We start from the raw sequence: 122258 nt of genomic DNA on the forward strand, positions 1-122258 counted from the left end.
GTCAGACTCTTCTCAGAGTAGTGGTATTTCAAAAACAGTTAAATCCTGACAATGACATTCCCTTGAATAATGCTGTTTCTACTTTAGATTGCAGGTGCAAAGAGGATTTTAAGACTTAATGATTTCAGTTTAAACATAATCGCAATTTCAACTAATACCAGCACAATTATCTTGCACTTTTATGAGTTAGTATCACCTAGATGCTTGATTTTGAATATATACCGTTTCATACAGAATATTACAGGAGAAGGAAAAAACACAAAGAATTATTATGTAGTGTTGGCTGGTTTTAAGCTCTAAACTCTAAAATCTGTGTAGGACAATCAAAATACAAATTTGTATGTCATAATTTCTATTAAGATACTTGAAGCTAAAAGTTATTATTGATGTAATAATTCTGGGTATGTGTTAATTAATGAATAGGTAACTTTATATAAATACAGCACATCAAATTTTAAATATGTTCGTTCATTGATCAATATAGTTGTAAACCAAATCAAAATGAATTTTTTTCAAAGTATAGGCTTAAATGCGAAAAAAATTACAGGGGATAATAGGGAAAAAAGTTAGTGTCATGTTCAGAGTTTGGTGATATGTTTAAATAATATATACTTTTCTAAAACAGAATTCTTCTAACATTTTCTGCTCATGCAATTGATTTCAGTAAAACATTTGAACTAGGTGTTAACTATCTGTTGATAGTTGCTATCCAGCATAAGGATTTTGTATTTAATTGAAGAAATACTTGTATTAATTTCTACCATGGAAAATTTTCAGCTTTTCAATATAAATGATTGATTAGGTAAGTAGTGACATTAGTTTTAATAATTTATAAGAAATTCATTAAATAGTTAAGATAGTATTTTATAAGTTATTTTATTTTTAGTTAATATCTTTGAGAACAACTGCTCAAAAGTCCTGTCTAGATATAGGCCTACCCTGTATTTGAGATTTAAAGGATATTAACCTTTATCACAGAAGTTACTTATTCTCTGTTTTTGTTTAACGAAGGAATCTCTGTGTGTGTGTGTGTATGTGTGTGTGTGTGTGTGTGCGCATGCACACGTATGTGTGTATTATATTACAATTAAGAGCCTGTGATGCACCACTGCAATTTATTTGAAAACTGGAAGTCAAACTTTTACCTTCAAAGAACAATAACAGTAGCAAGTGGCTGTTTTTCCCATTTTCTGTTAGCTCGTTAGGTATTCTTTAAAAATAAATAGAGAAATAAAAATGTCCTTAGAAATATCTTCAAGTGTATCCTGAAAAGCACTCAATACACTTGGATATTTAAATATCTGAGAATGGGATTTGGGAGAGATGGATCCATTCTTTCTTCTGCCACAACCTTGACCTTAGTCATTTACCTTCTCTGTGCCTCAGTGAAATGGGAGTAATATGAAGCTCACCAGGTTCTTGATAAGGTTTTCCTTCATTAATGGCTAAAATAGTTTGAAATATCAGAAAGTTAACATTATTGTAATTATATATATAGTTCTTTTTGCCCCTAATTTCTTCCTGATTATTTTTCTTAATGGTAGTGCTGTCACTGATGAGGTACACATCATTGCTAGTGACACTTGCAAGTGTGATTGAGTAGTGCAAATAGAGCAGAACTGTTTTGTAAACTTCAGGTTTTTAGGTTTGAGTTTAACCATTATAAAAACCATTAGATGTGGTGTTTTACTGTAATTTATATTTTGTTTTGATTTGTTTTCATTTTCAGTTCAAGCTCAACAGCTGATGCAAATTCAGAGGAAACAGCTAATTTGGAGAAAGGAAAATCAACATTAAACAAAGTTTTGGAGTCTTTTTGTTCATATCACTGGCAACAGACTGTGGCTATGTTAAAATTCTTAATACAAGATGAAAATGTTCCTATAGTTTGCAGTTGCAAGCAAACACATTTGGTCCACTCTGAAACTCCCAGTTCCCTTACTGAAGAGGATGTTCACGTTTCATTTTGCAGTTGCGATGGACATGTGCTGACGAAAAGGTGCTGTTTACAAAATCAAAGGCCAAACACTTGTTTACCACCTCTGTCTGTTTGTATTAAAGATTTCCATTCTTTGTCATGCCAAGCTGTAACGATTGGATGTATTAAGACAATGGTGAACAAAGCATGTAGTTCTCCTAAGTATTGTGCTGACCAATTGCAAAATTATAACAGGCATTCTGTGAAAGCAGCAGCATGTACATATTCAGCTAAGGACTGTGATCTCTTAAGCAGCATTAAAAATGCAAATAGATCTCGCAGCCCGTCACCACCTCCACTGTCACCTGTACACAGCAAAGAATTTGAATCACTGGAAGGATCGGTTATGGATTTCCCAACTTTAGACAACAACAAGCTTGAAATATCCATCAACCAGCCTCCATCCCTCCTGCCAGCTGAAGGAAGCAAAGAAGAATTTGAATATGGAGGTAAAACATGCAAAGGAAAAGAGACCGAATGTTCAGATGGAATATGGATGTCAACAGACACCCAAAGCAGTGATGATTACATTAGTTCTGAGAAGTCTGAGCAGGGTGAACATTCCGCCATTTTTCAAGGTTTAATGGACCGCATTAATGAAAAGCTGAAATCAATAGACACTACAGATATAGCAACAAATCTTGTAAAACTTTCTAGCAGTGACAGGGCACCAGAAAATGATGTCAAATTGGGAGACTTCGTAACGTCTCTTTTGCATAATGCTAAGGCGAGTGATTACAGCTTTATGGAATTACTTCGCCAACACGATAAACAAATGGAAAATAAAATCATCCAGACAAGATTTCGCAAGCGTCAGGAAACTTTATTTGCAACATATAATTCTCCTGATTCACCAGTCATTCGACGACAGTCTTTGCAAATCAAGAGAGAGCTTGCAAGCCTTGATGAAACTCTTGTAAGGAAAAAGTCAATTTCTGAGAGAAATGCAAAGAAATCTACAAAAAAATTCGATAAAATACATCCAAATAAAAGACATAGTTTTACTGTGATAGAAGATGAGGCTTTGCAACATCTTGAAAGCAACCCGTGTGTGAATTGCCAAACCAAACCAATGTGCTTTCCAGTACACCAAACAGAGTCTTTCAAACTACCTCTTACTAATTTTCAAACCAGCTCTGGCTTTTTAGTTCTTTCAGAAAACAGTGGTATTGCAGCCAGCCAGGCAAAACTCCCAAATACACAAGGAGATGATACACCCTTACAAGAGACTGGTCAGATTCCTCTAAAGGATGAGAGTAATGAAATCTTGGGCAGAACTAAACGTAACATTGTGCCTCCTGGATGGTACTCTGTGTATGTAACAAACAATATCATGTTTAGAAAGTCATCCAGTGCAAAAAAGTCCTTAGAAAGTTTGGAAAACATTAAAATAAATGAAGATGCTGAAAGATGCAGTGACATAAATATAAGCAAAATTGTGAGAGACACAAATCTGCAAGTTGTTGTGGAGCGTTTAGAAGATACATTAAACTTAGCCAGAAAGAGTAACAACTCATTATTGGATAGTTACAAAATAAGCCAAAAATTAAAAGATAATGCATACGAACAGGTTATGAACCCAGCTGCTAGAAGGGGCTTGCCCTTCACTCTGAGTGAAATGGGATGCACAGGACAAAGCTTCCTTTCACATTCACATGTGCCAAGCAGCAGTAAAATCAGAGCAATTTGTGTCACAACAAACAAACAAGAAATGGTTATAGATCAAGAAATTAATGATGGCCTTTTGAGATCTCTGACCTTTAATTCATCCAGCTCAAATTCCAGTAATGAGGACTTGGATGCAACACCTGAAGCTGGGGAGATCTCATCTCCCTTAAACTACTCTAGTCCTGTTAAGCTTATGTTTGTCTCAGAGGTCAATAGTCACGAAGGAGTCAAATACACTTTGACATCTGCAGCTGCATCTCCTAAAGGAAGCACAGATCTCTGTTTGTTTCAAGGGCACATGAACACTTCGTTAGACAAACAGGCCACAGGAGACCTTTCTCATGCAGTCTGTGTCAAGGACTGTGATTGCAGTGAAAATGATACCAAGGAGGAGTCAAGTTGTGTTTATGCAGAAGCAATTACAAGCTCTTGTCCAGTTGGTCAGACTAACGTAAATGACTTGAAAAAAAATGATGAAGTTGTGGAGAAATCAAGCAGTAGCAGTGAATTGGTTTTAAAAAGAAAACCGGGTAGACCAAAGAAAATAGGTCCTCAAGTAGTTAAGCAGGTTAAGAGACCTATTGGACGGCCTCCAAAACCAAAAATGGATATGAATGAAAGCACAAAAACTAGACCTGAACTTAGCAGTGGTGGTAAAAGCATCAAGTCTGATGCAGCAGTATTGGAAGAAGCTAACAGCAACAAAAATATTACTGTGACTGTTGTTTTTGGAAGGTCAAGAAGAACAAAGAGACATGTTTCTGAAGGTAATCTAAATGTGATCAGTGTGCTGCCCACACAACATATTGATTCTAATTTTGCCAATGACCCCAGCAAAGTGAGGCACAATACAGAAACTGGAAATGCTTTGACTGAAATAGTAAAAGCCTTTCAGAATCCTGCTACTGAAAAGGAGGAGGTCTCTGGTTATGACTATGTCAGACCTATCAAGAGTAACCCAGCATCGCCACATCCTTGCAGCAATGTCATTCGGCAGATTAAGAAACCATTAACCACCGTTCGAAAACCTGGTAGGCCAGCAAAAGTAAAAATTTCTGGCATATCAGTGACTGTTAGTAGACTTTCACCTCAGGAAAGAAAAGTAAGCATTAGCAACGGTTTGCCTCCTTTACAACAGCAGAATGTGTTAGAAAAAAACATACCACAGGAGAGAAAAAATCAACTCTGCAATAATATGGGTCAAGTAAAGAACGTGCAGAAAGATTCTAGAGAGGATGGATCACCCGATGTTACTGCAGCAATGTCAAGAAAACGTGAAATTCCATCAAGACATTCTGCTAGAGACAGAAAACCCTCACTGCATTTTTTACATTCATTAGCATCTTCTAGTGCATTTACTTGTAGAAGTGCCTTACTACATAAGTCTTATAAACTCCATTTGAAAAAAGCTAAAGAGCGAAAGGAAAAACATGCACAGTCAAATCAGAGCACAGCATCCAAAGATACCTCAGAGCTGAGAAATTTGGGAAATGCTAAAAAGGATCTTAAGGATGGTGAATTCGGACGCATTAATGAAGTATCATCAGATCCCATATTTTCATCAAATCCCTCTCTCAGGTGGTGGCCTACTTCCACTTCGAGTGACACTTTGTTGGAAGAACTAAATAATAGATTTGAACAGATAACTAATACCTGGTTGCGTGTGGGGGGAAGTGAGTCTGATAAATGTGTATGTGAAAAAAGGGATCCCATTGAACAAGACTGTAATACTGAAATGTCAAACCCTTTAGACTCCTGCCTTGTAGAACTTGAAACATCACCTGTAAAAATGCTTTTCCAGAAAAAGTATAATATGAATGAACTCTGCACCTGGTTTATGCAAACTACAGAAACACAGTCTCTCTCTCTAGTGAGAAAGGCAAATGCTCGCAGTCCCTTAGAAGTAGTTAGTACTAGAGAGACAAAGACAGAAACTAAACAATCTGATCTTAGTACTTGCCCTTTCAGAAAGCACTTTAAAAAGTTTGCACTATCCTCCCCTTCAAAACCAGCAGGGAAATTGCAAATATTGCATAACATAGTGAGATCTCCAGTCTTAAGCATGAAAAGTAATTTCGCATTAGCCAGATTAAAAAGAAATGAATTTAAAAAGTTGCAGCGTGATAGTTGGGGACAAACGAAAAAGCTCTATAATGCAGCTCCTGGAGGCTGGAAATCAAAAAAGAAAAATTTGCAGTTATTTTGCCAAAGCCAATTGTTTAAAAGTACAAGTGGGGAAACCAATGATGAAACACCCAAGCTCCAGGAAAAAAATATGCTAGAAATCCAGCCCGCTCAGACTTTGTTAGAGTCTCAGAAAAGCCTCTTGCCAACTGAAAATGAAGCCAGAGATGCATTTGTTCAACAGATGATGGGATCTTCTGACTTTAACCCACATCCTGGTATAGCAAGTATACTTAAGTCACATCCAGAGACGAATGGAACAATTTGTTGCCAGCAAAATGTTAGAAAAGAACAAAGCCAAGATAAACTGTTTCAAAATACTTGGAAAGCTAAAACCTTTAAAGACTGTAGGATATTTCTGAGAAAAATCAACCATATTGAGCAGCACAATTCATTTAAGCTAAATAATGTCATTTATTCTCCTGAAGCTGTTGAGAGTAAAAGCACTCAGGCTTATATGGAAGAAAAAAGACATCCTCTTTTAAGGTCCCATTCTACTAAGCAAAATGCATTAAAGAAACAAGAAAATGAAATGGAAACATCTAAAGGATCTAATTCCTCTAAAGTGACTGAAAGGCTGGATGACCAGTTTCACAGCAGAAAGTTAAATAGCAGTGTAAACCAGGACGATAATCCTGCTGGTAGTTCTGAAGTTCTTATCAGAATAAACAAAAGAAAAAGTCCACAATGGGAGACCACTGATACAAATTTAAGAAAAAGGCATAAGAGACAATCATGCAGTAGTGGACAAATGGCACCTTATTACCCAAAGTACCAAGTAGGTAAGTTCCTGTTCCCCGCTTCATCTTGAAATTGAAATCTTAAGGAATTGGAGAAGTCAAAGAACTAAGCACTTTGAATTTTTTTTTTTATTGCATGTCATTCATTTGAATTTCAGATAAGCCATGAAATTAAACATTATATAACATCAGAATAATGCAGAAAGTGCAATTTTAAAATGTGCATAGTATTTTATACCACTCTTTCAGCTCCAATAAGCTAACTAGTATAGTTCAGACAGAAAGAAATCAAGCTCTGACATTCTGAAGTCAGTCAAAACTGGCTATTGCTTTCAAAAGGAGCAGAATTTCATTCCATTGTGTCGTTTCTCATATTGTGAGGAAGGGTAAATTCTGAAATGAAGCATAAATTCAGTGTTATTAGCATATAGCTGTTTTTTAAAAAATTGTCATTGAATGATTTCAATTGCAAATCTGTAATGGTTTTATAATTATACAGTAAAAGATAGTACTTTGTACTTTTGGGAATTATTTATTCAGAGATCCGTTTTAGTATCTATTCAATGCCTGATGAAATCTGCTGACTCTAAGGGGTTTGCACATTGAGTCCTTACAGAACGATTTCAAACGCAAAATTATTCTTGACAAGTACAATATACAGTTACTATGCTGAATACCTTGGCTTGGACCCTTTTTAGGCTAGTGTGAAATAAAATCAATTTTTAAAGCTAGATATTTATAATACAACTGTGATCTCAGAAAGGCCATTATATTACTGAGAAAGAGGGTACTATTATTTCTTCTGTTGGGTGAAGAGATCTTAAACAGAAATCTCGACTCATTTCAACAAAATAAGGTGTGAAATATTCACAAAATAAAACTTTTGCAATGTGATGTAAACGACTGCAGAAGTTTTCATTTGTAGAAACAATATTATGTTAGCTAGTCTGATACACTGCCCAAAAAAACCCCCCTTTTCATAATATCAAAGTCATAAGTCCCTCTTTGTATTCTATATTGTAGAAAAGGATCTCTGATAATAAATTGAAAAGTTAATTTAAGTTGTAGTAGAAACAGTATTACGGCTCTTGTATGCGTTATTTCTTTTGTACTTCATGTAATAATATAGAATTCTTTATATTTAGCTCATTTGGTGTAACCCTGCTTTCCCAAAATACAGCGTTCTTTTATCTTTAGACTACTATTTTGTATTTTAATTCACTGATTTGGGGCCAAGCTTAACATAAATAACTTGTTTTGAAGAAGATCAAGCCTTGACACAAGATTGCTGTAAAAAAAGAAAGAACTAGAAAAGGAAATGGGTAGCATGTATCTGTTTCTATTTTGCAAATGAAGAAAGAGCTCTCTCATACTTGTAACTCATTGAGAAAATGTTACATTCCAATTCTATTTATCTGTAAACATTTTGTTTCTGCAGCAGTGTAAGACCTATTACTGTGATTGGTCTCATGTTAGTTTTAATTGGGACTCAATTTTATTTACCTGATAACTTTCCTCCTTTAGTTTTGGATCTTTAGGAAATCTGATAACTATTTTGATATTTTACATTATTTCATTTACAGTTTTTGTTATTTTCCCTTTTGCTCATAGTTTCTCATATCTATCATTGTCTTTAGAAAGGGTATGACAGAAAGTTCATTGATAAAGGAAATGTTAAAAGACAAAGAATGATGATTTTCTCCACGCTTGTAACCCCAAATCTTTTTTAGGGGTACTGTTGCATTACCAGGGGATTGTCTGATACAGAAATGATGTCTTGTTTTGGCACGTTGATTCAACATTGTGTATTCTTCACACCAGCCAAGGAAATCATACAACCATTTTTAGTTGGAGTACAGCTACTGCCCAAAAAGAAGGAACATGATTTCCAGCTGTGCGTGTGTGTGACTTTAAACATAATTCCTGCATCTGGAACTTTAATGCATATGAAAACATCATTATTTGTTCATATGTTCTTTGGATTGTATTTTTGTTGATGTGGTACCATAAACTATATCATTGTTCTGTTGTCATGCTTGAAATGTTGTTATATACACATTTATGGTCAATATTTGAAGTTTTTCTTCAAGTTTTACTGATCTTGGGGTCTTACCAAATGTTCTTGAAAAAAACAGGGTTTGTGATGATGTTTTATTGTGAAGCATTGTGGCAGGTAGGCAGAATGTTGTTACCAAATTTTTATATATACTAAGTTTTCGTTGTCATGTACAAGCGGGAATAAAGCCATTGAGTTCTTACAGGTCAGGGCAGTATCAAGCAACCATGTGCTTATTGTAGCAACAGAAGAGAGTTAATCACTTTTTCACATTGCCTGTTGTGTTCAAGATAAGGTGGCTGGTAGATACATATGATATTTTTTACTACTTGACTTCTGAACCGTTGCTTCAACAATGCATTTGATGTGTTGAGGAGCAGTTCCCTTTTACTGTAAATCTATGTTCTGGCCATTTTAATCTCTTCAGCAACACTGAAACACTCTTATTCTCTATGGTGGCAAAGAAAATTACGTAAGCATGTTTTTAGGAGAGCATTTATGTCTTCTTTTCATGAGAGCAGTTCACTCTTTTTCCTTGTAACACTAAAGGTCACATTCATGTGCTTTGGGCTGGGCCAAAAGGCTTCAAGAAAGCCAAACTAAAATAAGAGAAACTATTATCCAACAATAAAACTGGGACACTGTAAAATACTTCATTTTATGATCTTACAATGTACTGAATAGTTTAAAAATCTGCTTCAGGGGATGATGGTAGCAGGCAGTGCTGTGCTGACATCACCTACCTGTTCACTTGCCCTTCATATCAGAGTGGGACTTTTGCATAGAAAAGCTTTTAAAAATAATTCCATTCACTTGAAGTTAGGCTATTTTCTTCATCTAAAATGAACTTTTTCATTTTCTCCCTTACATTTTGGCTTTTCTTCAAGTAGTCTGGAGTTTTAGAACAGAAACCTGTAAGATTTGCCGGCAGAGAATATGAATTTTCAGTTTTAATTTTTCATCATGTTTGAATGTGGTTTTTAAATGCTATCTTAATGAAATCAAATTAGTGCAGTACTTGAAATGAGAATTTGCTGATTTTTATAGACATTTCAAAGTTGACTGCAAGAGTTAAGAATCTTAACTATGAAACTTTGTGAGTCTAATTGATCTCTTTGTTGTGCACATAAAATAACAAGGATGTTAATATTACAGACAAACCTTTTCTTGAGCTTGACTCCCATTACCATAAATTTTCTTAAAATTGGGGGGAAAATTTTGTGAACTCTTTTTTACACATCTACATTAGTATAGCTTTAATATTCCAGTATTGTTGAGTATTTGTCACAGGGTAGTGCAATCCAGTAGTGATAAGGCTACAAATGGGAATCACTTCTCTACTACTGTGGAAGACAGCCTCACACCAATGATCTTGTGACAAAATTGATTGTCTTTAGCAGGGCTGTTCAGCTTTCTGTTTCATGAAGGAGCATGTTCTACAGTCCTAATTAGGGACAAATTTAAAATAATAGTTTAGGTAAAGTGCAAAAGAGACATTGTAACAGCCTTTAAATCTGTTGATTTTGAGAAAGCTGTTTTCACAAAGGCTCTTCATTGGAGGGTTACTTGGCTCTAAAATAAATTTCACCTGTGATGCAGAGTAAGCAAATAGAAATTTTCAGAACTGTAGTTGCCGGACAAGAGGTTACTTTTTCACAGTCAGACGTTAAACAAAGTAAGAACATTAACAGAAACGTAGGAAGAGTATGAAATGAATGACTGTTCTCATAAGTGGGCCATTTTTAATGCACATGTATAAAAGCAGAAAGGTAGACTTGATAAATAGTTGACTATACATGTACAATAAATCCTGACTCATTTAATGAACTTAGTGGTCTATTGCCTTATTCCCCATAATGCAACAACAGCAGCTTCAATACCACAGTTTAATGCTCCATTTTCTTTTAAACTCTGGAATTCTACTTGCCAAATGCAATTACATAGAGTCTTTTCTTCCCTTTTCTTTTTCTCACATCATGTGATCTAGTGTAGAGTGTAAAAGTTTTGGATGCTATTTACTTTTAAACTGTAGTTATTTACATATTACCTTAGGCTATGCTGTTCCTTATGTTCTTTTGAGGGTTCTGAGCTAAGGATTTTTACTTTTGCTTCTTTGAATGATAGACTTCTTTCAAAGAACTCAACTCTGAAGTCTTTAATTTCCTTTGCCTGCTAGGAACTGTCTGTAGTTTAGTGCCATGATCAGTAAGCCTTTGTGTAGCATTTATATACCTAGTTTTATACCCAAGTTGGGGCTTTTTTGTCATTTTATTCAGTATTTTTTTGTTATCATCTTTTAATTTTTTCTCTTCAAAAACTGAGGAACTCATACTCACGCTTTCCTACTTGTCCTCAGTCTTGAGGAAATGAGCAAAATTTTCAGCTTTCTTTAGGGAACTGGTAATACTATATAAATAAAGACCAGCTTCCATCTTTCTGCTTAAGTCTTTCTCTAGAAGAGAAAATAGCAGTTTTTCAAGGCCTGCTCAGCACTTTTGAAAATCTGACAATACGTATCCTTTTTAAAATCCTCTTTTCTCTTAAGAGTTTACAGCCTTAAAGCAGAGCTTCAGTTGCTGTTAGATAGAAAAGGATAGAGGTCAATCAACAGAGCCTGTGAAGATGTAACTTGTAAATTAAGTATTAATGTAGTCTGACTGTCACAGAGCAGGTTAATTATGCTGAGACACTTCCGCATTTTGGTGTTGAGCTCTGGGAAAATAGTCCTATTCAAGAAAGGTGCTTTAATTCACAGAGACCTGTGTACTGTGCCTTAGTTTGCACTCCTCTATTGTTTATATACTAAAGCTGATGCTGCTTTTTTTCTTTCATCACATATTTGTCAGTGTCTTAAACTAGAATCATCAGTTAGTTACATTCAAAAAGTGCAGATTCTGATTCCAGAATTGAGGGGGGGAATTTAAATGACTGAGCTGTTATTTGCATCTATTCTTGGGTAGATTTTCCTTCCCTAATTCCTCCTTCGTTCATCAAAGGATAGTTTTAGTCTGACCTTTGATGATTTGAAACCTTCTACAGATTTTCAAACCAAATATAATGCCATGTATTTATTCACTGTTTATCCTTTCACTAGCAGGGTCCTTTAAGTTTGCTATGATTACACAATTGTGCCTTAAAGGTATTGTTTAAATAAGCTTTGAGACTAATAGAAGTAGTTTTTGTTATTTTAAAGTATCTTAGGAAAAAGCCTAAACATTTGTTTTCAGGGCTATACAGAGTGGTGCTATTTCTTACTAAGTTACCTAAAATTCTCTTTCAAATGTAGGTTAACATTTGGTGGCTGTTAGAAATCATATTTCATTTTTTATGTTCCTTTTTTCTTGTGTTCATTTGGTAACTGTATATTAATTTAATAGAAATATGATTTTTGCCATGTTTTAAGGGCACCATTTTCTTTTCATAAGCCTTTTTTTTCTCTGGTGTTTCCTGTGGTCAACATGAAAATGAAAGGCCCTCTAAAATGGCCTTGAGCCTTGGGTGTTCCCAAGCATAACTGAGTGTTTCTGAAAGCTGTTGACAGCCTTCAGGTTCTAATTAAGACAGATATTTTTGCAGTAATCAACAACTAATTAGATGGATGTATGTGAATGGAAAATGCTTTATATGGGAAGCTCAAGATTTTAAGAGCAGCATTTTGCATTCACATGCACACAGCACAACATCACAGCTTGGTGTCGTGCTTCATGTTTTCAATGAAATATAAAATATGATGGTGTTCTTGGTGTGTAATACAGTAAAGCAAATTTATGGAGTCCTCATTAACAATGTTTACTTCGTACTTATTTAAAAGATTTTATTATATATTTTAAAATAAATCAAAAGAAAATGTTTGGAAATCAACATTATGGTTTTTACCAAATACAATTTTATGGAAACGTATGATTTATAGACCTGTACCTGAATATATTTGTAAGGGATATGTGCTACCAATGAACTGTGAACCTTTCTAAGGTACAACTTTAAGAGAAAATCACTTTTTTGAAATACTGCAAATAGAACTGAGATTGAGATCCCAATTGAGAAGTTATTTGAAATTTTTTAATTAACTTTATTGTTCACAGGAGTTTTTTAGTAGTGCTTTATAAAAAGCTAGAAAAGAAAATATTAATTATTTCACTGCTAGTAAAAGAAAAGATTGAAGTTACTGTAACTGAGCAATAATTAAAATGTACTCCACACATTTTATTCCTAACCAGGTTATGACTTGATGTTTTTGATTAGTTGCAGTATACCTTGATAAAATAATGCTGTTCTTGAGACACATCTCTCTCCATCTTCTTATTTTAATGCATAAAGTATCACCTTGAATTGCTGCAGTTTTCATATCTCCTCCATCTGTTATTTCTTTTTTCCCCTTGTTGGATTGCCAGCTTTCAGCTGAATTACTTGTTTTCTCGTCTAAATGCTCACTTTATATTTCATTCTCAATGTACGATTTTTCATGAACTTTATTAATTACTCACTTTAATAAGTCAGATGATCTATGTTGTCCCTGCAGTTTCCTACCTTTTTTCCTTTCTCACAGAAGCATGGGAAGTGTGCACACTTTTTGATGAGCCCAAACAGGATGTCAAGCCACTTCATATCGGCTTAGCTCCTGTAATGAAAATTACACCACTGCCATTGGCTGTCTCTTCCAATATTAGCTATCCCACTGCTTTTTGTATATCATGATACTTGTATTTTACAGCAGTATAGCATTGACTTGTGCTTCATCTGTGATCCCCAGTAGCTGCCCACCCTTTGTTACAGAAGTGCCCAACCTGCCCTGGTGCAGCACCACGGTCCTGCAGAGCTGCTGTTTATTCCACACCATTGCTTTTATTCTTTTAGTTTATTCAGAGCCATGTCTGAACCACTGTTCAGACCATTTAGACCATTACACTCTGGTTTTTGCACATTTATCTGCATCCTCTCTTCATACTTTGCTCTCCCTTAGTACCAAACTGTAACTAATTCTCAGATCACTCATCAGCTTTCCTTTTATTTCAAGTATAAGTTTGTGAGTGCCAGAGGATGCTCTGCAGAAAGTGAGTGCAGCCTAGTTTTATTCCTGTTTTGGTTTTTACTGCATATTTCCCATTGTGTACTATTGGTGGTCCACACTGTCTCTTACACCTGATAAGAGATTTATAATACTGTGAGCAAGATGTCAATGAGCCTTTGTCAGATTTCTTCAAACCCAGATGTGGAAAATCCTTTATAAGTAGCCATACCTACTTGGCAATCCTCTTTTTCTTACTTAAGACCAGGTAACTCAGTTTTTTTCCTACAATGTAAAGATACATGTTTTTTCCAAGATCAGGATATTTAAACAGATTTTGTCTTCCCAGCTCCATGCTTTTGGGCCAGCAGCTCTGGATGCTTTATAACTCTAGACAAGTTACTGTTTCCTCTCCCATATGGCAACTTACACATTCTGTTCTTGTGAAACAGGTCAAGCAATTTTTGTTTCTTTGCATTTTTTTCATAACTCAAAAATGGTTTTCATGACCATTTTCTGATGCTGATTCCTCTCATGTTCTAGGCATCAGTAAAGGCTGCTTAGATTATTCTTCAACTTCTTTAGTGTACAAATAAGGGTTTCTCTTGCTATGTGAGAAACTTCCTGATTTATGGAGATCTAGGTGAGGCACTTTTTGCTGTATTCTTTTGTTTAGTTTTGTCAATCTGACAGATTATACTGTTTGATTTTTTTCTTTCAGCAACAGAAATTCACCCGACTTATGTCTGCATTCAGATTTATTGGTTCCTTACCACAAATTAAACTTAGACAGGCATTCCACAAACTTTTCTTTCGGTGGCTGTGCCAGCTCACCTACTCTCCATCCTCCACTTCCTGCCACATTCTCCTTTTTTTCTCCATGTCTAGGCATCCATAAAAGGAATCAGTGCTTCTGTCTTTTATCGTGGCTTGTCTGTAAGGGGCAGGTATCTTAACTTGGCTGTAGCTCTTTCTTCAGTGATCAGCTTTAGATCTGCTTCACGCTTACTGGTAGAAGTGGCCTCAACATTAACTTAGGACTTAAAATCCTTTCAAAAGCATAAGTCTATGCATTTCTACTTGGTTTGGAATGTTTTATGTCAGTTGTCAAGCCATCACTGAGTAATGTGACTATATTCATGTTTTTTATGTATTTCATGTTTTTCCAAGCAGGTCTTATGTAGGTGTTATTCTTTGTTTTCACCTCGTGGCTCAGGGAAGAATATTTCTAAATTGGGGTCCTGCTAGGAATTAGAATAATGAGACTTTTACATTTCATATTGAAATACATGCATACATGAAAATTCAGATGCTTAGAGAAGTCAGTCTTTTCAAATGGATCTTGTCACAGGTTCCTATTACCTAAGGTGTGGATTTCACAAATATGCAGAGGTTATACTTGATGTTTTACTGACACAGGCTTGCCCTCAAAGCTTTCTTATTTACAAATGTTGAAATCTTTGTTTAAACAATGGATTATTTCTCTGTACATGAAATGGAAGCAGAGCTGAAAAATTCTTGTCTAGAAGCTGTAAGAATGCCTTAAGACGTTTTTCTTAATTAAAAAAAGTTCTTATTCTCACTTAGGTCGTGCTCTTTTATCTATATGCAAAGTTTTCCATTTGGAATAAAGGGTAAATTTTAGGGGGGGAAAAGGGACTTAAAATTAGGTTTCAGTATTTTTATTGGGGAACTTAGCATAAATTTCAAACAGTTCAGTAACAATAACATAGTTTTAAAATTTAAGAAATTGCAAGTAAATAGTTAAGAGCTATACTCGAAGTATCAATTCTTGAAATTGTGCATTTTGTTACCTGTCTTTCTAGTTTAAAGTTCTAGAGATGTGTGTTTGAAGAAATTCCCTTGTGTATCGTATTTGTTGCTGACATTTCCTATTTATCAGTTTACTACTCACAGCTGGTTTTAAATTATATTTAAGTAGTAGAAATCTCAGAAAAGGAAATTACTTATTTGCAAATTGCTGTTTGACCTTCCTTAATTCAGAAGTCTGGTGGGTTATAAACCACCCAGGGACTGTCTCATCATATTTCTGAGATGATCTCTCTCCATAACATAATTGCATTTATAATGTGAAAAAACTATTATGAATTAAAGATTTGAGCTTAAATGACAAGATTTCCATAGCTGCATTCATCACAGCACTGAGATGGGGGCATTCTGCTTCCTCTGAGAGCAGCCTGAACCAGCAGCATACGTAGTTCTGAACCTCCAACCTTTGTCTTATTGTGCCTCATTCAAAACCATTTTTAATTATGATTAGGTAGAACAAAGATAGCAAAACCTTTTTTTTCTGTTGTGTTATATTTCTAATGCTAATACAACAGTACTCATCTGCACTACAGATGTTTAGGGGATTTTTAATTTGTTTGCATGCTTCTAACTTCTAGTAATGACTGGAAATTAGGTAGTTTCCTTTCCTGGAACTGATGGTCAGAGGCAGAGTTGTTTCACTAGATGCTATAAGAATCCATTATGTCTATCATAAAATGAATGATGCTTCCTTTCAACTGTTAGACTCTTAGCTGCTTTCTGTTTCCAAGATCTTTTAAGACAGAGTACTATGAATGATTTGAGGGATAGAATTATTATTTTCTTTATCAGATTATATACTATCATCACTAGTAAATTATGCTTCAAAATTTTATGGCTTCTTCATGCCCACTTCAGTGACAGTTTACAGTAATATTTTACTTCCTCGTTCTTCAAGAAGCCTGTGCCTTCTGTGGACTGCTAAATAATCTATATTAACACAAAACATGAGTGATTCTTGTCAAAAAGATCACTGTTCCATATAACTTTCTCAGGCTTCTTCAAATAATTATAACTTTAAAAGGGGGAAGCAATGTTGTCTATATTTAAACTTGTCAACATATTCCAATCTGTCCTGTATTTCAGGGAGCCATCCGGACAAAGCTCTGTACTTCCATGGCTGCACAAGTCTGATAAATTTCTTTTGTAAAACAGTTTTAGTTCCCAATTTTTGCAATGAAATTGGAATTTAAACCTTTTATGTTCTCTAAGATCTGTTACATGTAAGGAAGTGAGAACATTTTCTGAGGCTGACTGGTTTTAGGCAGAAAGTCGTGTTATTTCTGTAACTGTACTCTGAAACTGTTGCCATCCATTCCACTTGCCAAAAGTTTACCTGAAAATGCAACCATCTGCTGGTTGGTTTATAATTTTGTCTCTGTGCAAGTTAAACTTAAAGCTTGAACAGTGTGTGGATATCTCAATATATAGATTCAGAAAATAACAACCACTAAGTAATCCTCTTTCACTGACGTGCCACAAGCACTCTCCAATTCCTGCTTGCCTCATTTTAGCTCTCTTTCTCATATGTTTTGTATTTCATTCCTATTTTCTTTCTTCCTATCCCTTTTATTTTTCCTCAGACCAAGAAAACACTTCTGAGTTTGTCTGAAGAGCAAAATAAACTTTCCACCATAACTTCAGTCTGGGATTATGGCTGGTTCTGACTTCCATCCCTGTCTTTCTGTCTCTATTTAGTTCACCACCTTTCTTGGTACTCTGCTGTTTTATTTGTCTTAGTATTCCAGCTTTGTTAAACTCAGCTCTTATGTCTAATTTTTAAGACTCCCTGAATCTTGCTTATCTGCCCAGCTTGCTTTGATCGATTTCCAGGGCATTTCTTTCTCTCTCTCTCTCAGATTTCCAAATGGGATTCCATCCACTCAGCTGAAATATATTATTACAATGAGAATCCATTTGGTAAATGGAAATGAGACACTAAAATTTTCCTTTGTAGACTTTTTTTGTTATTGCATTTTGGCATTGTGGAAAGAGCTTAAATTTTAGAGACAATCAATCAGCCTCTGCGTGCTTGGTTTACTTTCATTTCAATATATGTTGCATTATCAAATCAATCTCTGTTAGAAATCATGCTGAGACTACTCTAGTCATTGTGGGTTTTTACCTGATGTATTCCACTATTTCTGGTTTTGGGAAATGTTAGAGTACTCTACAGAGAAAATTTTTTTATGCTCCTAAAGTTTTACTGTTTCTACTCAGTATTTTGAAACCTGTAAAAGCCTCAAATCATTGCTGTGTATCATGGATGCTCTTATGCTTTCCAAGCTATCGATTTACACATCCCTGTTGGTGGCCTTTAGCAAGTACAGTTTGCAGAATTTTTGTCAGACAGGAGGGTATAAGAACCAGTTTGACCTTGCTTTCAGCTTGTTCAGCAGGAGACGTTTTTATCTGTAAGTGTTGCAAAAGATTTAGAGAAACAGATACTTTCATAGCCGTTTTACAGCATACAAAGACACAGCAGTAATGGTAATCTCTGATGGGAAATGCTGAGGGATCACCTAACAGATAAGAGACATTTTTCCCTATTTCCACTTTTTATTTTTCCTACTTTTTCCTTTTTTCTTTTTTTGACATGCTGTGACATGTCGTAAACACAGATTAACTCAGCAAATGTATGGATTCGAGCTAGCCAGATTTTTTAAAAATTCCTGGTTTTCCTGAACAATGTGGCTCCAAACTGCACAGAAAATACACAGCTCAAAGAAAATTATTTTCATTTTGTGCTTGGCAGCCTGTCAGCTTCTCCTGTGTTGTTCTCCCATCCTGTATTAAAAATCTATTTCTATTAACACGATGATTTGGGTAAAACAAAATAAAGAAATGCAAAATTTCCCAAAGAAATATTTGTATTTGTACAGCTTTAGCAGGAAGTGTAGAAAAGAGCAGGGTTTTCTTTTGCACTTAGGAGCATGGGAAGGCCACTTGTTGCTTGCTTTAGTAGAAGGTTGAATTCAAAGACCTTTCTATTAAATTCTTTTTGCTTTAATGATAGCAGGAAATTTTTGAAGGGAGAGATGATCCTTTAAGGCCCTAGTGGGCCTGGAAACATAACCACAGACAGGGTTGTCTGCTTAGCCAGGGAGACAGGATAGGACTTCAGAGGCCATAGGGAGTACTCTGATCTGGCTGCTGTGATTTGTTAGAGTAACAGGCAATTAACTCTTTCTTCAGCACTGTTGAAACAGAGTAAATTCAGAGGTGATTCGGTTCTGGTGATATGGGAACTTACAGTTGGAACACACAAAAAAAGACCCCCATGGAATCATCAATGACAGTTTTCTGGACCCACTGGTTTAGTGTGCAGCAGCATCCAAAGAGAGCCAAGGGCACAGGAGGGCATCCTCAGCTTGCATTTTTTTGATTGCTCTTCTTTCAGATTAAAAAATATAGTCACATTTCCATATTCTTTTTTCTCTTTACTTTCTAAGAAGAGACAAGAATGATCAGGTGAAATACGAAATCTCTAAAATGAAGCAGTAAATATGTGACCAGCACTTCAAGACTAGAGGCAAGGGCTAGTAGAGGATAGTGCAACTAAAGATGGAGAAAAACATGTGAATTTTCAAGAAACCTCACTAGTTTGTCATACAAAGATTTATGAAAAAATGAAGCCTGTTTTCTTTTTTACTGGGCTTTTAGCTCAGTTGGCCTGTCTTCAAATTCCCTAGTGAAAACAAAGCTGTTGGATATGCTGTGGCTGGAGTTGATGTTCCATGTCACAGGAGCACCTGTAGCTGACTTCCAAAAATCACATGCATGGAAGCTGATTAACTGAGTCAGTCTCAAGTGAATAAAACCAAAAAAAGATAATCATTGCTGGAATGGTAAACAGATGGCTTCAGAACTGGAAATTCTAACCTTTTCAGAGACCATTATATAAGATCAGTAAATGTCTGCCGTATTGGAAGTTGGAGACCTCCATCCTCTTACTGGTACAAGCTTTGGTAAAGAGAACTCCAGGGAGAGGTAGAGTAGGGATAGAGTAGGGACACTCTACAGCCTTATTCCAAGCTCTACTGAAATAGGCTTCATGGCTTCTGGTAGCATCAGGCTGTAACCTGCAGTTCTTCCTGAGAGGAGGGCTGCTGAGTGTAACATCTCTTTCTTTTACAAGGAATGCTTCATGCACTGGGGAGCTTTTGCAAGCAGAGTGGAATAAAATTTAGAGTAGAATCTATTGATGGATTTGGCTGGAGAAATTTAACTGCTTCTGTTTAACTGTATTCCTTTAATTACATTCTCTGATTTCAAAAAGGTTTTCTTACCTTGTTATGTCAACAACTAGAAAATAAATCACTATAGGTAAAAGAATGAAAAGCAAAATGAAAAACTAGGTTCTTCTCAGTTAACAAATATCTTAATGCAGATCTCTGACCATATTTTCCACTTCATTTTTATCAAGGTAAAATTTTCTAAAACACTTAAGCTTTTTGTATTGTACTGGGAACTGAAAAAAAATAACATTTTTCTATTCCTGTTTTTATGCATTCTTTTCAAAAGCAAAGTCAAAAGAGTTCTTCTGTGAGAGGTAACTAAATAAATCACTGCATGACAATTATCAGCACATACTTCAGTTTTATTTTTGCAAATTCAGCCCAGCCTTTTACACCTTGTACAGAAACCTGTAAAAAACTAAAAGATGGAGAATAGGACAGTCCCTCACAGAGTTGACTGCTTGGAAAGTGCTGTTTGGTACTATTATAGCACTTAGCATTTTCTTGGGAAAGAATGATGGTCCAAATTCCACCAAATCCTGGTAATATACCAAGTTGGTACAATTCCTAGTTTATATACAGAAGTAACATGCCAGATCATATGAGAAGCCCAAACCTTTAGGTTTTTCTGTCTGGCATTTTCCCAGCATTAAACAGGGATTATCTGCCTACTGCTTTAAAGACAGTAGAAATAAAACCAAAGAACACCACATACCAAAACCAGCCCAACCCTCAAAAAACCCCAAACCAAACACCACCATTCATGCCCTTCTCTCCATTTAGCTATTGATTAGTTGTTAGGAGTTTACATTTTGCTGGAAAGTACAAAATCAGTAGGGGATGAGCAAAGCTGCAAACTTGAGAAGTCAGCTCGAACACGATATGCATTCAATCCCATGGTCTTAACAAAAAGCTTTGAGCTTCTGAGGGCAAATATTCAAGTCTGAAGAGGTTGTAAGTTCAAGAAAGCAACCTTGCTGGCTGAAGTCGTCTCCATCACTTACGCTTGCATTCCACTTCCTATATGAAGGAAAAGATCAGAGCAACCAGAGGAAAAGAGTACAAGGCAAAAATGAGAGAAAAGATAGAGGCTGAAGAACAACACAAGGAAATGCAGGGAATGGGAGCCATACACCAGTTACGGAGTGTTGCGAACTAGGGTTAGGAAATGAGAAATGGCTCTTCCACTGCCATGTCAGAAAGGCAAGGACACAAGCCTTCTGGAGAGCATACATCAAAATGTAAAAGAATTAAAACCATGTTTCAGATGATCTGTGAAAAATATCAGTGAATTGTCACTTTAGCCGTTACATAAGCTGTCTTTCCCTCTTGCCAGGACAGAGGAAAAGATGTAATCAGTCAGTCCATGGTATTTAGCAATGCAAGCCAATATGTTTTAGGTTATAGCCCTATACTGACTGACTGTCCTCAGCTACCCTGCACACTCATGTGAGCACTACACTACAGCAGATTCAGTCCTTCAGAATTTGCACTCGAGTCCTGTTTCCTTAAATGCAGCAAGTAAAAGCCATTAAGAGATATTTTTTCTGTTTAAATATTCCTTTGATAGGAAACTGTGTTTGGACAGTTTTTAGCATGGTGCTTACCTCCTACCCCTAATTACAGTACTTAGGACATTATTTTTTAGTATCTCAGTAATTAGAAATATTTTCAATCTTGTATCATTCTTGAAATCTTTGAAAAGGATGGTGAAAAACGATGAATTGCACACAGGCAGGTAAATCACTGCAGGAGGTAGACAATAAAAAAAAAAGTAGGGATGGAGGGGTTTGAAATTAGGATTGAAATTGTCTTCTGATTGTGCTTTATATGTGAAGAAAGACATTCTTTATGATGAAGATGGCGAAACACTGGAACAGGCTGCCCAGAAACATTCAAGGTCAGGCTGGACGGGGGTCTGAGCATCCTTATCTAGTTGAAGATGTCCCTGCTCATTGCAGGGGGAGGTTGCACTGGATGGTGCAACTTTAAGGTCCCTTTCAACCCAAACTATTCAAGATTCGATCCACATGTCTCTACTAGTCTGTTTAGTGACCCCTACAAAGGGCTGGGTTTCTTTCCCTTCTTGTATTACTTATTTTCCTAGATTTGAAACAAAATACTCTCTATGTATTAGATCTTTCATGGCTGTACCAAATGAACATTGTCAGCAAAAAAAACAAGCCCCAAACTCTTGCCCAGGTCCTGCTCTATGCCTTTACAGTGCCAGCTGGAGATAATTTAAGCAACAGAACCCTGTTATTGCACTTCTGCAAAGGAACAGTGTGAGCAGAAGACTGACGTGGGAGGGGCTCTGAGATCCCAACACAAACAAGCCCAGTCTACTTTACAACACAGAGCACAGCACAGTCAGGTTCTAATCTCAGTGTTTCTGGAACATAGTGCAGTAAAACAACAAAAAAAACCCCCACCAGAATGCACAATCTGCCACCACCTCATCTTGCCTCTTATCAGCTTGTTTGCAGGGGAAGAGGAAAGTGTACTAAACTTTTTGTCATTTTTTTCCCCCCTCTCCTACCCCCACTTCTTTTCTCACAGCACACTACAAGTGAAAGTCTCGGAGCCGCAGAATTCAATAGACATGAACACAGAAAATGAACATTTGAAGTCCATAAAGATGTGCCTTAATCAGCCCACTGAGTGGAATCTGAGTTTTTCAGCAGCATCTCTCGCCAGCTGTAAAGTTTTTAACCAAAATCTCAAAACTGATGAGAACAAATAGATTGCAGCTGTTCTTGCACTATTATTTTGTACATTGTTTCTGATTTTTTTTTTCTGCAAAATAATAAGCGTTTATTACATTGATCTTGAAATGATCTTGTGTGATTTGGCTTTATATACTACTAGCATTATTCAGTTTGATGTACTTTTTCTTTTTTTAAATACAAAGTTTCACATCTGACCATCATGAAATTCTTGCAGTACAAATTTATATCAGAATCGGATGTTCCCCTTTAATAGTATTGTGATTTTTCTATGTTCTTTAAAGTTAATTATTTCCCAATTTTATTTTTGTGCACGAAAGTTAATATATTATGTAATTTGTGGCATAGGTCACCATGTAAAGATTTATGGTATTAATTCAAACAAATCTGTAACAAGTGGAGACCGACTACCTCGAAGCAAAGCAGTACAAAGGTAAATTATCTGAGGAGATCTCCGTTACCAATGGATTGAAATGTATGGAAGCACCAGTTTGTTTCTGCAGTAGGCTCTCATCTTCACTTACCTTGAGAACTTCTGTGTGACAGTGTTTAATGACCGTGATGTCTAAAAGACCAAGCCTGCTGGAGAATCTCATGAGATTGTCATTCAACAAATCTGTATCTGCACTTTTTGAGGTTTCTGCTAAATGGTCTTTCTTCCCCATTCGTTTTTATGAATTCATGCCTGCCACCAATTAAAATGGATGTAAATGCTCTTCCTATTTCATTTTTTCTGTGTACTTTGGAAATGCAATGTAAAATCAAAGTTTTAAACTCTACTCAAAGAAGTAGTAAATGGTTGTAGCTGACTACATTGTAGACATTCCATGCTTAGATGATCTTTAGCAAGGTTCATGTACTTCATTCATCAAAACTTTATTATTAATAGAGCTATAACAAAAGTGTTAGAATAAAACCATATGATATATTTCTCTTTTCTGGAGTCATACATTCAATAGCTAGAGTAGAGGTTTCTTAATTCAACTTCGTAATAAGTTCTCTGTCCTTTGCTTGCCAAGAACAAATCTTCCAGAAGGAAATTTCCTTGGAAGACACTATATTTTATAAAACAAAGGTTTTAAGGATTCACCTGAAAGTGAAGATGCAGTTCCTCTTTACAGAGGTTTCTTGGTTTGCAGGTACAATCCAGTAACTGAAATAAAAAGATTGTTACGAATTCTGGTAAGTCTCCCAAAGATCCTAATAGGATATTGAGGCACTGAAGTATCACACAGTGCAGAACATGATTAAAAGAATAAACATTCACCATCACACTGCACCGTCTAGCGGGTCTTTATGTATCTCAGCTATTTAATGCGTGTGGATTCTTTGTGGCAAGAAAGCCAAAAGGGGAATTAAACTTCCCAGGGGAGAGGCACTGACTCAGTACAGCCCCACCAAAGCACAAGGAACAGTAAGGAGTGAGGAGGGACATCAGAGGCAATGCAGCCGGTATCTTATTCATGTACCCACAGGAGGAGATGCCATGTGGATTTTCTCATTTCAAAGACCCAGTAAATACCAGAACTTTTCTGGTTTGGACACGTCTCCCTCAGCTCCAAGCAGCAGCCTGGTTTTGTTAACTATCAGCAATTATTATTATTTGAATCACATTGACTTTTAATTGGCTGATGACACAGAAGTGGTCAGAGGGGAGTCGGTTCAGGCACAACCCAAGCTCCCCAGGCACTGCTGGAAGTCAGACAAAAAACACCACCACTAGAAAAACAAACATTCTTGGTGCAGCCCTTACCCTTCAGCTTGGGAGAGTGACCAGCCAAAGGCCTGTTCTCAAGAGAAAGTGTTTTAGGGTGTAGTCTGAAGAGACAATCACAAAACTGGTTTTAAGAAACAGAAACCAGTGTGGGAATAAACAGGGGATCGCTTTAAGTTTGACAAGTGACCACTACTATTTTATCATTAATAGGGAATCAAGTCTAGGTCTAGTGTGGCCATGTTTCACACCCTGTTGTGTTTAGCCAGCAAAAAGAGAGAAGTCACACCGCAATTGGTCCAGAGCAACAAAGAGGCTGTTTTAAAACCAATTAGAATATTTTAGGGATTAAAATTTTACTCTTTAATTAAGCAGCCAGGAAGTTAGGTACTCAACCCATAGAATTAAAGTAAATAACATTATTTTAGTAAAAGGAGTAATACATATGAAGTCAAGATTTTTTTCACTGCAAGTAATAAGATACTTCCAGACTTGGGTCCTTGTCACCTTTGGATGTACTTTTGCTACCATGTGACTTTCTCAGAAAGTCAGCTGCATGCATTTAAACTGTGATTATCAGTTATTGTGAGCTTTGAAGAAGACAGCAAACATCTGATCATCCCATCCTGCAATTATGCAGCTACCCTCTCCTCAGTAAGTGAAGTAATTTTGCAAGAGCACACCACGTTTTCTATCGCACAGAAATCCCTTCCCTTTACAGGGAGCTGGGCAGGTGAATCACCCAGAGGGGCTGGAAATTCAGTGCCAGTTGCTGGTCAGATTTCCAACCTGAAAGGATCACAGGGTAATTCAGGCATAAAAGGACATCACAAAGATCCTGCTAAAAAGGCAGACAGTTGTGATGACTTCGTTCAGTCATGTCTTAAACTAGGACAGAGCCTACATGGCCTTCCCAGGCAACCTGCTCCAGCAGTTCTCAACCTGTTTCACTGCCTTTTTCACCTTATATTCTGGTCAGAGTTTCAGTCTATACCCGCTGTTTTTTATCCTCCCACCATATGCAACAAAGAGCCCAATTCCATCTCTTCATCAGACTCCTTGCAAGTAACTGAGGATCCTCCCAGACTGAACAAGCCCAGCTCCCTCAGCCTCTCCCCATAGGGCAGGCACTACAGCCCCACACCAGCCCAGGTGTTTGCCAAAGGCAAACTCTGTTTCCTGTTAACACACCAGTGAAGCCACATCCACAGCACCTATGGATAATGCAGGCACCAGTTGTTGAAAGTGTATTAGTGGTTGAAGAGAAGGAGGATGAGAGAGAACTTGTAACTGAAAAAAACCCAAAACAAACAAAAACCCCAAAACAAGCAAACAAAAAACCAACCAACAACAGTTGAAAGCCCCAGGGAAGATCTGATTGACAATCAACTGAGAAAAACTGAACTATATACTTTGCCCATTTGAATTATGTTCAGGCAGCATTCAAGGGGAGAGAGAGCATCTCTGATCTCAAGTGCCTGCATGTACACAAACACCCTACAACACAATTTGGGGATTTGAAAAGAATTATCAAAAGAGGGAGTTCAGGGCCTCAAAATTCTGTTTAAAATTACAAATATAAATAATTTATCACAGTTACAGAAGCTTCTGAATAGCAAATGTCAGCAGAAAAGCATGTTGTGGCATTCTGCAGGTTGACAAGTTTCCAACAAAATCTGCAAAGGCGGAAAAGCAACACAATCCTGTCTGTTTCCTATAAGCAAGCTTGGAAATAACACAATAGTTTGGGCATTACACTTTGGGAATGCTACTTTTCACTTGTGTTCCTAAGTAATTTTTGAGAATTACCAAAGATCTTTTATAGTATATTTACCTATTTCAAATGCAAGTTCCACAGAAAGCTGCATTTGGCATCAATAGTTGAGATGCACCTGTCAAGCAATCAACATTAAGATTTCTCCCACTGCCTCTGAAATCATCCGTAATGGAACACAGCCAGACATGACCGACCAAGTGTTTCCATCTCCAGAGTGAATCTGCTCAGCCACCAGCGACTACTACGTGCAGTGTAATCTTCTGTTGTCCTGTAAAACTCACGACCATTCCTAGATATGTCATTAGAAAAAGATTCTGAACTGCAAAGCTACAAAGAACCCATAATTGGATGCTACTTTAAAAAGACAGAACATGGACCTTAAGAGCATTTCATTTTTTACACCTCTCTGTACTTAAATATTCCTTTCCTTACTGGATCTTATTTTGTACAACAAATGTTTTTATGCTTTTCTAAAAGTACATCACTGATTTTACATAACAAGGTGAAGATCAGTAGGAGACTTCCAGAGTTCAGTTTATAAAATCAGTTACTCAGTTTTACCACTTTTACATTTTTCAATAAAGTGGACACGTATCTGCAGGAAGCAGAATTCACAACTAAGATCAACTCTTACATTAACACGAACAGTAAATATGTGCATCTGCTGACCAGGTTTTATTGTTATAAAACCTTATAAAAATTGAGAAAGTGGGTGCCACAGAGGTACATACATTCAAAATTGCTGCCATCACAAGCAACCACTACAGGTCAAACCCTCTGCTAATGTTAAACACCAAAACAGCACCAACAGCAATTTTATCTGCAGATAAGAAGCAGCATTCTCTTTAAAGAAAAAGAAAAAAACCTCCAAGTTTTGTTCAGGTAATACTTTATTATGTTTTTAATACATGAATGAGGGACTTATTGGGAAAATAATAAAAAATAATAAAAAGCATTGTTTAAAAAAAAACTAATCTAGAAATCTAAAGGGACTTCATATTGGGAAAATAATAAAAAGCATTGTTTAAGAAAAACTAATCTAGAAATCTAGAGGGACTTCATATTGGGAAAATAATAAAAAGCATTGTTTAAAAAAAATAATCTAGAAATCTAGAATTATCAAAGGAGTTAAATATGACTAAGAAGAAAAAAAAAAATCTCATTTTTCAAGTCTGATGTTAACTACCAGCATTGGCAAAGGGCACTTTCTTTCCTTTTGTCTTCAATTCTCCACTTCCTCATTCAAAAGTCTTGAAAGATTCATTCTGGTTTTTTCAAGTGCCAATGTTTTTGCTCGTCTTGGAGGCCTTGAACTTGACACTGGGACCGATTCTGGAACTTCATCACAACTGAAATGCAGAATATTTAAAAGTAAGGCCAAAAAGACTAACCAAACTCAAGAGTTTTTATATTAACAAACTTGAAACATGGTCTTAAAGAACAAAAAAACTTCTTACCAATTTTAAACTTCTTATTTTTTGAAAAGAATATATTGTTTTCCAAGTGATATAGCAGTTGCAAAATAAGCATAACTCCCAAAAATTAGGTGAAATCAAAATAAATACACCAAATAGGCAAAAGGGAGTGGACTGACCCTGGTGGACCTGAAGTCCATGGATTACTTGCTTGAGAAAGAGTGAGCACAGCTAAAAATTACAAAGATAATGTTGTTTTAATTCTCATAACCTACGAGATCACACGAGAAGGAATCCATTGTCTATATTCACTTCTCAGAAGTTTATCAACACATGTGGGGAAAAAAAGCAACAAAACTGTGGAGAGGGAAAAAGAAATAAAATTTACTCCTCCACAGAACAGATTAAAAAAGCAGAAAAAGTGATTGGAAGAAGAGCAATAATGTAAACCAAAAATCTAACGTCAGCTAGAATATATGTTGACTTTACACCCCAAAGGTATGCTACAAAAAGGCTACAGGCTCTTTGACAAAACCTGCCACTGTTTCAAAAGTACTAGTTCAAAGAAATTTTTTTTTTCTAAAATATTTATCTATGTTTTAGGAACAGAGGATATCAAAGGTAAAAGTCTGGGAAAGAAAAGCATTCGAATTAAATTTCCTTGCTGGAAGGAACATCATGGTGTTGATGGTGAAGAGTCAAGCACCTACCTTTCAGTAGCACGTTTTACACTTGTGCCAGCTTTTCTTCTGCTCACAGACCTCCCTTCTGCTGCTGCTTTGCGCTGTCCTAAGTATAAGCAAAAGTCTCTTTTCATATCATGATACCATTTGTTTTCCTAAGCTAGTTTTGTATCTTTCTTCAGTGTTTGATATTGCATTGAAACACACAAATATGCAGTCAGCACAGACAGAATGTCATTACAACACAAAAGCAACAACAAAAAACCCACAATTTACCACTTCTCCCAGAAACAACTGTTTGTTACTGTCAAGGGCTGTGACCAGGTTCTCTGGAAATCCTGTAGTCAGTCTTTCCTTCTTTTTTTTTTTAAATCTGTGTTACTGGGAGAGGCTGACAGCACGAAAATTTTCACAAAACAGACTACTTTAATCTTTTAACAAATAAAACTGTAAAAACTACAACAGAGTATGAATGGCTTTTATATCAATACATTCATAAAAAGCATGAAATTTTTTTATTAAAAGCAACTAATATTGTTGCCCATGTTGCCCATGTACCTTTGCCAGTTTTGTTTCTTGTGGATTTTAATTCTGCCGTTTCTTTAACTTCATTAACTGGAGTATGAAGAGCATCTGTGTTATTTTCTGTTAAAGAGAATAGCACAAACAGAAGTCATAAAAGTTGATTATCTTAAGTACTAGTATTTTAAATTTTGGCTGTTATATAAAAAAGCCACACAATCTAACCCCACTTTTTCTTTAAACCAGAAACTAGATATTAAGGCATGCACTCCCACTTTTCTGGGAGAAGAGGCCAACCCCCACCTTGCCTTTCAGGGAGCTGTAGAGAGCAATAAGGTCCCCCCTGAGCCTCCTCCAGGCTGAACAACCCCAGCTCCCTCAGCCACTCCTCATAGGACTGATGTTTCAGACTCTTTGAAAATTTGAAATCCCACAGATTTGAAGCGGTAAATGCTGCTTAGTTTTTAATGATCCCAAATGTATTGAGGGAGGGGGTGGGAGAAGGAAAGGGAACAATGCTTTTCTCCTAGAGTCTGCTTTTAAAAAGTGCTCAAAAATTCTTTTGCATAACAATTTCACACCAAAAAGGATTATCAGATGTTAGCCAAAAACATTGCAACTATTTGCTCAAAGCATACTTCCAACTTCCCATCCAAGAAGTATTTGAAGACATAAACATAGAAGATAAAAGAAATTAAACTATTTGGCACTTCTGGAAAAAAACCAGATTAAAGCCTTTAAATAACCTGCTAAAAATATAAATAATTAAAAGAATGTAAAAGAGCACATGATCTGCTTCAAACAACTGCCTGTCAATACTTTTGCTTTGCTTCTGCAAGCAAACGTAGTAAGTTTCATCCAACTGCTTTTCTGCTGAATAAAATATTCTCCTTTGTGAGCCCCCAGCACACCGTACACTGCTGAGGCACGTGCAGCTGCGCACTTTGCTGGCAGGGCAGAGTCTTCCAGCTACTTCCACTTCAGACTCTTAAATAGCAATAGAAGGAAATGTGGCTCCCACAGATGAGTTGGCAACAAGGACAGACTGGAGTGAACGTGGAAGGTATCAGCTCTATCCTGCTGTAACACAGCCTGCAAGAACCACGGGCATGATTCTTATACTCCAAAGTATAAGAACCCCACCCAGCACTTCTTTCTTCCTCCAAGTTAGCAACTCTTGTTCTAAAGATGAGTTAGTCAGCATCAGTATTTCGCAGGCACAGGAGTGTGCCAGACATTTAAAACAAAACAAAACATCTTAATACTGTTTTTGGTAAAAAGAAAGAGCTGCAGGGCAGAGCTTAAGATGCAGAATACGGCACTATTCATACCAGAGTAATATGACAGAATTTGGTCAAAAAGCACTACAAAATGTAAAATATTTCAGTACAAATATTTTAAACTGCCTGCATATTTATTACTACATTACCTTTTCCTGTTTTTTCCAAAAAGTAGATTAATTTAATAAAGGAAAACTAAAACTCATTTTCATAACATCCAAAGAATTCATTGAACTGTACACCTGCTACTGTACTACATGTCTTCCGAATTACCTTCTTCATTGTGAACACTATTTTCAGGCAATGGGATGTCAGTGTCCTGTGTCCTTCCAGAGAGACCTGTTTCCTCGGTTTGTCTAGAGTGGTTTTTGCCCACATTAGGATCCTTGGTCAAGTTCATCTTGATCTTCTCAATAGTTTTTTGACACAGTTTATCTTCCACTTTCTGGAGAAAAGACATTTAATGTTAAATGCTACTTAATTTTACAACTATTTATTTTATCCATTAAATTTACCTACTAACAGGATTGTTTAAATTTACTGCACAAAGGATACAATGTGTGACATGAAAATGATCAGTCAAGCTGAAAGTAGAAACACTTTCTCCATCAACATCGGGCACTGAAATCCCACATTTTTAAATTTTTAATAATTTTTTTAAAGGAAACCTGAAAAACATTAAAGCAACTGGACCTGAAGTATAGCTACCTCTGGATGATATACCCATAGTGGATTTGGTATTCTTTTCAACATTTCTCTATACCACGGTGTTCATCTGTCATACTCCCAAATGTTATTAATTTTTTTCCATATTAATAAAAGCACCGAAGTAAAAATTCTTGTAATCAATCCCTTCCCACTTCATCTTAAATCAAGCACCCTTTTCATGTTGGCTAATGATCTTCCAATTACATCATAAGTTTAGGTGTAAAATTTCAGCTCTTAATAATAACTAGAGAAAAGCCATCCAAACTGCAAAAGACTTAATACTGAATTTTATTTTAACTTAAAAAAATTAACTACATCACAAAGATCTCACTGTACCACAATATATCCAATTAGGCACACTGTTGCACCCTGGTTATACTGTCTACAGTTTATGCAGTGATATCAGCTTATTTTGTAAATTACTCAAAAATTAATTTTCAAAGCCTGGTTAAAAGAGAAATTCCAGTCACATCATCATAGTAAACAAAAGGCACTTCATTTGTAAGTGTATCAGAATATTAGATTGCTAATGAATAAAAAGGTAAGAACCACGTTATTTATGTGCTACCTCTAGAATCTCATTGAGCAACACCAGAAGATTCTCTGTGGAAGAATTACTGAGTTCTAGTGAACTTAAAGCTTTTGCATAAATACGGACATCTGGTGCAGTTGGGTCCATCAGGATTTCATTGCAAATCTTCATGGCTAAACTATCATGCACTGTTAACTCCTGTAAAGGAAAGAAATTAGATATCAGACATTTTGCTGGGAACTATTTACAAGAGACAGCAGTGAGAACATTCCAATTTAAGCCGTTAATTGTCTTATTTTACAGACTAAACGTCTTCCTAAAATGCAGTATTTTTAGTATGTACACCAAATGATTTTTATAAATACTTTTCCCAGTATAGACAATTAGCCATGGTGCAAGGTCCTAGTAGCATTTTTTAATTTTAAGAGGGAGGGCAGACTTGGGGGGAAGGAAGTGGGAGGGAAAGTGTCAAGCTATAAGATTTCATTATGTCATTTAATCCAACTGCTGGGAGTCCCAGAGGCCCAGACAGGTAGCAGTAAGCAAGAGGGAGGGGCAGTTCTTAATCTCTAGACACAAATACTATACTATTTTCCTACAGTTTAACATACTGTACCTGGTAGTCCTGAGACTTTTTAGACTGAAGTTTCAGTCCACTTGGTCTTGTCAGGTCCACTAACAGCTCAGAAACATTAGTGATATCTACTTCAGACAAAGGTGACGTTGCAGGAGCATTTAACAGTGTTTGCAGAGTTGGAAGATAAGCTTCTTCAAAGCATTCTTGGTTAGACCTGTTTCAGTGGTGTCAAATATTAGTAGCATAACAAGACAAAACTGTTTTCTCTTCCAGGATGAAAGTTCTCCGACCCATTGCAACACATCAGTCAAACCAAAGTGGGAGCAGCCAACCTTAGCAGCAACAGCCAGCAAGATCAAGATATCAAAACTTGCTTCACAGAACCGATTAAAGTTTTAGCACATGGTATTTCAAGCAAGTTTTAAGTAACACTTCCTGCCTCTGAAGAGTTTGAACATTCAAACTTACTACTGAAAACCTAACTGATATGTCTGATATATACAGACATATTTGCTCTTAAGGACAAGAGAACACATTTACATAAATACATTTCTCTCAGGTGTTGTTTTTTTTATTAATCTTGTCTTCTGCTCATTCCTCCTTCCCGCTAGCCTTTTTCTTTGTGGGTACTTTTCATTGTGTAAGAAAGCAAGGAAGCCTGGCAAAAAAAATATGCAGTGGCTAACAAGATTTTTGGAAGAAATACTCATGCTTTTTTCTCAGAAGAGTTCATCATTCCTGCTAAGCAAGCCTAAAAAAACCATGCTGCACTCGGTTCTGCAGCAAGTTGTCTGAAAGTGTAGTTCCACAACATTTTTCAAAACAATTTGAAAGACAAGGTGTTGCAAAGTACAGGGTACTAACTGAAGTGAAGCCTTTGCTGTTTCTGATATTTATTAACTTTTACATCTCCAACAACTCCCATTTGAACTACACTCCTTAATGTAGCAACATATTGGCCACAAAAATTTAATTCAATTTGGTTGGAAAAATAGATAAGGTAACATATAATTAAAGGTAAATTAAATATTAACCATAAAACAACCAGATAAATACTCAGTTCGTTCTAACTCGCTCAAACCACTGCCAGCAAATGTTAAACAATTTAACAAAATTTAACAAAAAGTTAAAAAACTTTTTCATTCAGCAGGTGAAAGGAGATGAGAGTTGCTGTTTACATAAGCTCTCTACCTCCTTTGTCCACTACCAAAATAAACAGGAGATTTTCAATCTGCTGTGAATTTAAATTGGAGTATTCTTTGGTTCAAAAACAAAACAAAAACAAACCCCAAGCCACAGCCCACCAGCCTGCTTCTTTGATAGCTGCTGGGCACTGATTATTTTCTTTTGAAGCATTCCTGCTAGCTACTTTTTAGTGACACTTCAAAGCCTACCTGTAGTGCTCAACAGCATAAATAAGTAAAGCACATCTTTTTAAATTAATATTTTATTCAGTATCTTGGAGAATAGTTTCAATTATAGGCTTAGGAAAGGAAAAAAAAAGTGGAAGGCCACAGGGGTAAAAGGGAATTAATAGAAAGTCGTCAGAATAGTCACAGGTTGAGATTATGTACTTTCAAAAGCAACAGGCATAGGAGGCTGAATTAAACCTTTAGGTCTAACTTGCTTTTCTGCAATTTCTACTTGTGCAAGACCAAAAAAGGTTCCTAAAGCTGCTAGATCAATGTACATTGTCACATAACAAATTACAAAGACCATTACCTGTTTGCATACGCAAATAAAGGGAAGAATACTCCTAGACAGTGTCGAAGCCGAGTATCCTCTTCAGTCACGGGGTTGTACCACAACAAAACAAGGCGAGAAAGGAGCTTGGCACTGATCAGCCTCCCAGAGAACATCAGTTTGGCAATGCCTTCTGCAGCTTCTGTCCTAAGCTCTGAAAACTGAAGGAAGAACTCATCACAAACACAACGCACCAACCACAGCCTTTTGCACTAATACTTTCTAGTAATAGTCTACACCCTATCTTGCCAATCAATTCTCTACATTCATATATTTGCACGTGCACAGAATTCAAAGCCAGCTCAAGAGTGTCGTTAGTCTGTATCAGTGAAAAACTTGTAGTCATTTTCTAGGACTATTTTAACATAAGACTATTGATTTCAGTTACACATCACGTAGTAGTCACATACAACCTAACGGGATGGTAAGCCATCTGCAATAATAATTTTAAAACAAAACTAAGGCATGTTTTATAGTATTCCTTACCTCACTGTCTAAGAAACCAGCAAGTAGCTTCAGAAGGCTGTGAACTGTGGCAGCGTCTTCTTCATCCTCTATTGTTTTGCTTTCATCCTCACCATTTTCAGTTCTAATGTGTGCACTTTCACTTTGAGAGTCATTGTCTCTTCTGCTTTTAAAAGGCTCAATTCCAAACAGCATTAGTTGATCAAAGATTGCCTTCAAAGCACTGAGCTTTATCTTTATATTATCTATTTGTAAAACCTAGGTTTAATAAGGAAAATACATACATCATCTTCCAGTAGATCACCAATGTTAAAATTCAGCATAAGATTTTTTGCTCTAAGACAACTATTAATTTGGGAAACTTTCTATTGTACTTGAGACAACTTTCAGATTTTAGGAAGATGTGATACAAGTTTAAACCTGGATTTATAATACAGTCTGGGAAATAGTTTATCAAGTTATCTATGCAATTTGCATTACATAAAATCAACTGAATTTCACTCACAGAGTGAGCATGCAAGTGTGAGATGTAATTTTATTGTTCAACTCGTAAAGACACACTGGACAAACAAAGTCTGTTTGCCTGTAGTAGTTCCAGAGTGTTAGGCACTACAGAAACACAGCTTAAAAAAAGTACAGCTTAATTAAAATCAACAGTATTTAAAAAGACAGCAGGAAGCAAGATAACAAAGTCAAAGTTGCACAGGTTACTATATGTATTAGAGTTTAAATTAGCATTCAAGTAAAACCATACATCATGGGTGGGTTAACCTAGAGATTCTAGATCTGTTTAGCCCCACACCCTGCTTCTGATAGCAGCCTACAGAAAGACTGTGGGGTTTAGTACCTACAGAAATAAGTACTCAAGTCTAAAATCTAAGTTACTAAAACAACTGTAATCTTCCCTAAACAAACTTGTTTTCTAATGAGACATACTCAAAGGCAAATTAAAAACAATAATATATGCTAACTTTTTAGTAACCCAAAGTTCTCCTACCATGGTGCCTGACAGCTCTACCATCTTGTCTGAGCCCAGCATCTCAGCTCAGCCTCTGCTGACATTTCTCAAGTGCCTACATGAACACACCTTTAATAAAGCACAATGGCCACCTACACGACTCTCAAAGCCAGGGTCAAAAAAGTTGACAGGTGTCATCTTTGATACAATTAGCTCATCATCAGAACATGTACCACAAGGGTGGGAGATGTGGGTATTATGGCATCCAACATGTTCTATATCCACAGATGCTTGGCCATGTTATTGTTTCTTGGCTTTAATATTGCTTTATCCTCTACTTAACAACTCTTCCTTAATCCATTAAAAAAAATAGTAATTCAGAAATTATATCGGACACCCAAGATCACAGGTAAGTGTGTAACAGAAATGTGAAAACAATCACAGTCCCATTTTTAGTTTGGTTTCCCAAGGAAGGCTTAAAGAATACTATACCTTCTCTTTTCTATATCAAATAACAAATACGTGACTGATTATAACCAGATTTGGAAAAGAAAGTGAGACCTTTCAGATAAGGAATTCCTAGAAACTTTCAAGACAACAGATGACCTTACAAAGGAAAGGCATGCTACTCCCAAGATAAAATATAAGCTTGAATATTATTAGACATCAGAAAAACCTAAATGAAACCACACTCTCCAGAAAATCAGGCTCTCAAAGACCATTACTACATATAATAGTTTGTTATGGATACAAGACTAATTTTATTTACTAAGTTACAAAGACCATTTCCGATCAGACATTTTACCTGTAACAGCAGTGGAAGATGGTTTTGGGCAAATTCTTTGTTCTGAAGGGTACAGCAACCCAAACACAGAACTGCCATATTTCTCACAGCTGGATGAACATTAGTTATGCCAGGAAGTATCTGGAATAAAAAATATTACACTTTATGGTTGAAATATATCAATTGAAAATAAAAAACTGACTACTAAAATGTGTTTACCCTGAAAATAAAAATAATTTAGTTTGATACAGGTTTGGAAAGTGGCAACTACCAAATACTCTGTTTATCTAGATATAAACAGAAGCAGATTGGGTATGCTGTTCGAAATCAGCAATAAAATAACGGCAAAAGTCACATGAGTGTTTTCCTTTGTGGGTGTTTTTAATAAATATTTGTTTCCAAACAAAATGGTGTTCATCACTCTGAGATAAAAAGACAACACACAACAACAACAACACTACATATTTCTTTATAAAAGACATTAGCATTCTTGCAGAGAAACCGTACCCAAGTTACCAAATACCGATGCCACTTCGATGTACTTGGAATAGCTTTGAGAAGACAATTGTAAAACTCTACGCAATAAAAAAGCCTGACTAGATACAGTGGGAACACCACATTGGCATCTTTTTATATTTTTGCATTTAGTAAAACACAAATAAGTATCCCAAATCACTTAATACATGAAAATCCAGCAGGAACATCAATACAAAAGCATTATCTTGGACAAAGAAAAGTGGAATAAACAACAAATGTGAAAATTAAAGAAAGACCAAGTTAAAAAAAAAAAGGTTTCTGGGATGCACAACATTAATTAGGACTTCTAAGAATAATTCTATACATCTGCAACAAATCAGGTGTGGTTGCACTACATTTCAGCAAGTTTCATTGCAGGCTGAATTCTAAGAATTCCCATTCTGAGGTCATCCAGTCCATTTTCTCCTTATCAAAAGATCAAGTTCAAATTCCTATGAAGTATTACATAAACAGACTAAATAGATACGTCCTAAGAATTCTTGCCAAGGTCCCAAGAATTTGCAGCTGAGATAGGAATAACCGAATCATTCCGTAATATTTATTTTGAACTTGCTCAGTCTTCCTTGAAATTTGTACAAGTGTTCACCATCCCACGACAAGGAATTCCACTTAGGTGACGAAGGAACACATTTCATTTGTTTTGAGCTTGCTAATGAATAGGTTCATGGGGTGATCAACCAATCCTTACTCACTTTCTCCAATGTCTTACGACTTCTGCCCTCTCTCAAGCCCTACTCTTAAGTCCTCTCCAGGTTACAAAGCAGTAACCTATTAAAATATTCTTCAATAGAAGCCATTCCATACTTTTCCTTGTTGATCTTATCTTGACTACTTCCATTACAAACTTCAAATATAAACTGTCTAAATAGATAAGAATAGCACAGAGTATTCCCATGTGGATACATCATTCATACAATGGTGTATTGTTTTTTCTATTTTCTTGTTTGCACTTTCAGGAACAGTTAAAAGGCTGTGATATTTAGAAATGTTAATCTTCAAATGCATAGTCTTCAAAATGGAAACTAGGAAGTATACCTTGTAGACTACAAGAGGCCAATAATGCCACTGCTTTATTTTTCAATACAAAAATATTTTGCTCTTCAAAGGTGCTAAGAAAACAGAGTGGGGAATCTTTTCTTGTACATGGAAGGAAAGAAAGAAAGGTCTATATGAGTTCCAGTCTTTCCGAGATAAAAAGCTTTTGACTAGAAACAAACTAAAAGCCAAAACAACAACAACAAAAAAAGCCCCAAAACATTAAAAGTTCTCTATTAGAGCTCTCATAACTTTGGCTGATAGAAAATCCAAGTAATTAGAGGCAGTAAGCAGACATCTAAGCACTCCACTTGGCACAGTACACCTCAGCCCTGTCCAGCATTGTCATACACAGTAGTCAAACATTTATTATATTCTTATTGTATTTTAGTATCTCTCTGCCACAACCAGTTCTGGCACAGGAGCTCAGAATAGCATTATCTGCACTCACCTCCAAGACACTGGATTCTCAAAAGGCTTAAAAGCACCAAGCACAGCACTACAGATACAGCAAAGTGATTGTGAAATAATCACAAACCACCCTGCCAGCATCCAAGGGCCAGCTACAATGTATCCATTTTCATTATAATGTAAACAGTATTTTTATTCCTACATACCAGAGATTGAATGATTTCAGTTATGGTTGGACTGATTCCTTTAGAAAGGGACATGACCTTCAGAAGCTCATAGCACATCATCAGACACTTCAACAGTGTTTCAGGATCACTCTGCAAGTGGGTCAGGGAAAAGAGAAACATTATCAATACAAATGGTGGGCGCAATAAGAAGAATGCGGCCATTAATCATAATTTGTCCCTACCCAAATAAACATGTCCACTACACATTTGTTGTGCAAGAATATTAATCATCATCTGATGATGAAAATAGATCCCTTTTCATGTTTTCACCTAGTCAAGAGTAAAAGCAGTAAGAACATGACCCTTTTAGAATTCTTTAGTTATTTAAGGACAAAAGAACAGCTTAACTGCAATTAATTTTTTTGCTAGGGCATACCATCAGTTTCTATACTTGCAGAAAGAGAATACTAATACCATAAATGTTTGTTTTCAATATTAAAAATGTAGATGAGACAAGGCCAAGCTACACTTTCACTTAAAACTAGGAATAAATGTTAAAACATAACCAGCACTTAGGAATACAGGAAGGGAAGAGACCTTCTCCACATGCATTTCTTTAATTTCACATTGCTCTCCCGCTTTTATCAGATCATTTTTTGTGTGTTCCAACTCAGTTATTTGCTCTTTTAATACTGATGCTCTATTAAAATCCTGCAGAGTAATGCATTCTTCCAAAGCTTGCTTTGCTTCAAAAAGCTTCACTTTTATTTCAGCCAACTGAAATACAAAGTAAAAAGAAAATTAATATAATAGCCTTTGTGGTATTAGCCAACAACACTCTATTGACACTACTATATAAAACTCTAGATGCATAAGCTTAAAATAATATTTTTTTTATTAACTAGCTTACCTTAAGCTCCCTCCTTCTTATTTCATCAGCACCAACAGGCTGCTCAACTACAACCATTGGCTCACGAACTTCTGATATAATTTCTGCAATCTGTTGGTACAAACAGTGTATTAGTGCCACTAATTTCAGCTCAGCTGTCATATACTAAGCATTTAACTTTTCCAAATTTAAAACACTATCCTTCTGAAAAAGTTTTGCATATCTGTGCAGCTTCTCTTAACAGCTCATATTCCCTGCAAACAAACCCTCAATTTGACAATACATAGTGTGACCATAAGTCTGGTGTTTTCTTCCAATCAGCTGGGAAAGCAAAGAATGAGAAGACCACATTATCCATGAAGTCCAGCTGTTTCCACACCAACAGTTCTCTGGCACTATCTTTCTCCTCTAGATATGAACACAAGCTTTAAAAAGAATTGCTGGTAACAAGAGTAAGGCTTTTCATCAGCCAAAATAGAACACCATCATTTAAAGGTCTATAAACCAACATTTGAAGTAGAAGAAGGAACATCAGCTATTTAATTTCAAGCCAAATACGCACACAGAAGTAGAAGCAGAACTAGGCTGAGAGTTTTTCAGTGGGTTAGGGGCTTCCTTCAAAGTCAGTCCCATTATGTAAATACAAAATGAGATGAAACATGATGAAAACTAAAGACTGAATGAGACAGGATAGTCTTAATTTGATTTATCTTGTATCAGATCACCTAAGTTTAACCTTCTCTCAAGCTGTACTAAATCAATAGAATGTATCAAATCAGTGTATTTCACAAGGATATCAGAAATGCACACATTTACCATTACAATTGTATCATAATGCTACAGTTACCATAGTTCTTCCATCATAACCATGGAACAGACCTATATCGAGATTTACCCACTGGGCTGAGGTTTTTCCAGAAATGATCTCTGTCCTCAAGTCCCAAGTTCATTTAAAATATTTGAGTAAAATCAAGGGTCCACTTTTCCAGTGTCAAGTTTAAATAATTGCACTACATTTAAAGAGACTACTATATAAAATACTTTTGTTATATGGGTTTTTAGTACCTATCTGAACTACCAGGAGGGAAGAGAAATACAAAATCGGAAAATCTACATTATCCTCACTTTGAACGTTTTAGTCAAAACACTTTGGATCTAAATACAATAAGGTATTATGGAACAGGCTGTTGAAGTGTAGCACTTTCCTAGTTAGAGCATTACATTTACAACACCAGTCAAATTTCCAAAGATAAAGATCTCTAGACAACCACAAAATGCAGGTATGCTAAAAAAAAGAAAAAAAAATTAACCAAGGGGGAGGGAGACATAAATGCTTTTCCAAGCTAAAATATTTGAGCTCCCAATATTTCTGTTACAATGCTTCATAAAAGCTGTCTAATATATGGGAAGACAGAGCCTAGAACACTATAAGCTTTTAGAATTACTTACGATTTGAATCCTTGTGTCATCACCCTTAACGATACTGAGCAATCTTTCAACGAGCGGAGGTATAAGTGCTGCTGAAGTTGCAGGTAGAATGAGAATCCTTTGTAAAATAACTAACAGATGCTTTCTGCATTAGAGAAAAAAAAGCACAAACAATGTTTGCTTATTCAAGAAAATGGAAGACATGAGTTAATATCACCAACTTCAAGCTAGTGTGATGAAAACTTTATAATACATTATGAAACTTCTCCATAGCTATATCAGCTGCTAAATATATTTTTTTGTTTAGCAATGTTTGTCTTTTCCTGATTTTACCTAATTTTTCTTGACTAGAAAATGTTGGATTTTTTAATCAGGTGTCACTACTGTTCAAAAAAACAGCAGAAAACAGTTAGAATCAATACTGTAGAATGCTTTCATAGAAATTATCTGTCTGAAAACTCAAAAAAAATTACAAGTTAAACTATCCTGCCAGTCTGGTACACATATATGCATTCCACTGAGAGCTTGGAATTATTGCTGTGTTTATACTATCATAACTGCAATTTTTCACAAAATGCCTGTGATGGTATGAATTTCCAAATTTATTCACTCTTCTTACCTCACAGCAAAAGGCTGTTCAGTTATAGAAATGACTCAGTTAACACAGTCCAATTTAGTGTGGCATCTAAGACCTTTAAGCCTTAGCAGAATATAGCTTAAAAACATACAAAACAAACAGGCTACTTGCTACAAGTCATCTGTTGCAAAGTAATCCATTTTTATCTTTTATTTTTTAATACACTATGCTCCAAATAAACAGTCTTATAACTTCATAATCTCAAGAACACTTTATGAAAACAACTGAATTTGTTCTCCACAAACAATGTCAAATCTGCATCAAAACTTACTTTTCCATAAAAGTAAGCAGACACCTTTTGACCAATTCCATTAGAGAGACTGTGCTTTTTTTTCCAGCTAGCATTAGGACTGTATTTTGTCTGAGTGATCAGGTTCATTTCCCAGAGGTTCTATGCTTGTACACAGGCATGAGTGTCATAAGCTTAATAACACAGATTCGATATTTAAGTTTACCTTCCTCCCTCTTCCATGGTATCCATGCAGCCAATGATAAGAATCAGTTGCTGGCCTATAAATTCTTTTGTCATCAGGTTTTCAAAACAATTAAAGTCTTCTTTTTGTTCTTCAGTAAGAACTGGCATAGTTTCAAGATAACTGAATCCAAACAGAATAGATATACTTACATTCAGAATCACTGTTGGACAGTAAAACATTTAAAAAAAACCCCACCCCAAACAAATCAAAACCAAATACCCAAAACCACTCCTCTCCCTCCCAAAAAAGTCCCACCACTTTCTTGTCCTGTATGAACAAGTGGTTACATTAGTTACAAACCTTAAAACTTAATGTTTGTGTTCTTTTCCTAGATTACTATTTTCAGAAAGCTATTTATACCAAATAATTTACAGTTTAAAAATAAAGTACTTCATTAAAAAAAATCCTTTTTGTCAATGTTAAACAGTAAAAACCATAAAATGACAAGTTATGCTTCTATGTGTGATTTCAGTTCTGTACTAATGCATAAAGCCAGCATCTTGGGAATAAATGTACAGATGTAGCATTTTTCTTATTATTTTTCTGCATATTTAGGTACTATGTATTTTTTTATAAGTTCAGAAGTGTTATATTGCCTGCAAGACCAAATACAAGAAAATCATGAAAGCATACATGATCAAATATGTCATCCCAGAAGAACAATCTGTTATCATATACACTCAGCCTTATAGCATGGAAGTGTAACCAGTTTGTTCCATTTCTTTATTTTTCTAGAATCATTGTTCTCTTATCAGAATTCTATCTGAGTTATGCACGTTCAGAAAATCAGGAGCGAAACATATAATGTAGAAAATCTAGTAACAAATAGAACGTAATAAAATGAAATTTAAATACTGATATGAGCTGAGAAAAAGATGCTTTTTTCTACCCCAGCTTTACAGATACTTTTCAGCAGCAGCTCATTATTTTTAGCAAATTTTAAAAATTTCTTCGAAGTTAGGACATCTGAAATGAAAGTAAGTGTTTCTGATCACTTAACAGTAATGTCACCTGCACCAGATCACACTGAAATACCTAAGGCAACTTGCAATTCTGCATTTTTTCCTAAGTACCAGTGACTTGCATTTTCTTGCTCCTTCTGATACTCACAGTGCACTGCACAACTGGACACCAGAGGACTGCCAAACTGCAAATCTTACCTGAAACAACTAGTAGCAAAGCTCAACAATGAACAGTTTTTCAGTTGATACCACAAACAAGTTCTAGCAAACCTAATTAACCTTACTCAGCCTCACCCTGAAGAGGAAGGTAACTGCAGGCATTTTAAGTAAGATCAGATGGAAAGAGAACAAATGTTCTCTCTTGAAGAACAAATTTTTTGGAGAACAAATATTTTACGGACTGTTAAATTAATTATGAATGAATTTACACCCACCAGACTGGATACACATTTCAAAATTAAGCAAGCACAGATGCTTCATTTATCAAATATTTATGAAACATGTTAACACATTCCCCATTGAAAAGTAGCAATGATTTCTGTAAGTACCACTAGTATACTACATCCAGTGAAGTGAGAAAAGAATATGCATATTTTTAATTGCAAACATCTATCAATACAATGCATTTTTCAGCAGATACAATTTTTAATCATTTCAGGAAGCTTCACTCTACGTTTCACAAGTACAATACCTCAGTTAAGATTTCTCAGCATTCTCCATGCTCACAAATGTGAAGCCTGTTCAAAATTTATGTTAAGACTAAAGAATCTCACCAAGAAAAAAAAAATACCATCCTTCACTTTGGGGAAAACACTGACTTCACAAAACATTCATTTCCCCACACACACACCCCTCAATGAAATAAATGTTCTGTAACTGGCTCATTTAGCAGCTCTGCCACTGCCTTCAAACGTAAGTTTTTAGGAAGCATTCCTGCCTGAGCAGGCAAAAAAGAAGGGAGGTTTCAATTACAAAACTACTTCTCCTGGAGACGGCAGCCAAATTTTACTTTCTTTTCACAAATTAAAATGAAAAAAGTATCAGTTTCTGCAGCCTCTAAAAATCTTTCTGCAAACACAGTGACCTTGATAATAACACATACACAAAGGATAGCTGCATATTTCAGAACAATGATTTTATTATCTTAAATAACACAGAATTATGTGCTATTGATCTAACAGTCCCATCTTGCTGATAATTCAGGAGAAAGGGCATTCCAAACATTGTTTTTAGGCTACAAATTTGCTGTTTACAGGTTTTGTTTAAAAGAAGTAAATCCTCTAAAAAGTCTTTTTAAAAAAGGGAAGAAAAATTAAAATCATTGTTCAAGTATGAACTTGGGTTTGGAGGACACCTGAACAGCTTGAATAAAAGAAATATTCTTTGCTTAAAAAAAAATAAATCAATTTTAGTGGCAAATGATTTATTTTTAAATGCAACGTACCTTAATAAATAATCTGCGTATACAGCTGGTTCTGGCAACATCTCCTCTAGTAAATCTTCACCTTCTTTACCTTTTGATTTTAGATTTTCACAAAGACATCTCCAATGTAACACATTCTCAGCTGTTAAGTCTTCCAGTGGAATCAGTTTTCTAAACAAAAATCAACAAACAAATACAAAGAGATAAATAAAATAGGGTCAAGGACAACAAATGCCCAGAAATATTAGAAAACTAGAAATAAAGATTACTTCCCAAGATGAAAATAAAATCCTGTCAAAGGTATTTCCCACAGAATTACTTATAGATTGACAAAAAACTTCCTCTCTTAAGTGAGGACACAGAGCTCCCCAAACCTCTTAGTACATTGCCCTTCTCAGTATTTTAACTCCAGACTATTCATATCAGTTTGCATAAACATTCTGCTCAACCCTTCAGACCTCCTAGAGCAACCACCCAGTACTTTAACTCTAGGAAACATTTTTATCACTGTACAAGTCTGGGAAACTGAACACCATTTATCTGCAGAAATGCAACGACTGCATTAAAATATTTTTCACCTTCTGTTTATGAATTGCTTCTTCCATTCTTAATACAAGACCTTCACACAATATTTGAGTAGCAAACATAGTATGTCAAACACAAAAAGTAATACAAGTTCTTCTCAGCATATCTCTAAGTTCATCCTCCATTTACTAGTCACAGGACCCCCGCTGCCCTTTAGATTCAAGTCTTTTCCATGCCAAGCATGGCAACTAGTCTTCATTTTCAGAAGCAGAGCATTAAGTTGTGCACTAATTCTACCTCAAAACAGAAAGGACAGTATCACTGCAGTGGTACTTTTCACTCTCTTGAATCCCATTTTACTGGCAAACTATCAACAAAACTTTTGGTTTTGTTTTAGGTCCCTCACATACAAAACAAACAAACCCGTGCAACATGTAGATGAAAACTGATCATTTGATGGCTTCTCATTAATCTGAGAGGTCTTTATTTAACATACAGAAATCACAGAACTTCAAAAATCTAACCATTTATCATACTGATACTGCATCACTCAAGCTATTTTCAGGAACATCACACAAGAACAACCCTAATATTTTCCATAAATTAAATAACCTCATTATGAGCTGAATAATTTAACTTCTCAAATTGTCAACAGTCTAACAGACCTACAACTTAAAATTCTCAGACAGCCCAGTTTTTCAGAATGGAAGCCTCATTTTGTGTAGGATCAAAGTCAGCCCGAGAAGCCCATAACTATATGTAAGTTCTCCTTTGAACCTCTTAAGACACTGGCACATTTCCAGAGGCTGTAAGAAAGTTATTTCATCATCATTGATTCTTTTAAAGGTAAACAGGCCCACATCTATAGCTCTGGAGTGCAATGCATAGAGCATCTACTGATTTCAAAACATCTGTCATGCTACTACTAGAATGCAAGACACTTCATACGATCATATTATGCATTTAATCCCAAAGTACAAAGATTTTGTTATCACTTTTTAATCAGTGACAATTTCTCATTTAATTTTATCATCTGACACTTGACTCCTACCACTGTTCATTCCACTCTCATTGCCTCAATTAACACAAGACACTTCTTCTCACACCTTTTTGCCCCCCTTAGCAATTTCCTACAACTTAAATTTCTAGTTTTCTTCCCCTCTTCATTTTTGCTTTATGTATCTTAATATGCATCATCTTCAAGGCTTAGGATCTTAGTCAAATTCCACCAAAAAGAAGACTAAGCAAATTCTGTCAAGCTCTTAAAACAAGTAAAATACCTCCAAAACAAGACTGACACACAAGTCCAGTAATTCCATTCTGACTGATTCGCCAAACAGGTCATGGATAACTGAACCAGTCCCAAATTGTGCTGCCTCTTAGCTCAGCAAAAAGCATAGCAGGAAGTCAAAGAGTAGGAAATGTGGGAGAAAGACTAGAAGCATTACTAAGAGGGAGAAAGGAAACAAAGAAGCTTTTCAGTATCCCATGCTAAATGAAGAGAGGAAATCAGAGTTGTGGGTGTAAACTGGAGCACTTACAAACAAATTAGACTCTAAGCTGTTACTCATATAAAACCTTTTTTAACTGACTAATTTACTGCCTACTTTTAGAATTTAACAATGTGACTTTTGGGATATTCTGGAATTGAGAAGTCAAATATATTTTTCTCTTTTTTTTTTCCTCTTGCTTATCTGGGCACAGATAAGCTGGTGAACACAGCTGGTGTTTACAGATCTTTTTTTAAAAGAAAAAAAGCATATCCAAAACACTTAACCATACCAACAGAGCTTACACCACAGTATCAGTCTTTATCACAGGCAGTAGTTACTCTGCTCCCCATTTACATATAATCTTTTATATTGTTATGCAAAATATTCATCTTTTGGATACCTGCTGTCAAGGTATTTACATTCCTGAACAACATCATGAAGTGGAGATAATGAAAATAGAGCATTTAGTACTGGGATGGCCACTTCTGGGCAGTTTTCTACATCCAGTCGATGAAGCAACTCTAAAACATCCCCTTCAGTGACTCGTAACCAGACTTGAAGTAGCTTCTTCATTACCTCCTTAACAGCATCTAATAATACAGGAATTTAAATGGTTTAAAACAGAGGTCAAAAAATATCAAGTTTTCAACATATTTTCACAAAACAATTTTCTATAGAAGTCCTTTTGCAAAGAAGTTATTATACAGTTGAATGTAACATTACCTTAAAAAAAAAAAAAAAAAACAAGAGGTTAACAAGAACTACCTACAGCACACCACATTTTTGAGGCAATATAATTTTCCCTCTCACAGGGAACTAAAAAAACCTCTCAAAAAAACTTGTACACCTAAAGACAGCACCTCAACTCAGAAAACCTACAAATCACAAACTGTTGTAGAACAAGGAAATATTCACAGAATCAGAACTATCAAATGGGTCAGGCTGGAAGGGACCACATTGGGTCATCTGGTCCAATCTCCCTGTACAAGCAGAGTCATCCCAGAGCACATTGCCCAGGTTGCATCCAGATAGTTCTTGAGTATCTCCAGTGTGGGAGACTCCACAACCTCTCTGGGCAATCTGTTCCAGTGTGTGGTCACCTGCACAATAAAGAAGTTTTTCCTCATATTCAGGTGGAACTTCCTGTGCATCACTTTCTGCCCATTGCCTCTTGCCCTATTGCTTGGCACCACTGAGAAGAGCCTGGCTCCATCCTCTTGACACCTTCCCTTCAGATACTTGTAGACACTGCTCTCAATTTTCTTGAGGCTGAATAGGCCCAGCTCTCTCAGCCTGTCCTCATAGGAGAGATACTCCAGTCCCAAATATTCCAAGTAAGCATTGTTATAAACTTGCTCTGTTTCAGGAATTGGCCACTTTTGGAGTCAGGATACTACAACTGATATGACACAGAATTCTTGACCTAATTCAATTATGCATATGGATTATGACATTTACATAATGATACTTTAACTCCCTCCTCCCCACAGCCACAAGGAACAAATAGTTCCTGGATCAATGAAGTACTATTTAATCAAGGCAAAAAGTATTTATGGCAACATCCAGAATACACACCAGTACTACATTCACACAGACTTAAGCAGGGAAGTTGAAAGGCTAATAGTCTGGTGGAAGTAAAAATATAACTCAGAAACAATACAAGTATGTTCTAAGGATCTTTTAGAAAACAATATCCAATATAAGGGAAACAAAGTCCACATACACTGACAAGATTCATCTTTCCCTTATATGTAACTTATGTTAATAAATACAGCACTTAAATATAGTCAAGAGTTCAAAAAGAGATGCAAAAAGGCCTTAAAAGAGCTAAATTAAGATCCTAAGAATGAGAAACCGCTCCAAGAAAGTGAAAAGCATAAACTAATAGAACACAGCAGAACGAGAGTGGAGAAGTGCCAGCTGAATGCACCCTGAACAGTAGAACTAAGCAGAATCTGGAGTATGTATTCCAGATCACAATTATAAGCCCCCGTTCTGAAGTCAATATGGAAAGACGTTCAAAATTTCAATGTAGAAACTTTGAATGAGCAGGTTTCTCATTTCTTAGCCTGGGAGTTACTCAGATAAGCAAACTCAATAAAGATACACAAAATCAAAGCTATAGGATGTGCCATATTTGTAATATAGAATAGCCAATCTGGAACATAAACCCATTTTACCCAGCAAAGAGCACATGATATCCATTACACCAGTCAAACTACATACCCTGGCAGATGTTTTTCCCTGTGATTCTAGGTGTCAACAAAAAGAGCAAGTTCTCAATAGCTGGGATGCAGAATCACCCTAAGGAAGAGACTGACACTAACCCAGAAAGTATCCGTCCTGGATCATAAAAGACGGCACTTTTTTAAGGTTGAACACCTCAATGTCATTGAAAAACAGGCCACGTAGAAAGGCTGTACTTTCTCTTTTAAGGGAATACAACAAATCCTTGTTCCTGACAAATGAAGGATCACAGGAAAAATTAGTGCAGGTAGCTTCCTCCTCAGTTTGGAAAGGTTACTAAAACAGGAGCACATTCACCCTAAGAAAAAGAAGTATTTGTCAAGACCAAGCATTACTGAGTGAGGTGGCAACCAGCAACTAGTTAGGCCAAATAACAAACTAATATACTGATAAGAAATAGTAAGTCATAACTTGGTTTTTCAGGGCTAGACTTGAGAAACAGAACATGACAAACTTCGTAAGACTCCTATAGAACAATTCAGAGTAGGTGGGCAAAGTGCTAACTCAAACATACAGAATGAGAGCTTCTTCTTAAGTGTAGGTCTATACAGCATAAGAAAGCACTCAGCTGATTCTCTCTCCCGTTCCCGTCAAGAACATACTAACATGTTCTCCAACTAGCCAATAAAAAAATAAGGTAGATCAACAAAAACACATGCATGCATAATACACCTTGAAGAGCTCTAGTTACTAATGAACACATTCTTGTTTTCTAAGTGAATATCCACATAGATCATAATTCTTACCATTCCCAAGCAGCACATCACTCAGCAAGTAACTTTCTCAGAGTAAAATTCAACAGGGCTTAGTACAGACTTCCCAAAGAAAGTATGTGGATTACACATCAGCATTTAGCAAAACTGGCAGCTTTACTGTGAAGTTCATCTATATAATTGCTCCTTCTATGTAGGCAGGCCAAAATTGTCTCGCTCAGATGCATATGACCTTTGATATTTTGGCAACAACATCACACCCAATTATAGGTACATTCTGAATGATACAATACAAAAGATGTTAAAAAGAATAAAGCTGCTTCATGATGAAATGCATAAGGGTCAATCGAAGATTCATTAAAAGAAAATTCAAGCTAGTTAAAGGAAAAACTAACCAGCTGAGCTTTCTCTCTGAAAGCACACAGGAAACACATTTAAATTCTTTAATGTATTAGTTACAAAAATATCTATAATGAAAAGCTTCCAAATACACCAAATTAATTACATTTTTCTACTTCTGTGTTTAATTACATTGCTTTTTGATTTTAATAGCATTTTGCCCTATTTTAAAGCTCAGTGGCTTTCAGGTTTTTTAAAAGTGCAATCTTTTTCTGGTTTGTCCACTATAAGGGGATTGGAAAAATCAAAGCAGCAAGCAAATTTCATGTGCTTAAACATTTCCTGGTATCTCACTACTCCCTTTGAGCTCCTATTATTGCCATCACAGCTTCCACATAAATTGCATGAAAACATTAGAAAGTATTCTCTCAAATATTTGTATCAAGAAGTCGAAAAAGATGATCTCTTACCAGATCTGTCATTAAGTCCTTGTTGCAACAATTTTACTCTCTGTGCTATTGACAGAGCTCTCATGTGAACTTTTTCTGCCAAAACCTTAAAAAGAATTAAGATACAAAAATACATTTCTACAAATGATAACAACTGAATCCATTAACTACATGTTGTTTTATATTCTCACTTTTATCCACCCACAGAAATCCTAAGTCAATAAAAGTCTGTAATACCTATACCATCAGCACTGTAACAATAGATTAACAAGCAGACCCTTCTGCATGGAAAAAAATGTAAAATAAAATAAAAAGTTAACACACAGCTTAGAAGCTTGTCAGCTCTGTTTGAATGCAACACCTGGATACAAAAACTATCCTCTCTCTTTAAAGCACCAAGCGCAATAAATACCTGCAATAAATTACTGAAGTATGTACTTTTCTTAAATCCTAATAACACGGGTTCAGTTAAAAAACATAATTTAACCTAAATTAAGAAAGAGCAGAAGACTGTTCTGTGTGAAAAAGTTGAACATTTTGTTTCAAGATCTTGCCTAAGATGCCTGCACAAGATACAGACAGGTTAGCACACCTTCTTGCCCTTACTCTACATATAGACAAGTAATGGTTGATACTTCTCAAAATTGGAATAGCAAAAATATGTAATTTTTTACTACTGCTGTGACCTTATCTCTACTTAATATCTATTATGTAATAACAGAACAAAAATTTGTTTCATAAACATCACAAAAAGCATAGATAGAAAACAACAGACTGCATACATAATTTATTCTTTTACTGTCTGATCCTCGAGAGATGAGTTCTAACACACAAGTAATTTCTATCAAACAAGTTCTGCAGTCAAGTTCAGGGGTTTTAACTAGAAAACTTGTATTAGATCACTGCCCCTCCAAATTTTTGTAAATGAAAATAAGTTATCTAACTATTCTTAGTGTTTAACCAGTAAAATACAAAAAAACGCTTTAAAACTTTTATTAAGTCAGCCCTTGAAATTAACATTAAGTGATCCAATTTACCTCATATGCCAGCTTCCTGACAGCTTCCTTTACATCCATAGTGCGGCCTACAATTACTGGCAAAGTCCTTGCTGAGGGAGCAATACATGACAGCACTGCACGTCTCACTTCTGAGTTTGAATCATTTTCAAGCAATGTGGTGTAAACTGAAAATAAAATAGTAATGTTTTCCTAAGAGTTTGAAACATTATAGGAAAGCAGAAAATACTAACAAAACAAAAAATCAGCAGCTGTTATTAAAATGCCTCTCCTGCCCCTGCAGAGCTGATAATTTAGGAAACAGTTCAGGGTCACAACCCCAAGATTTCAGGGCAATTACATGCTGAGCTATGATCTCAAAAGAAATAACGTTTACAATTGTAAGTAGGAACCTCAGTTAATAACTCCAAAAACTGCTACTCCAGATCCCATCCATAAATAACCATTTTGTCATTTACTGGGGAAAAAAATTTTCCAAATGTTGGCGCTTTAAGATCTCTACTGATTAGCTGTATATCCTCATTACCTTTGAGGCAGTTGCTCAAATTTTCCTATAAACGGAAAGCTGCAACCTCCATTAAGCCTACCAAAACTCATAGAGTAAATCCCCCTTGCAACTTTCTTTTACTGTATTCTTGACCCTTCCTCAAAATTAAAAGCAACTATAAAATTAATTTACTCAGGGTATATATGAATTCATCTTCTTGCTCTGTGAGACAATGATTGACTATGAAATTTAGGTACTCCTAAATAAGCAACCTATAAATAAACACTTAGAAAATAAAATTTCAAAGAAGGTACCTCAACAACAGAAAACCTCATCTAACTAAATTGTCACAAAAGACAGCATGTGAAGTTTAATGGGGGCACAATTTACATAACAGCTGTGCTGGTACAAACCTACACTCTGTCTACCTGGAGGCAACAGAAGTAGCAGCTTAGTCAAGAATCACACCATATACAAAGAAACCCACACATAGCATCAAGACACCTGTGCTGCAGAGGTGCTGATCTCTTACAGAAAGTGATGATAATTAGAGGTAATAATAGTTTTTCTTTACCATCCCTACTGTTTCTTAGTTTCTTTACTAATTCAGTTCAATTAATAGTACCAAAGGGTCCTTAGAGGGCAAGAACTGAACACACTATTTTCACTATCCTATTTCTACATTTAGTTCACAGAGCAGCCCAAGCCCAATACAACTGTCTAGAAAATATCTCCTTCAAGCAGTTCTGTCTTCTCCCCTTGAACGTATGCAACTCTTGCATGTACAACCTCCTCTGGCAAAGAGTTCCAGTTTATGAATTATTACAAGAATACTCTCTAATATTCATTTACTTGATGCTTAAAAAAAAGAAGCTTAAAAATGCTTTAAAGTAATGTAAATAAACAAATGTTCTTAGAGAAAAGAAAAAGACCATTACTACTTACTATTAACAACAGGACAGTCTTCATCCTTAGGATCCTGAAGTCTCGCCAGGGCCAAGACAGCTTGAATTCTCACATTCGAAAATTTATCTTTAAGTCTAATCAGCATAGCTTCATTAATTTTATCAAATAGGTCATCATCAATCTGGGCATTTTCTGGCATATTTCCCAAAATCTTACTAACAAGCTGACATGTTCGAAATCTAACTGCGTGGCTGTTCACATCATGAGACTTAGGAAAAGAAAAAAAAAAAGTATTCTCATAATCACTCTTTCTCACATCCAACATAAAGGTCCTAATACACACATGTAAGTAGCTAATGTTTTAATAAAGTAAATGAAATATGCACTTCTATGTTTCAAAAGCTTTTCCTACTCATTTTTAATAAGATTAAAAAGTCGCAGAACCGGAAAAAAATTATGGCCCAACACTTGTATCAGTGGCTCTTTAGAAAATCAGCACTTCCTTCACAAAGGAAGCAGCATGTTTACCATTCCATGAAACCTGCAGTGCACTAGCCAACTTACTGCTTTGCCTCCATAAACATTAGAAAGAAAAAAAGATGTTAGCAACGATAACTAGTGAACTTGGCCCGATCAGTAATCTTTCCATGACAAAACATTAGTCCAAGAAAATGTAATTTTCTTAATTACATTTCTATTTCTCACATTTCTTAATTTTCTATTTCTGTGTTCATGCTATTGGAACCATTGATTTTTCTATGTAACACTTCCACTTAGCAGAAAGGAATTAATACATGTCAGCCTACTTGTATGGAAGATCTTTTAATATTTTTTTGTTATCAAAGAAACAGTATAAACTCGTTTCCACACCACCTCCCCAATTTCATGCTTATAAATGCACCTATAGTAGATTTTTTAGGGTTGGGGGAGTGGTGGTGGTGTTACTCATATAGCACTATCTTTGCCTTGCTTTCACTTTCTAAGTTCTAGTTTGTAAGTATCACCTCGAGCACCAGCAAATTTTCCCTACTGCAAGAAGTTTTTTTGTTATGTCAAAGATTTAATAATAACCATTACTGTACCTCAAGCAGAAATTTAAACACATGATTCAGAAGTAAATTATCTTCTTCTCCCTCCTCACTATCATCATCTTTCTCGGTCTGATAGAATGAAGTAACAAATTTAGCCACAAAATTGATCACTTGCTCCACTGCTGGTTCTCGTCTGTAGATTATCATAGCATACTTGAGGAAATGAATGAATTTTTCATGAAAGTCTTCTTTATCATCCATCTGGGGAAAAAAAAAATCAAACCACAACAAAAGATAACTGCCCGCTTCATCTTTCAAAAGCTGTACCACAGAAAAATAAAATAAATGTGCTCATAACTGACAGCTTCCACTTAAATTTTTAAAGGGCTGCAGCCAGCAGTTAGGGCACACCCGCTGTCGTGCACCCCTCACCGAGGATTTTGCTTTAAGTGCACAGGAGGCACGTCCCGACCACTGGGCTCCACCCTGGAGTTTACATTTACCTGCTGACAGGTTTCAGGATGGCAATCGACACCCCCACCTACTACCACCCCCATCTCGGGGGTCACATCCACATCTCGAGGATCCAAACACCATCAATTCCTGCCGCGGGCAGTTCTCACAGCCGCGTTCGCGGGAGGCAAATGCGTAGAATAATTCAGCGGCTTCGTTTGGGTGGGTTTTTTTTGAGGATTGGGGGGGTGTGGGTGGGTGGTATTCCGTTTTTTTAAGTGGCAGGGCTCTCCTTAGGCACACGGGCTTCAGTTTCAGTGGAGCACTGCGGAGAAGGCCCTCGCCTCCGAGGGAGCAGCGGAGAAGCCGCGGAGCATCGCCAGCTCCCCCCGGCCCGGGGCCGCCCCAGGGCGGCCGTACCTGAGTATAGGTGCCCTTCAGAGCCACCACGAGCTTCGCATGGTTCTGGTGAGGCTTCTGGGCCAGCTGGAAGGCCTCCTGGACCTGCAGCGACTTCTTTCTCACGCCCATGGCCGGGTGGAGGCTGCGAGCGGAGGCCCCAGGACCGGCCCCTCACACACAACGGCCGCGGCGCCCGCGCGCGCGGGGCTTCAAACCAGGCGCGGGAGCCGCTCCCGATCTCGCGAGAAACGCGGGCGCGCGCTCGTGGCCGCGCCGCTGGCGGGCGCGGCGGGAGGCGGCGGTGAGGCGTCGTCGCCATCTTCGCACAAACGCGGAGCTAGTCAGGCTGGGAAGGAGCCCCGAGATCATCGAGTCCAACCCGCAACCAAAGCCCACTATGTCAGCTATACCGTGGCACTGAGTGGCACGGCCAGTCTTTCCTTAAACACCTCCAGGGACGGTGACTCCACCACCTCCCTGGGCAGCCCATTCCAGTGTCTAATTACCCTTTCTGTGAAGAAATCCTTCCGAATGTCCGAACTAAACCTCCCCTGGAGCAGCTTAAGACTATGTTCTCTTATTACTTTTTACCTGGGAGAAGAGGCCGATCCCCACCTGGCTACAGCCTCCTGTCAGGGAGTTGTAGGGAGCGATAAGGTCTCCCCTGAGCCTCCCCCAGGCTGAACGCCGCCAGCTCCCTCAGCTGCTCTCGTAGGACTTGTGCTCCAGACCCTTCACCAGCTTCATTGCCCTCCTCTGGACTCGCCCCAGTTGAATAAGCCTGACAAGTCATGGTACTGCCTTCAGCCACTCTCCCAAAGTCCTCTCCGGGCGCGAGTATCTGCGAAAATGAGTACAGTCGCATTTTGTAAACAGGAGCCTTACACCAGAGCATGTGGGGCATCAACCCGAAAAAGCTCAGCTGGTGTCAGTAAGAAAAAATAACTGAAACACCCTCCTTTTTGTATCCACTGTGAGGGGGACTGAAAAGACAGATAGTATGGATAGCTGACTTGTTGGAATGTCTATTTGGGCTCCTTCCAGACTGAATCCCTTACTAGTGGAAATTTTTTTCCCAAATTTTCAAGCATTTGTTGTGAACCTGATGGTTTTTTCCCCAGATATCCTTTAACTTGAGACTAGTAATAAATTCTGAATCTCATTAAAAAATGGAAAGATAACTAAGCTCAAACTCCAGAGCTGTGTGACTGCTTACAGAATGTATGAAGAGCATTTAATGACACTTTTAATGAGAAGCAAGGCCACAGATGATTAGCTGAGGGGAAACGTTCTGAGCATATAGTAACTACAGAGTTATAGACAGTATTCAAAAATGTGAATAGAAGTAAGCTGTGGACAGTAGGAACTTAAGGTGTTTGTCGTCCATATGTGTTTGGCCTTCAAAAAAAGAAGATGTCTGATTACTTCGAGTGATGAAAGCTATTTAGTAAGGACAGGTGACAAACCATCAAATGACAGTAGGTCAAATAGGCAGGACCCGTGCTGAAGAAGGGTCATTTTTTTCTAAGAAAAATAAATAAAAACACATAAAATAGCAAAACACTAGAGGTCAGTCTTGCTTCAGATCTAAGTTTCCCCGGTGTTTTCTTTAAGAAGCAGATTTTTATCAACGAAATAATAGAATTATTTTCTCCTTACAATGGTGTCAAGGATTATGGGATATAAGAGCTGGATGTGAAGGATGGAGGGCAGCAGCAGGAGACAAATTATTATATTTTATAGATAAAAATAAATTTTAAAATAATTTAAACATGAGGCAAAGGGGGTTTTTCCTGACACATTACCATACATCTGTGTATGTTTAAAACAGATAGCTGCTTTTTAAGAGTGAATCGTTTGTATTTTGTATTAACTTTTAAAACATATAGATGTGGACTAATCCCTTTCTACTCCTAGAGAGTGGGAAGGGGAGTCTATATGCACAAGTAGAATAGTAACATAGAATCTTACATGTTAAAATTTTCCTAAAAGTTTTCATTTTATGTTAAAAAAATAGTCACTCTACAAAACCACTATAATCAACAGCAAATCTTCAGTGAGTTTGCGTTTTTTAAGGTTATATTTTCTAGGGAAATACAATGTGTAATAGTTTTTCTATTTAGTATATTTTTACTGGAAAGTTAACTTCATCTAGATTTTTTCTGCAATAGGACACTGTTTGTGGAGAAGAAGATGGAAACAGCAAGACGAGAGCAAATAAAACTTTGTGATTCTTGTGGCATTAAAAACCCAGGACTTTTATTTTAAGTGAAACTAATAATGCAAACTGAATTATTTTTGATTCACGTATGTTTAGTAGCCCATTTGTACCTGCTTGTGTCTCAGGTCTACAGATGAGGATCTGTCCTGGCGAATACCTTATAGTCCCTTAAATTGGATTTCAGCTAGGATATGAGATTTATTTCTTCCAGCTGCTTTAAATATTTCTGCTGGGCTTTGTATTTATATGTAGAAATAAAAAATTCCTAGTATAATTGATATTTAATGTGTGGGTAAATAACATGCTGAAGTAGGATCACAAATGCTGGCCATCTCTTTGTGATACCAGATACCTTGTTCAACTGATAGAAGTGTTGCTGTCATAGTTTTTACAGCTTATGTTTCAATGCCTTGACTGCATTAATCAACCTTAATGAGCCCTGACCAGCCTCACTTGGGCCTCCAGCCTCCAGGAGCCCCATTCCAGCTCAGCCCTGAGCTTTCAGTCCTTTGCTGAGCTAAGTCTCAGGGCTCAGTAAGGGCCAGCTACTTCCTGAGGGATGGATATGATGACTGACTAGAGGAGCAAGGCTCTCTCCACCAGTGCAGGCCCAGAAGTTGTGGCTAGTGGGTTTCACAGTTCTATCTGAAAAGGAGAAGAGTGATGAAACTCAGAACTTTGGATGGTGCTCCAGGCTCTGGAGGGAAGTGCACTCTACTAATTAAAGCTTTTTTACTTGTCCTTGAAAGTAGTGACCTTATCTGCTATGGTCTACTTCTGAATCACTGTTCTAGATCCCTTCTCTTTCCTTTGTCAGTCCTGTTATGTGAGCAAAATACAGTGGCACTGGGTAAGCCGCCAAGCTTGCTGCATGCCAGTTCCTTTGTGGAAATATTGGATGTAGGTCACTGGATAAAAAACAGGTTACAAGAAATAGAAGATGTTGCTAGCCCATTTGTTAGGTGTTCAAGGGCTTTTATATCTGATGCATTTTGTTGGTTCCAGTTTCCATATTTAAAATGTAAGCATAGTAATGTTTCATCCATAATTAGGCCATCGTTATGCAGTAGTAATGAGAGGTTCTCTTCACCACGTTACTCCAAAACTTGCATTTATATAAGTCAGCTGGAAAATTGTATATACATTTTTGAATAGTTACTGTTTTCAGTCAATGAGGAAATTGGCAGCAATTCTAGTGGTTTTGGAATCCTGTTTGCTTTATGAGGTGAGAAGAAATTAAAATTATAAAGTAGTTATATATAATATTTTTAAATATAATTATATGTACCATAGGTAATTACCAAGGATGTAGCAGTGGTAGCACTTTATACTTGTCATTTTTCTTGTGTTCAATCCCAAACCAAGTTTTATTGGAAGTAGGATAGTGAATTAGGTGAGCAGGATAACTCTTACAAGTCTTCTGACTACATTTTTTTATCCTTATTTCCTTTTTTTTTCCTCCTCTAAGAAGGAAAAAAAGTTCCAGAATTCTCTATTCTGGGGTCAAAAAGCTACTCTGGGACCAAAGTGAGTGTAAGTGGAAATCAATGAGGGTAGTAATTTATGAATTAAATTAGAATCTCACTTAGGATTGCATCTTCCTTTGTTGACACACCAACTTGAGAAGTTTTAAATCAATTTTAGTAATAAGGCTTTGTCATTTGAAACATAGAATCGTTGGAAGGTTTGGGTTGGAAGGGACCTTGAATATCGTCTAGTTCCAACACCCAGCCCGGTGCCACCATGGGCAGGGATGCCACCATCTAGATCACGTTGCCCAGTGCCCCATCCACTCAGTTCTGACATAACATGACAGTTAATGACTTACTGTATTGTTCTACCATTTCCAAATGCAAATTTTATTGGACTGTAAAACAGCAGTAGAGTGTAAGCTGGGAGACCAGTTTAACTTTGCGCTCATGTATTAAAAAATCCCACTGACCTTGGTAGTACTGGTATTCAGACAGAGTAAAAGAATTGGGCTGTATTAATTGTTTTGGGAAAGCTGTTTGTAATGTGTTAAATAAAGGTGCAAACTTAGGTATTAAACATTTGCAACAGAAATATCTTTTTTATGTCTTGGAATTTTAGGGGGAGGGGGTGACTCTTTTAATAGTAGCTAGTCTGAAGATTTCAGAAGTTATATAGTCTGCATATTCAGCAAACAGGAGGCACCAAAAATGGGAGGCTTATAGTCTTTTATGTATGTATGTCTTATCATGTATGATTTGTCTTTTGTAATAAAAAGGTTATTCGTTAATGAGCCTGAGCAGCAAAGCTATGTAGTTACTCACAGACTTTTAGAAAGATGGTAGTGACATGACCACCTTCTCTCATAGTTTAGTGAAAACTAGTGCAGTAATAATAACTCAAAAAGAAGTATTTTCTGTTTAGACTTCTAATTTTTATTTTAAACTGTCTTTCCTGTTTACTGCCCCAAGTTTATAAACATTCTGTAATCCACCTATGTGTTCCATGTCATTCTCACAAACCCCTCATTTGTGTACTACACATTTATATTATGGTTTGTGATGTCCTTGCTTTGTCATCTTATGTATAGGTGATCCTTAGATCAATGAGAAGAAAAAAAAGATGTTAAATGCTCACTGAAGTGCTCTGGCATTATCTGCTGAAATTCTGTTATTGAAACCAAGTGGAGTTTTTGAATAATGAGACTAATGAACTTGAGTCATCTGTGAATTTATGTTCTGTGGTTGCATTTTCTGGTGCATGAGATCTGACTGAAATTTTTCCAGTGTTTGAAGTATTGTCTGAAAAGTCTTGTCTGGACTCAAAATACTTTACTAGTGACAAATTATGTTCTGCTAAAACACCATCTTGTACCAAAGCCTCAAGTTCTTCCCTCTAACCCCCCAAAATACAAAAACAGCTTGAGATATCTCAGTGGTTTATTCCATTTACACTGTCCCTGATGGTCTGTGCTCCTCTGCTCTACCTGTGCCCATGTATGGGTCTCAAGTCTCTGTCCACCTGTGCTTCCAGGTCCAGTGTGTCCTCTGCTGTTCAGCCGAACAACCATACACGAGTGAAAGACTATAAACCTTCCACTTTTGGTGCCATGTTACTGTCCACATAGTAGAGTGATAACACAGGTAACTTATGGTGAGTACTTTTAAAACATTTTGCATTTTCCTGATTTGCTTTCTATTTTCACTTAATTTGGGGTTTTTTTTTTTTCCTCTGAGGAAACAGGGTGCTAGGATGTTGCTGCAGCTCTTGCTATTCTCTTGATTGTCCTAATAAGCTTGCCAATTTAATCAAAATTTTACATATAATTAAATTTCTACACTTTTTCTCAACTTGATGACTGTGTAGAGAAGATATAACCATATTAACTGAGTTAAATTTAAGTGTCTTATCAGATATCAGACAATTGACAATGCCATGTGCCTGTGCCCTAGTCACAGAAGAAGTTCCAGCAGCATCTTGGACATTTGTGTCAGTGAGTGAAGAAACTGTACTTTGGTGTTCCTTTGTGCAGGGATCTGTTTCTTACCTTTTCTTACTAATGTTCTGTCTGGGCTAAACTTCTTTTGCCTGCTTAGAATCTCCCAGCAACTGTGATTATCTTTGTTTTCTCTTCTACATTGCATTTCTAAGTCCTCATTTCCTCTCACTCTGGAGTGAAGATTCTTTCTGCCTCTGGATATTTACAGTCTCACCTTTTCTCCCAGTAATTCAAGGGTTTGGTTTCCCTGTCCTGAGGTCCTCTTACTTCTCCCCACCGCCTGTAGGCATTCTTCTTCTGCCCTGATCCTTTTCTTCTGTGTTATTCTTAAAAGTGCTTTATCTCTCCTCAACCTCATCAAGGCTTTCCCATTTTCCTTTTATCCTGCCCTTAGCCAACACCACATAATCCTCCTTTCCAATTCTGATAGTCCTCAGGAAGCTCTTTTTTCAAACCCACCACTAGCAAAGCAGAAGCTTCTTGCTCAAGAAGGACGGCAAGTACTACCAGGAGGTGAGACTGGAAAGCTGCCTTAGCTGCATGGGGCAGGAGGAGGGAACAGGCTCACGAGTCCCTCTGGCTGCAAGACAGTGTGAGCTGAGGTGGAGCCCTTGACCTGCTCCAGAGGGTCTTGTCTACTGCTAGTGACACATCAAAGGGGTGTTGAGCAGCTCTCAGCTTCTTTTACCTGTTCTTTCTCACTTTTCCTTTTCTCCACCTCTCTGATTTCACCCTGCTTGGCCTTCTCCTCCTTCCCCTTTCTCTTCTAGACTTGTTTAAACGTGTTCACTAACCAGTTTATTCTCATGTAACAGTTGAAGCATTCTTTTTTAAAATCCCATTATCTTAATAGCTTGCCTTTTTTTTGTGCCCTTTTTTCTGCCTTTTCTATCCTTTTATTTATTTTACATGTACAGACCTGATCTCTTTGAAACAATGTGCACATTAAAAAAAAAAAAAAGACCTGCAATATTGTCAGTTTTCTTCAAGCACCTTTCCACTGCATTTAGTGTAACTGAGGGGAACTGAGTCGCTTTGGATAAAGCAGGCAGACCGGATCCTGGACACAGCTCCAGGGCTCAGCTGTTCTTGTGTGCCTCTTGGCTCCATTCTTTTTTCAGTGTGGCAGCAAAAACTGAGCAAAGCTTTTCTTCATCACTTAAGTGGTCTATCCAGACTTAAGAGAGGATTGCCAGAATAACAGAGCTTATGAAAGGTGCCAACACTGCCTTCTCTGATGACTTCTGCAATGCTCTGGCAGCCCAAGAAGGCAGCATGATTTAATCTTCAGGCGATCTGTGCTCTAACAGATCCCCGGCAATGCCTGTGCTGCTGCCTGTATGGCTGGCTCAGTGTCCCCGCTGGGAAATTTGTAGCACCCAGCCGCTGGCATCTTCTCCTGGCGGAAGCTCAACCATCTGAAGAGAAGGGGAGGGAAAAAAATATCCCCATCAGGATGTTTGCACATGTTGTTCTCTGCCTGCTCGCCTGGGTGTTTTGCTGAAGGACTGGGACATCTGCAGAGAAGGGAGAGCGGCGGCGGCTGGAGCGTGCCCTGTTTGGGGCTGAAGTTCCTCCAGCGCCGGGGGCGGCGAGCAGCGGGGACGGGATCGCGCTACCCGGAGCGTACACACAGACCTGATTAAAATTCAAGCCTAATGGCCTCTGGCATAAACAACGTTCATCAGCCCGGGACTTGCAATGGATCTAAAGCCTCTCGCAGCGGCTCGGCAGAAGAATGCAATCGGGATATGCACATGAAAATGTGCAAGAAGATTGCCCAGCTCACTAAGGTAAGTCTCGCTGTTGCAGCCTTCCCAGGGAGGTGAGGCTGCCCTGGCCGGGGCGGCGGGGGTGCCTCGGAGCTGTCTCTCCTGATGGCCCCTGTCTGACAGGAGGGAAGGGAAACGGGTCCTCTCTCTTAGGGCGGCTACTGAGAACATCAGTGTGCTCAAACTTCCTTCCAAGCATTTCCCCGCGAGGGTGCAGCCCAACCTTGGGGGCTGCCTTTATGGCAGACGATAGACGCCTCGCAGTTAACTGCTCTAATTACCGTGCGACCATAACGAGAAGAGCTCCAGCTCTGCGAAGACACGGGGTTTGCCCCTGAGCTGTTCGGAGGGATTGACAGTATCCGGGTTTTCCCCTAGAATTACGAAGACGGCAAGTAGTTTGCATTTTGTAGGTTCGCGAGTAATATTGTTGCAAAGCTGCAGCCGAAGCGAGGTACTACAGTACAACAGTACTTTGACTCGTAGTTAATTGTCCGTGATGTGCCTAAGTAGCGACACTTCAAATGACGTTCGTAAAAGGTAGGAGTTGGAGAAGAGGCAGAACTAAATTGCGTAGTATATTGTACCTAAACTTTTGGTCAAATACTGAGCTGCACTATATTTCCCACACCATGTTAAGAAATAAGAGAAAATATGTAGGAGATGGCAGTTACCTTTTAACATATGTGTCTTTGTCAGCGAGAAAAACCTAATTACTATCCTTGTTTACTAACACAGCTTTTGCACGTCCTATAACCTCACTGCAATTGATAGAGACGTTTTAACAATGAAAAAACACTGACAAAATACAGGTCAAACAATAGGAAGTCATTCAGATGTTCAAGTTAGAGTGGCTTAGTAGTTACAGTGCCATCATTCTCATCTCACGATAACTGTATGTGATAATGTACATCATGTGTATCAATACATACAGAAGGGCTACTATATATGCTGTAGTATACTCACTGTACTATACCAATACTTACTTTACAGGTGCTTTGTTTCTATCTTTGTTAAATAGGATTTGTACACAATATGATCCTTACTTTTTGCCTGTGTTGCAAAATTTTGTTGCAGTGTTTTTTCAAATTTTTTTTTGCTAAATTTCTACTGTTAAAATGTGAGAGGGTTGATTTCTTTACTTTTAATAGAATTTCTCCTCTAGACACTTTTCAGTCGTCTGAAAAAAAAAGATTATTTATATCTGGAGCTCAAAAAAATACGTTCAGAAAGCAAATAATTCTGTTTTGGAATGTGGCCTTTAAGAACCAATTTTCTCTGCAATAACACTGCACTTATAGAGAACTCACGGTAGAATTGGAATTTAAATCATATGCTTTCCCTTCTGAATTCTGGATAGACTAAATCTGAACCAACAGTAAACAGTAAGAAGCAAAATATGACACCAGATTAGCTGAAAAATGGCTATATGGAAAATTTGTTGTAATCATTTTTGGCCTAGGAACTTTGAGAGCTGCCTTTCAAATCACTGTTTTCTTGGCTATATTGCAGTCGAGATGATGATAATAAAATCCCTCCTAAGTTTAAATGGCTCATAGTGCTTTCCTTTCTTGTTTCTAACCTAGTATGCAGTAATGCTGTTTGTTGTTGCACAGCTGCATCTTCCTGTCTCAGTGACTTTAGATTTTCATTGATGAGGAGATGATGATCTCATTACTCATCCACTCAGTGTTGTGCCAGGTGAGATGAATACAAAATGTGTAAATTAGGTGTAGGATACAGATCTTTACTTCCATTCTGTTTCTTTGTTACATAGTCAGTAGTGTTCTCCTCCTACTCTCAAAGGCAAAGCAGGGGTGTGCAGAGGTATCAATGGAAACCAAACTGGGTGAGATTTCCATTGTTGCATGTAGTGGTGATTATGTTGTAAAGGCATTGGTTGGTGCAGGGAGTCTCCACAGGTAATCTGGAGCCAGAGATCTTGACAGCTACTCCCATTCTACTGCCCTGGTATTTCTGCTTTTGTAAAGGTAGCATATAGGAAGGTTTCATACCTTCAGTCATGCATTTTTCTGTTCTGCACATTTTTGGCTGTAGCAGCAAAAGTAATGCTTTGTTTGCTTTGAGCAGCAAACTACTGGTTTTTGTAGCTCATTTGTTTTGAAGTCAATCTGTTCATATGATTGAAGCAGCATGTATGACTTTGTACTAGTAATTCAGTGTTTGATGGAGAAGTTTAAACTTGACTCTTGGAGTGCTGTTTTCTGCTTGACGGTTCTTTGTAGAGCATAATGTGGAGTTAAAGTGCATGGTGATTTTTATAAGACACTTTGGGTTTCACTCCCTAGTGCCTCAAGCTCCAGATTTCTAACAACCGTTGGCTATTGCAGGATATGCATGTGCTTATGGATTCTTAGGACAGTCCTTTTTATTTGAAATAGGATGAAAAATGCAAATGAACTTTTGATGAATGTTGAGGAAAGTGGATCAACTTTCATTGGTGAGGTGGTTCGGGAAGTGCTGGCAAGAACTAGATATGCTGCAGATATCCATGTTATTCAGGCTTCTTTTCAAACCTCTGGCAATGGGACTAAAAGTAAATCTGCTGTTCTGGACTGCAGTTCTGGAATCAAGCCTAATATGAACAACTGGGAAGGTGACATTACCTGGTGATCAGAGAGATACCTAAGTCACAAAACATTTCTGTTTCCTTCTTAGAGACAAATTCCTGGATACCAATTGAGGGATTTTTTTTTTTTACCTTCGAACCCTTCTTTTTCCTGAGGGGTTCATCTGACTCTATATTGTGAATTTGAGAGCCTTATTGTAAGAAGCATGTTTTAAATTGCAGCATTATGGGTCAAGTAGATTGTTAGTAAAAAAAAAACCGAGCAGTTTGGCAAGAATTTTGTGTGTATATGTTGGATACCATGAGTCAACAAAGGAGGAGAGTGCTGATGCAAGGAAAAGTTAATTGCTGGTAAAATGCACTTATGAACCCTTTTTATTCCTTCAGGGCAAAGAAATGTCAAAGGGAAGCAAGTGTGTTCCTCTTCTAGAAGCAGCGGCATAGGCAGATGTTCCTGAATGACTCTTTGTGGAGCAGTTCAAAATGTTACACTCTGACTGCTTATCACCACCAGTCATTAGAAGGTTTAGCCCCTCAGCTCAGTCAGCAAGGTAGAAAATATGAACTTTATATAATAAGCTTTGGTGGAAAATCAGCCAGATAAGCAAAACCCACTTTCCTTAGTTATTTAAGGAGGGATGGCTGACTTTTGCATAAAAAATGTATGTTCATATTAATTCTATGAGCTTTCACTCAGTGGGTGGAAATTTACTGAAGAATTAGCAAATGACCTGGCATGTGTGTGAGGGCATAGGCTTTTTGCACCACTCCAGTGTCTGTAGCATGGCTATATATTAGATCTTTTAACCTTTGCTGTTTTATATGCCATAAACATATCAGCTGATTTTTGTTTATAGGAATGAAATATGATCAAATTCTAATAGTTTATTCTGGAAGCACCTAACAGCTGAGCAACTGTAACAGAGCACTTCTGTGGTCTGCTCATGTTCCTGTTGAAATATGTTGCCTTTTTCACATTGTTTAAGATAAGTTTATTGACCTTATTTACTGTGATGTGTTAACAGTACTCAGTAACCAATGCTTAGAGTGGTTCAGCTGTTGTGGATTAGTTATTATGCTGCCTTGGCTCTCCTGTGTGCTTGAGGCTTTTTGATCTCAGTTCTCTAGAGAGGTATTCAATATTCTACAGAAATTAAGCAAAATAGAATAGCATAAAAACTAGGATCATGCTTTTGGAGCAGCAATATTTTTCCTTTGGGCAAGGAGTATAAAAAATATTTCTATATAGGTGAAGAAAGAGACTTTTTATAAAACTGCTTAAATTATGTGCTAACGAGACTAATAAAACCAGCTACCAATAACTCCATGTGCTTTATGATGTATTTGTTTTCATGATTTTTGAATACAATTTTCTATCAGGATTTAAAAACTAGCATTATCTTTGCCTATGAGCTGACAAGAATGTGCAGACTGAGATTTCTTAACCTGTCCTCATAATGTTTTCCTTACAAAACTAAAAGGGAACTTCTGGATCATTAAGTATATGAGCAATGTTATATAATTTTGTTGATGAACTAGCCAAAAGCAGTATTAAAGCCACTACTTCTATTAGGAAGGAACCTAGAATCTTATATTTTAATAGATAGAAGTTATCATTTAAATTAATTCAAGGTATAAGAATGATATCTCTGTGTTGGAATTACCTCCTTACCATACAAATTTGTCACTGATTATACCAATTTGCAGAAAATCTGACAGCCTTAGTAATCAACAACTCAAAACTACTTTATAATGGAAAGTACATAATAATTTCAAGTCTCTTTATCAAGATAATGTTTTTATACAAAATGTTATGCATGTTATTAATATGCATATTTTAGGCAGTAGTTAATAAAATATCCTATGATTGTGTAATTTTTATATTTTTTTATGATCTGTCTTTTGTTTGCGGGTAATATTTAAAAATATCTTTTTCAGTGACACTATAACTGTACCTCTCTCTTAACATTTCCTTTAACCAGTAGGTAGATGCCAATGTTTTACAAATGTGTAAAATTATACCCCAATTAGAAGTCAATGCCAACTCAGTTGAAGACATTCTCACGTAAATATTCTAAAGCCATGTATTTTAGATTTTTGAACGCTTCATCATTGTGTTTTATATATAAAATACTTTTTTTCCACAAAGTATCATGTTCTTTTCCCCCAGTCACATTCTCATTAGATAAAACAGTGTTTATGTTTTATTAAAATATCTGTAACACTAAGGTAGAACTCCCTCTGTTGCCACCTTTATAGTCACATCTTAAACACATTAGCTGGCTCACTGTAACAATTCATTTGTTTTTCCTGCCTGTACACAACCAGTCTGACTTTATGTGGTGCCAAAGAGCACTTAACCTACACTTTTAGTAGACACAGATAAGGCATATGAGGGTTTTGTTTTGCTTGTGCTTAAAGCCATCAGGGAGTGTGAGAATGTAGTTAGTACAGTAACAAGACTGAGTTAATTTATCCTACCTCCCGGTGAGGCACAGGAGCTCAAACTTTGCTGTGCTGGTTCAAACTTGGCATTTTACCTAATGTGTATTCATTTATCTTCCAAAGGATTTGGAGACAGCAGAATACACATAAGCCTATTACTGAGGAAATACTACCTTTATTTTATAACGAAACTACAAACTGACTGACTTTTCAAATAGAGATTTTTTTTTCTTAAGTTAGTAACCTTGATGAAATTCCTCTGAAGTAACATTGCAGCTTTTTAATGTAGTAGTCATTCAAAACTTTGTATGACTTGGTTCTTAGGCACCTAAACACAATTTGAAGTTAAAACAGTCTACTGCCAAAGAAGTCTTCTGTTTTAATTATCTTTGGAAGCTACAGCATCTGGTTTTGACAATGCACAACTAGTTGTAACTATATAACCCTCTTAGAGGATTATAGAAGAGCTACCTTTAGATGTAAATATGAGATTACAGTTGAATATATTTTGCTTTTTTCATTCAGGAAGAGAGAACTACTAGAATTTGATAACAAGAGTGTTAAGAACTATAGCTGGTAATTGTAAATGTTTTTACAGTGTTGAAATATTTTTACTAATACGCTGATATACCTTAATATTTCATAAAAATATTGAATTGTCTCAAGACTATGGGACATTACAATGCAACTACTGTGCAGTCGTCACAGACTGCACTTTTTCTGGCAATAAATGCTGGTTAAATTTTCTTGAGTTTGTGATCATTGATACAATCCCAAGAGATATCCAACATATGCTTAATAAGAATGCCTTCCTGAAAAGGGAATGGAAGTAATGGCTGTATTCAGTCTAGTTCTATTTTACAGTTGGGTGTGTTTGGGTAAAAATTTCATGAATATATGAGTAATAGAGTAGTATTGTATGTGTACTGTTATGTAGTCCTGTAACTACATAATAATATGTTGACTCTGGCTCCAACAATGCTACTTTGAAAGTGAGGGGAGAAGCTGAAAGAAAAATATCTTTTAAAAAACACTGTATTCTGAGGTCCACCTGGGCCAGTAGCTTGGTTCTGATTGTGCCCAGTGAGTTACAGGAATATGATGTGCTTCTAGTGCACTTGTGTAAAGTATTCTCACTTCCTCCAGTGATCTGTGAGATTTTCCAGAGGCAGGTGAAGTATTTTAGTATTTAATATCTCGTAGTGGATTTTTATTCAATATGTTTCTCCAGTCACTTCTTGAATTCATGTGACCTTTTAGTTGAATTTGCTTATAGCAGCAAGAACTTAAATTTTGGTGCATGCAGTAGTAGAAATTGACATTATTAATTCATGGATACCTGAGGGTTCTGATGGTTTCTTTTCTTAATTAGCAAAGTATCTAGAATATATAAAGAAGTCTTATTAAATTTTCAGAAGTCCTTTATGTGATTTTTACCTGCAAACTACAGGATAGTAAGAATTTGATTCAGTCTTTATGATCCTTTATAAGGTCTGTGTCAACTCGGAAGAAACAGAGCTCATCTATGCCTATCACAGATCTACACTGAAGGCAAAACATAGAGATCAAGCTTCTAGGATATAGACCTATGAGTTTTAGATATGTAACAAAAAACCGGCCGGCTAAATTATCAGTGAATTACATGGAAATAAGGCTTTTTCCCCCTTCTGTTCACACAGAATTGTTGACTTCACTTCTCTATTAAAAATTCTCCTGGACTACAATAGCAACAATGCACAGACAGGACACAGGTAAAAATGTGGCTTGTGTCAAACAGATTTTCTATTTTTTGCACATCATCCATCTGAAAGAGCTTCGTGAGATAGAATTGAACTCATATAAGACTGTAATAGCCTAAGATTTGTGGGGATATTTGAGACCTTAAGCAGTTATGCAAGAATTTCACCAAGACATTGCAAAATGTGGAGAGAAAGTACTCTGAAGTCAAATAATTTGGTATTTCTGCTTGCCTACATATGTGTGTTAATTTACATTAACTATCAATGTTTAAGCGTAATGTTTTAAAGTATTTTCATCTAGTTCTGTGGTTTTTAAGAAGCAGAAATTTTACCTAATCTTATTTTTACTGAAAAGTAACGTGATCATCTGGCGATATTTTAATACAGCTTAACCTGATAAATATGCTCAAGATGGATTTGAATCACCTCAGGGAGAACAAAGAAATAGAAATGTATTTCATGTAAATGTCATGCTGACTGATTTTATTTATTCTAGTTCTTAATTGCACACAAAATGTAAAAAAAAAAGTAGTAGTGCTTTTGCTATTTAAGCTTTGCAAAATTATTTCTAAGTTATGTAGAAAAAGGTTTTGACAGATAAGATACAACATGAGTCAGGAACTGTAAAAAAATTTTAAAACATCCTGTTGTGTGGAGTCAAATGCTTCAAAGATCTGGGATAGATCTTGCGTTATTTTGCGTATTAAGTAATGACCTGGAAGTAAAAATAAACAACATATTAAAGTTAATAGATTATACTAATTCAAAGAGAGTCATAAACATCTAAAAAAATTGGAGATAAATAAGGAATATAGATGGAAGATTAACTGCATTCAGTTAATAATCACCCAATATCTGTTTTGGTTTGTAAAGTGTTGGTAAAACAGGATGAGGTGGGTGTACAGATATGGAGTCAATATGAAGTTTGGATGTTCGGAGTGCCAATTTTTTTAAAGCTTCTCTCATACTACCCATTTATATGTTTATGTTATCAACAGTTGCTGAAACTATTTGGACACATAAAATTATTCTTTAACTTTCAGGAAGCAAAGGGTAGTTCATATGTTAGAGCAGTATCATTCAGCTGAGATCAGCATAGGTGTAAAACAGGATGAGTACTGTAGGTAATCATAGCCTAGGCTATTACCTCAATTAAAAGACGTTCTTCTTCAGTGATAGAAAGAAAAAGAGAGACTTGTTAGAGTATTAATTAATAAATTGTGGGGGGTGGTTTTGTTTTCTAGCCTGTAGAATTAGTGACGGAGGAGGCTGAGGGATAGAAGAGATGTTAATTTAAATAACTGAAGTTACTTGTAATAATTTCTCTGCCCTTTGCTTTTAAAGAGACCCTTTTAAGACTGGCATGTTTATAGATACCTTACTCTGCTCTCATCTGCTTGGGAAGTAGATGAGTTCAAAGAAACAAATTCACGTGCCAGTGAAGACAAGATGCTGCTGCTACTAGTGAAAAGGAGATGACACAGTCACCAGTCATCTAACAAACTATAAATGAAAGCTTGTCTCCTTCACTGCTTTGTTTAGAGTGCTGTCAGGAGAACCCTGTTTGGCACCCCCATCTGGGGCTTTTTCTCCATCTTGTGTTTCTTCTTTTTTACTTCTAGCCCCTTGTCCATCAGGAAGGATTTTTGTCCACTAACTTGGGCCTGAGAAAAGAGCACTTATGATCTTTTGCTTTTCTTTGATTCACCTTAGCATCCTCACTCCTCACCTTCCATACCAAATTGTCTTCCTTCTTATTCATCTAGTAAAGCAACCTGCTAGAAGAATTTTTTTCATTATGATAGTCAAGTTCCTATAAGAGTAGTATTTAACACTACTGTAGGAACAGAGAACTGTCTTTTTTGGTTTGAATACTTTAGCTTTTTTTTCACTGATGAGGTGCAGTCGAATGTTTTTGGGGTTTCTTTTTGTTGTTCTATATCACTGTAAATAAAAGGAGAAAGGAAATGCCATTTATATTTACAGGATAGAATAGGGCAAATAAGATGTATTCATGTTCACTGCACTATTAATACTGAAGTGTATGTGTGTAATAGTGTTTATATCAATCTGCCATACAACTTTCAGGTGCTATAAATTCAGTACAGTGTTTCCCAATCCATTTGGTTTTGGAGAATTGTAAGAAGGCAGTAGCTATTGGTATTATGCTGGCAACTCCAAGAGTATTGAAGTGCTCTTTTATTTTGAAAGAAAATCTGTCTGTATTGTCATATGGTCAGTTTTAGAGCTGCTTTTAAAAAGCTGTTTATCAACACAACTGTTAAGGGATTTATACCACATTACCCAGCTGTGTGTACACTCACAAGGTACAGATGCTGAAATAATTTTTCAGTATTTTTCCTTTCAGCACATAAAGACCCAGATGTGTCCCATATAAGTCCAGTCTCTAAAATGAGGTATCTTGAATAGGAATATAGTAGCTATATTCAGTAATCTGAGCAGCTTAAATTTCATGAAGTACAGAGCATCAGCCGTGTAAAAATTAAATCTCTTAAGAAGGTTAAGATACTGAGGAGTCAGTTTCAACACTCAAGCTTGAAGATTAAATTTAAGGTCATGCAAGTTAAAGTTCTTCATTGTGGTTCTAGCCAGTATTGAACAGAAGTGTAGGAATCATAGATAGAGCAGAGAGGCCAGTTTCTTCCATTCTTTTAGATAACTCCCTTAAGGTGATGGTGGTGGTCAAATGCTTAGTGGATTTTGGGAAATCTCTGTGATTAGGTCAGACTGTAGAGGAACCCAGATTCCATTGTCAGCCTGAACACAAAATAATATGAGACAGGTCATGGTGATTGACTAGATAAATTAACCAATAAGAGCGGAAGACTGAGTCACAAAGGTGGTGGATGTTCGTTTCTCTTTTACGGATGGAATGAAATACAGAAATATGATCATCAGCATCTGACCTAGTTAATTGAAGAATTGCCCAACCTAATTACTGGTCATTCAGTGTATAGAATGTGGGCAAAATTAATCTTCTCCTTGTAGTTTTTATGTCTGTCTCCTGAACAGTTAAGAAGTACTGTTAGTAGTTAAGAAATCACTGTTCATGGAGGGATTTTAGTTAGTGAAGGAAACTGCTCAGTATACTACAACTATTTCAATTTCAAGGAAAAGTGGTTAAAAATAACAGAGAATAATTAACAACTTGTAATCTAAGGTCCAAAAATATACATATCTAAATGTAGACAATGACTTCTTGTCTGACATTTTTCAGGAATATAATGCTGTTATTCTCTTTTGTCACATATTTATCCAGAAATATATCCAGACCACATTTTTCATTTGTGACTTTTTAAGGCTTCTCTACTTAATTCATTACTGCCAGGGAGAAAGTTGACTACACACGAGATGTATTTGTGTGTTTGCTTTCATTTATGGTTGACTGAAATTCAATGTTATTCATATACAGATAGCACAAAATGTGGTTAGACATAGATATGCCAATTCAGTAGTTCTGGAGACATCTTTGGGGCTTATACAACACATTAGAGGCTTGTGACACTTAGTGTGGTCAAGATACTTATTGGACTCTCAATTGAGGCTTGCCCTGAGGAAGGCTTGAAGATTACAGGGCTAGAATTCTAGCATATTTAAAGAATTAGCTGGGACCTTTTTCCTGTATTCATTTATTTATTTATTTACTTAAGGCTATGATTTTCTCAAACATTGTCTAATCTTTTGATTGACCTCTGTGGGCTCAGGCCAGACTGAGTATATCTATCATAACTTGTGTACAAATTCCAAACCTAGTTTTGTAGACTAGTAATTTATCCCTAAAAAAAATGTAACCAAACAAATAAGTGGAAAACCTTCACACATGTTAATACACATTGTGTAGTTCTCCTTGAGTTAGATAACTATGTTCAGTACTAACTGGATTAGTCCCTGTATGTCCTAATGAAGGTCTGAAAACACAAATGTATCTTTTCAAGGCAGTTACTATGTTGTGCAATTATATGTAACTGTCTTGTAAGCTAAACTGCTCATTTACTCTTCATTTCAGGCCACTCTGGGCTTCTAATAGCATTTTCTTTTCAAAACAATAGTAGTGTGCTTGTACACCAGCTTCCGTGAGAGGCCTTTGGTGTATGTTATGGGTAACAAAGCCTGCTATGGGTCATAACTTGTCTTACAGCCAAAAGAATTATTATTCTGCATTTTGTAGAAAAAAATAAAACATCAAAGGATTTAAAACAGTTGTTTGGAAAAATTACTTCTTGTCATCAGAGGGGCACTTGCATCTGCTGAAAGCTGTTTTCTGAGATTTATGACTATTACTGAAATGTGGGGGTAAAAAAAAATACATTGCCTAAGCACTTCTCAGAATCAAGCCAAAAGAGGCTTGCAGTTGAGTAATGCTTACCATACAATGCTGACCAAACTAACTTGCAAGGCATGTGGCTTCCAGGAATGCATCTTCCATGGTGTTTTAGTTGGAGTGCGGAATTTAATCCACCTTTCATACTTTACTTTCATTTCCATCACAAAGTGATTTTGGTCCACATGAACTAGATATCAGGACCTCAGATTTCACTGCACAGATCTGCCACTACTGGTCCCCAGCACTTCCTAAAGCTAAAGGCAATGTGGCAGGTAGCCCTCCTGCACTGAAGGCCAGGTGAACTGGTCTACAGATAAGAAGTCATTTAGCTTAAGAAGGGGCCTGATTCCCTTCCTTGCGTTAGAGATCCAACTACAGGCATGAAGTGACAAGTTGCCAAGAATAAAAAGGAAATTTCTGACAAAAAGTAAAAAAATTATTTCCTGTCACAGTATTGTCTTCCTTTCCTATAAGGTTTTGCAGTGTAAAACTGTCCCTTCTGTTCCTAGTGAAAAAAAAAATGAAACAAAGAACCACCACACACATACAAAATATTGATCTATTGTAGTAATTCTCTTTTATTGTTTAACACCTTGATAAATATAGTAACTGGATGCATGGCTACCATTCACTAGTTACTTTAATTTTCTATTTTTCTATAGGTGATATATGCCCTAAACACTAAGAATGATGAACATGAGGCCAGTATAGAGGCTCTGAGAGAGGCTCACGAAGAAGAAATTCAACACATTCTTGCTGAGACAAGGGAAACGATTCTCCAGTGTAAAAGCAAAGTTGAAGAAGAACAGTTACTGAGAAAACATATTCAGGCCCTTGAAATTGCAGTAGAACAACACAAGAGATTGAAGGAAGAAGCCTTGGCAGAGTTAACATTGTGCAAAAAGCAGGCGGAAGAGAAGGAGTTGAGAACAGGAGTGAAACAAGCACAGGCAGTCCTCTCTAAAGACATGGTAGATACCAATGCAGGCTTTGAAAATAAGCTTCCACATTTAAATCAGGAGTTTGATGAACTGCTAAATGAATGCAAAGCATCTAGAAGAGAAAATCTGGGTAAAAAGGTACATTTAGATGAGAAATGCAGTGTGGAAGGACACACTCTAATAAATGAGGTGGAAAACCTGAAGAGCAAGAACCAGAGAGCAACTGAAGAAACTACTCAGAAAACATACAAACTGCAAGTCCCTTATGAGAGAGAAAAAGAGACTTTGAGAAAAACTATGCATCAGTCTGTGATAGAAACAGTGATGAATTGTCAGCAAAGAGAAACAGAGCAAAGGAAGAGATCAGAGACTGAGGAAGGTTTTTTGCTGCAGCAGGTAAAGAAGCTGGAAGCAGACCTAGAGGAGAAAAGCCAGAAGATAAATGAGAGGAAGAAGCATTCCCAGAAGCTGAAGGAGAGAATACAGGTAGAGTATGAGATCATGATCCCTATCTCTGCCTATAAAAGTATAAATCATCAATTCTTTAAAATTTGGGACAGGAGGGGTCTTTTACATATCATGTTGAGTCAAGTGCTTTTTAAGCAGTAAAACAGTTTTAGAGACTTAGAATGGAAATAGGAGAGATATAGTGCTAACAATTTTAAAGACAGAGTTAAGATGATTAGTAACTCATTAGGAGAACACTTTGAACACTAGACTTTGTATTCTGTGAGGGAGAAGTAAGGTCCTGAACAGAATTTTACCTTTCCTGCCCAGAAATGTGAAAAGAATAGCAAAAAGGCACTACTGCTAGCCATGAGTGTTTACACAGTATATTCTCCTTTTCCCTTCTGGTTGCCAATAGCTCAGTGCATGGATATGAACAGGATTAGATAAGAGACCTGAGCTGGCAGGTTGGGAATCAAATGCCTTGTATGGCTCTTGCAGCAGTGGCTTGTATCAAGTGCTATTTAATAAAGTGTCCTTTACACCCATGAAGTTTTATGTGCTGAGCAGTGAGACTTTCACCACTAGTTCTCACCTCACACTTTGCCTGTCCACCCTCACTGCTGTGTATCTCATACATTTGCAGCACAGCTCTGCAGCCCCTTTTAATTTCTGTGTAGTTGCATCACGTGTCAGATGCAGTTTGAGAGGTTGGCATGTCATGGGCAATCTGCCAACCAGCTGCATGTGGTACATAAGGTCAGAGTGCAGGAGAGACACTGATGAGCTGTGCTGAAGTTGAAGTACCCAGCCATGCTCTGTGCTCAGCAGTTTGATTTCCTTCTAATGGTGTTGGTCCTTCACATCACATAAACTCACCTACCAGACCTGCCTCCAGCCCTATGACAGCAGTCCTGCATATTACAGAAGAAAACACCATGAAGGTCTAGGCTTGGAATATTACAGAATAACAAGATTTTTTTCCTAATGGGAAAGATTTATTTCTTTTAGAGTAAGAGAATCCTGGAATTCTGTAGAGAGCAGGATCAGCCCTGTCAGCTATGTTCTTCCAAGACAGCTCTTTACTGGTTTTGCCATCTGCCCTCACATCTTACTTACTGGTATCATTTTGTTGATGGTGCAGAGTACCGGGCCTCTTCTTTGAGGATGATCTTTGAGGGAGTTCAGCCTTCAATAGAGTCACTACCTTTTTGTTTTGCAAGATCAGAGGACTACTTGAATAAACCTTCCCCAACATTATACAGATTTCATTCTCTCTGTGTGTAGATCTCCACAGAAAAGTGGAGAGGATATAATGAATGACAGAGATGCAGATAAGCCATTTTTTTTAAATTGAGTCAGAGAAATCTGTAATACCTGTTTCAATAACAAAAAGTGTCCTGGCTCATAGAAGTTAGAAGTGATAGAGGGGGAGAGGGAAAGCAAGATCCTGATTTTTTTGTGGGTACTTGAAATAACATCCAGGAAAAATGAAGAATGGACACACGAAAATTTATGCACATGGTTTACTCCTGATTTATTGCATAAGAAAGGCAATCTTTTAGAAATAAATAATGTAAAATATGATAGGAAACGGAAATAAGAAGGTGGTGTCATTAGCAATTTATTTTCTAACTTCAGTATCGGCTGGATAAAACTGAAATATTTTCTGAAGGACATATGCTCAACTCATACATTACAGATCCTCTAAGTCTGTGGAATGAGGCTGATTTACATACCGCTGGAGCATATTGCCTTGAACCTGTGAAGAGATAGCCTCAGACTAGGATAAATCTGGAAGAAGGGAAAGAGAAGTGATGTTATTTTCTGTTTCTTTACAGTTTAAATACAAAAGTAAAAGTTTCTCTTTTCTAAGTTGGGTATTTCTTATGCCACCATTAAACACTACATTTTTTTCAGACTCATGTAGACAGTGCCAGACTGGGAAATAGAAACATGTTTTTAATCTGCAATACCTCTGAGCATTGGTAAATACTAGCAACAAAATCTATTATAAGGCTTGAAAGGTGTAAGGACTGTTGTTTAAGCAAGATGAATTTTCTGTTTTCTCCTTAGTGTATGCCTAGAGGTTTGAGACTTTTAGATGAAAAGCATCACGTTAGTGCACATTTATTGTTATTACTGTAGAAGAGACAATGCAAAGGCTGACAAGTCATTAAGTCTGAGCTGTTCAGTTTAGTTTCAGAAGAATTTTGGCATGTGCCAGAGGTAAAAGAAACAAGCTTATCTTGAAGTTCTGAGCTACAGAGAGTGTTAAATATGAGTTAGTTTTAACCTGTAAGGTTTCACTCAGCATTCATCTAGGGACAAATGGCAATTATAACTGAGCAAATATTGCAGTATTATGCTACACATCTGAAAACTGAAACTAGAACCTCCAGAAATAGAACATTAAATATGGTTCAAATTTTTGCCTGTAGTTATGGACAGTCAATTCCCAGCAAAGTTCATAGGAGCCAATTTTTTCTGAGTTTAGGCATTATGGAGTATGTTACAAACTGTTGTATTCCAGCAACTTAAAAAATTTCCAAACTAATATACATTAACTTTTAGCATACCTTGTCATGAAATTACTGGAAGTATAACCTCTTTCAAGTTTAGGATAATCTCAGACATCTTTTAGATGGTAGCTCTTGATGAGTGTTCACTTTACAATGACACTACATGGGAGGGAATGGTTCCACATTACAAATATTCTGGCAACAGAGACAGTTGAAGGGTATGGAAGAGCCAAAAATGCATTTAAATCAGCTCTCTAGGTGAAAGATTTATGTCATGTAACTACACCAAGAGAGAAAATGACCATTTATTTCTTGTGACAAGAAAAGGACATATGTAATGAACGTGGAAGTAATGTCATGCATATTTTAGGATTTGGAAGTGTAGCTTAAGTGAACACAGCAAGAAGTTCTGGGATCAAAAGGTATAGTGAAAAAAGTGGAAGAAGATCTAAGTGTAGTCAAAGGCAGAAATACACATCAAGAAAAGGAAATCCTGCATAAAGCAGGTAAGATGCTCATTAATGTCATTCTAAAGTATTTCCCCTGTTAGTAGTCACTTATATTGGAAATTCTGCAAGTTATTTATGCTATTTGAAATGTAAATTTTGATACTGCAGAAGATGTGGAAACTATGTTGAATTTCCAAAGCAAAGCTGTTAATACAGTAGATGAACTGAAACATCAAATAACACAGCTGCAGCAAATGACTTGTCCCAAACAGAGTCAGAAAAAGAGCAGCTCTGAAGATGTGCGGGAGCTTTAACAGGTGTTTTGCTCTCAAATATTCAAAGGCATGGCATACCAAAAGTACTGAAATCAGTGTAATTTTTCTTTTAAAATTAATGGCTTTTGGATTATTATACAGTAGTCAATCCTGTAAGATTCCCAGATCTCTGAGCTCGTTCAGTGGCACAGTGACTCGTATTCATAACCTGAAGTACGTGAGTTGCTGCAAAGGCAGCAAAGAAACTATGAACATCCTTGAGCTATACCAGGGCTGAGTGTTCAACTGGTGCTATAACAAAAACCTTAAAGAGAACAACGTCCAAGGCACACTTTCTCTGTTGAGGTCAAGTTGGAATACTGATTTATTTATTTTTAAATATATAAAACAGTTTTTCTGAAAAGCAATGCAGAAATAGTACCAGGAATAAACTCAGTACAATGAGGAATGTGGGTATCTAGAGAGTTCCCTCTGTACGATGTCTCCCCTTAAGCAACTGTCCAGCCCTGAATCTTTTCTATACTTTTTAGTTCTCTAAAACTATTGTTATGCTACCATTCCAGAAAATATGACCTGGCCTCAGAGACATAAGAAAAAACAAATTGTCTACTGTACTTTTCCACAGGACTAAGGTTGTCCTTGAGGAAGCCTGCATGATTGGAAGCGAGTTACATAGCCAAGATCAAACCAGAACAGCAAAAAAACCCCAAACTATTACTAGACTAACGGAGAGGCTTATTGTCCTGGATCAATACAGTTCTGTATTGCTAAGTAAAATAAAGCCAGTATTTTTCAATGGAGTATTTCCACTTAAATAGCATATTCACTACAAAATAGACTACTGCCACCCCAGAATTCTACCCTCTTGGGGATTTTTTTCATATCTATATGATATGAAATAGGATATTCACTACCAAATAGACTATGGAAACTGTAGCTATTGGAAACTGTAGCTATTTACAAAGAGGGTATGAATAAAAGAGAGAACTGTCTTTGTAAAGTCAAGCATTAGTCCCATAAGGAAAAGGCTTGTCTGAAGGAATAGCTGTTAAAAGGGCTGGTAGATCTTGTAATGAAGGATACAAAGGAAATCAGGCCAGTCTAAAACTTCATAGAATCTGAAATAAAAAAATTCAGAAGGTAGGGATGTTCTTTTATTTATAGATGCTTTATTTCATCTAGTTTTATCTTTTTGGTCGCAGTGACATCATTTGAATTATGCTCACTTTGGGCACTTTGAATTAATATAAAATGCCAGGATTTTATTGCTATGGTCTAACTGAAGAAAAAAAAATTAAAAAAGGTCAGACTGATGTATTTCTGTGAAAAGCTCCACAGACAGGAAGGTGAATTTATCCTTGATGTGATAAACGGCCTTCTTAGCAACACTTATCCTTGCATGCTTTGCATGTGGCAGTTGGAGTGATTTATATAAGAACCCTCCTGGAGAAAAATGTATTGTGGGTGTTATTGTAATTTCTGACTTAAATTTTCATGAATCACTGATGTGAAACACTCAATAAATTGATTTAATCAAAATTTTGCATTGTTTAGGCAGAGGATCTAATTCTACAAAGACTGGTAAATTAATTCAGAGTGCATGTGTTACCAATGAAATTACAACTATTTACAAACAAATGCATGCACACACACACACATATGCATATATATGTATGTCCTTATTTAACTTTAGTCAGAAAGAATCCTCATCCTCTCACGGATCCAGACAGCTTACCTGAGCAATACCTTTTTTCAACATGCTTTAAGTGCCTGGGCTGTAGTTCTTGTTGTTGATATGCATTAGCAGCAATTGGCTTAAGAGATTTCTCAAAGAATTTCACTTTCATGAGAACTGTTATCTGTGACTGAATCCTTTGGCTTTAGGAAGTTTGCAGTCACACAGTTTCTGTGCAGTAAGAACCTGAACGTGAGCTGAAATCTGTTCAAACAGAGGAGAACCTTGAAACACGTTTGCCTTTAAGCATGTGCTTTAGTGCTTAGTGAAGCTTACAGCCCACTGCATGTCCAAGTGGTTTGCCAAATTTGAGCATAAACTAAGGAGGAATTTAGTTTCTGACTCCTAATGTACTTGTGGGTTTGTCAGACATCTTCTAGACAGAAAAAAAGATTAATTGGAGCAGTAAGTAGAATTGGACAATCAGACTACTGGTCAAGTGTTCTTTAGACCCTTCTTGGTGCTAAAAATATACTTTTACCCATTTTTTGCAGTTAAGACTAATATAACTTTCCGAGTTTAACATTGACTTGAGAATAATCAAACCAATTGCTGTCAAGTTGTGAAGTCATAAAAAGCACGCAGCTACTGTCACTAAATGTTGAGCTTCATAGTACTGTCCTGATTTTGGACACTAGAAATTGTTTACTGCTCATCAGAAGAATTAATTTCCTTGAAATTGTTGGAGTTTATACATTTTTGCAATCTTATTTCTCAAAATGGAACCCGTGTGAGTAAATTATTTTATCTCCTTGTGAAAGGGCTCATGTTTGATCAGTATGTGAAGATGCAGTGCTTCAAGGTACACAGTTACATCATGATAATGATATTGCCTTTTTTATAGTGTATTCTTCTTATTATAAGTTTGTACAGGTATACTTAAAATTATGCCAGGATGAAGCTCTTCATGTAAGTCAAATCAAATTTAAATATCAAACTTTCATACTTTAGAAAAAAGGCATAGTAGTAGTTATTTATTGCTTATAGGCAATAAATACTGTTGCTTGTAATCTTCTCTTCTTAGAGGTTCATATTAATTAAATTAGAAAAATCTCAAGTTAGTAAAACTTAAATACAATGACAATATTTTTCATTATTAATGCTATTTATATCCTCTGATTCAATTAAGGTCTGTAGCAGCTGCTTGAGAAGTATTATATCTATTTTCCAGATAGAAAAATTAAGATGTAGAGAAGAAAGTAAGTTGCCAGAGTTGTAGTGGGAATGTTGCACCTGATCTTCAGGTTTTAATCAAAAAGAATGTTATATGCTCTTCTTTTTGTGCAGGCAAAACTAAAGCTAGTTTCTCCGTTGCAGTACTCATGCATCTGTTTAATTTCATCCTTTAATTGCTACCTGGATTTTAAACAGAGTGGGATACGTGAGAAAGGGCTGTACAGGATGGGACAGGTGTTAAATTGCTATTTTTTTCTCTGTTTCCTCCATTTGTAGTGTCTGAAGTTATAGAATATTTTTTTGAGTCAGGAAATTGGCACAAATAGGAAGAGCAAGTGCACTAATAAGCTTGTAATGCATATCACTTCAGGAGGTTTCTAGAAGTTGCACATTCTGTCTTTCTACAATAAACAATTGCTCACACTTGCTGCAAACAATTGATACAAGCTCTTGGTCACTGTCTTGCAACTGGGGCTATCAGTGATTTTTCAACTATTTCCAGCAATAAGATGGAATATTGTCCTCAATTCTTTTTCCAATTTAATTTAATTTTAATTTATTTTTTTTTTATTTTTACTTCCTCATTGTGATTTTCTTTATGGATGCTAGCAGGTAGTGCTTCCTTTAATTCTCTTTTCCATTAATTGCCCATTAGTTAATCATCTTGTTATTTATATGGCCAAGGTATATTTATGTTTTTTTCAGGTCTTGTGGGTGACTCTTACATACTAAATTATTTTTGAACACTAACACCACTTGAGGCAAAATAGTCTAACTCTTCACACTGTACAGTTTTCCACCACAGAGAAGCTTTCAGTAGATTAGGATTATGTGAACTGTATTGTCACACACTAGTGTTAGAAAGAACCAAACTGTTAATACTTTTTTAATTGAATGACACAAAAGTGACATTCAAAAACAGTAGCATGTACTATTGTGTAAACTGCTCTGTTATCTAGGATGATGTAGATGAAATATGTTCTTCCTTTTTCATGCTACATATTTTGTTCCAGCTGTTGCATGCTTTTGTCTCGTTGCTTCTTTCTTTTCTTTCTTTTTTTTTCTTTTTTTTTATTTTAGGAGCTCCAAACACAGCTAGATGAATTTCAAAGAAAATCAGAGTGTGAACTAAAGCAACTAGAGAAAGAGAAAGAAGTACTAACTGGGAAACTTCAGAACTCTTCACTTGAGGTAAACTGAGCATAAATGTAACCCAATAATAAAAAGGTGCTTCATTTTTCATCCCATCTGAGAGATTCTGGATTAGATTTTAATAGTATTTGTTGTGACTTTCATTCAAGAAAACATGCAGGGACTCCAGAGAGAAATAACAGAAATAACTGCTTCTAAACATCTATGAAGATTTTGACAAACCTATTTATTTTGATAAATTTCATATATCACCTTTAGGAGATATACTAAGGCTTCTGGTGAGGACTTCGGCTGTATCAGGGTTGCATGGTGACGGACTGTACAGTACTAAGTGAGATTAGAATCTTCCTTACAGCTCTTGTTGACTTTCTGATTTTTTTTTCTTAATGCTTAGAGATCTAGAAGGGGCTGCTTGTTTTCTTGTCTGCAAGAGAATTCAATGGTAAAAAGGTCAGACATCGTTGTTTCTGTTCTGCCTGCTTACTGGTAAGGTTGCTAACTGAAGGAGATTGGAATGTGCAATAATTTAGTCTATATTAGTAGTTAGGTATGCCTCCCTCTATGTTCTGAAGGTCAAGAGTGAAATAGGGAAAACATTGTGACCCTAAAGTAGGTTTGAGGGTGTCATGGTTTATCCACTGTTCCGCACTCTGGTTACACCTAAGTCGTAGCACAAATCTATAGACATGGATTAATCTGGAAATAAATAACTGAGCTGTGTTATTAGATTATCCACCTGTAACATCTGTAATGTATAGTCAGTTGCAGGCCAAGTCATGCAAATTTTCCAGATTAGTACATCTGCCAAGATATTTTTACAGGTAAGTGTGATTATTTTAAAAGCCAAAAAGCAGATTGGCTAAACAATTTTATGCCAAAAAAAACCCAGAACACCTACAAGGCAATTATTTACCCAGGCAAGGAGTGCACCTTTAAAATTTCTGACAGCTGTGAATATGTTTTCTTCCTCTCAGATGTTCCCCTTTTGTGTTGTTCAATTCTTTTTGGCAAATACTATCTGCTTTAAAATGTTATGTACAGGATATTTCCCTTTCTTTAGTGTGATCATGTGAAGTTTTTACCTCTGAACATTTTGATACTATTATCTCATGGATAAGTTACAAAACAACTCCTTTAACAGCACTGAAATCAGTGCCTTGGTGAAAAGTTCTGATGATGCTCTGTGCTGCATGTATTTTTCTACTCCCAGTATAAAAGTGCATTTGGTACCTTTTTCAGGAAAAGAATGAAAATATTCGTGATTGTCCATTCTGGGAGATTATGGGTTAATGGAAATGTTTCCATCATGAGAATTTGTCATCTTTTTTTTTTTTCTTTATCTGCTGATGCAGGTTTTGAGGCTCCAAGGTTTTATTAAGCAAAATGAGAATATTCCCTAACACAAAAAATTTCTTCAGTCTAGCTCAAGAAAAAGTAATAAGCCATGAGAATTAGGTAGGTCACGCTGTGGAACTACTGAATTACAGGTAGCCACTGATGTTCTAAGTGGCTGTCTGTAATTTGCATTGCTAATTCTAACCAGTTTCACTACCAGCAAGTTCAGCAGGAGTTTGCATGGTGACATCTCCACAAAAGCTCAAGACCTAGATCTTCCTCAGCTGATATTTGTAGACTCTGAGTGGCCATAATAACCTCTTGTTTAGTTTTTGAAGACAGAGAAATGAGAGATAGGCTCATCAGGGGGCTACACAGGTTGTTGTTCTCCCTCTACTGCCTGTTTTCAGTTTCCCACATGCCATCACTACTGTTTGGTGTCCAAGTTCCAGCAATCGAGGCATGTGTTGTGCACATTTACTATATGTAACGCCTGCTTTTTCTCCCGTCTGTGCTATACGAGCTGTACAAGTTCTGAATGCAGCATGGCCTTTTCTCTTTCATTTCTCCCGTAAAACAGATTTGTACATTCTATTATCAAACAGTGGCATTCTGACTCCATTTCCCAGTCTTAGACATAAAGAATTTAAGTGTAGTTCTTAATGTTCTGAAAGTTCTGGCTAAATCCCATTTTTAGGTTTCATTACACATTTCTGCATGCCACTGTTTTCTCCAGGTTCTTGTCTGAGAGAATTTCAGGTCAATCCAACATCTTTTGACCTATCTGGAGTGACTTCTACACATGTATTGCAAAACATGAGTTCTCAGAAAGCAGTTGTCTTTATTAATTTTCATATTCTCTGAAATATACTTTTTTTCTGGCCAAATATCATAATCTATTCAAAGATGAAAATTTACCATGATATTCTGGCATCCCTGGGTAATGCCTGAAAGTTTACACTGATCTGAGGTGTGAGGAAAAGAGATGAAAGGGAGGATTCCTGGCACACTGTATGATCTCACAGTATTGTATATATTCATGCAGGTGGTGCATTCCACTGAAAGGTCTCAAAGAAATTGAAAGGTTTATAGCATGAAGCAACTATTCTTCAGGTTTTTGCAGATAAAAAAAGTAAGGCAGTGAGTCATCAAATTACTTTTCTTGAAGTCATGTGTTCAGGACAGAAAAATATGAAAGAAACCTGTGTTATCTAACTGCTCATCCTGTCGTATCACAAGATCATGGTAAATTAGCAAAGAGTAGTAGGAAATTATTGCCACTATAAACATAAACATAAATAAATAACATAAAATATAAAATAGTATGTATGTGTTATGTTCACAACACCTTGTTACATATAAACAAAGACATTAAGAAACATTTTATTGTGTCTTAGAATCTAACAGTGCTCCCAAAAAGGAGGAAATGCTCCATCTGAAGAGAAATTTTACATTTTTCTTGATACTCCAAAAGTTACTTTCTGAACTAATTACTTGGCAGTATTGCCAGGGAAGGGAAGTAATTTCAGCTTGTAATAGTTTCCTGCTCTAAGTACATGAATATTCACAGCCAAGAAAGAACCATTTACTACACAACATTATGTTTCACTGAGGGCATGTTTGCCAGCTGGGAACCTTTGCAATGCCTCAGCCCAGAACTTCCGCCTCAAAGGTTAGGCAATGTGCTGTTACTAATCTATTTCTAACCTGGATACAATTTCAGATCTAAAAATAGCTTCCTTGGCTACATAAGACCCATTTTTGGTTGGGCAGACATAGCTAGAGCACTATGCAGAGTAGGCAGAAGCATGATAATTTCATCTCTCCGGTGTTGCACTTCTAAGTGGCAGTATTTCTGTATTAATGAGATTTTTCTGGATCAAGAAATCAGATTCACATCTGTTTGGTCCTTTGGAAGGAAGAATGGGAGATCCTGTGTGGGTCAAATGCTAATTCATTGAGGCCCTCCAGTTCCTTGCTTTTGCACTGCAGGATCTCTTCAACATGTGTTAAAGGGTCTTGGCACCACAGTATAGGAAAGATATAAAGCTCTTAGAGAGCTTCCAAAGGAAGGTCACAGAGATGGTGAAGGGCCTTGAGGGGAAGCTGTATGATGAGCAACTGAGGGCACTGTTCAGCCTGGAGAAGGGGAGACTGAGGGGAGACCTCATTTCAGTTATAACTTCCTTGTGAGGGGAAGAGGAGGGGCAGGCACTGATCTTTTCTCTGTGGTGACCAGTGACAGGACCTGAGAGAACAGCCTGAAGTTGTGTCAGAGGAGGTTTAGGTGGAATATTAGAAAGAGGCTCTTCCCTCAGAGGGTGGTTGGGCACTGGAACAGCTCCCTAGGGAAGTGATCACAGCCCCAAGCCTGACAGAGTTCAAGAAGCATTTGGACAACCCTCTCGGGCACATGGTATGACACTTGGGGATGGTTCTGTGCAGGGTCAGAAGTGGGACTCAGTGATCCTTGTGGGTCCCTTCCAACTCGGCATATTCTGTGATTCTGTGCTTCTATTCTGGAATTACAAAATACATAAAATGGAAGTGCAGACATCACCTTGTCATATAGATCTTTGAACAATGCTAACACAGCAATGCCCAGATTTTGTTGGGTCTTGGAGGTACCACCAAATAGCAGAGTACCACCAAATAGTAGAGTGGATTCACACCCTTCCATCTGATCAAGAATTGCCACAAGTTTAGGAAGAATGAAAGGCTGTTTAGGAAGGCTCTTGCCTGTGAACTTATTTGAAGTAACTGTGAAAAAAAGCCTAAAAAAAACAGTAAAATGCAATTTCTTTATTTTGTTTTTACTTCTTATACCATATTACTGTTATGATGTAATAGCATCGTAGTAGGAGTGAAACCCTGGAGCATTAGGGGGCCTTATGTTGACTATGAACAACTTCTCAATTGCAGTGGTTTTTCTATGCATCAAAAGACAATTTTAAGCCTTTTATAAAAATCTATTCCCTACAAATGCACTGAGAAACTGTGCTTGCAAGCACAGTGAATTAAAATAGTCGAAGTAGAAGTCAAACAGGGGAGCCAATTGTGATGGCATTCAGAGCCTTATACTTGCCAAGTGTTTTTATCCACAGACTATCAAAGTCTGAGAAGTACTTCTTCAAAAGAATCAAGCAATCCTTCCCAGAAGAGGGACAGTAATTATGGTTAGAAAATAATGAAACTTGGAAGACTTTTGAAATATTTCAAAACTCATCAGTCATCTTTTAGTAAGAATTGTTCATTTCTTTCTTTACATGGAAGACAGTTGGAAGCAAATTCAGCTATTGTAAGAAAGATCAAATGCAAATGTAACCCTGAAATTTTAAAAGAATTCGGCAGAGCCTAAAAAGATACTGTTGCCTTGATTTTATACTGTATTGTTTGCATCTTTAAGATCACTTTATGCAATTCTGGTGGATAAAATTGAATCAGTAATGCAGGAGTGAAATTTTTTCAAGAAATTTTGTTTTGCAGCAGGAAGACATTATAAAACACAAAATCCCAGAGTGTTGTTGGTTTGTTAATAATAAAAGTATCCAAATAGATTCTGGACTGATGTGAGTTGGTATAGTTTCATTGGCTTAAATGTTGCTTTACCAATTTAAACAAATTGAGGGTCTGGCTGTCTGTTTTGAATTAATGAAGCACAAAAAAATACTTGGGCACTGCAAATCATTCCAGAGAAGGATTTTCACTGGTGGATTTGAAAGCCCTTTTAATTGAAAGATTTAATTTCCATCCTGATGGGATGGAAACGTTTGTTTCTTAGCCTCTAATGTTCTCTTCATGAGAAAGAATGTGTTTCTGTAGGGTTTTTTCCATTAATCACTGAAAAACAATGTTTCTAAGACTATTTTTCCATCTGATTTCTTACTACATGGTGTTCTCTTTGTTATCAATTTACTGCTTAGCTTATTTTTAATTAGTATGATCTTTTGTTTCATGTTAGAAGTGCTTTGAGCCAATAATTGTCTGTGAAGAGTCTGGAAGTTTTATAATGTTGTGACTGCAGATGACGTTTATATGTGCCTCTTTTCATCCTCCTACTGAGATGACAGTTTAATTTGCTTAAGAAGTATTCCCAGTGACATTTTTCCTGTGTCCAGTTTTTCTATTAGAAAATATACAGCCTACTCCTCTGGCACATTCTTTTTACTCACTTTACTTTAAGGAAGCAAAGAAAAAAATGTGTACTTGAGTGTAATAATGCTAATGCATACTTCATCAGCTGATAGGGGTGACTCTGCAGTATTAAGTGTTTCACGTCAAAGATTAGTTTTATAAGGACCTGCAGTACCAAAAGACTTCAGTGTTTCCTTCTTTATATAGGAAAACACTGGCCTGAGTTCAATAGGTGTGAAGACAAAGTAAATTTTTTACCTGCAACTAGAAGCCAAAGTGCCCCTTTTCATTAAATCTTATGATTTACCATATATTAAAAAAAAAAAAAATAAAAATTGCAGCAGCTCTGAAACAAAAGTATGATTGGCAAGTGGCTCTGGCATTTTGCCTGTTCTTGGAATGTATCCAGGCCAGAGATAGATTCCATCACACAGCCACAGTAAAGACAATTAATATTTTTCATAAAGAATAGTATTTGGCAATTATTCTTCGCTAGCTTGTTCAGACAAATATTTTTTTGTGTGTTTAATTGGATGACACAACAGAAGAAGCCAAGAAACAACTGGATGACTAGTTAACTGAAACTCAGAGTGGAGGCAGCTGAAGCTATGTACTCTTTGAAATTAAATAAATCAATTTGGTTGGATAGCTTCAGTGAAATTCAAACATACCATGTTGGTTTGAAGTTGTTTAAGAAGTGCTTTCCAGCACTTAGAACAAAATAAAGAACTTTATTCGCAAAGCACTGGAGGAAGGAATTTTTATTTTCTTCTTATCTACCAACCTGGCATTCCCATTATTTGTGAGAGGTCTGGGCTTGTTTTGGTTTGTTTCTTTGTTTGTGTTTCTTCTGTCAGCTTTCTCACTTATTTAAAGAGTTTATAGGATAAAATAGGGTAAGCTACAGTGTCACCCGTTGCCATTTCTTCACTTGTATATAAAGTTGTCATTGGACACCTTAGGCCTTCATCAATCGGGTAAGTGTCCCAATTACCTTCATATGCTCATGCTCTTGTTGTCTTCTTTTTTCTGTGCCTCTGTGCTTCCTTTCTTTCTTACAGAAACAAAACAGAACCATCACTGCTACCTCTTCTTTCCCTGTGTTCTATGAATAAAGCGATTTTTCTTCTTACAAATTTTTAAATAATTTAAGTTTTAAAAACACCAAATTAATTTTTGAGGAAAAATGTTAAGTTTTCAATTTGACGTGTACATTTAAAAATGTCTCCTTTGGATTATTTGACCGGAAGTTTTATTGATGGCTTTGTTTGGCCACCAAGAAGGAGGCAGTCAACTACCTAAACTGGTAGATCTGCTAAAGAGTTTTTTAACAAGGTTTTTCTCCGTTTGCAGATTTCTGTCATGTCTAAGTTACAAATGATGCTGTAGGTCTCAGAACATGTGAAACATCGGTAATAAAGCTGAGGAACTTTGAAATTCAAACATAGCACACTATCCCATCTGGTGAAGGAAATCCATAGTAATGTGGCCCTTTATGAGCAAGCTGTTGGAAAGGGTTCAGAGGGAAACTGAAGTACAAGATCAGTGATGATAAGTTATGGCTGCCACCAATTAATTGGAAAAAAGGAATTTGCCTTGTGGATTTTCAGTGAAGAACAAACTGTTATGTAAATGGAAGGAACACAATATATTGACTTGTGTATAGGAACAGCAGTTCTAATAAAAAATGAAACAATAATTCATTTTTGTAGCTGCTCAGAGGTATAGCATCCAGATTTAGTAAAGGAAGTTCTGTTGTTCTCATGATATATGTGTTTGTTCAAGTAATAGGTTTTGAGCTATCTCCAAAGCATATGAAGTTCATAAACATTTGTGTTTCAAATGAACAGTGCTTCCACAGAAAGAAATCATCTCCATCTGATAGTCTGGAAATGCAAACTTTTTACTCAATATTATAAGCTACCAACAGACCAAACACAACAAGTTTCTCCAATGTTTTTGGGGGCCTACATAGTTGCAGTGTAGAAAAAAACCAATTAAAATAGGACAAATTTATCAAGTAGAAATAATTCTTTCTAAGCTGTATCTCAAAAGAAAAAAAGGGTTTAAATTAATTTTTCTTCTTTAATATCAGGATTCATTTCTGGGACATAAAGACTTGTACAAATTCTAGAGAGAATGGAGCAGATGCCAAGAAACAATAAAAGCAGAAATCAGGACTAGAATTGAAGACAAGGGACAATGTATTTGGAAGTACAGAATGTCCTTTCTCCAAAAGGAGTTGAAACCCTGGGAACGGATTCAAGCTTTGTGGTTTGCAGCATTATGAGCCTTCAGAGCACAGTTCTGTGCTAGAAACCTATGAGAATACTAGAGGCTTAGAGAGTACTTGAGTAAGGGTTGTGATCCATCTGGGAATGGAGAAGGGCCTCAGGAGAAGGAAAGGAGAAAATGCATCATTTGGATGAGAGGAGCCAACATGCTCAACAAATGTGAGAAAGAACAGTGCCATGAGCTAGCAGGAGTACACCATCAGAAAGGCTTACTGTGATTTGGAGAGATCTGGCATAGTTCACCAGTATCTCCATTTGGACAGCGCAGCACTGACTGTGCCCAGGTAGTTAATAAGAAGCAAGGTCTTTGCATATCGTGCCTTCTTTTCTCCTGTGTAGCTGAAAATGTACTGGAAGGTGCAATGTGAATAAACCGTGGAATGAGAGAGACACCTTAGCCCATTTAGTAAATCTTCATATAGCTTTTGTGGTCCTGCATCAAAAGGGGCCACAAACAAATATTTATCTAGCTAAAGCTACAGTGATTCCTCAGCTAATGGTCTGTCTACATTATGCATGGAAAAAAATTAAGGCAACACGGAAGAGAAAAAGAACATGTATTAGTGTACAGGTAAGAATAGGACACAGGCATAGGTTATAATCCATATTGCATCCAAATTGCAGATGTGAGTAACATCATTTCAATCTTTTTAAGTCACATGAAATCATAAGGATGCGAATTACTTCCTTTCATATTTTGATTAAGACTGAAAAGTACAAGTATATAAAAATGAAAAACAGGCCATCCTCTTTCACATGTTCCCCAAAAGAAAAGGCAAGAGACATAAGGGTATTCTGACTTGGAACTCAGATACAGCAGCAAAAACACTAATTGGCCTTATTAAGTATGCATGTTCCTATGCAGAAGGCAGTTTTTCAGAATTTCAAATACAAATTTTTGCTGAAAGTTGAGAAAACCTCCCTACTAGAAAAGACAACAGACTCCTCCCTCCTTCCCCACCAAAACAAGCCCCACTAATTTATTCTTACAGATGGGTATTTTTTTGTTACTTTTCCGTCAGCCATTATACACATCTACTGTGTTTAGTAATTAAGATAGTAGAAAAGATAAATCTGAAGCTTGATGTGCAGAATTCTTGTTTCCATTGGTTCTAATCTACTGCTTTATGTAAATGGATTCTGCAGTGTTACATCTCCAGGACAGCACGAAGCACAGTCTTAGGCCTGCCTCCAAGTTTGTGACATAATAATTGTGCAAGTTGAACTATGGATTGCATGTATGAAGTGGAGGTGATTTGAAAAGAAATAATTTTTAAAAAATACTTGATAAGCAACAGACAGTATATACAAAAAGGTTGTTATTCTTCACTGAAAAAACAGTTCCTTGCACAAAATGCGCATCTTTCTATTTTTTCATGTTCGTAAAGTTTTCACTGTTCAAGTTCAGTTTTCGTGTTCACAAAATATGTTCAATTTTATGTAATTCCTCTCTGTTGTGAATGCAGCCATTAATCCAACTCTGCTGACTTACTTTTCTGGAAGGTAGCTCAGCTGAAGCAAATATTAGACCAACAAGCAAATAATTTCAAGGAGTCGCTGAAGAAACATAATCTGCAGTCCAACAAAGAAAAAGAGAAGCTTTTGCAGGATCTTCAAAACACCATTAAAGAAAACCAAAATGTTAAACTGCAGTTGGAGGCATCACATCAAAAAGTCTTAAAAATGTTGGAGAAAAGCAAAAATCAGGAACTAAAGGTCAGTAGTAGTATGTAGTAGTTTACTACATACTAATGTAAATATATATATATTTATGGCATAAACCATTTTAATGACAGCTGATTATTAAAACTCAGTTATCTCCAGCTTAGTGATGGGTTGCTATTGTTGCACGTAATGAATTATTCTGTGATTTTGGAACTTCATCATCATCAGACTGGGTTATTTGTATGGGGGTTTTAAAATAATTTTAACTTTTTAACTTGGACCACAGTGAGAATTAATGCTTCATAAAATAAAATACTCTACAGTTAGGCTATAATGAATACAAGCACCTTTATCTGTGCTGCTGCTTCAGAACTACAAAGGAATTCCTAAGTATATTAATAATAGCACTCAGTTTTATTATTTTTCATCCATTATTAATTTACACATAAATACTTCAAAAGCATAATAGACATGTATAATGATGTGTATTGCCTTATATACCTTCAATCAATTCAGTAAGTGGATAACCAAAGCTTTTAAAGGTTTGAGTGGATTTATTTCAGTGATAAAATGTTAATACAATATACTAATGTTCTAAAGACTTTTGCTGTTTGAGAAAAAATCAATTTTAAAATGTAAATCTGATTGTGACATGGAGTTCAGATGTCCCTGTTGATTCACACAGCTTAGAGAACCTTATAAAACATTGGTAATAAAACCACCCTAAGAAGAATTTAATATCTTGTTTATATATTCAGAATAAAATTCCAGTTTAAACAAAACCAAGCTGAAGGCAGTAAGTTGGTAAGAGTGAAACTGAGGACAGGATTTTGCTTTCAGAGCCACTGCAGGGCAACTGCTCCCTCCATCATTTACAGCATGACAGCAGTACTTCTAATGACAGTGGAAGTTTTAGCCAAGAATGATACAAGGGAAGATAGAAGACTTTATCTGATACACTGTGATAAGTAATGAAAAACAGGTCAAATCTGGGGGCTTTGTATGTTAGATAATAAAACATCTTTCTAATGTCAAATAGTGCAAAGATGTCAGTGTTATTATTTCATCATGTACACCAAATCTAAGAGGTGATATCTTGATAATTTATCTTGTTTATATTAAGTCTTAAATTTTAAATTTGGCTCATTTTTATGCTTTCATTGATAAACTGTCTTGTAAAGTGGTGATAAAAATAAAAGTTGTACAGTGGAAGGCCAGATTCATCCTGGCATTACAAGTAAAACAACAAGCTGATAAATAGGCTCCAACTGCTTTGTTTTGGGGGGGGACTTTTGCTTACAGGAGGCAGAAGAACGTTTGAAAAAGGAATTTAATGAGACTTTCAAGATCCAACATCAGTCTCATAGGCTGGAAATACAAACCTTGGAAGAGAAAGCAAAGAAAGAATTACAAGATGAACTTGAGCAGATACAGAAGCAGCAAACCCTGTTGCTAGGTATAGTGTCTCATGTCATGCACAGCTCCTACTGCTTGATTAAATATATGCTGAGAAGCACTGACTTTGATCCTATTCATTTTCTTTCCCATCTTCTGGGAAAACTCAGGTCTTTGTGAATCTCCTTTTTCATACCCTGAAATTTCAGCAATACAGTCAATATTCTTTGTTAACTTGGCCCTCAACTGTCAGCAGCAGAATGTTGCTGAGAGTGTGGTCTGGTGTACAACATTCAAGTATGCATTATCAGGTATATTAAATCAGAAAAATGTAGTTAGTGTGTATGAATTTCCTCTTTTTTTTCCTATGAGAACAAGAATTATTCTATGTTGTTGAAGTCTGCTCTGTTGAGTCTGGCAATGGAGATCAGTTGTTCCCTATGTATTGTTTAGTCAGTTTCAAAAGTGCCCTAAATTGTTCAGAACTAAACACAACACTGCATTAGGAAGATGTGTAATATCTCCACGTTTAATCTCATGTTATTAAAGCTCATCTATAAAAGGTTTTTTAATTTAAGAATAATTTGAAAGTATTTTAAGTTCAAACTGGATTCTCTTCTTGCTTGTTTTTTTTTTTTTTTTTTAGAAATTCAAATTTCCTAGAAAGATTTCTTGCTCTCTAAGGTTTGTGTGTTCAATAGACCAATTCTGTTCTTCTTCAAGAATAATTGTAGGGAGACCATAGAGAGAGAGAAAAACTTTTCTCCTTGTACTTGATCCGTCCCAAAACTTGTACCCAATATACACAAAAGTTGCAGTACATGACAGGTGAGCTTACATAAGTGTTTTACTTCTTTAACACAACCAGAGCTCTCCTCAGTCTGTCTTATGATCCTCTATAAAACACCAGTGGACTTAACAGGGAAGCTCAGGGGTGCTCCAATAAAGTTCAAGATGAGAAGAAGCAATTACAGTGTAGTCTGCAATACAACTACAATTGTAGTCTGCAATACAACTGCCACAGAATTGCCTCTCTGATTCTGACATGGAATCATTGTTACTCTAGCTCCATATCATCTTACTATTGCTCAACTGAGTTACCTCTCTAGTAATAGAAGGCCATTATGCCTAATGGGGAAGGAGTTGAAGAACAAAGCAAAATGTAATAGATCAATGTTTTCATCTACATTGCCTATGTCTACCTTTCCCATCCGGCTCTCCTCTGACTGCCCAAATGATTGTCTGTCTGATTGTTACTAGGATCTCTAAGGATGGAACTCTCTGAGCAACAAACATCATGCACTAACCTCAAGAAACAAATAGAAGAACTACAAATGGAGCTGAGGAGTGTGAGGACACTGAAGAAGCAACAGGCAAGAGACCAGTTCCTACTTCATTGCCATGTTGTTTTTAGCAAAAGCAATAGTATCACATTTGTCTCTTTAGGGATAATAAAAGTGTGCAGTCTCTTACAGAAATTGAATGTGTTTCCTTCCCTTATTTCTCACTTTAAATGATAGCATTGTTTATAATTTTCCCCCTATGGGCAGGCTTTTTTTTTCCATTTAAAGATCAGAATCTACAACAGAAGTAAATGAATGTTACAGTAAAATAAATTCTATGGAGACTAAGTATATTCAAGAAGTTTTGATCACAGGTTTTGTCTTGCACACATCATGGCACATATAATTGATAAATCAGATCACAAAAATTCAATGCACACAATTCTAGCAAGATCTTAACATTAAAAAATAAGAGTCTGTGAATAAATAAATGTGGCCTTTTTCTTAGGAAGGAAGTAGCCAAAGCCAGATCAGATCTCTTCATGATGAACTGGAAAAATGTCAGAGTGAAATTTCTGAACTCAAGAAAGAGAATTTACTTTTGAAGGACACAATGGAGCTACTCAGTGCTGAGCTGGAGTCGCAGAAGCAAGAAGCTGCACAGCTTCAGGATAGAGATAAACAGCACAGAAGGTTTGCCTTAAATTCAAACTTCACAATGCTATCTAGAGATTCAATAATAATGTCAGCATCAGAGGTGTTCTAAGTGCAATGCATGTCAGAATCTTTCCTTTCTAAAGTACTAATTTTAGAGGCTAGGAGTTTTGTAAAAGCAGTAGTTCATTTCACATGTCCCTCCAGCCATACTAGAAGCATTTGAACTAATTGCTCATTATATGTCTCAGAAAAATATGTCTAGTGTATCCCCAAAGGAGCAACCTGAGAAAATCTGCATAATGTCATCCTTAGAAAGGCACTGGAAGACATAAACAAATCCTAAACTCACCCAAGAACTATTAAAAAAATAGGGAAGTCTCTGAGAATAAATATCAAGTTTTTATACATACTCTCCGTAGCTGAAACCAATGTTAACTCCAAAGGGGACACTCGGGAATGCTGTGTATACTCCATGAGAGTTTGCTTTGGTTGTAGCAGTCAGCTTTGCACTGAGGGAATAAGGGCAGTGACAGTGGACACTGACAGCATCTCTGGGCTGATGGAAGCCTGGAGCTGTGAGATACTGTCAGGGCACAGGAGGGGCAAGATGACTTGTAGTCTCGTAGAAGGTGGACCACATCTTCTTAGTGTAGCCACAGGCTCGGCACACATGGTGCATTGCAGTAAAAGCAGTCCTCCCATTTATGTACAGAAAAAGTGCACAATCACAGAATGACAGAATCAATTAGGTTAGAAGAGACCTCTGAGATCACTGAGTCCAACCTATGACCACCTTGTCAACTAGACCATGACACTAAGTGCCTCCAGGGGTGGTGACTCCACCACCTCCCTGGACAGTCCATTCCAACGTCTAATCATCCTTTCTGTGAAGAAGTTCTTCCTAATGTCCAACCTATACCTCCCCTGGTGTAGTTTACATGGGAGACAAGACTGAGTTCACTGCCCACTGCATTTTTATGGTTTTGAATACTTGGAAATTTCTGGATGAACATACTTAACACATTCTCTTGGCAGAGGGATATAGTGTGTGGGTACCTTTCAATTCATATTTGCAATGATGTAGAATGTATGCTCCTAACTGCACAAGTTGTATAAATAAAAGGATTTCTGAAAAGTATGCCCTTAAAAGAATCTTTAAAATTATGACCCATATAGTCTAGGGAAAAGCACTCAGTGGACAGAATGTCTCTCTGCAGACTGTCAGAGTGGTCAGAGTAATTCCATTCCTGTCTACCAGTCAGCAGATATTCAAAGAATGAGAAACTTTTTTTTTTGCCCTTGCACTCTTTTGAGAGTTACTTCAAAGTGAATTTCATTTCAAGCTTTTGAAGCAAGATCAACAGAAAGAACTGCAAACCAGAGTGTTTCATCAGTGCCCTCCAGCTACCTTGAAGGAATTTATAGCCTCTGTTCATGAAGAGAAGAATTATTCACGTGTCAGTGATGAGGTCTAAAGGGCCTCAGATGCTACCGCTGGAGGATTTGCTTTACAGGGAATAAATGGTCTAGCTCCACTACAGTAAGCATTTGAGAAGGAAGCATTAATGGAAATTATGTAAGCAGAAATCCTTCAGATAACAGGAGGTAGGACCAGAGAGCTGAAGTGGACACAGGCACCTGCTATAGGCTGCTCTAAAATTAACCCATGGAAGACCCGGAACATTAACTTGCAGCTCTTGTTTTGCTTTTGCAGGACTAATAGTTTGTGTAAGGGAATAGTTAAGTTGGTGACTGCATATAAATAAGTGCTATTTTTACTTTAACAACACTGACCCTGTCTTATGCCATATAGTTTTTTCTGATTTTAAAACTGATAGTGGCTTGTTATTTGTATGTGACAAATTTTTTAACAAATTATTTAAAATTACTAGTTCTACTGTTGCCAAGTAAGTGAAATCAGTAATCTGCTGGAAGTAATAATTCACATTTCCATTCTCTTGAATTGTGTGAATTCCACCTCCCGTATGGCAAGCTTTTGCAAGGATTAGGATGAGAGCAAAGGTATTTTTATGGGAAGAGTGGACAATTTCCAAAATGGCTATTCTGAAAGAGAACTTTTATTCTACCCCTAAAGATCTATTTCAGGGATTTTGCTCCCTTTTTTACCCTTATTCTTCTGCTTCTTATCTTATGCCAGTCACTTGCATGGCTGTGCTCTAATTCCAAGGCATAAACCTTTTGTGGGCGTTTTGGCCTTTCCTGAAGCCTTTCAGAAACAAGTGAAACAGGTTTGGGAGTACATTAAAAAAAAAGGGGAAAAAAAATTTAAACTGAATATCTGTTGTGAAAATTACAATTGTTAATCTGCTGAGTTGAGCATCTCTATTTTAATCAGTAAACCATAGATCATGGACTCTCCATTGAGTTAATGAAAAAGTTTCTCCAAGGTTTAACAAAGCATTAGCAAACAAAAGACAACAAACTAAGTATGATTCTTCAGAAGATGTCTATTGCTTTTGGAGTTGGTATTAGAAAGCAATGTTCTGGTTAGGCTTGAAAAAACGTTAGGCATTTTTTAGTTTTCAATTATTTTTTTTTTAAAACAGTTTTAGGATGATGGTATGCAGTATTAAATGTTCTGATGCCATGATGTGGTAAAATAAATCATCAGAGCCTCATGTTAAAATCCCAGAGATTTCAACATAATTTTGCTTAATGTGAGTGAGGTATTTTATTGTCATGTTTTATCATTAAGATTAGTGCACAAAGTAACCCTAGACAGAATATCAATAGCATCATTATATGGAATATTCCATTTCCTGAAGGGTGAAGGTCACGTACTTTTCAAAAAATTTTCCTCTTCGTCAGCGTTAGGATGGTTCTGCTCAGATTGCTACCAAAATGTCAAAGTCAAATCAGTAGGGAGAAGCCAGCTCTGTGCCCAGTTAACTACCTTTGCAGTCAATAAAAGACCTCAAAACTGCATGCTTTGATCAATGAAAATAAACTAGTATTGAAACATGATAATTCAGACATATTTTAATACCAATGGAAGGCTACTGGTAGAAGACCTCAGTATCAAGCATAAAAAAGAACTGGACATACTGAAACAAGATCACCGGAAGGAAATTGAAAACATATTATCTGATTTCAGCAGCACTCAGGCACATCTTCTAGCAAAGATTTTCTCCTTAGAAACTGCGTAAGTAATTTAAATGAACTGCGGCTCATATGGGCAGTGAGTTCTGTTTGAATTTATGGTTCTTAGTATGTATAATTTTTGTATTAACCATACATAGAGTATTGTAAGGATTGAAATACAAGTGTATTTCCTTTGCAAACCAAAAAGACCCAAAGCCATTATAATAAATTCTGAATATTGGTTAATCTAAAGCACTATACATAAAGTTTTACAATGCTAAATTAAAACTTGCATGTAGTATCTAGCAATTTTATGAAGTGTAAAATAATCTTTGTCACAGATAATACCAGAGGCCTTGATCCATGATCTTGTACTTAATTTTGTTCAGCAGAGCAGCATCTTTGAGGTTAAGAAGCTCTTGATCATTCTTACTCCATTGAAAATTTCCCAGGACAGCCCCCACTAACTCATATAAATAAATGCACTTTGCAGCCCCCTGTGGAGTTAAGTTGTGGTGCTTCAGATTGTACAGGAGAGGCCACTTAGAATTATCCCCTTTGATTATATATCCTTTTCCCTTATCTCAACTGTGCAGCAGAGGACCAGAAGAGAGACCTTGCATGTAAGCAGGCCTCAAACCTTTCAGATGTTAAGATTTATCTTTTTATTTAAACTCTGACATGATACGGTCCAAAGGTGGTCCTCTAAAAAATACTTACCCCCCCCACAAAAAAAAAATAAACAAGAAAAAGGTTGTTTGTATTCTGTAATACATTGCTCAGTATGGGTCCTGGTTATGGCAGGTGAACTTCATAGAACTCAGTTTCTCAAACAGCAAAATTCATGCACTTGGCTGATTGAAAGAATGATTTGTGTTCTCATGAGTCAATCAAATGCATGTTCCCACACCATATCTAAGAATGTGTAATTTGCATTTGAATCTTTTCCCCTGATTAAGGAATTTAAAAAGCTGAACTCAGACTACAGGTTTTGACTTAGAGAGTTCATTAAAGCAGCATGTATATCCAAGCTTCTCTTCATGAAAGTTATAGGAATTGAGTATTTCTGAGGATTCTAAAGTTACTGGGTCAGAAAAGAGAACAAATAGATTAATACAGGTATGTATAGATACTGTGACGCAGATTTTTTTCTTTAGGAAACTAGACTAGCCATGCGATGTGCAAGCTTCTTATTTTACACCAGGGGCTGGATTTTATGCAGACAGATGTTGTGGATTAACTCTGGTGGCAATTTATTTTGGAATTCCACAAGATAACCATGTATAGATGCCTATTTTTTTTAAAAAAAAAGGATGTTTTATCAGAAAGGCCTGGTTATGCCCCTGTATTTTAGGTTTGGAATTTAAGGCAGAGTACAGCCCAGGTATCTCTTGAACCTGATCTGAGGAAGTTTTTTTCCAGTCTGCATTTTCTTTGGTACAGACTTAAAGAGTTAGAAGAAAAGTCAAGAAAATGGGAGTCCAGGTCAGAAGGTACACACCTTGTAAACTGTCTGCAAGACAAATTAAATGAGAGAGAAGAAATCATCAAGCAGCTGGTGGTAAGACTGCCTTTTATATGCAGTTATGTATTTTGGAATCTATTGAAAGGCTCTATTCAGTGTTTCGCACATTGCTTCAGACTGGTTGCTTCTTTGTGTTCTGGAATACTTTGACAAATGTGTGTTTCCCTATCAGCTTCCAACAAATACGTTTCTATACATGTAACTTTCTTTCCCCTCAGGAAGGAAGAAAATGTCAGCATTCACTTTCAGCCAACACTGAATCCTCCAGGAATCGGTCATTTTCTTTCAACCCCAATACAGCAGGCTTGACTCCTTCCATCAAGGTAAGATGGGCAATGCAATTAAAATCACAAATCATGAAGTTTTGTTACTATTTGAATCATACAGGTGATCAGGACAGTAAAAGTGCTATTAATTTTTTATGATAATGTTATTCAGTAGAATTCTTTCCAGTAAGCCAACTTAGTCAGGTGTTGAGTGTAACATAAATTCAGTAGAAGTATAGGTGCAACATGAATACAGGTTTTTAAGCAGATGTAAAACACTAAAACTCCAAAGGCATGAGTCTTCCACTGCAATAAGCACAGCCATTGTTTGCAGATTTGGGAGTTGCTAATTGGGATATTGCATGCATTAAGGAAAATTATGAATCTGCTTGGGTTGCTCGGTATTTGCTCTTTGCCATTCCAGCCCCTCTGCATGATACTGTCTATAAATAGCCATTAAAAGAGGGGAGGTCAAGTTGGTGGAAAGCACCTTGATCTGTCTAAAACCCCAAGATCGAATACACAAGTTGTTTTAATTAGATGGGACCAAATCCATGGATCCTCACAGCATACTGTCAGAATCTAAATGCCTACAGAAAAAGACAGGACCCTTCCTATCTGAGGGTTCCTCACAAGACATCTAGGAATGAGGTATTGTTGAGGTTTTATAGTATAAATTGAAAAAACTGTGTATGTAATGAAGTTTTCTGTTACAATAAAAAGCAGAAGAAGAAAACACTTGAGGTGCCCAGTCGTGTTGTCAGTGTTCCGAATTTAGCTTCCTATGCAAAGAGCTTTTTGAGCTGTGACTCGAGATCAAAAAGAAGTGCTCCTCAAATAACAAAATCTACAAGCTTAGACCGGAGTCCTGGCTGCCTCAGGGTGGGCTCTCCATCAGCACAGTCCTCAGACAGCAGTGCTGCCACAAGGTATTTATCCATTTTCTAAGACAATAAATGAATGTATGTTCAGAATCTTGTAGGCAAATCAAAGTCATTATACATTTGGAAATACACAACAATGTGGGGTTTCTGCAGTGCAGTGAACTCCGTGTGTTCAGTTCTCTGCAGACAGACTTAGAACTTTACTGCAGGTGTAGGCTATAATCCCTGCCCAGCAGAGTTTACACTTGCAACCCCTTCTGGTGCTAAAAAACAAGAAGAGTTGCAAGTACTTAACTAAGAATGCAGCTAATAGTGAATATGGCTGTTTAAAACCTTGAGCATCTACCAGTGGTTCTAATAAGGATGTGTCTTCTCTCTTATTTTTGTTTCTTCACCTTGCACTTGGTAGATGTAGATGACATATTTTTATTTTAGGAGGTATTTCAATGAATCTAGGCTAATCATTTCACAAAGAGTTTAGAGACTTAAAAATTGATTAGCAGACACTTAAGTAAAAACTTCGTTTCATGTATTCTCTCTGAAGAACTTGCATTCTTCAAATTTAGGAGTTATTTGAACGATGTTTGGTATTTTATAAACATAGCTGAACTCTCTCTTCAAGAAATAATTAAAAATACATGTAGCTAACATACAGTTATAATGATAAATATAAAAAAAACCCCAAAAAAACCCAAAAACACAACAAAAAAAAACCAACAAACCCTACCACTATGTTTCAGGACCAAATCCAGCTTTCTCACCTATCTCCTGGTGGAGATTATTTATCCTGTATATTATGTGCTAGAGTTCTTTACTTGAGGGCAGATGGTGCTGACTGCCAACAAAAACAATAACCTGGGACTCAGGGTTGGATCCAGTTTGGCAATTCCCACATCTAAAAGATAAAAACGTGCTGTGTCATGCCAGATGACTGCCAAGGCAAATCAGATTTCTGTTTTAAAGGGAAACAAACGCACAAGGAGACTGAGGGTAGCTTGGCTGCTACTTACTTAAATCTTTTAGGTCAGTCAATCATCAGTCAAGTCTTATTTGCTGTCATTTGTTAAAAAAAATCCTGAATGATGGAAAAGAGACAATGTAATAGAGTTGATTATAAATGCCAGTTAATGTTCAAATTAATCTTTCAGTGTCAAATAAAACTTTTACCCAACATTTTTAATACATGTCATATGTCATATTTTGAAGAGTGAATTGCAGCTGCCATTCTCTGATTTTCAAGACTTCTTATCCTTGAAGCATCCTTTTATTTTTCAAAATGTCAAGTTAAGAATTATGTTCAAACATTTCTCCATAGCTGTTTAGCTCTGCGTGTTACGACCAGGCAACTGTTCGAGTTACCTGACTAGCACAGATCCCACTAGTGCTTTGTAGCTGGCACCTTTTGGCCTTATCCATTCATGTGAGCACAGCACCATGCATAGGATCAGGATTTTTTCTGGGAAAAGAAGTATTACATATTAATGAGATTGTAAGTAAGTAGGCAAGTCATGCTAATGCTTATTTGTTTGTACAGGGCACATGGCAGTGAACCACCACAAACCAAAGATGACCAAAAACAAGACCCTCAGCATCAAGAATGGTTTACTAAGTATTTTTCATTTTAAAGCAAACTATTTCCATATTTCTCAGAATCACTAGAAAAGCCATTCCTGTTTTCTTTCAGGGAATGATAATCCAATATATGATTTGAGGAAAGAAAATAATAAAAGTAATTTCTAAGTAAATGATTAGGAACACCTGCACTCTTACATCTATTAACTATGGAGTTACAGGCATGGATTTCAAAAAAATGCATTTTTTTAAAAACCTCTGTAAAAAATGAAGAAAAAGCAAAAATACTGTTATAAGACTTTTTATAATCAAGAGACTCTACCACTCCACCATTTCATTAAATATGCAATTTGGACTCTGATACATCCTATCAATCTGGTACCAGCTGAAGAAAGGTCTTACTTCTGTACATTTATACATTTGATTCATCAGCTGTTTAAAGTAATTTATGCATATAATGATGTGATAATTTTAAAGTTTTTAATGGTTTTTGTTAAACTAATCTTAAGCTGTACAGCATGCAGTATACCTTCAAGAATAGCATGTTTATAGGAGGCTGGTTTAGAAATAGTTTCGGGTTTGCTTAATAAACTGTTTTGTATAGTCAGCATTGCAATACCCCTATTGCATTTCAATACATGTATCAGCCTGATAAAGTAGGATGATGTGTAAGTATGAACATTAAAGCTTGTAAATGATCCATTTCTGTGTTTTACAAAAGACTGCTGTTATGCTGAAGTGTGAGTCAGATTGATACACTGAGTTCCAGAGGGATGGGAACTGTGCACATGTACCTTTTATGCCCACCTAAATGTAAAGTGGAGGAATGACTACATTTATTAGACCATGCTAACTCACTGCTGGGAGGAAAGACACCTATAAAGAAATTAACCCTCAGGTAATTAACTCATCAGTAACTGTGGAAGGCAGGGAGGGAACTGTGCAACCAGCAGCCTGGTGTTTAAGATAGGATAGCTCCTCTTCAGTTGCTGTACGGTTTGAATCCCCGTTTAATTTTGACCAGCGGGGCCCAGCTATGTTAGAAATTTTCCGTGAGCGAGGTGTACCTCCAGCCTAACCTCATCCTCTCTCCAACAGCCAGGAAGAGCTGTTCCAACAGATGCAAATAATTAATACAAAAGAGCTGCTGCACCTCACTGGTGGTGAAAAGGTAGCAAAAAGGGCAGAATGCTTCTACAGGCTAATACTTTTCATCCCTGCTATCTAGCATTTTCTCCAAAAGGAACTGCTTGATTTGGAAAGTGACTTTGGCATTAGATTTGACAAAAAGACACTTTTTATATATGTAATTAAGAAGATAAAACAGTGTGCAGTAAGTAACACTGAGTGCCTTGGTATCTATGAGCAGATCATTCTATAATAACCAAATTTGTATATCCCAAGACCCCTTCTGTGAGCTGAACAAAAGTCTGGTGAAGAATGACAATTCACTTCAAAAAAGTACAGTCAAATCTAAGGGTGTTTCTACAGTGGTCCTCGTGGATAATTACTGGATCACAAAACATTCAAATCTTCCAGTAAAATCAAACACTAATCTTTGCAAGTATTTTCATCATACCAGCAAAGACAGAGGGAAAACTAGGGCCACCCTCTCTAGAAGGAACAGGATGCATTCTAGGAGACACACATCTACCAGAAAGCATCGTGAACAGCAACTCTGAATATTTTCCATTGAAATATAAAACCAGTTCATACTTTTGGGAAAAAAAAAGAAGATAATTTATTTGGCTTATCTTAACTATTTGTAGTACAAATTACATTATACAAAAAGCATACAAAGCAAGAACACCACTGCTTTGCACCGTTGAAAATACTGAGCTATGTAAAACTGAAGATTATGTTTGCTTCATTGGAGCAGGAATATTCGCAGAGGCTTGTTCCAGGTAAGCTAAGGGACCTTGAGGCATTTCTGCAGGCTTTTTGTGCTGTACACTGATGTCTTCCAGGACCTGTTGCCAGTGTCGCAGTTTACTCAAATGCTTCTGAATTAATGCTTCTTTTCTCTGCAATTCATTTCTTAATTCTGAAACATCCTATGGATGAAAAAAAGCATATTAGTAAATAGATGGTATTCATATGAGCAATCACCTCATATAAAGAGCATCTAATTTTTTTAGCTTGAGTTTTCAAGCTGATCTTATAGTGGAATAACGGAAAAGTGTCCAATGAAACTGCGAATGCACTAGTGCCATTCCCCTAAATCCCATATTTCAGAGATCACTGCTGCCAACAAAATCTGACTAACTGGTTTGTCTCTTCCAATGAAACTACCAGCTGTGTTCCAATACTCCACAGAGCAGCAGGCATCCACCTTCTCCAGGATCACAGTGAGAGTTACGTTAGAAGTCAAGTTCTACCAACTTAAGGTACAGCATCATGTTGAGAAACCCAAAATTAATGTGAACAAGGTGACTGACGTGCACAGTTTATCTCATCTAGCACAAGACAGGTGAATTAATTTAAACATACCTCTTTAATTACTTGTTCTGGTTTCTGAACTGATAGCTGCAGTCTTTTTTGTAGAAAAAAGCATTCAGTTTGTCTTGCAACATCCAGAAACTTTTGGATACACTGATCGACACCTAAACATATATAGCAAAATAGAAAGAACAGATTCAAAAAAAATAAGATATCAGGCTGATAATAGTAGTGGTCTGCATGCTATTAAAAACACTTTTTACAGTACTTACTAGAAAGAAAATCTTCAGAATATCTAAAATGACTTATTTGTAAAATATATTTATTAATGACATATTTATAAAACCAGGATGTGCATTAAGTCTCCATATAAGACACTGCTCTGCAAACTTTCAGAACTTCTTTTAAAACTGCAAGACAACAACACTTCCAAGTTTTATTACATGTCTGACAATAACAAGGAATAATAAAATAATTCATGGAACTTGGTTGAATAAAGAAAACATTTCTGCATGCTCAAGCAACAAGCTCAATGTAGGGTTCTCAAATATGAGCATATTGAGAAGAATTCCTGTATCACACACTGCTGATTTAGTAATGAAAGCTGTTCCATCCCAGCATACGAATATGATCCAACATCCAGAAAGGAGTTTTCATAAGTATTTATGCCGTTTTCGACACAGCACTTAAGAGTCAAGCTTCAAAAAATTTTCAGGGACAAGCACACTTCCAAGCAGTCAAGGCCACTTTCCAATTTCTGTTCACACCAGTTCAGTATTTATTCCGCCTCCACGAAGGTGTATCAGTCAAGCCTTAAAGCAACGCTACGGAGCAGCCTGGGCCGTCCCTTCCCATCTTCTGTTACTGCTCCATACAGCTTCTCAATGTATCACCCGAGCTCCCTGCATTTGGAACCATGCACTTCACTGTCCGTCAGTCTAACCCCACACGACCCCCGGAGCCAGCCGGCACTCGGACCTCCCCACCAGACCCCGCTCCTTCCCTTCCCGGTGGGTTCCTTTCCTCCCACTGCTGTGAGCAGCGTTCTACCGGGGAAGGGGCGACCCTCAGCTCCCCCCCCGGGGCTCACCGGTGCGGATCTCCTCCTGGTCCGTGCCGTTCACGTAGTCCTGGCTCACCAGCGAGGCGAAGCAGGCCTGCGGGACAGAGAAGCACCGTGCTCAGCGCGCAGGGGGGCGGCGCCGGGAGGGCAGCGCCCGCCCGCCCGCCCGCGGCTCCCCCCGCTCACCTCAAAGGACGCTTCCAGCTCGTCCACCAGCGTGTTGTTGGGGTTGCGCGGCCCCGCGGGCGGCGGGATAAGGCCGGGCGGGCCGGGCGGCCCCGGCGGCGGAGGCGGCCCCGGGGCCTGGGAGCCGAACATGCCGCCCAGCGCGCCCGCCATGGCGGCAGCGGCGCATGCGGCGGGGGCGGGCCCGGCGCTGCCCCGCCCGCGGAGCGACCCGCCCCGGGCACCGGGGCAGCCCCGGCGGGGGGAACCCGCTCGTGTTCATCACTGAGTCGTCAGGGTTGGAAGGGACCTCTGGAGATCATTCAGTCTAAGCCCTCTGCCAAGGAAGGGACACCTAGAGCAGGTGACACAAGAACGCGTCCAGGCCGGTTTCGAGTGTCTCCAGAGAGGGAGATTCCACAACCTCCCTGGGCAGCCTGTTCCAGTGCCCTGCCACTCTCAGCGTAAAGAAGTTCTTCTTAATGTTGAGGTGACACTTTTTGTGTTTTAGTTTATGTCCATTACTCCTCATCCTGTCGCCAGGTACAACTGGAAAGAGCCTGGCTCCATCCTCTTGGCATCCGCTTTTGAGATGTTTATATGCATTAATGAGATCCCCTCTCAGTCTTCTCCAGACTAAACGGGCCCAGCTCCCACAGTCTCCCCTCATAAGAGATGCTCCAGATCCCTCATCATCTTTGTGGCCTCTGCTGGACCCTCTCCAGTAGCTCCTTGTCTTTCTTGTACTGAGGAGCCCAGAACTGGACACAGTACTCCAGATGTGGCCTCACTAGGGCTGAGTAGAGAGTGAAGATCACCTCCCTTGACCTGGTGGCCACACTTTTCCCAGCAGACCCCAGGATACTGCTTACCTTCCTAGTAACAAAGAGAGCAGAGACAGCAAAACCATCCTTCCCAGCAAGACCCTCCTCCTCCACTTACTGTTACTTGTTACAGACCACTGTTTAACAAAAAAACCTGAAAAAACACCCTAAATCAAAACAACCTCCCACCCTCCAGGCCTGAATCCCCCAAATTGTCAAGAAAACATCACCCCATGATTTTAAGTGTCAAGCCTGTTTGATGTTTGAACTGATTCTGGGAACCTGCTGGGAACCCAACAGTCTCACACCAGGAAAGGGGGGAAGCAATAAGATGATAAAAAGTATGTGAGATGGGGGCAGGTTCCCATAAAAACCACCATGAAACACTAACTTGCATTCATTAATTTTTTTGAAAAACAGTTACAAGACACACTCTTGCTGACATGTTTAGAACTAACTATATAATTCTGTGCTGAAGTCATGCTAATCATGCTAATTGCAACAGCCTAAAATGTCTGATGCAACATCATTTCTGCCTCAATACACACCAAGAGCAGGTTTAATTTTTCTAAGGAAAAATGGCAAAATGGCATTTTTATGAACAACTTTGCAGAGCTACCTTTCACATCACCCAGAGTTTACCCAAAACTGAGGCACAGCTATGATCTCCTAGTGGGCATTCTCTCTCAATCAAAACACATATCCAAATAAGGTATTTATTGTTTACAATAATTATGCTTACTTTACACATAAAGTAGGAGTCCCAATGTTTTCCATTGTCATGTTTTGGTATTAAATATCTCAATAGTTCAAACAGAGTATTTTTTATTTTAAGATGCATAACATGGGATGACAAATCTCAAAGCTGAGATAATCTTACCCAAGTAATAATTTATAAAATGCATTTTTAGTTAATTAACATAATGAAAATATGCTTGGGGCATTCATTTATGAATAGTACCTTTTAAGATTTTTTCTTAAGGCAGAGTGGATGATTTTAGAACAAGTATTTTTATTTGGCATTGTGACTGTCTTGACTTAACCGAGCTGCAAACTCTACGAGGGTTCTCGTGGGCCGCCCTGCCATGCCCTTCCGAAGGTAGGGCACCTCATCTTTATTCGACATCACACCAGCAATATCCAAATGAGCCCAGTGAGAGGCAGTCACAAATTCCTTCAGGAATGCAGCAGCTGTGCATGCTCCTCCAGCTCTGTGGGAAGTAGAAAAATGTATTGTTTTTAACAGCAACTCCAACAGCACACATATTAAATAAATACACTCAAAGAAAGGGGCACATAAAAGATATTGGTTAACCTTACCTGCTGTACTTTCCAACGTTACTCACATCTGCAAGAGGACAGTCTGTTACTTGTTTTGTGTAATGTTCAAAAAGAGGCATTCTCCAAACTCTGTCTCCTGTCAAAATGCTGGCCTGAAAACGGAACAGTGATAGTTTGGGCAAAATTCTTTTTGCTTAGGTTTGACCAGTCTAAAAATCTTCAGTCCAGTATAATATTAGGTATTTGGGAATACACTGCAAAACAAAACAGGAAGTCTTACTTTTTAGGTAATCTAGTGTCAGTCAAAAGGTGACATCAAAAGGTGACATCCAAAGACCATATTTTTTTATCTGTTTTTTCTTTTTCCTGACAACACAAATCTTTCCCCTCAGAGGCTTCCTTGATCCATCACACTTCAGTTACCCACAAGGCCTCTTTGAATTTCTGTCTCAGTGTTGTTAAGCAAGATCAATTATCTTTTTAACATGAACTAATTACTGTCAGTAGTCCAGAGCTTATGCATATGCAGTAAGTTATCAGAACATGCAGATCCTTGAGATGATCTGCATGCTGTTTGGTGTATGATATCACACCTCACTGAAGAGATAGTAATTAATAGTCAACATTAATTATTTTCAATTAAATACAGTACTGACACCATTCCTACGAAATTTCAAAATGTAATAATATCTCTTTTAGATTTGCATAAAGCCTTTCAGTAATGTACTAACTTTTCAATAACATATATCACTGAATTATTACTACTATGATTTAATAACAACAGAGATGGCCTACCTCATAGAGGTGAGTCCAAAGCCAGGATGAATTTGTGAACACTCCAGTTGCAGCAGATCCCAATGCAACATCCATGGCACCTACAGAAATATACCTTCAAGTTTATATGACAAAGGCAAAGGTGGACCTGAGTTATTCCCTGCATCCTGACTCCTCACAGAACTTCCCCTTTTCAATTCCCATTATCAGTAATGGGAATTAATCAGACTGCGAAACCTAAAGATTTTAGTACACTTATGTTTTTAAAAGTTTGAACATTTTTCAAACATTTATATAATCTCACAGGACAAGAAATCATAAAAATTTTGTTTCTCATGAAACTAGATTTTTTATTTCAGCTTGATGTTTCTTAGCAATATTTCTAAGATAATGTATTAAACAACAGTATCCTCTAAAAAAAAAAATCTAGATATTATTTCCATCTAGAAACCGAGTGGATTTTTTCCAGTTTATAGACCTTTACAATTTTCGAGCTGATACCTTCCCTTTGTGAATTTCATTTGCATAGATTTTTACACACTGTGTATGAATTTACTTTAAACTAAAATAATCCTTATCAAAGTACTAAACCATGCCTAAAACTGAGGGATTACATGCATATTTGTCTATTTGATGCCACAGAACTGCTTCTCTAATACCAACACTCAATCCTCAGTGAGATAAAAAAAAAGAAAAAAAGTAGTTTAACAAAATGATATGTCAAAGAAATTTCTACAGGAGCTCTCCTCCTTCCTGCACAAGGATCCCAAACAGGAATACTTTTATACAAGGCAACAATCTTAAAATCAGTTTCCCTTCCATCTACTGAAATTTTCCACAGAATTTGAACTAGTAGAACTGATGGAACATAATTTAAAGCACTAGCAAAGAATTTATATAAAGAATTATTTTGCTTAGCATATTTATTAAGTAACACAGTGGACTCATATCTGAACTACTCTTCTATGTTTGCTCTCATTTCAGCTACAGTCACCTCACCCATGACAGCCTGTTACTGTGTGCATGAGATGCATACACAATGCTCTTTTAAAATTTAAATTTATAATTTCACTATTATGCAACTGTAGAGACAAAACAATTAAAACACATTTCATAGTGCCTAAAAGCATGCAAACTGAACACAAAATAAGAGATACTTCAGTCAAACATGTTCTTGGGAAGATGGCGACTCTCCTGTTATCTACCATCACGGAGACCTGAGCTAGCTCTCGTAGTGGGAGAACTGGTGCTGGCTAGGTCAGAACTCAGGCACTCAGCAGGCCACTCACAAAGAAGCCATTTGGACTGTTTGGGCTCCAGCATGGCCCTGACATGTGGACCAAGCAGGATCTTCCTCAACGCCACTGTCTGTGCATCACACAGCCCTGGGAGCAGGGAGGGCTTAGCTCAGAAATGGAAGCACAGGGAAACATTGAGCAGAAACATTAAAGTCTGTGTAGGGTTTCCCACTTTTAGTTCCAGTTGGGCTGGGCCAGCTGAGCCCAACCTCATAGACACTGCTGAGAACATCCCCTCCATGCCAGTCCCCTCCCACTCCCAGAGACATGGTGCAGGTTGTTAGAGCACAAGCTGTGAGTGCTCTTGTCCTGCAACATGTAAAATCATTTCAGTTGCCTTTGAATTAAGGCTGGGTTTATGTACACAGTGCAACTAATCCACAGCCCACCTAATATGTAGCAAAGAACTGATAGCAAACTGAGCAGGGAAGGGAAACTGCTTACCTGTTAAAGTTGCTGCATTCACAATAGCCCTTGCATTAAAATTGTGGGCGTAACAGAGAGCATCAGCTAACAGCAATCTTCCTTCTGCATCTGTGTTATCTACCTTCAGAGGTAAAATTAATAAAAAACAGAAAAACTACTGTAAACATTCCTTTCACTGATGTATTTCTTACATATTATCTTAAATAGCTATAGTGGATACAGGCTCTAGGAAATTCAGGTAATCAAAATTTACTCAAACTACACTAAAAAAAAGAAAAATGTTGATATACAGTTATGTTTACAAAATAAAAGCAGATCTGTAGCTGAGGTCAAGTCATCTTTCAGCACTGCAACCTGCTCTGTATGCTGGGCCTCTGTGCTGCTGACTCCTCAGAAGAGCCTGGAAAGGTACCCCAGTGGAACACACAGGCTGGCACGCCCAGCAAAGCCCCAGGAATCCCAGAGGCTGAGGTATTGCCAATGAAAACCACAAAGGAGGAGAGGGTACCACAAAAAAGCACCGAGATATGACTGGAAACAGTTCTTTGTTATACTGCTTTCTCTTTGGATCTCATAACTTCTTCCCTCTAAAAAAAATAATCAATTTGCTCCTTTCCCCTTTCACGAAAACTTCATGATGAATTCTGCAAGATTAATTACACGATGTGCTCTGAGCTACTACCACTTTCTTGCAAATTTTTTCCCGGTTGGGGAATACATGCCCAGTCTTCTTCCCTCAGAGCAGAGGGTGACTGAACTCAGTTTTGGGAGATGAACCTCAAAGAACTGGAAGGTTCAGCAAGTCAGGAGGGGCAGAATCACAGAAATCCAGACAGAAAGAAATATTTCTGAATTAAATCAGTGATCTACAGCACAATGACTTTCAGTGCAATTTAATCTATTAGATGAGTATGGAACTGTTGGTAATAAATATGAAATATGTATTTTGGGTAAGCTCCATTGAACCAACAGCCCCTATGACTCAGAGCAGCTTGGCAGTGTAAAGACCTTGGTTACATCAGCAGGAAACTAATAATCTTATGTCTTATACAGATAGCAAGGAATTGTCCTGAAAGGTCTGTTGGAAGCAATTAATGTTATTCATTTAAACTGAGAGCCTATATTTACAAGCATTGTAAAAACCTCTTGTGCTAAAACAAGATTTTCCAGCATGCTCAGTAAATAACCTTACTTTGCAGCTTTTCCTAGCAATTTATAAAACATGTCTCATCTCTTCAGTCTAAATTTATATTTGAAAGAATCCTATGATAGCAATTTCTAGTTAATAGCATGCTTCTTACATTTTTTAAAAACTGTACATTTGCACTACTTATCTTTTTAAAGGGTTTTTTCAAACGTGCTCTGATCGCAGTCATATAACTTGGTTGATTAAACCAATTCACTAAAAGTATTCAAAATCCAAGTTTCTCATGCATACCTGTATTGTTTTTCCATTTTTGGCTCTAACCACATCCCCAGGCTTGTTTGCCTTACCACTGGGCATATTTTCACAGAGGGGTGCCAAACCTCAGAGACAAAAAGAAAACTACATTACTTGTTTCCTTCTCAGAAAAGATGTAGAAAAAACCCCACTAAGATAAACCCCAAACACCTCTTTAAGAAAACAATACTAGTCTTATCTTGAATTTATGCTCAGAAATTATGCTCCAAGTTTTTTCTGGTTACTGAAAGACAAATGGGGTCTGGTTTTCAATCAGAAAAATTCCTCTGCATGATGCACTACCACACTCTCCCACCTACACCATTTTAACACAAGGATTTACTTCTACTTTATGCTGTGACAAGTGACATTAGAGAAACAATAAATATCATTTTATGTCTCCCACATATAAATAATAGGTCACATGTAAAGGGATTTCTTTCTGAAATGAAAATTAGCACTTCTCAAATTAACACTGTGAGCCATTCAAGCTCTGCTCATTATAAATAAACATTGTGTAATGTCCAGAGTGGTCCAAGGAGTTGTCGTGTAACTCCAACTGTAACAAGAGCAACTAGAAATGAGCAAAAAAGAGGGTCAGTGTCAAAACTCCAACCGCAAATGGGATCATGGGACGAAATGCACTCCACCACAAGGTCCACAAGTGGACCACCTCTCTCGAGCTGATTTACTACAGACTTGCTCCACTGACAGCCCTTCCCATCACACTTCCAAGTGAGGAATGCCGCGAGGATGTGTGTGTGCACCGCTGCCCTCTACTGGTTGAAACATAGAAGTAACTAAAATATCAAAGTCGAGTTTTTCAAACGTAAAACTTATCCCAGATCTGGTTACATGTAATCACCACCTGGTTTTGCCACGATTCCTGAATAAGCTCATTTAATTTTAGCTCTGCAGAAAAAATAAGCCTTTTTTCCCGAAAAAAAAATAAGCATTGCTCATACTTAACAGTATCAGCAGACTGGTTTTGTTTTAGTTTTCTGCTGAGATATTCACCTGAGAAAATAAGAGCTCACCCCTCTTCCTGTTCAACTGTGGCAAACACTCATGGAGGTAGCTCAGCTAACTCCTTTTAATTTTAATTGCTTATACAGACATTCACATTCCTTCTTGTAATGAAGGATCAAGACTTTGAAAAACTCATTGAGAATATGTTTATTGACAATCATTTCTCTCCTAAGATCTAAAAATCCTGCCTTCAAAATCTTAATTCAGTGTTGCAATATTTTATTCAAGCAAAGCTAGTTTTCGATTCAAGCAAAGATATATTTTTTTGATATGCAAATAAAAATGGAAAAGAGGCTGAGCAAGGGAATGAGAGAAGTAGGTCTGCAAGAGCCCAGGATGTTTCTACAAGGCCGTCACCACTGCTGATACTAGAAAATTACAAAATGTTGTAAAATTAAGATTTTTGGGTTCTCTAACAAACACACTTACCAATTATGTTTAGAGGTAGATTTAAAGTGGCTGCTGTCACAATGGCTGAACAGATAGTTGCTGCCCCCCCCATATCTGCTCTCATGGCATCCATTCCCGATGACGGCTTCAGTGAGATGCCACCACTGGAACACAGAGCACAAGTGTCACCCAACGTGTACAAGTTTGATGTTGTATATTGATATAATAATATTGATAATATTCTGTCCACCAGCATGCTTTAACACCAAGTATCAGTAAATGCTAGACCTGGTGTTTGCAAATACTCCTGCAACCGTAGTAAGCATACTGAAAGCAAGGTATCTAGGTTTTCATTTCAATGTTCCTGAGATATCTCCTCATAATTAGGAGACTATAAAAATCCATGTAACCTGCAGTGGACTAACTCAATGGTCTTCATAATAGCAGAAGTGCACAAAACAAGGACAAAACAGTGCACTTGGTAAAATCAATCTATGGAAGGGGAATAGACTGGTAAATTCTTCAGTAATATGTGACATGGAAAGCAGTTATAAGCAACTATTTCCTATTTCCTTAAGCATCACCTAGATGTCCAGTGGCATACTGCAATTCCAAACATGTAAATTCTGTACCCAGAGATTTGCTCAGGACAACAAAATATAGCATGTTCTTTGGGTTTTTCCCCTAAATTTCCATTTTCCCCTTACAAGATGATGGCATATCAATTGCTACAATTCCTTTGTATAACCAATCTTGTTTCATCCCCTGAAAAGGCAGGACAAGCTACTATCTGAGGCAAGTTCAATGGAATGGCATTGGAAGATGTGCTGAGCAAAGAAAAAGCATCTCCCTGTTGAACATGAATAGTAGGAAAGCATTTCCTCCCTCTAGTCATTAAAATATTAGCATACATACCTGTCAAATGTAACTCCTTTTCCTACAAATACCAATGGGGAGTCATCTGTATTAGCAGCCCCCAAATAGTGAATCTCCAGAAAGATGGGAGGTTCAGTTGAACCCTTAGCTACACTCAGGAATGCCCCCATCTGTTCTGTTGTTATCCAAGACTCCGGTCTGGAATAGAAATATATATTAAATGTTTTTGGTTTTTTTGTAGTTGGACACTTTGACCAAGGTGATTGTTTTTAAGACATAACAAATCTTGAAGGTTCATACACAAACCATTTCATTTTAGTTAGTTATTTTGGAAACTGTAATTTAAATCCAATTATTATTACCTTTTGTGTGAGGCAGAAAAATACTTCCTCAAAGTTGCCCCTCGATCTTTGTTTTGCCTTGTTTAAAAAGCAGCCAAAACAAAACAGCAGAACAACAGCTTGTCTACAGCTGCTGCATCAGAAACTTTAAACTTCCACTTGCCTAGTAGGTGAAGTAACAGTATCACAGGCAGTTACAGTTTAGCTTTCTACTAGCAACACAGTTAACTATAGGCAAAGTTGATTTCCCTGTCTTTCGCTTGTCAACAAAACAGCCTCTAAGACGTGCACAACCACTTTCATTTCCACTGAAGAGCAGAAAGTAGAAATTTAGGGGCAAGAAGCACTAGCTGTGCAAATCCAATTGCAAGGGCTTTCATGGCTCCAACTCAACATTTTTAAATCTTTATCCCCAACAGTAACAACAATAAATAGAGGATGCTTCATTGCCACAAAAAAAAAAGGACAAAAAAAAAGCAAAGGTATGTTTAAAACCTAATTGGGAAGAAAACAAAAGGTACCTAATATTTGCCCTCTATTCACTGAGTCTATATCAGGCTGCCTTTCACAGCACACATGTTAATTAAGCAGTAATTGACTGCATGAATAATTGACAGTTAATCATTTTACTGCATTACAGTATTGCTTCCTTGCAAACTAGCATCTCACCTTCTAATCCTGAGAGTAGATTGCAGTCTGGGCACCCCTCATGCTTTTTTCCCAAACCCTCACTGCTTTTGTCATTTGAAGTAGCAGAGGGAAAATGAGAGACAACTGCAGACCTGAGTAACCTGGAAGGTATCTCATCTTACAGTCATGGTTCTCTACCCTGTAAAGGCATCATTTCAGTGGAATTTACCTTATATGGACCTTCACATTGCTGAAACTTCTGAGCTTCTGTTCAATATGTTCAGCAAATTTGATTGGAGTTATATAATTAGCTGGAGCCTCCATAAGGTATCGAGCAAGGTTCTGACCCTCAGCATAGATAACACCTTTTTGCCAGGCTTCACTTTCAGCACTAAACAACAACACACAATAATCAGGATTATACACATTTGCAAAAGTAAGATGTTGTCCGCATTCATATATTCTCTCCTTTCTGAAAATGCAGTATCATTAATTTGGAGCAATTAAGAATACCATAGTTATCTTACTACAAGGAATTTAGTATGAGATTCAAGGTATATCTAGTCCAGTAACTCATCTGTTGTTCTAGTCAGTGCCAAATGCTTCAGAAAAAAGTAGAAAAATCCTAGAGCAGACAGATGTAAAATCATCTGTCTGATACATTAGGTCTTGTCCTAATCCTCAGTATTTAGATAGGTTTAAATCCTTAAGTATGAAGATTAACACACCTTCCAAAATTTGTAATCACATTATTAGTAACAGCCCTAAAAGTTTTTATTTACCACATAAAGCCTCCAATTCTAGTTTTCCATTTACTGAAATATGATTATGCAATAAGAGTGGAATTTGGTCTCATTTCACAGCACACTCAAGGCATTTCACTAACGAATGACAGAGCAAACGTTCACAAAGTTGCCTGTATAGGAAAATGGGGAAGTCACTCTGGTTACTTTGCAAGACAATCAGTACAAAACCTTTCATTTTACTGAAACAGAACTGAAAACCTGACTTGCTTTACAGGACATCACAAAGCAGGACATTCGGCTGGATTCCATCTCTCAAAAGAGCAGGACAGTGATGGAGGAAACCAGGAGGAATATGGAAGTATTGCCTGGATATGGAGGTATGGAATTAAGAAGCCAAATCTCAGTTGGCAATTGAAATTGGGAAGAAGTGGGAAAGGTAACAAGGGGACTTCAACAGGTACACCATCAGCAAACATGGCATTATGGGAAGCACCTGAAATAGGGAAAGTAAACCACCATTCACAGGGGCCATGACAAGGTGGAGTAACGCCCCAAGGGGAACACTGAGAAGTCTAACAAAGACTGGGGTAAAGTCCTGTACCTGGGACAGGACAGCTCTACACAACAGTCAGGCTGGACACTGACTAAGCAGAAAGCAAAATCGCAGAAAAGAACCTGGGGGTCCTGACAGACAAGTTGAACAGGAATAAGCAGTGCATAACTGCAGCAAAAAAGGCCAACCACATACTGGGGATTAGAGCAGAGCCAGCATGTTAAGGGAAATAATTATTTACTTCCTTAGCATTTGTGAGGCTGCATCCAGCTATGTCCACCTTTGAGTTCCAGAATACAAACCCAACACTGATAAACTGGAGAAAGTGCAAAGGAGGGCCTCTAAGAAGGGTAGGGAGCTGCAGCACATGGCATATGAGGAGAAGCTAAGGGAACTGTGTTTGTTTCACCTAAAGAAGAAAAACTCAGGAAAGAGCTAATTGCAGTCTTTCCTATAATCTTAAATAGGGTTCATAAAGATGAAGACAGACACATCTCAGAGTTGCACATTAAGACAGTAACAGACAATGGTCTCTAGATTCAACATGGAAAACTGCAACAGCACATAAAGAAAAAAAATCACCGTGAGTGTATTTAAGCACTAGGACAGATGGCCTAGTGAGGTTGTGGAAATTTCATCTCTGGAGATAATAAAATATGGACTAAACAAAAGCCTGATCAACCTGACTGAGCTTTAAAGTTGTATGTAATGTCCAGGTTATCCCTAATTCGAGTAGGAGCTGGACTGGATGACCTCCAGAAGTCCTTTCCAACCTAAATTACTATATACAAAAATTACTTCCAGTGTCTTAAGTGGTGATAGGACCATCTATGTTTTCAGGCAATGTTTCTTTGATATAAACATAATTGGCTACCAAACTATCTGCTGTGTTACAAAATGGGAATAATGTTGGATGTAGCTTATCAAGACACCCTTAAATCAAGACATTTTTATTTTAATTCACTAACTTTTTCATAAGGAAGGACTTGTTCCTGTTTAAAGTATATATAGGAAATACCTCTCCTCTGCATGACAGAATATCCAATACAGAATGTCCAAAGTCCACTCTGACAACAGTTCTAAAACCAAAAGCTCTGATTCTACTTTCTGCTATGAAGTAACAGTGATGCCTGTTTAGAGACCAGAAGCGTCCAAGCTTCTCGCATTGTAGTCTGTGAATAGAAATATAACAATTGAACTATGTAAAATATCCATCGTGACATGGTCTGGTGTCAATTAGCATTTCCCGATTCTCAAAAGGATTTATCCATTTATGGGCTTTAAAATACCTCTGCTCCACAATTTGGGCACAGAGTACCAACAAAAGTCCTTGTGTGTTACAACTATGCTTTGAGTAATATTTTACTTTTATTTTTATCCTAGGCCTTCTTTTCTATGAAGCAGCATTTATTTACCCTTAACCTTGCAACATGACATACTAACAAAACACACAGAACAAATACTGTAAATATACTTGAGATGTTAAACACTTCAGGCAACTCAAATGAGTAGGAGGAGTTAAGAGGGAAACTGTTGCTGGTCTTATTCTTTCAGTTTTGTTTTTCTCCTGCACAAGAATGCCATGGATACAGTTCTATAAATAAACAAATAAACAGATAAATAAATAGGCAAGCTTTCCTTTGCCATCACCTTCCGTGAAGCTGAGGAGTAACTATAGGTTTCTTTTTTTGCTTCAGCTCATTATATTCATGCAATCCAAGGACAGCACCTTCTGCAGCCGATTGTGCATCTCCACAGGGGTCTACTTCAACACAAGGGATCTCCAGGTCTTGGATCTGCCTACAGCCAACTGAAAAATACATTACAGAACTAGTAGTCCAAGTATTGCACAGAACAGCAAAACGGTGTCCGAGACGATCATTATGACATTTCAAGGAAAAAAATAATTTTAACTCAAGATATCTGAGTTTGTAAGTCAGTCAATTAAAGAGATCGTGCAGTAGAATAATTGAAAATGCTAATGACATATACTGACAAATATGAGTACAAATATCTGATGAATTATAATGATTCAAGCATTTCACAAGAATAAAAAAGAAAGTTCACAGTTGTTCACAGCTCATTCTATAGCAAAGCAAAGCTCTATCATTCTGGAGTACAACGAATTATGACTACCTACAGGTAGCAGAAATTTGCCATAACTTATATTTTTGCCAAGAATATGACTACTCTTCCTTCCAGATGAGTTTACACACATTTTTATAAACAAACAAATTCCATAAATTCTGTTTTGTACCCAAATAATTTAACAGTCTTTTGGCAGCTACTGGCTAGTGATTTGGACATAAAGCTTTCATCCAGTCAGAGATTATAAACTCTGTAGTGAGAACTCTTTTTATTCTTGTTTCATACAAGCTTAGATGCAGCAGTCATCCTTGATTAAAATAAAGGCCTCCTCTGCCTATGACAGATAACATACTGAACCATACTGCTGCTGTTGTGAAAGATATTAGCTTAAAACACAAATATCTTAGTTATGGACTAAGCAGCAGAAGTAAATGTATGTGCATATTTAAGTACAGAGTGAGCACAAAGTGAATCGGTGATGCTCTCAGGCTTCAAAGTAGTAATTAGACAAGTGCCTTTTCAGTATCACACTGTTTAGAAAAGTTATTTGATGCAAATAACTGCAGTTACCTGTCTGCAGATTTGATTTACATGCGCCATAATTCTTTGCTCACTAAGGAAAAATTTACATGAATATCAGTGACAAGTAAATGCATTTACCAAACGAGGCAGTAAGTTGTGCAGTTCAAAACAAAGGCATATCTAGACTGGCTCTTCAAAAATGGAGCATGCTGCACCACTGCAATTGTTTTATAGACAAAATGCTTCAGAAAATTTAACAGTTAACCTGCAACAGCGGCACGAATATTTTCTTTGCCTTCATTCCAGTTTTCTTGGTCATTTACTCCAGCATTCTTCTTACCCAAGCCAACTACCACCACACTTGGAAAGTCCTAGATGAAGCCAACACACAAACAGATTTGCTTTCCTCATTGTTACAGCAGAGTTGTTATAAAGACTTTACTTTCCAAATCAAACCAAGCACAGCATTAAAATACATTCAGTACTTTTTCTACAGTAGGTGCGTTTCATTAAGAGTGCCCATATGGTGCCACTGTCCTGTGCTCCCAGTCATTTTCCACAGGCAGCCAGTTACTCTGTTATCCAGTTAATAATTATGTGCATTGCAGCAGACTGGGCTTTATGCTCAACATGTAGTAAATTTGGTACTCATAAAAGTAAGCAAGCTCAAGAGTCCTTGGAAAGCAGATCCAGCTTTCCAGCTGCAACAAAGGCCGGAACTGAGCTGGAGAATGGTAACCTTTCTGGCATAGTACTATGTTCAAGGAAATAAAACCACTTTGAAAGCTGAGTCTGTTAGCTCATCTCAGGAGCCGTGCTGGCATGATTTGACAGGTAGCAAACCAAAGCTGCACAGAGGTACACCTCTTCAGAACTCAGGAAAACAATGTAGCATAGAAGACTAAATGCTTGCCTTATAAGCTGCTAGTGGAAGGCAAAAAGGAAGAAGTAGCAAAGATAAAAGGAGCCTTATAAGAAGGAAGTAAAATTTGTATAAAACTCAAATTTGTATTAAAAGTTTTATATTATGAACATATATATATATATATTTCCACAGCTCTGAAGAGAAATGAAGTTAATCTTAGTCTTTCCCTTCCATCTCTGTCAGCCTCTAACAATGAGCTTTCAAACTACTACACGATAGTAAAATCTTTTAGTCCACTAGATGCTGAAACTCGTGTTAGCTTTCCAGAAGGTCAGTGATACCAGTTAACACTGTTTTAGTTACCACTATTTTACAACACACTTAGAAGAGTGTGTAAGGCCAAATTCTCCAGTCTTCTCTTGCAGATTCACTACCCACTTCAGAGCCTATCCAGTATGCAGAACAGGGATAATGGGATCCTTAGTGCACTCACTCAACTTCCATGAAATTTCTGAGAGCCTTTTTCCTGAGTCCAGTGTCAGCTGCATGGGGTGTCCGCACAGGAATTTCTACATGGTAAGTAATACTCCCTACAAATGAATTTATTTAAGGTTATTTAAGTAGCCCTAATGTAAGATTCAGGTACTTAGACAGGGACACATAGTGTCATTACATGCCTGCCTAGGCCTAGCTACTACTCTAAAAAGGCACAAATAGTATCATATTGGCCAGCTTCACATGCATGCAGTAGATGTATTAGGGCTTCTCAAATGGCACCAAAAGCCTGATTCTGAGCAGATGACTCCCCATCTCATACGTCTGTGATCTACTATGTCTGTGCAGACAAAGTCCTGCTTGAAGAACACTCCCATGTCTTGTTTTCAGAGGTTTCCAGCACACAACTTTGACACCTCCAATGAAAGCTTATCATGGGACTACCTTGAGTTAGAACTGTCATGTATGGAAGGTCTTTGCAGCTATTGGTACACCTTCAGGCACTCACTCCTCCCAGACGTGGGAAGCACAGTAGAATCATAGAATATCCTGAGTTGGAAGGGACCCACAAGGATCATTGAGTCCAAATCTTGACCCTACACAGGACATCCCAAGAATCACATGATGTGCCTGAGAACGTTGTCCAAATGCTCCTTGAACTCTGGCAGGCTTGATTCTGTGACTACTTCCCTGGGGAGCCTGTAGAAGTCAGATCCAAAACTGCTGTGTTTCAACTCATTCATTAAGCAGTTATTCAGAGTAGAGCGCCTTTGGAGCAGACTCGTTTACATCCTCTCAATTTGCAGCACACCAGAGGGAGTACAGGACTTTGCAAAAAGCCATGCAAACATGGGTAGTGCAGAACAGGAGGCTTCAATAAGAACTACATTTTTGTTGAGAGAGGCAAGAGGGGGGAAGAAGAGCAGGCCATTTATAAAAGCATAGCAGTGAACTTAGCTTAAAATTAGATGTAAGGGCAAACTTCACACATTAATCAACTAGCACACAAAAATGCTAAGTTCATACCTGATGCAAACCATGAAATATGCGTGTTTTGCCTTTCTTCAAAGGTGGCCCACATCTAGGACACAAAAACATTCCTTCAATACGAAAGTCCTTACTGGTGATAAATCTTATGGTACTACATTCACTCCACAACTACACAGTATGCCACACAAATGTACTCAGATGCTTGGCTCAGTGCTCATTCACAGTCAGGTCCCTACAGAGGACAGGTCCCCTGAAACATCTTGCACATTTCCTGAGAGCTTAGTTTTATCATGGGAATTCCCCTCCAAACTATTTGGCCTGGTAGAAGCAAATATCAGTCTGACAGTTATACGGACACAAACACTAATAACGAAAAAAAAAAAAAGAGCATTCCCGTTGGTGTTTGTAAGTACTTTAATCCATTTCAGAAGCTTATCACACACTTACAGGGACAGAAGTTCTCTCAGCTTTCCAGATACGAGTCTATCAAAAGCATCTCCTGCACTAGTGAATTGGGCAGCACCATCATCCTTCTCACTTGAGTAGACTCCCAGAACAAGACCCTAGAAAAGGACACACATTAATGTAAACAACACAAAATTTGGAGACCCATCAGAGGCAGCAAGCACACTGTTCAAACCATTGCTACTTCTGTACATATTTATATCATGTTATCTATTTATCTAACACGATGCAAAGAGCAACACCTGGTAAACCAGGATCAACTACTACAACTACTTTCAAGTGTGAAAAAAGAAACTAGATACAACATAACTCAAGTTATAATAATTTTTCCGAACACATAGAGATAAATAAAGACAAAACCTCTTCTAATCGGTAATTTTAAGTGCAAAAGGGTTTCTCCGCCCCGCTCCCCCCAAAGCAGATCTCCATCCAGGTGCACCCAGGAGAACAGGGAGTCGCACCCCTCCTGGCTCAGCTCCGGGGGGCACAGCGACCCCGCTCAGCCGTGAGCCGCAGGACCGAGCGGGAGGAAGGGACCCGCTCCCACCGCCGCCTCCTCCTGCCCCGGCTCAGCCCCTCACCTTCCCGCCGGCCCCTCGGCTGTAGCCCCGCGGAGCGGGACCCTGCGCCGGGCAGCCGCAGGCCAGGGGCAGGTCCCGGCTGAGGCGGCGCGCAGCCACCCTCCGCACACAGGGCAGCAGCATGGCAGGGAGCAGAAAGGGAAAGGAGAGGAGGTAAGCAGGAAGGCAGGAGCACCGCCCGGCCCCGGCGCGCCCAGCGCCTCATCAGCCGGCGCCGCGCGGGGCGGTGCCCGCGGCAGGGAAGGGCCGGGATTGAGAGCAGGAGGCGGGAGCGCTTCCCGAGTTAGTACCCTGAGCGGCGGGAGCTGAGGTTTCCTGCTTGTGTACGGGAGGTGATCCGGATTCTCATAACATGCTCTAGATGGGTATGCGCACTTCTCTTTGAGGTTTATCACAGAGTTAAAAAAATCAGCCCTGGTCTGCTTACTGCACGTTTAATTTGTGTACTGAAGATTAAAATGTAAATTACTTAGGAAAAAAATAAAGCTTTATTGCAAATGCACATTGTTTTCTAAGACAAAGCAGTACAATCCCAGATTGAAATTACAAGGGGAAAAAAAAGAAGAGTGGTAAATGAAAATAAAATAAAAAAAACAAACAGTAAGAATGACTATGGTTATATTTTATCAGGAAAAATTACACTGGAATGCTCAATCACTGTAATGTCAGAAGTGGATTTATGCTTCTCTAGTAAAAGCACTGTATGGAAAAGAACTGTTTGGAGTTTGCTGATCATTATTGTATTGTCAGTCTGAAAGGCAACGAACATGCACTGGACTTTAGGTGATCCAGATTTCTTTTTGTTTGTTTCTTTCTTTCCCTGCCGCCGAAGCGTGAAACATAATAGTAATAGCTAATAAATAATTCATTTTTATATGTGAGAATGAATCATACACCTTGCTACACTATGTATAACAATGTTTGCTTTTCCATACATTTGTAACTTGAGTTATGCTGTTAGACCAGCAGAACATGAT

At 37.3% G+C, this 122258-nt stretch overlaps 5 protein-coding genes and 1 long non-coding RNA gene across 16 annotated transcripts in view; 2 read left to right on the forward strand and 4 right to left on the reverse strand.

Moving 5' to 3' along the window:
- Nucleotides 1-23353, forward strand: part of LCORL (ligand dependent nuclear receptor corepressor like) — an 83702-nt gene extending 60349 nt beyond the window's left edge. Inside the window, exons 7-8 of one of the 6 annotated variants that reach the window (XM_017837027.1) lie at nt 1730-6612; nt 22259-22390. In XM_017837027.1, coding sequence (XP_017692516.1) covers nt 1730-6612; nt 22259-22272 — 4897 coding nt within the window. In that variant the 3' untranslated portion in view covers nt 22273-22390. The other 5 variants (XM_017836872.1, XM_017836790.1, XM_017836952.1 and 2 more) reach the window with 5 other exon arrangements.
- Nucleotides 23354-26788: 3435 nt separating this feature from the next.
- Nucleotides 26789-53815, reverse strand: NCAPG (non-SMC condensin I complex subunit G). Its single transcript, XM_017805637.1, has 21 exons — nt 53628-53815; nt 52806-53015; nt 51763-51991; nt 50352-50497; nt 49336-49420; nt 45967-46156; nt 43570-43719; nt 41143-41283; nt 40072-40195; nt 38644-38733; nt 38331-38510; nt 37773-37883; nt 35605-35724; nt 33863-34099; nt 33356-33537; nt 31673-31847; nt 31093-31254; nt 30090-30261; nt 28573-28659; nt 28042-28120; nt 26789-27265 (listed from the first exon to the last, which is right to left on the reverse strand). Exons 1-21 carry the CDS (start codon nt 53736-53738, stop codon nt 27139-27141), a joined length of 3108 nt encoding a protein of 1035 aa, XP_017661126.1. The 5' UTR covers nt 53739-53815; the 3' UTR covers nt 26789-27138.
- A 6593-nt stretch (nt 53816-60408) lies between these two features.
- FAM184B (family with sequence similarity 184 member B) lies at nt 60409-101599 on the forward strand. Of its 5 annotated transcripts, none has more exons than XM_017831925.1 (12): nt 60409-61092; nt 72853-73617; nt 80816-80926; nt 90154-90366; nt 91618-91771; nt 92971-93083; nt 93502-93686; nt 96769-96813; nt 98196-98313; nt 98496-98600; nt 99267-99472; nt 100962-101261. In XM_017831925.1, exons 1-12 carry the CDS (start codon nt 60958-60960, stop codon nt 101050-101052), a joined length of 2241 nt encoding a protein of 746 aa, XP_017687414.1. In that variant the 5' UTR covers nt 60409-60957; the 3' UTR covers nt 101053-101261. The 5 variants fall into 5 exon arrangements, with proteins under 5 accessions (XP_017687414.1, XP_017687244.1, XP_017687329.1 ...); XM_017831755.1 differs by having other exon boundaries at nt 60410-61092; nt 96667-96813; XM_017831840.1 differs by having other exon boundaries at nt 60410-61092; nt 96667-96813; nt 99270-99472.
- Nucleotides 99840-101247, reverse strand: LOC108505997. 2 transcript variants are annotated; one of them, XR_001877660.1, is made up of 3 exons: nt 101198-101247; nt 100438-100883; nt 99840-100322 (listed from the first exon to the last, which is right to left on the reverse strand). It is a non-coding gene; the product is annotated as an uncharacterized LOC108505997 (long non-coding RNA). The 2 variants fall into 2 exon arrangements; XR_001877651.1 differs by having other exon boundaries at nt 99840-100883.
- A 1116-nt stretch (nt 101600-102715) lies between the features above and the next one.
- On the reverse strand, nt 102716-104840 carry MED28 (mediator complex subunit 28). Its single transcript, XM_017832336.1, has 4 exons — nt 104688-104840; nt 104529-104595; nt 103490-103602; nt 102716-103053 (listed from the first exon to the last, which is right to left on the reverse strand). Exons 1-4 carry the CDS (start codon nt 104838-104840, stop codon nt 102856-102858), a joined length of 531 nt encoding a protein of 176 aa, XP_017687825.1. The 3' UTR covers nt 102716-102855.
- A 1352-nt stretch (nt 104841-106192) lies between these two features.
- On the reverse strand, nt 106193-121451 carry LAP3 (leucine aminopeptidase 3). The gene is made up of 13 exons (XM_017832219.1): nt 121282-121451; nt 120683-120798; nt 120272-120326; nt 118151-118256; nt 116926-117085; nt 114206-114367; nt 113045-113203; nt 112169-112293; nt 110708-110796; nt 109288-109390; nt 107567-107646; nt 106811-106923; nt 106193-106701 (listed from the first exon to the last, which is right to left on the reverse strand). The coding sequence occupies exons 1-13, from the start codon at nt 121402-121404 to the stop codon at nt 106503-106505; spliced, it is 1590 nt and encodes a 529-aa protein (XP_017687708.1). The 5' UTR covers nt 121405-121451; the 3' UTR covers nt 106193-106502.
- Nucleotides 121452-122258: the final 807 nt, after the last annotated feature.

Source organism: Lepidothrix coronata, unplaced genomic scaffold (genome assembly GCF_001604755.1).
Source record: "Lepidothrix coronata isolate B3197 unplaced genomic scaffold, Lepidothrix_coronata-1.0 Scaffold0, whole genome shotgun sequence".
Lineage (NCBI taxonomy): Eukaryota > Metazoa > Chordata > Aves > Passeriformes > Pipridae > Lepidothrix > Lepidothrix coronata.

Excerpts from the sequence above, each read along its gene's own strand:
- NCAPG (XM_017805637.1), bottom strand. The coding sequence starts at position 53,738 with ATGGGCGTGAGAAAGAAGTCGCTGCAGGTCCAGGAGGCCTTCCAGCTG. Across the intron at positions 40,196-41,142 it reads ACCATGGAAGAGGGAGGAAG|AAAGCATCTGTTAGTTATTT; the intron begins GTAAACTTAAAT and ends TCTCTAATGCAG. Across the intron at positions 33,538-33,862 it reads CTGGTTTCTTAGACAGTGAG|TTTTCAGAGCTTAGGACAGA; the intron begins GTAAGGAATACT and ends TTCTTCCTTCAG.
- FAM184B (XM_017831755.1), top strand. The coding sequence starts at position 60,958 with ATGGCCTCTGGCATAAACAACGTTCATCAGCCCGGGACTTGCAATGGA. Across the intron at positions 90,367-91,617 it reads GCAAAAATCAGGAACTAAAG|GAGGCAGAAGAACGTTTGAA; the intron begins GTCAGTAGTAGT and ends TTTTGCTTACAG. Across the intron at positions 98,601-99,266 it reads GCTTGACTCCTTCCATCAAG|CAGAAGAAGAAAACACTTGA; the intron begins GTAAGATGGGCA and ends TACAATAAAAAG.
- MED28 (XM_017832336.1), bottom strand. The coding sequence starts at position 104,840 with ATGGCGGGCGCGCTGGGCGGCATGTTCGGCTCCCAGGCCCCGGGGCCG. Across the intron at positions 103,603-104,528 it reads CCAGGAGGAGATCCGCACCG|GTGTCGATCAGTGTATCCAA; the intron begins GTGAGCCCCGGG and ends ATATATGTTTAG. Across the intron at positions 103,054-103,489 it reads CAGAACAAGTAATTAAAGAG|GATGTTTCAGAATTAAGAAA; the intron begins GTATGTTTAAAT and ends TTTCATCCATAG.
- LAP3 (XM_017832219.1), bottom strand. The coding sequence starts at position 121,404 with ATGCTGCTGCCCTGTGTGCGGAGGGTGGCTGCGCGCCGCCTCAGCCGG. Across the intron at positions 120,799-121,281 it reads GCCGAGGGGCCGGCGGGAAG|GGTCTTGTTCTGGGAGTCTA; the intron begins GTGAGGGGCTGA and ends GTCCTTTTCTAG. Across the intron at positions 120,327-120,682 it reads CTGAGAGAACTTCTGTCCCT|ATGTGGGCCACCTTTGAAGA; the intron begins GTAAGTGTGTGA and ends TTTGTGTCCTAG.